At 43.4% G+C, this 131,920-nt stretch overlaps 3 protein-coding genes across 3 annotated transcripts; 1 reads left to right on the top strand and 2 right to left on the bottom strand.

Annotated features, from left to right (window-relative positions):
• Positions 1-303: 303 nt before the first annotated feature.
• Positions 304-33,072, bottom strand: LOC311137135 (F-box only protein 31-like). Its single transcript, XM_084171478.1, has 9 exons — positions 32,554-33,072; positions 18,581-18,652; positions 10,319-10,395; positions 9,934-10,101; positions 6,860-6,934; positions 5,983-6,092; positions 5,512-5,665; positions 4,835-5,190; positions 304-2,457 (listed from the first exon to the last, which is right to left on the bottom strand). The coding sequence occupies exons 1-9, from the start codon at positions 32,966-32,968 to the stop codon at positions 2,235-2,237; spliced, it is 1,650 nt and encodes a 549-aa protein (XP_084027604.1). The 5' UTR covers positions 32,969-33,072; the 3' UTR covers positions 304-2,234.
• A 1,235-nt stretch (positions 33,073-34,307) lies between these two features.
• LOC311137036 (uncharacterized protein) lies at positions 34,308-55,498 on the top strand (the record flags this gene model as incomplete). Its single annotated transcript, XM_084171349.1, has 7 exons — positions 34,308-34,401; positions 37,301-37,927; positions 38,198-38,263; positions 39,280-39,404; positions 53,991-54,047; positions 54,941-55,030; positions 55,439-55,498. 7 exons carry the CDS (start codon positions 34,308-34,310, stop codon positions 55,496-55,498), a joined length of 1,119 nt encoding a protein of 372 aa, XP_084027475.1.
• LOC311136762 (DNA polymerase subunit gamma-1-like) lies at positions 55,188-66,610 on the bottom strand. The gene is made up of 22 exons (XM_084171036.1): positions 66,542-66,610; positions 65,625-66,270; positions 65,107-65,302; positions 64,606-64,779; positions 64,191-64,337; positions 63,533-63,612; positions 63,086-63,268; positions 62,609-62,751; positions 62,083-62,206; positions 61,504-61,740; positions 61,181-61,298; positions 60,561-60,635; positions 60,262-60,378; positions 59,869-60,029; positions 59,250-59,421; positions 58,992-59,127; positions 58,459-58,705; positions 57,971-58,093; positions 57,529-57,697; positions 57,104-57,312; positions 56,749-56,909; positions 55,188-55,915 (listed from the first exon to the last, which is right to left on the bottom strand). The coding sequence occupies exons 2-22, from the start codon at positions 66,203-66,205 to the stop codon at positions 55,851-55,853; spliced, it is 3,618 nt and encodes a 1,205-aa protein (XP_084027162.1). The 5' UTR covers positions 66,206-66,270; positions 66,542-66,610; the 3' UTR covers positions 55,188-55,850.
• Positions 66,611-131,920: the final 65,310 nt, after the last annotated feature.

Here is a 131,920-nt window from a genome sequence, read left to right on the forward strand (position 1 = left end):
ATTTTTCATACTGGTCCCCCGTGGGAAACGAACCCACAACCCTGGCGTTGCAAACGACATGCTCTACCAACTGAGCTACATGGGACTTATGGGACCCTCCAAAAAACAGAATTAGGATTGTGCCATTATACAATACATAGCCTACCGCATATTACGCTTCGCAAAAACCCAAAACTGATTTAATGTCTTTGGTACATAATTGGTCTAGCCTTTACTCAAATTAAACAAATTCTAGTAATGAGTGTGGACTGTTATTATGCATACTGGTTGGACTGGTTACCTTATGCTACGCTCCAAAACGTGTGAGGAAAATGAGTTTTTTTTATTATTGAGAAGAGAAAGAACGCTTAAGCTGCAAAGCTCCCTGAAGTCAGAGGTGAGCAGTTCAACAGGTCTAACAGTTTCCAGCAGGGTCGTGCCTCTGGGATTGACAAAGCGCAAGACTCAATTTACAAAGGTGCTTCATTTAAACAGCCGAGTACAGAAGCGTTACTTACACAACAGATGAGCGATAAGCTTACAAAACACAAATCAACCAAGTGATGATGCAAACATTTCTACAGTTGTCCCAAAAATAAAAATATTTAAAATATACTTATTAAATAGGTTCCTTTCATTAATATATATTACTTCTTTACTCTCTATCAAGTTTTGTTTTTGCAAATGTTAAGTAAAGCTGCAGTCTGATACAAATGTACTGCTTTGAATGAAGCCTCTGAGTTAGTGACTGTCTCAATACTATCAATTTAGCTTCCTTTCCTTATGTCCTGGCCTCCATGATCACTGACCTGTCAGGAGAAGATGGGTGAAAGCCATATGGTGGAAAACCCTTCCCCTCCTTTCAGCCATTCGTGGTCATGAAGGAAAGGGATCAAGGAAAGGAATCTATAGAGGAGTTGAGACAACCATCCACTGTACTGCCCAGAAAAGTGCACTTGGAATAGGAGAGCCCCTGGGTGCCACCGTCAGGCCATGGGAGACAGACATACACTTTTCACAACGTAAATAATGTACAGTATTATGTAGTAGGATCCCGATTAGCCAAGGCAGCAGCAGCTACTCTTCCTGGGGTCCAAACGGGAATAAAGATAAAAGTACCTTGAACAGCATTTTGTGTTGTACAATGTTTTGCAAACGCCAATTATCATAACAGGTGTTGCGATATCTTTAACACCCTGTTAAAAGCGCCCAAAAGGGCAATATGCTCTGTTGAACTACAAATGGCTGATGCAGCTACAGTACAGCATAAGCTTATTTGCCAACATGTAGAAAATACTAAAATGTTGAAACATCCATTCATTAAATATTTCCATCTTACTACATACTATCCATCAGAAGTATTTTGAAAATAAAAAGTAATGTAAATTCTGATATGCACATGCCCCATTGTAATATGTTATATTTTCCTTGACCATGTGACGAAAAGAGTAAAAGCACCTGAGATGCAATCTTTTCTAATACCATAATGCCACCTGTGCACCAAACTAAGAGCAATGTACACACTAATATACAGCAAACCAAAAGCGTCTCAGATTGTGAATAAGCGTATTGGAAACAGGTGGCATTAAACTGAAAATGCAGCATGCATCCAAACAAAATCATTAAAGAATAAGCTTTAGTAGAAATCCCATTCACTTCTCTTAGCATTAGGCAATACAGACATGATGTATACGTTACAACTCAGAGGCACGGAGAGTTTGTTCCGGGGTTTGTGGGATGAAATGTCAAATCCTCTTCTCTGGTTTAAAAATTAATAACAAGAAGCTGTTAAGGAAGCCTTTGTCATATCATATGACCTCTGGATATGCCGCAGAAGCAGATATAACGATGTCGTGTGGAGGTGAACAGAAACATGGAACAGGGAGCAAGGATACTTAGGTGCCTAGGGGGTGGGGCTAAGGGTTGTTTCTGGCCAGAGCCAGAAATGTGTGGGACAGTGTAGAGGTGATTAGGGATTGTGAAGCTGTGTACAGTAGAACAATTCTACAGGGGTAGGTGAGGGTAAATATGGGGCTTTTCTGTGTGTAAGCATTTCGGGGTTCTAAAGGGGAAAGATATACATACATGAGTGATAATTAAGGCCAATAGTTTTTCCTAACCACATAACCTGATCAGGAAAAAACAATGGGCCTTAGTTATAGGTTACAACTAGGTTCCCAAAGGTCTTCCAGGTGCGGTCAACACTTGTGATGTGTGTAGGGGGTCTAGGTATGTGTGTGGGTCTGTCTGCCCCATCAGGATGTCCAGGACTGCATGTTGTGGAGCATGGCCTCAAAGCACTCCATGTCGGGGGCATAGGCGTGGGCCAGCCGGTCAGTCAGGCGGCTGTACAGGCTGAACGACTTGAGCTCTAGCCAGATGAAGCCGAAGTGGTCTTCGTCGAACAGGACAAACAGGCCTGGTGTGCGCTCCGGACTCGTGAAGCCGTGGCCAGCAATCAGGCCCGTCCCGTAGAAGCTGAAATCGATGAAGAAACAAATCATTTAAACACGATTTCCTGTTGCATAGTATACAGTGCCTTCAGTAGTGTATTCACACTACTTTACTTTTTCCACATTATTGTTACAGCCTGAATTTAAAATTGATGAAATTTAGATTTTTTCTACTGGCCTAAACACAATACCCCATAATGTCAGTGGATGTTTTTTCTGCCAAATTGGCCTCCCGAGTGGCGCAGCGGTCTAAGGCACTGATCGGGAGTCCCATAGGGCGGCGCACAATTGGCCCAGCGTCGTCCGGATTAGGGGAGGGTTTGGCCGGGGGGGCTTTACTTGGCTCGTCGCGCTCTAGCGACTCCTTGTGGCGGGGTGGTCGTCAGTTGAACCGTGTTTCCTCCGACACATTGGTGCGGCTGGCTTCCGGGTTAAGCGGGCAGGTGTTGTTTCAGAGGACGCATGACTCGACCTTCGACTCCCGACCCCGTTGGGGAGTTACAGCGATGAGACAAGATCGAAATTGGGGAGGAAAAAGGAGGTAAAATACAAAAAGCAAAACAAAAAATTGCCACATAATACAAAATTAAAAGCTGAAATGTCTTGAGTCAACAAGTATTCAACCCCTTTGTTATGGCAAGCCTAAATAAGTTCAGGAGTAAAAATGTGCTTAACAAGTCACATAGTAAAAAAAAATAATAATAATTGGTCATTTAGCAGACGCTCTTATCCAGAGCGACTTACAGGAGCAATTAGGGTTAAGTGCCTTGCTCAAGGGCACATCGACAGATTTTTCACCTAGTCGGCTCGGGGATTAGAACCAGCGACCTTTCGGTTACTGGCACAACGTAAGTTGCATGGACTCACTCTGTAGTGTTTAACATAAATTAATACCTAATCTCTGTACCCCACACATACAATTATCTGTAAGGTTCTTCAGTCGAGCAGTGAATTTCAAACAGATTCAACCACAAAGACTAGGGAGGTTTTCCAATGCATTTTTACATTTACATTTTAGTCATTTAGCAGACGCTCTTATCCAGAGCGACTTACAGTTAGTGAATACATATATTTTTATACTGGCCCCACGTGGGCAATGCCTCAAAGAATGGCACATATTGGTAGATGGGTAAAAATAATAAAAGCAGACATTGAATATTGCTTTGAGCATGGTGAAGTTATTAATTACACTTTGGATAGTGTATCAATACACCCAGTCACTACAAAGATACAGGCGTCCTTCCTAACTCCGTTGCCGTAGAGGAAGGAAACCACTCAGGGATTTCACCATGAGCCCAATGATTTTATTGTCTGTGATAGGCGTAAACTGAGGATGGATCAACATTGTCGTTACTCCACAATACTAACCTAATTGACAGAGTGGAAAGAAGGAAGCCTATACAGAATAGAAATATTCCAAAACTGTTTGCAACAAGACACTAATGTAATAGTGCAAAAGAAATTAACTTTTCTGTAGTGAAAAAAATGGGGCAAATCCAATACAACACATTACTGAGTACCACTCTCCATATTTTCAAGCATAGTGGTGGCTGCATCATGTTATGGGTATGCTTGTAATCGTTAAGGACTGGGGAGTTTTTCAGGACAAAAAAGAAACTAAGCACAGGCCAAATCCTAGAGGAAAACCTGGTTCAGTCTGCTTTCAATCAGACACTGGAGATTAATTCAACTTTCAGCAGGACAATTACCTAAAACACAAGGCCAAATCTACACTGGAGTTGCTTACAAAGAAGGCAGTGAATGTTCCTGAGAGACAGAGTTACAGTTTTGACTTAAATCTATGGCAATACCTGAAAATGGTTGTCTAGCAATGATCAACAACCAATTGGACAGAGCTATAATAATAATGGGCAAATGTTGCACAATCCAGGTGTGGAAAGCTCTTAGAGACTTACCCAGAAAGACTCTCAGCTGTAATCGATGCCAAAGGTGCTTTTACAATGTATTGACTCAGGGGTGTGAACAATTATGAAATTAAATATTTATGTATTTCATTTTCAAATAAATGTGAAAACATTTCTAAAAACATGTTCACATTGTCATTATTAGGTATTGTGTGTAGATGGGTGAGAAAATATATTTTGAATTCAGGCTGTAACAACAAAATGTGGGTATGAATACTTTCTGAAGGCACTTTGGATGGTGTATCCTAGAGGAAATGTTGCGATCCAATGGTTCAGTTGGCCGGAGTGTTGTGCTTGTAACACTTGAGTTGTGTGGGTCTGATTTCCACATGGGCCACATGCACAAACTGTAAGTCCATTTGGAAGAAAGTGTCTGCTAAATTGTATTATATTATGCAGCTATATTTTCCTGGCACTCTTGGCTATATGAGGATGTGTGAATAACAACCTGAACAGGTGTGATATAAATGGTCTCACCACATCTTGCAGGTTCGGGGGTAAACCTCATTGCGGGCCATGACCCCCAGAGGCAGGATGAAGGGCTGGGCCTCCGAGGGAGCGCTGCTGCTGCTACTGCTACAGGGCCCAGGCTGGGCTTCCATAGCCGACTCCAGCCCCTCTGCCCCAGTACCACCAGCCACAGCCCCCTTTGAAGCAGCTCCCTGGGGGGCCACGTCTGGGCTCTGCGCCTCCCGCTGCGCCTCCTCGTGCACACCCAGCACCAGGCGAGACAGCTCTTCCACACTGCGCTGGTGCTCCAGGTTCGGCAGGCACACAGGCCGGTTCAGGTCCACGTCAAGCGTTAGCTGGCCTGCTGGGACATTGGGGTCCCCCTGGGAGAAAGGGCAGGGGCATGTTCAGTAGGCACAAAATGGGAAAAACGTTTTGAAATGAGAGGTACTACCCAAACGTGTAATAAGGACGTTTGTTTTCGTTTCCAATTTCTTCATGCCAACTGAGCAGATCACACTGAAGTTTAAAAAAAATACACAATGGAATATGTAGGCCACCTGTTGTGTAGTGTTCTGCCCACCTAACTCACTGCCAACCAACTACTTTAAGGATAAAATAAAAAATGTCAGAAAAAAGGTTGGAGTTGGAAACAGTAGGGTACAAAAACAGTAGGGTGGAAGCAGTAGGGTTGGGGGACTCACAGTGAGCTTGGTGGCCCTGGCGCTGGGCCCATGGAAGCTGAGCATGATGATCTCCAGGCCATGGCTGCCGTAGGTGCCTTTGAACAGGCCCGGCTGCAGCAGGTCAGAGGGCATCCGGGGTGGGAGGTAGATCCGCCGGTACGTCAGGCAGTTACTGTCAGAACACAACATCACAGCATCATCAACATTCATGAAGCCAATTACATAAAATTACACATTTCTATGAACGTCTTCAAAAAATAATACAATATCACTGAATGAAGAATGAATTAATGAGGTACGTGTCAAGACACCTAGCGACCCATCCCTTATAGCATTATAGGGACACATTTTGAGGAAAATAGCCTCCAGCTAGATATTTCTTTAGGTCTTTCACTGACCAGAGTAAAGAAAGAAATGGAACAATACAGTGTCAAAATTGAAATATTTAAATAGATTGGCTAAAACAGTAGATGTAATATGAAGACCTACTCGTATTGGCTTGTGTAGATGAACTTCATAAGAATGAGCTCCTGCATGTGCTCATGGAAGATGTCCTCCAGTGTCCTCCCCCACTCCTCCTCCAGCCATGTGCGGAACTCCTGCCAACAGAAAATCAAAACCCCACGGTCACACCCACTTACCGATGTGCCACATTTACCAATTGAAATCTGAACGACTTGATTCAACCCAAATCTTAGAAAAGGCAATAGTAAACGTTGTCTCCCACTAATGATGCAGCACCCCCCTTGAGCCAATCAGTGCAATTTTGTAAATGACGGACCTCTACGGCAAGATGCATACTTCACCCAAGTTTTGTCAAAATCGGACCAGTGGTGTCTAAATTCTTCAAGCTCTGTCAAATTTGTTGTTGATCATTGCTAGACAACCACTTTCAGGTCTTGCCATAGATTTTCAAGTAGATTTAAGTCAAAACTGTAACTCGGCCACTCTTCTTGGTAAGCAACTCCACTGTAGATTTGGCCTTGTGTTTTTTGCAGTATTACTTTAGTGCCTTGTTGTAAACTGCATTTATGTTTTGATTGTGATCTCTAAGGCAAGACGCATCATTCACCAAAGTTGTGAAAATCGGGGCAGTGCCGTCTGAGATCGCGTGTGACTAACGTACGAACGAACGGAGACAGATCCACAATCCCCTCCCCGATTTCATCGTGAGGGACAACAGCAAACTTTCAGTATGATAGGAACATTGAGGTTGCGTGTTTGTAAAAAGTGCTATACTATGTGATTTACTGATTAATTGTTCAATGAATACATTTATTTGACAAATACATAGTTGCCTCAGCCATATGATAACAACATACAAAGTGTTGTGAAGTGACAAGAGACCCCTCTCTCTCCTCCTCACCTCCTGCCTCCCCCCTGGCATGCGGTGATGATCTGTCTGGTTGCACTTAGTCGAGAACTCGTCCTTCTTCCCAGTCTGAAAATAAGAAAAGACATTGAAGCTTTTATCACAAAGCCATGGAAGACAGGGGACTACTTCACCACACAGTGAGTGCACTGCTTACACATAAAAAGGTATAACATCAGTAATGAACTATTTAAGCACAATTATTGATTTCTCTGTTTCCACCACGTAATCCCTTGTGTTGTCCGTCTCACCTAACAGTCCCTCTTACGTGCACCACAGTGTTAGAAAAGCACTTGGGACAAAAGGCATGCAACATTTTAAAGTAGTTGACTGGGTTGGACTTGCTGTGGGTTAACGTTAAGTCCTCTATTTAGGGGACTTTGAGCAACTCTGGACCGGTTCCGACCATCATTTCTTATTACAGAGCGCTCTGTGAACGGCTCAACATCAATTGCTGTGCACCCCGTGACAACTCTGGTTGTCCTGCTTCACATGCTGTTATCCGCTCTCATCTGAAATGCAGTACGTGAAATCTGACACCTCATTTGCATAGTGAGCGACACGTCACATTTTCTGGCCTATCCAGACAAAGGATCGAATTTCCCTTGCTTGTGAACCTTGCAGCTCCGCTTACAATACAGCATATGGAATGGGAGACTCTAGCGATTGCAGCAAACGCAGTCTCATCTCGCTGTGATGTTCTCGGACGGATTTAGAATTGAAACAAAACCACTTTCTCTTGGTCACAGAGGAACGAAATCACCTCGTGCTTACAGCCATAGCCACAGGAAGTAGGGGTGTTGAGGGTGCTGCAGCACCCCTCAATTTTTTAAATTATATATAATTACTTTTAACAAAAGTAGTGCACTGGGCCTTTTAATAGTATTAGCGGTCCGATATAGACGTCTGTAGCGTGGGCAAATTTTCTTTTTCTGCATCTCCACTTTGCCAAAAAAGGTAGTTGTATAATTAAGAACAGTATCTTGCAGGATTCAATAGTTGGAAATGTAGGAGTTGTTGCCCTGTCCTTTTCTCTGCAATTGTCATTCTAATGGAATCCAGAAAGATGTCCTCAAACATTTACAACAAAAAGGTGCAAAGTTATGGGCAAAGACACAAAACATCCACATCAAATTAAACATTTTTCTTGATCAATTAACATGGAAAACAACCACTTTTTGTGCAGTATTAATTGACCATCCTTGCAAAGTACTTTGCGCTTGCAATGCTAGCTAGGGTTGTGGGTTCGATTCCCACGGGGGACCAGTACGAAAAAGTATGAAAATGTATGCACAATGTAAGTTGCTCTGGATAAGTGTCTACTAAAAAGGAAAAGGAATTAATAGACCATTTCAGTTCACATAGAAATAAGTTGCATTTGCAAAGTATTTCAAGAAACTGGAAAACAAAACAAAGTTTTTATATTCCACAAGTATGTACAGTTTTGTACAGATAATTATCAGATAAACACTCAAATACATTTAGTTTAAATTTTTTCACAAAAGTAGTGCACTGGGCCTTTACTAGTCCTGTATTAGCGGACCGATATAGACGTCTTCATCGCGGGCAATTTTATTTATATATATATTTTTCCTCCGCATCGCTGCACCACCAAACGACTTCCCACTATGCTTAAAGCTGAAGTTGTAACGAGAGCAGGCATTTGAATGCCGTCTGTGCGTCGCTCACAGGACGCTGGACATAAAATGCTCTATCATCAGTTATATGAAATAGTGCCAATATTGTACTGTCACTAAGTATGATCATATTTATTTTACAGTTAAGGTGAAATATTATAGTAAGTAATTTAGAATTTGACTCTTACTATATTTAGTATAATCATTTCAAGCCCTATTCCACCACTTTTGTTGAATAGTAAAAAAAGTATATGATTTTTCATATTTGTACTGTGTACTTCACACCTCAGGTACAGTGAGGGGAAAAAAGTATTTGATCCCCTGCTGATTTTGTACGTTTGCCCACTGACAAAGAAATGATCAGTCTATAATTTTAATGGTAGGTTTAATGTGAACAGTGAGAGACAGAATACCAACAAAAAAATCCAGAAAAACGCATGTCAAAAATGTTATACATTGACTTGCATTTTAATGAGGGAAATAAGTATTTGACCCCCTCTCAATCAGAAAGATTTCTGGCTCCCAGGTGTCTTTTATACAGGTAACGAGCTAATTTCAGTTTGTTACCTGTATAAAAGACACCTGTCCACAGAAGCAATCAATCAGATTCAAAACACTCCACCATGGCCAAGACCAAAGAGCTCTCCAAGGATGTCAGGGACAAGATTGTAGACCTACACAAGGCTGGAATGGGCTACATCATGTCTTTGTCAGTGGGCAAACGTACAAAATCAGCAGGGGATCAAATACTTTTTTCCCCTCACTGTATGTTTATATTTACCAGAAAGGCGAGATTTTACCATTACTGGCAGTATAAGCATTACTAGGTATTGTTTATGGCCCTCTCATTATAAATAATTACTTTGGGTTATGTCTATTTAGGCGGAAATCTACAATTTGACATTACATTTAACAGGTTAAAGATGCACTACGCAGAAATCGCTCTGCCATTTCCTGGTTGCTAAAATTCGAATAGTTCGCCTAATTTCACTTTGTGACAAAACAAGCAAGTATAGTGTAGATAATCATTGTACCATCTAAACCGCTGTGAAATATTTTCCATAATCAAAAATATTGTATTTTCAGCTGTTTGAAGCTAGTGTACAAAAATGAAAGTAAGACGCAAAAACTAAACTTAAGAACGGGAAGCATAGAAATAGTGCACATAGAACAGATCTACCGCTTCTTATACTTGCTTTCAATGTGAATTATAGATCTATCACTCACATTTCTATGTGAATTTCGTTGTTCGCCCAAAAAGTTACATATTGCAGCTTTAAGGAGGGATCACAGAATGCCATCCATGTCAATAGGAGTGATCAGCTAATCAATTATACTCATTAAAAAGAACTGCAGGTGGCAGAAAAATAAATCACGAACATTAGCTTTACTGCCCATTCAGAACACAACAGAAGAAGAAAATGGACTCACCTGGATGTCCCCCTTGTGAGGGCCCTTGTGTCCGTACATACACTCCACCGCCACCTTGTTGCTCTCCCACATGTGGATGCGGAAGAGTGGCCGCCGCCTCATGGGATCCTCAACCCGAGGGTCGTGGGGGGGCAGGTACATCCAGCCAATGATGAACAGCCCGTCAACCTGGAGAGGGATGGGTGGTGGTAGCGGAGTAAAGGGAGAGAGAAAGTCATCCCCTGACACAAATAACATGTTTTGATGGGAAAAGACAGACTAATTTTTGTCCCCCTCTACAACCATGTGTTCTGAACAATTTAAAGACTGAAAATGTTTAAATGTGATAAAGAGGGGACAACTGTGTGGGTGTGTGTGTGTGTGTGTGTACACACTAATAGCGTACCACCACGTTGAGCAGCCCTCCGTATGGGCCTATGTCAGGCTGCCAAAGACCCAGGATGTGTCTGTATGGGTGCAGCACTGCAACACAACAACACAACAGCGCAACAAAGGGTTAAAACACCAAAACAGTGGTGAACAGTTCAATCGCAGGGCATCACAGCAATAGATAATAGTTTGGACTGAGAAACTGATGACAACTCAACAGAGCATATCACCATGGTGGAGGTCTGGCCTCACTTCAAGGACAGCAGATATGGAGGGGACATATCATTATTGTACGCTATGCACGCACATATAACTTCATATCCATGACAAAAAACAAAGCATTGTTTCCTTTGCTCCAAAAGAGTGTATGATGTAGACAGAGTAAACCGGGAGCTGTCACTGTAAGCACTAACCATGTTGACTAGCATGCTAAATGCGCACAATCATTTTCCATTACCATTCCTAGTAGTCAGACGTTCGAGTTAAGGTAAGGAGCAAAGTGCAGATTCACCCCTTCAAAACCACGTCACACAGTCGGTGAGCACATGGTATTTGTCGCAACTGGCTGCAACACACTAGCATGTTAAAAGCCACACGCATGTTGAGCCAGTCAGGTCAGGCATGTGCTGCAGTACATACAGTGCCTGTACACGTCCCTGTAGTCCATGTGCTCGTAGTCCGGTAGGAGCTTCATAAAGCGGCCAGACTTCACCCGTGGGTTCACACCTGGACAGGTACACTTTTAAAATGTCACATTCACAAGTACAGTGAAATGCCTTTCTTGCAAGCTCTAAACCCAACAATGCAGTAATCAATATCAATGTAGTACAAAAACACGTGAAAAAAAATAAGAAAGAAGACCGTGAGAAAGTAAGTAAGCTAAAGTGCAATCAGAAAGTATTCACACACCTTTACATTTTACATTTACATTTTAGTCATTTAGCAGACGCTCTTATCCAGAGCGACTTACAGTTAGTGCATACATTATAATTTTTTTTTTTTTTCATACCCCCTGTGGGAAACGAACCCACAACCCTGGCGTTGCAAACGCCATGCTCTATCAACTGAGCTACATCCCTGCCGGCCATTCCCTCCCCTACCCTGGACGACGCTGGGCCAATTGCGCGCCGCCCCATGGGTCTCCCGGTCGCGGCCGGCTACGACAGAGCCTGGACTTCTTCTACATTTTGTGTTACAGCCTGAATTTGAAATGGATTCAATTGAGATGTTGTGTCACTGACCTACACACAATACTCTATAATGTCAAAGTGGAATTTTGTTTGTAGAAGATTTTCGAAAATAATAAAAAATGAAAAGCTGAAATGTCGAGTCTAAGTATTCAACCCCTTTGTTATGGCAAGCCTAAATAAGTTGAGGAGTAAAAATGTGCTTAACAAATCACATAATAATTTGCATGGACTCACTCTGTGTTCAATAATAGTGGTTAGCATGATTTGTTTATGACTACCCAATCTCTGTACCCCACACATACAATTATCTGTAAGGTCCCTCAATCAAGTAGTGAATTTCAAGCACAGATTCAACCAAAGACCAGGGAAGTTTTTCAATGCCTAGCAAAGAAGGGTACCGATTGGTAGATGTGTAAGAATAAAAAAAACGGACTCTGAATATCCCTTTCTAGTGCTTTTTGAGGTTGGTTCGATTATATAAAAATAATCACGGTTTCAATTACAATCACGGTTTCAATACATTAAATGTATTATGAAATAATGACGTTACAATGATTTAGAGCTTTTTTAATGGAAATTCCTAAGCCCAAAATAGTTAAATTGAACTGCCAAAACATTGAAACTATTCCATTGCCTCTGTCAGGTCCACATTGGGTAGACATCAATAGAAAAATAGGACATTACAATGAAATATAAATATTTCAGTTGTGTATATTACTTAGTTTTTATTTTATTACTTAATTTGTTTTCATTCCTTAAAGTAATCATCTCTGCTCAAGCAGTAGCAGTCAGCCAGCCAGGCCATCTAACATTATGTGCTCCCCATACTGTAATGTCTTTAGTCGTCCTATTTATATTGAAAAAAATATATGAATGCAACATGCAACAATTTCAAAGATTACAGTTCATATAAAAGGAAATCAGTCAATTGACTGACGCCCATTAGACCCTAATCTATGGATTTCACCTGACTGGGAATACAGATATGCATCTGCTGGTCACAGATACACTATACAGTACCAGTCAAAAGTTTTAGAACACCTACTCATTCAAGGTTTTTCTTTATTTTGACTATTTTCTACATTGTAGAAATAACACATAGGGAATCATGTAGGAACCAAAAAAAGTGTTAAACAAATCAAAATACATTTTATATTTGAGATTCTTCAAATAGCCACCCTTTGCCTTTATGACAGTTTTGCACACTCTTGGCATTCTCTCAACCAGCTTCACCTGGAATGCTTTTCCAACAGTCTTGAAGGAGTTCCCACATATGCTGAGCTCTTGTTGGCTGCTTTTCCTTCACTCTGCCGTCCGACTCATCCCAAACCATCTCAATTGGGTTGAGGTCGGGGGATTGTGGAGGCCAGGTCATCTGATGCAGCACTCCATCACTCTCCTTCTTGGTAAAATAGCCCTTACACAGCCTAGAGGTGTGTTGGGTCATTGTCCTGTTGAAAAACAAATGACAGTCCCACTAAGCCCAAATCAGATGGGATGGTGTATCGCTGCAGAATGCTGTGGTCGCCATGCTGGTTAAGTGTCCCTTGAATTCTAAATAAATCACAGACCGTCACCAGCAAAGCACCACCACACCATAACACCTCCTCCTCCATGCTTTACGGTGAGAACTACACATGCGGAGATCATCCGTTCACCAACACCGCGTCTCACAAAGACACAGCGAAGGAACCAAAAATCTCCAATTTGGACTCCAGACCAAAGGACACATTTCCACCGGTCTAATGTCCATTGCTCGTATTTCTTGGCCCAAGCAGGTCTCTTCTTCTTATTGGTGTCCTTTAGTAGTGGTTTCTTTGCAGCAATTCGACCATGAAGGCCTGATTCACGCAGTCTTCTCTGAATAGTTGATGCTGATATGTGTCTGTGACTTCATCTCTGTGAAGAATTTATTTGGGCTGCAATTTCTGAGGCTGGTAATGCTAATGAACTTATCCTCTGCAGCAGAGGTAACTCTGGGTCTTCCATTCCTGTGGTGGTCCTCATGAGAGCCAGTTTCATCATAGTGCTTGATGGTTTTTGCGACTGCACTTGAAGAAACTTTCAAAGTTCTTAATTTTCCGTATTGACTGACCTTCATGCCTCAAAGTAATGATGGACTGTTGTTTCTCTTTGCTTATTTGAACTATTCTTGCCATAATATGGACTTGGTCTTTTATCAAATAGGGCTATCTTCTGTATACACCCCCCCCCCCCCCCCCCCCCCCCCCCACCACCCCCCCCACCTTGTCACAACACAACTTATTGGCTCAAACGCATTAAGAAGGAAAGAAATTCCACATATTAACTTTTAAGAAAGCACAGCTGTTAATTGAAATGCATTCCAGGTGACTACCTCATGAAGCTGGTTGAGAGAATGCCAAGAGTGTGCAAAGCTGTCATCAAGGCAAAGGGTGGCTATTTGAAGAATCTCAAATATAAAATACATTTTGATTTGTTTAACACTTTTTGGGTTACTACATGATTCCATGTGTTATTTCATAGTTTTGATGTCTTCACTATTATTCTACAATGTAAAAAAGAGTGAAAATAAAATAAAAACCTTTGAATGAGTAGGTGTCCAAACTTTTCACTGGTAGCGTATATACACAAACGTATGTGGACACCCCTTCAAATTAGTGGATTCTGCTATTTCAGCCACACCCGTTGCTGGCAGGTGTATAAAATCGAGCACACAGTCATGCAATCTCCACAGACAAACATTGGCAGTAGAATGGCCTTACTGAAGAGCTCAGTGACTTTCAACATGGCACAGTCATCAGATGCCACCTTTCCAACAAGTCAGTTCGTAAAATTTCTGCACTGCTAGAGCTGCCCCGGTCAACTGTAAGTGGTGTTATTGTGAAGTGGAAACGTCTAGGAGCAACAATGGCTCAGCTGAGAAGTGGTAGGCTACACAAGCTCACAGAACGGGACTGCTGAAGCGAGTAAAAATTGTCTGTCCTCAGTTGCAACACTCACTACCGAGTTCTAAACTGCCTCTGGAAGCAACTTCAGCACAATAACTGTTTGTCGGGGGCTTCATGAAATGGGTTTCCATGACCGAGCAGCTGCACACAAGACCAAGATCACCATGCGCAATGCCAAGCATCGGCTGGAGTGGTATAAAGCTCACCGCCATTGGACTCTGGAGCAGTGGAAACGCATTCTCTGCAGTGATGAATAACGCATCACCATCTGGCAGTCCGACAGACGAATCTGGGTTTGGCGTATGCCAGGAGAACGCTACCTGCCCCAATGCATAGTGCCAACTGTAAAGTTTGGTGGAGGAGCAATAATGGTCTGGGGCTGTTTTTCATGGTTCGGGCTCCTTAGTTCCAGTGAAGGGAAATCAATGCTACAGTATACAATGACTTCTAGACAATTCGGTGTGGAAGAACCTGACTGGCCTGCACAGAGCCCTGACCTCAACCCCATCGAACACCTTGGGCACTGATGTTGGGCGAGCCAGGCCTAATCGCCCAACATCAGTGCCCGACCTCACTAATGCTCTTGTGGCTGAATGGAAGCAAGTCCTCGCAGCAATGTTCCAACATCTAGTGGAAAGCCTTACCAGAAGAGTGGAGGCTGTTATAGCAACAAAGGGGGGATCATATTAATGCCCATGATTTTGGAATGAGATGTTTGACGAGCAGGTGTCTACACACTTTTGGTCATGTAGTGTACTTTAAAAAAAAGGTAGGGGCGTGGATCAGAAAACCAGTCAGTATCTGGTGTGACCACCATTTGCCTCATGCAGCGCGACACATCTCCTTTGCATAGAGTTGATCAGGCTGTTGATTGTGGCCTGTGGAATGTTGTCCCACTCCTCTTCAATGGCTGTGGGAAGTTGCTGGATATTGGTGAGAACTGGAACACACTGTCGTACATGTCGATCCAGAGCATCCAAACTTGCTCATTGGGTGACATGTGGGTATGAAGAACTGGGACATTTTCAGCTTCCGGGAATTGTGTACAGATCCTTGCGACATGGGGCCATGCATTATCATGCTGAAACATGAGGTGATGATGGCAGATTAATGGCACGACAATGGGCCACAGGATCTCGTCCTGGTATCTCTGTGCATTCAAATTGCTATTGATAAAATGCAATTGTGTTCGTTGTCCGTAACTTATGCCTGCCCATAACATAAGCCCACCGCCACCATGGGACACTCTGTTCACAACATTGACATCAGCAAACCGCTCACCCACACGACACCATACATGTGGTCTGTGGTTGTGAGGCCAGATGGACGTACTGCCAAATTCTCTACAACGACGTTGGAGGCGGCTTATGGTAGAGAAATTAACATTCAATTCTCTGGCAACAGCTTTGGTGGACATTCCTGCAGTCAGCATGCCACTTGCATGCTCCCTCAACTTGAGACATCTGTGGCATTGTGTTGTGTGACAAAACTGCACATTTGAGTGTCCTTTTATTGTCCTCAGCACAAGGTGCACCTGTGTAATGATCCTGCTGTTTAATCAGCTTCTTGATATGCTACACCTGTCAGGTGGATGGATTATCTCGGCAAAGGAGAAATGCTCACTAACAGGGATGTAAACAAATTTGTGCACAAAATTTGAGAGAAATAAGCTTTTTATGCGTTTGGAAAATTTCTGTGATCTTTTATTTCATCTCATGAAACCAAAACTTTACATGTTGCGTTTATATTTTTGTTCAGTGTAGCTAGCCTGCCTAAGTATGCTGCAGAGCTGTCTGACGAAATAATTGTACTAGTTCTTCAAAAGTAGAGAAGGTATACAGGTGTTTGCCTTTCCAAATCATGTCCAATCAATTTAATTTACCACAGGTGGACTCCAATCAAGTTGTATAAATATCTCAAGGATGGTAAATGGAAACAGGATGCATCTGAGCTCAATTTCGAGTCTCATAGCAAAGGGTCTGTTTTTTACTTTTTATAAAATGTGCAAATGCTTTGTCATTATGGGGTATTGTGCGTAGATTGCTGAGGAATTTATTTGATTTGAATCATTTTAGAATAAGGCTTTAACGTAACAAAATGTGGAAAAAAATCAAGGGGTCTGAAAACGTTCCGAATGCACTGTATATTTTAGCAGTTACATTTACATTTGATATATTTAAAGCCAAATACTTTTAGACTTTTACTCAAGTAGTATTTTACTGGGTGACTTTTACTTGAGTCATTGTCTATTAAGGTATCTTTATTTGTATGACAATTGGGTACTTTTTCCACCACTGATAAAATACAATGGTCACTCAGATAGTCCATGTAGCCATTTTGTTAGCTATTTGCAGTCTTATTGCTTGGAGATAGAAGCTGTTCAGGAATCTGTTGGTGTCAGACTTGAATCACTGGTACCGCTTGCCATGCGGAAGCAGAGAGAACAGTCTATGGCTAGGGTGGCTGGAGTCTTTAACGATTTTCCGGGCCTTCCTTTCACACCACTTGATATAGAGGTCCTGGATGGCAGGGAGCTTGACCCCAGCGCCATGAGATCAAGTGCGGTGCTGTTGCCATAGCAAGCAGTGGTGCAGCCAGTCAAGATGCTCTCAATGGTGCAGCTGTATAACTTTTTGAGGATTTGAGGGCCAATGCCAAACCTTTGCAACCTCCTGAGGGGGAAGAGGCTCTGTCGCGCTTTCTTCACGACTGTGCGCGCGTGTGGACCATTTGAAGTCCTTAGTGATTTGGACACAGAGGAACATGAAGCTCTCAACCCTCTCCACTGCAGCCCGGTCGATGTGGATGGGGACGTGCTCAAACCCCCAGTTTCCTGTAGTCCACGATCAGCTCCTGGGTCTAACTGACGTTGAGGGAGAGGTTGTTGTCACGGCGCCACACTGTCAGGTCACTGACTCCTCCCTGTATGCTCTCTCATCGGGAGGTGTTCAGTCCCAGGGTCCTAAGCTTGGTGACGAGCTTGGAGGGGACAAATGGTGTTGAACGCTGAGCTGTAGTCAATGAACAGCATTCTCACATAGGTATTCCTCTTATCTAGGTGGGTAAGGGCAGTATGGAGTACAATTGAGATTGTGTTGTCTATGGATCTGTTGGGGCGGTATGCAAATTGGAGTGGGTCTAGGGTTTCTGGAATGATGGAGTTGATGTGTGCCATAACCAGCCTTTCAAAGCAGCTAGTCATTGTGGCATGAGTCTGTCGAGTGTCATTTCTGTATCTGTCGGTCTGGTGTCTGTCCATATAGTCTGTCCGTCCGTCTAGCGTCTCTGTCCATCTTTCTGTCTAAAGACTGTCTGGTGTCGGTCAGTCCGACTGTCTAGTGTCTGTATGTCCATCTTTGAAACATTTTAGTTAACAATTTAAATACCTCTTACATGTGTGAATGTGTGAGGTGCTTTCTAAATTGGTGGTAAAGGGAGGGAAGGGGAGAGGCAGAGAGCTAGGCCCATAGGGTCACGGAGCACATGCCATGGCTACCTCCACTGAGGGAGGGAGGGGCAGTGGGAGCGCAGGAGAGAGAGGGAGATTACAGAGACAAAAAGAGAGCTTGAAAGGACCTAGAGGTTCCTGAAATACCTAGGCTGGCTGAGTCATAATTCAGGGTTTGTTACTGACCAACCACATGAGACTACAACTCGAAACAACCTACCCTAGAACCAACCTAGCCCCAACCCTGATAGCATCAACTTCATGACATGAAAACAAAGCAAGCACCATCTCTCCACCCCGAAGAGCAATTTCCCACAAGCCATCTTGAGGTGACCCCTACAGTTGCAAACAATTGAGTTAATCCCCAAAGTATCAAACACAAGAAAATCAATCAAAAGGGTGCCACTGCTAACTACTGGAAAGTGTTTAACAGCAGCCCCTGTCCAAATGAGTTCGAAGCTAGTCAAGATGCTGGAATTTAGAGGATGAAACAGAGTCATCGATGGTTTGCAGAAAGTGACAGTATGTGGTATTATTCCTGGACCTCCAATGCACAAGTGATACTAGTGTGACTTGGTTCAATTAGTCAATGTGAAGATGCCCATTGTAGTCTAACTATGCCCCAGAGTTTTTCCTGGTCAGTTCTGATCAGGAAAAACTCTTGGTCCTGATAATAAATGTTTGATGTTTTCAGAAAGAGAGTGACTCACGTTTGGCATAGAGCTCCCGACTGGACACACCCGCCACCTCCATCTTGCGCAAGTCCTCCCTCATTCCAAACTCTTTGGGAGAGAGATACAAACAGACAGACAGACAGGCATGTGACAATGAAGGCCAAGGCAGTTTGTGACAGTAGCCTAGTCATCAAAGCTATTTGTGCTTTAGCCAACTCCATCCATACATGATGGCATGACAAAAGCACATTCAGATCTGGACCCCCAAGCTTGTATGATAAATATGCACATCCCAAATTCCAAAGCGATGCTGACCCAATAATGGATTAGATACTATGAATAAAGGAAGAAATCCAAATCCAATACATGGTATACCAGGCCAATTCAAATATGGACCTCTAAGCCAGTTCCACTGCTGATTTTCATTATTCCCCTCTAATCAAGGACTGATTTGGACCTGGGACACCAGGTAGGTGCAAGTAATTATCAGGTAGAACAGAAAACCAGCAGTACTCAAGACCTCAAGGCTCCAACTTGAATTACCCCCCCCCCCGGCCTGCGCATCTACAGTGAACATATCATAGCTGCCTTGCGCACCATGTTTACATGATGACTTGGCTACTAGAATGCACATTGCTCTCAAATGAAACATTTCTACTGTGTCCACTACTGCTCTACTTGGCAGATGTCCCAATGGCACAGCCAATATTACACTGCTGCATCTTGGACCAACAAGGCCTATGGCTTTCACTGAGAAACCACTTATTTCAGATAGATTGTAACTTCCATCAATGTAATTGTCTGCATCACTTCCAATCCCCCATATGTTTTTTTTCTCATATATATATATATATATATATATATACACTGCTCAAAAAAATAAAGGGAACACTTAAACAACACAATGTAACTCCAAGTCAATCACACTTCTGTGAAATCAAACTGTCCACTTAGGAAGCAACACTGATTGACAATAAAATTCACATGCTGTTGTGCAAATGGAATAGACAACAGGTGGAAATTATAGGCAATTAGCAAGACACCCCCAATAAAGGACTGGTTTTGCATGTGGTGACCACAGACCACTTCTCAGTTCCTATGCTTCCTGGCTGATGTTTTGGTCACTTTTGAATGCTGGCGGTGCTTTCACTCTAGTGGTAGCATGAGACGGAGTCTACAACCCACACAAGTGGCTCAGGTAGTGCAGCTCACCCAGGATGGCACATCAATGCGAGCTGTGGCAAGAAGGTTTGCTGTGTCTGTCAGCGTAGTGTCCAGAGCATGGAGGCGCTACCAGGAGACAGGTCAGTACATCAGGAGACGTGGAGGAGGCCGTAGGAGGGCAACAACCCAGCAGCAGGACTGCTACCTCCGCCTTTGTGCAAGGAGGAGCAGGAGGAGCACTGCCAGAGCCCTGCAAAATGACCTCCAGCAGGCCACAAATGTGCATGTGTCTGCTCAAACGGTCAGAAACAGACTCCATGAGGGTGGTATGAGGGCCCGACGTCCACAGGTGGGGGTTGTGCTTACAGCCCAACACCGTGCAGGACGTTTGGCATTTGCCAGAGAACACCAAGATTGGCAAATTCGCCACTGACGCCCTGTGCTCTTTACAGATGAAAGCAGGTTCACACTGAGCACGTGACAGAAGTGACAGAGTCTGGAGACGCCGTGGAGAACGTTCTGCTGCCTGCAACATCCTCCAGCATGACCGGTTTGGCGGTGGGTCAGTCATGGTGTGGGGTGGCATTTCTTTTGGGGGCCGCACAGCCCTCCATGTGCTCGCCAGAGGTAGCCTGACTGCCATTAGGTACCGAGATGAGATCCTCAGACCCCTTGTGAGACCATATGCTGGTGCGGTTGGCCCTGGGTTCCTCCTAATGCAAGACAATGCTAGACCTCATGTGGCTGGAGTGTGTCAGCAGTTCCTGCAAGAGGAAGGCATTGATGCTATGGACTGGCCCACCCGTTCCCCAGACCTGAATCCAATTGAGCACATCTGGGACATCATGTCTCGCTCCATCCACCAACGCCACGTTGCACCACAGACTGTCCAGGAGTTGGCGGATGCTTTAGTCCAGGTCTGGGAGGAGATCCCTCAGGAGACCATCCGCCACCTCATCAGGAGCATGCCCAGGCGTTGTAGGGAGGTCATACAGGCACGTGGAGGCCACACACACTACTGAGCCTCATTTTGACTTGTTTTAAGGACAATACATCAAAGTTGGATCAGCCTGTAGTGTGGTTTTCCACTTTAATTTTGAGGGTGACTCCAAATCCAGACCTCCATGGGTTGATAAATTTGATTTCCATTGATAGTTTTTGTGTGATTTTGTTGTCAGCACATTCAACTATGTAAAGAAAAAAGTATTTAATACGATTATTTAATTCATTCAGATCTAGGATGTGTTATTTTAGTGTTCCCTTTCTTTTTTTGAGCAGTGTATATACACACACACATATACATACATCCATACATCCATACACACACACACACACACACACACAAATTTCCCTTCATTACTTTCCAACCCCACCACCCCTTCCCCAATTGGAGTAAACTAGTGAACAACAACGCTTAGGCCTCTACTTCCAGCCCATACATACTATATACATTTTATGGACACAGTCAAATTCTACAATAATTATATTTAGTTTGTTTTTACTCCTGAACTTCCTCAGTTCATCTTCATGATGTCCATCTGGTTTGCTTCTATATGCCATATTTTTCTAACTGTGCTCTTTCACAAAAGCGCTCAACCTATAACCTATATTCAGGGAAAAAAGTATTTGATCCCCTGCTGATTTTGTACGTTTGCCCACTGACAAAGACATGATCAGTCTATAATTTTAATGGTAGGTTTATTTGAACAGTGAGAGAGAATAACAACAACAAAATCCATAAAAACGCATGTCAAAAATGTTATGAATTGATTTGCATTTTAATGATGGAAATAAGTATTTGACCCCTCTGCAAAACATGACTTAGTACAACCCTTGTTGGCAATCAGAGGTCAGACATTTCTTGTAGTTGGCCACCAGGTTTGCACACATCTCAGGAGGGATTTTGTCCCACTCCTCTTGGCAGATCTTCTCCAAGTCATTAAGGTTTCGAGGCTGACGTTTGGCAACTCCAACCTTCAGGTCCCTCCACAGATTTTCTATGGGATTAAGGTCTGGAGACTGGCTAGGCCACTCCAGGACCTTAATGTGCTTCTTCTTGAGCCACTCCTTTGTTGCCTTGGCCGTGTGTTTTGGGTCATTGTCATGCTGGAATATCCATCCACGACCTATTTTCAATGCCCTGGCTGAGGGAAGGAGGTTCTCACCCAAGATTTGACGGTACGTGGTCCCGTCCATCGTCCCTTTGATGCGGTGAAGTTGTCCTGTCCCCTAACAATTATTTGGTTGTAATTTTGGGTAGAGCAGACATTTCCATATGTTCTTGTTAGCTGCATGTGCGACAACTCCACCAATCCTACCGATAATATTATTTACGAAGATTATACCTTTTTTAAACATTTTGTCAAAAAAAATGGTTTTTCATCAATTAGTATATTTGAGTTTAACCACAATATTTGTTGCATTATTTGTGCTGTCGTTTCTGGAGGATTACACTGAAATTGCAACCAACTTTCTATGGCTTGTTTTAGAGAGTGATATTTGGGAGATTATTTCCTTTTCAAATAACTTAAAGTGAGAGGTTGTAATCTGAATAAAGGGAAAAAGTCCATTCTTGAACATTGGGTGAGACAATCTTACTAATTTGCTAGAGAACCAGTTCGGATTTATGTATAACTTTTGTATGACTGAAGCTTTTAGTGATAGGTCTAATGCTTTAATATTTAATCATTTCTGTCCTCCGAATTCATATTCATTATATAAATAGGCCCGTTTAATTTTGTCTGGCTTGCCGTTCCAAATAAAATGGAATATTTTTTTCTCATATAATTAAAAAAACTGTTTGCTAGGCATAGGCAAGAATATAAGAACATAGGTCAACTGGGATAATACTAAAGAGTTAAATCAGGGTGATTTTTCCACAAATTGACAGGTATTTACCTTTCCATGGTAGCAAGATCTTATCTATTTTTGCTAACTTTCTATTAAAATGTATTGTAGTGAGATCATTTATTTCATTTGGGATATGTATTCCGAGTATATCCACATCACCATCAGACCATTTTATTGGTAAACTACATGCATGAGAGCACCAGCTGTTCCGGATGACTATGTGATCACGCTCTCCGTAGCCAATGTGAGTAAGACTTTTAAGCAGGTCAACATTCACAAGGCCGCAGGGCCAGACGGATTACTAGGATGTGTACTCCGAGCATGTGCTGACCAATTGGCAAGTGTCTTCACTGACATTTTCAACCTGTCCCTGACTGAGTCTGTAATACCAACATGTTTCAAGCAGACCACCATAGTCCCCGTGCCCAAGGACACTAAGATAACCTGCCTAAATGACTACCGACCCGTAGCACTGACGTCTGTAGCCATGAAGTGCTTTGAAAGGCTGGTCATGGCTCACATCAACACCATTATCCCAGAAACCCTAGACCCACTCCAATTTGCATATCGCCCCAACAGATCCACAGATGACGCAATCTCTATTGCACTCCACACTGCCCTTTCCCACCTGGACAAGAGGAACACCTACGTGAGAATGCTATTTATTGACTACAGCTCAGCATTCAACACCATAGTGCCCTCGAAGCTCATCACTAAGCTAAGGATCCTGGGACTAATCACCTCCCTCTGCAACTGGATCCTGGACTTCCTGACGGGCCGTCCCCAGGTGGTAAGGGTAGGTAACAACATCTGCCACACTGATCCTCAACACGGGGGCCCCTCAGGGGTGGGTGCTCAGTCCCCTCCTGTACTCCCTGTTCACCCATGACTGCATGGCCAGGCACGACTCCAACACCATCATTACGTTTGCCAACGACACAACAGTGGTAGGCCTGATCACCGACAATGATGAGACCGCCTATAGGGAGGAGGTCAGAGACCTGGCCGTGTGGTGCCAGGATAACAACCTCTTCCCTCAACGTGATCAAGACAAAGGAGATGATTGTGGACTACAGGAAAAAAAAAGAGGACTGAGCACGCCCCCATTCTCATCGACGGGGCTGTAGTGGAACAGGTTGAGAGCTTCAAGTTCCTTGGTGTCCACATCACCAACAAACTATCATGGTCCAAACACACCAAGACAGTCGTGAAGAGGGCACGACAAAGCCTATTCCCCCTCAGGAGACTGAAAAGATTTGGTATGGGTCCTCAGATCCTCAATTCTACAGCTGCACCATCGAGAGCATCCTGACTGGTTGCATCACCGCCTGGTATGGCAACTGCTTGGCCTCCGACCGCAAGGCACTACAGAGGGTAGTGTGTACAGCCCAGTACATCACTGGGGCCAAGCTTCCTGCCATCCAGGACCTCTATACCAGGTGGTGTCAGAGGAAGGCCCTCAAAATTGTAAAAGACTCCAGCCACCCTAGTCATAGACTGTTCTCTCTGCTACCGCACGGCAAGCGGTACCGGAGTGCCAAGTCTAGGTCCAAAAGACTTCTCAACAGCTTCTACCTCCAAGCCATAAGACTCCTGAACAGCTAATCATGGCTACCCAGACTATTTGCACTTCCCCCCCCCCCACCCCATCTTTTTACGCTGCTGCTACTCTGTTAATTATTTATGCATAGTCACTTTAACTCTACCCACATGTACATATTACTTCAACTACCTCAACTAGCCGGTGCCCCCGCACATTGACTCTGCACCGGTACCCCCCTGTATATAGCCTCCCTACTGTTATTTTATTTTACTTCTGCTCTTTTTTTCTCAACGCTTTGTTGTTTTATTTTACATTTTTTATTAAAAATAAATGCACTGTTGGTTAAGGGCTGTAAGTAAGCATTTCACTGTAATGTCTGCACCTGTTGTATTCGGCGCATGTTGCCAATAAAATGTGATTATGTAAAAATTGTATTTTTTAGTGACCAAAACGTAATATAGTCCATTTATCATAATTTGGTTGTAATCCAGCGAGGTTAGAAAATGTATCTAGATCCTCTGAGGCTGTGGAGGGATTCAAGTTGTGGATTTCAAAGAAAACATGAATCATCAGCGTACAATGACACCTTTTGTTTTTAAGCCCTGGATTTCTAATCCCTTGATATTATTGTTGGATCTGATTTTAATAGCTAACATCTCGATGGCAATAATAAATAGATATGCCGATAGTGGACAACCTTGTTTCACTCCTCTTGACAGTTTAAAACTTTCTGAAAAATAGCCATTATTTACTATTTTACACCTAGGGTTACTATACATGATTTTAACCCAATTTATAAGAGATTGTCCAAAATTGAAATGCTCCAGGCATTTATATATAAACCCCAGTACTACTTTATCCAATGCCTTTTCGAAGTCTGCTATGAATAGAAGGCCTGGTTTCCCAGATTTTTCATAGTGTTCTATTGTTTCCAGTACTTGCCTTATATTATCTCCAATGTATCACCCATGTAAAAAACCTTAGAATGAATAATGTCCAACAATACCTTTTTAATTCTATGCGCTATACATTTTGCAATAATTTTTGCATCACAACACTGAAGTGTAAGGGGCCTCCATTTTTTTTAATGGACTGGATCTTTATATTTTCCACTTGTATCCTGTTTCAGTAATAATGAAATCAGACCTTCTTGAGTGTCTGATAATCTACCATTTACATAGGAGTGGTTAAAACATGCTAATAACGGTCCTCTGAGTATATCAAAAAAGGTTTGGTATACCTCGACTGGTATGCCATCCAACCCTGGAGTTTTCCCGGACTTAAAGTCTTTAATTGCATCCAGAAGTTCCTCCTCTGTAATTTCACCTTCACATGAGTCTTTCTGTATGGCTGTTAATTTTACATTATCAATATAAAAAAAATCTCTACAATTTGCTTCAGTTAGAGGAGATGGAGGCGACTGAAACAAAAACATATGCTTAAAGTACTTTGTTTCCTCCTTCATAATATAATTTGGTGAATCATGGGTGACTCCGTCATTTGTAACCATTTTCAATAAATTATTTTTGGTAGCATTTCTATGTTGAAGATTTAAAAAGAATTTGGTGCATTTTTCCCCATATTCATCCAGTTTGCTTTATTTTTATAATATATTACATATGATCTTTCTTGAATAAGTTTCTCCATTTCTTTTTGTTTTTCCTCTAATTTATTCTGAGCCTCTATGTTACAGTTTTTATTGCTATCTGTTCTGTTAGACCTTCTATTTCCTTTGTTAGTGTGGACTCTTTTGACCTAAATTGCTTGAGTACTGAATTGCATGGCCTCTAAAGGCACATTTGAAAAAGGTGTCCCATACAATAAAGGGATTTGCTGTACCTATGTTATGTCGGAAAAAATTCCTCTGTCCTAGTTAAAAACAAGTTATCATCCAATAGGTTTTGATTACATTTCCAATATCCTCGCCCACGTGGAAATTCAGTAAGAGTAATGTATATGCCAATTATATGATGGTCCGACCGCATTCTGTCCCCTATCAACACTTTTTAAACTTTTGGTGCCAACGAGAATTACATAAGAAAGAAGTCAAGACGACTAGCTTGATTGAGTCTCCACCATGTATATTTTTTACATTTTAGTCATTTAGCAGACGCTCTTATCCAGAGCGACTTACAGTTAGTGAGTGCATACATTTTTCATACTGGCCCCCCGTGGAATATCTCACTAGATCAGGATATTTAAGCCTCCATATATCTACTAGTTCTAATGTAGCCATGACATTCACGATTTCCTTAAGAGCATGAGGGTGATTGTTTGTAGTGTGATTTCCTTTACGGTCCATTGAGCTATTTAAAACGGTATTATAATCTCCCACCATAATAACAGAGTCTTGAATTGCTTGCAGAGTTGATAATTTATTATATATATATTGTCAAAGAAGTGTGGATCATCATTATTTGGTCCGTAAAGGCTAATGAGCCATATCTGTTTATGGTCCAATAACATATTTAAAATAATCCATCTACCTTGCGTATCTGTTTGGACAATTTGCACATTCAGATCGAAATTACTGTTAATTAATATCATCACCCCTTTTGAGTTTCTTTGCCCATGGGAGAAGAATATTCAACCGCCAAAAGCATTTCCAATGCTCTCACCTCAATATATATCTATTTAAAAATATATATCCATTCAAATATCTTGCATATCTTATTTTCCATCATTATCGATTAATATGTGTAATAATGTCGGCAGTTCACGTGTAGGATTTTAACCTATAACCCGGATTGCCATTGTATCATCAATGCAAACTTGCATTGGTGCACTACAAGGTTATTATAGTTGTAATTTAATATTTGTTTTTACATTATTATAATTTTTTTCAGTTTGTTAGTTTTCAGATTTACTATTTTTTTCAGTTTGATAAAACTTTTATATTTCATATTTATATTATTTAGTTTCAGGGTTATGGACAGAAAGTAGCCTATGCAGCCTTATTCTCAAATTGAATACATTCATTTTTTCCCTTATCAATCTACATACAATACCCCATAATGACAGTGAAAACAGGTTTTTAGAAATGTTTGCAAATTTCTTAAAAATAAACAACAGAAATACGTTATTTACATTATTATTCAGACCCTTTGCTATGACACTCGAAATTGACCTCAGGTGCATCCTGTTTCCATTGATCATCCTTGATGTTTCTACTGTTGTCCACCTGTTGTAAATTCAATTGATTGGACATGATTTAAAAAAGGCACACACCCGTCTATATAAAAAGGTCCCACAGTTGACAGTAAATGTCAGAGCAAAAACCAAGTCATGACGTCGAAGGAATTGTCCATTGAGCTCCGAGACAGGATTGTGTTGAGGCACAGATCTGAGGAAGGGTACCAAAACATTTCTGCAACATTGAAGGTCCCGAAGAACACAGTGGCCTCCGTCATTCTTAAATGGAAGAAGTTTGGAACCACCAAGACTCTTCCTAGAGCTCCTCTGTGGAGATGGGAGAACCTTCCAGAAGGACAACCGTCTCTGCAGCACTCACCAATCAGGCCTTTATGGTAGAGTAGCCAGACGAAGCCACTACTCAGTAAAAGGCACATGACAGTCCACTTGGAGTTTGCCAAAATACACCTAAAGGACTCTGACCAAGAGAAACAAGATTCTCTGGTCTGATGAAACCAAGATTGAACTCTTTGGCCTGAATTCCAAGCGTCACGTCTGGAGGAAACCTTACAGCATCCCTACAATGAAGCATGGTGGTGGCAGCATCATGCTGTGGGGATGTTTTTCAGCGGCAGGGACTGGGAGACTAGTCAGACTAGGGGACTACTTAATCCATTTTATAATAAGGCTGTAACGTAACAATGTGGAAGAAGTCAAGGGGTCTGAATACTTTCCGAATGCACGGTATGTCATTTTAATTCCATCTTCCATTGATTTAGATCTACCCTAACTTGTTTGCCACACAAGCAGAGCAACAAAGCAATTATCTCTCTCTCAGCTGGAAGCACAAGGATCAGAGTGCATGCCTTTTTTTGCTACTTTTTCTAAATCATCATTATAGTCACATCATGCCATATGTTTGGATTTCTAAGACATTCCCAGGTTTATAGGCCCATCACAACTAAATAAATAGACTTTATTGTGATGGTGTAGGATATTTATTCGACATTTATTCAACATCATCAGCTTGTATTCGTGGAAGACTTTAGATGCTTTGAGATGCTAAACATGTTTATGTTAATTCTCAAGTTTGAGAATGAACAGCACCACATCAGACAGTAACTGGCTGTCAGTTTGAAGTTGGTCGGTGTGGATTGCGAACGGCTACAGCAACTTCACAAGTTGTTCTAGCTTGGTCCAGTCACGCTCTGTGCTCGCCATCAGATTTCTTCCCTGTTAACTAGTGATAGTTATGTACAAACCTATTTGAAAACGTTGGCATCTACTGGCAGCATTTAACCGCCAGATTCAGAAGCTCGAAAACCCCATTAGAAAAAGAAGCTTAAACCATTTGATTTTTGCAGAACGTTTTTTGTATAATCTTTTATTTTTTACACATTTGATGGTTTTTATTTCAGTTAGTTTTGCAGCCAAAGACAGTTTCAGTATAGTTTTAGAAATGTTTTTAGTTTTTATTTCGGTTTACTAAATTGTTTTGCCAATTTTAGATTGCATTTTATTTTACATTTACATTTACATTTACAATAATAATAATAATAATATGTCATTTAGCAGACGCTTTTATCCAAAGTGACTTACAGTCATGCGTGCATACATTTTTGTGTATGGGTGGTCCCGGGGATCGAACCCACTACCTTGGCGTTACAAGCGCCGTGCTCTACCAGCTGAGCTACAGAGGACCACATTTTAGTCATTTAGCAGACGCTCTTATCCAGAGCGACTTACAGGAGCAATTAGGGTTAAGTGCCTTGCTCAAGGGCACATCGACAGATTTTTCACCTAGTCGGCTCGGGGATTAGAACCAGCGACCTTTCGGTTACTGGCACAACGCTCTTAACAACTAAGCTACCTGCCACCCCCATTTTACTATAATAACCTTAGTGCACTATACCTATGAGCAAAATGCAGAATAGCCCTAAAAAGGTCTGGTCGTTACAGTAACCACATGTAATCAGAGAGCACACTGGACCAAGTATAGCAAACGATTGACAGTTCAAACATTATTCAGGTTTGCATTTTGGCAAGTTATGTCTTCTTTAACCAATTAGGCCCAATCACAGCCATAGTTGACAGAAGGTAGAGCTGCATGAACCCATTTACAGTCATTTATGTCTAGGAGTTATTGCCTGCGGTTGTGGGCAGTATGCACAATTGAGAGCATCCTGTCAGGCTGTATCACCGCCTGGTACGGCAACTGCACCGCCCACAACCGCAGGGCTCTCCAGAGGGAGGTGCGGTCTGCCGAACGCATTACCGGAGGCAAACTACCCGCCCTCCAAGACACATACAGCACCCGATGTCACAGTAAGGCCAAAAAGATAATCAAGAACATCAACCACCCGAGTCACAGGTCAGTACAGGTGCATCAAAGCTGGGACCGAGAGAATGAAAAACAGCTTCTATCTCAAGGCCATCAGACTGTTAAATAGCCATCACTAGCACATTAAAGGCTGCTGCTGCCTATTGAAATCACTGGCCACTTTAATAAATGGAATACTAGTCACTTTAATAATGTTTACATATCTTGCACTACTCATCTCATATGTATATACTGCATTCTATTCTATAATATTCTACTGTATCTTAGTCCATGCCGCTCTGTCATTGCTTGTCCATATATGTATATATTCTTAAATCCCATTCCTTACTAGTTTTGTGTGTATATGTTGTGAAATGGTTATATATTACTGCACTGTCACCGCTATAACATCTGCTAAACACGTGTATGTGACAAATAAAATTTGATTTGATTTATGATAGGGTGGCAGTAGACATGGTTGAGGCCTGTCTTCTTTCATAATGGTGTGCTCAAAACAAAGGATAAAACAGTGTGTTGCATAATGCCAAAGTTCCTTCGCGGTGCCTGTAGTCTGGTCGTTAACGATGCAGTATCGCAGATAGTGATGGGGGGGAAAATATAAATGTACATATCGCAGTATTATTTTTGGACGATATTCTATCGATATTTGACTCAAAGTATCGATTTGGTAGCGTTAGCTATTGCTAGTCGGCTGTACCTGCGCCAAAACTCAGGTATTTTTCATCCTATAGCTTGTTCTCATCTTATTTTTAAATAGTGAGCCAACATGTTTTCAGCACTTTTATTTCCCTGACTGATCAAAACTCGTTCTCATGCGCTCTCGTCTATCTGCAGCAGTCATATAGTAAGCAATATGTTTGTAACGTCAAACCGTAATAAAATCGCAGTATCGAATCGCAATACATATAGAATCGTGAGAATCGCAATACGTCGTTTGACAGCTAAGTATTGTGATAATATCGTGAGGTCCCTGGCAATTCCCAGCCCTAATCGCAGTGACATTGTAGCGCGAACCCTGCAGCCGAAGTGAAGTCCTCTGCAGCGCATTCTTACATCCCATTTATACTAGGAAGCAGCATCCCGTGGTGACACATTAGAAGCCATTCACTTACAATGAAAGGAAAGCGAAAGATGTTGAGTGGGCGGGGGGACCGGTGAGAGATGCAAGCATGGGCGAGTTAGGGAAAGCTGAACTTCATTCAAATCCTCATAGCTTCAAAACCCTACTGGATTGGCTGACAATGGCTGTTGATACCATAAAGATAGATGGAGAACACTAGTGCCCAAAAGCATGTTTTAGCATGGGCAGTGCCATTGAGGACTTTCACCATTTTGAAGTAGTCAGCTGGGTGGGATTTCCTATGGGTTAAGGAAGGATCACATAATTCCATCCAGGTCATCAGGAGGGATCAGCCATTAATTATACTCATTACCAAACGTTCCATAACTGCAGGTGGCAGTAAATCGCCAACCTTGGCTTTATAACTGTTCAAACGATACACTCTAGCTGGCAGTATGCAACCTTTTAGTTTGTTTACCAACTCATAGAAGTAGTAGAAGAAAATTGACTACTTCAAAATGGAGATGGCCTTAATGGCTCTGCCCGTGCGCTCAGACGCAATAATGGGACAGATACAAAGAACAGTCCTCTATCATTCTCTATGGTTGATACGTAGCACTACCCATCTTGCTTGCCTGCTTGTTAGCACCCAGATGATGCTAGGCGAGTGCCGCTTGTATAATGTAACAGTGAGTTTAAACTAGGAAGCGGTATCGCGTGGTGAAACATCGGAAGCCACTTTCAATGAAAGGAAAGCTAGAGAAGCAGAGTGGATGGGGACAAACATAGGTACAAGGTACACATTTAAAGAATGGACATTTTTACAAGTATCAACCTATAGACCAGGGGTTCCCACTTCCCAACCTAGGGGCATATAAACTGAACTAAAACGATACATACAACAGCGATGCTTTAGGCTAGAAACAAGCGGTAAAATGCCAGAGGAAGAAGTGCCTCTGATGCACATGGAAATATCAAACTAATGTGACCCCACTGTGGAAAGGGGAGATTCTCATGAACAGGATGGTGTTCTTCGTTTTGCTCTACGACCCCCACAAGTGTCACAGGACTCTTCTGGTAACCAGTACCAGTTGTTAAAAGAATGAAAGTATGAAGGTAGTTTTGTGCCTACCCCAAAAAGGGGGTTAAATATGTGTGTAAAAAAATAAATATAAAATATATATATATATATATATATTTCAAGAGCTTTCTTATATCTCCTAGATATAGGACAGACACTTCAAAACCTTGTTTATGATTTTTATTACAGTCTTCTTTGCCATTTATGTAACGCTAAGGTAGTGGGTTCGATCCCCGGGACCACTCATACACAAAAAATGTATGCACGCATGACTGTAAGTCGCTTTGGATAAAAGCGTCTGCTAAATGGCATATTATTATTATTATTATTATTATGAATGTGTTATTCAGTGAGTTTCTCTGGGCTATAATAGTAGCAGTAGGCCAAATTTAAATATTGTATAAAAAAGAAAAATATGTTTTAGATATATATGCACGTTTTTTTTATACCTAAAAGGGGTCCTCAAATTCAAAACCAAATAGCTAAATCATCCATAGTATGACCATATTAAAACAATTCCATGTCAGACTTGTCAGAATTACAGAAAATGAGCTTCAAAACCAAAAAATGTTTGGTCCTTCAAATTAAACAAAATCAAGTTGGTGGTGTATTTAATATAGGCCATCTCAATAAATAAATAACAAATCAAATGTGAAAAGGGGGGCCATGGGGGGAAAAAGGATAGGAACCCCTGCTATAGACTAATTTATGGCCCAAATTATATAAATTACTGTCAATTATTCCCGTTTGATAAAACGTCACGTTTCGCATAGGACTATATAGCGAATGAATGATTCTTCTATCTGCAGTTACAATGAGCGATCACTCTATTATTTACCCTCCGTGCAGCGCCTTCTCCAGATGGTTTCCGTGTTCAGAATTTGCATGAATTTCTTGCAGACGAGGGCAAGATTTGGTAGCTCCGTGCCCGGGATCGATGAGAATATTTCCACCAAAAGCTCTGGGGGCAGATCCAACAGGGACTGCGGGTTCGGTGGTCCGGTGCTTTCACTGTCCCCATACGAATTTGCACGGACACATTCAGCAGTTGCTTTATGGGCCACACTCGGCCCTGCCGCGGCGGAGTTTTCCGGGCCGCCACCACCGGTGACGGCTTGTGTCTCACCCACAATCCGCTCCCCTTCCTCCACGTCCATTTCGGAGTCGCTTCCCTGGTCCTGTTGATTATGCCGCTGTCGCCGCCTGCACCTCCGCGACTGACCCACTCCGCAGAGCCTGGCACACACAGCCATCCGTAGTAGTCACCAAAACATTACCACAGAATGTTTAGTTACAAAAAATATTTGACATTACTGCACCACAACAGCTGCAGTCTCGATTATCTCCCTGTCCTAGCGTGCATGGGCGGAAACCTGTGACGCAGAGCCAACGTAGTTGTAGTTATTTTCGTCTGCTTCTTCTTCTTCTTCTTTGGCATAATGGCGTTCGCAACAATTATTAGGTGCATTCTGCCACCTACTGTACAGGTGGTTAACAAACACCCCAAAAGAAAAAAAATGCGTGGTAAAAAATAAGAAAATAATAATACATACAGTACCAGTCAAAAGTTTGGACACACCTACTCATTCAAGGGTTTTTCTTTATTTTTTACTATGTTCTACATTGTAGAATAATAGTGAAGACATCAAAACTATGAAATAACACATATGGAATCATGTAGTAACCAAAAAAGTGTTAAACAAATCAAAATATATTTTAGATTTTAGATTCTTCAAAGTAGCCACCCTTTGCCTTGATGACAGCTTTGCACACTCTTCCACTATTTTAAAGTAGTCAACTGGGTGCCTTCCTATGGGTGAAGGAAGGATCACATGATACCATCCGGGACATAAGGAGGGATCAGCCAATAAATTATACTCAGCCAATGAATTATAATCAATTTGAACGGCCCTCCAACTGGAAATTACTAGTGGCAGGGCAGGCCCTCCCATTAGGCAAGATTAGGTGGCAGCATTTTGAGGCAGCATTTTGGCAATTGGCTGCCGTCCTCCGTTGCCCCTGATCGGCTACTACACCGCCGGCGGCGACCCAGCCACCAGTTCATAGCCGTTGAGGCAGTTCCCGCCCCCCATCCCATTCCCGCTTCTCACAAAGTTCACACCCACTATCCTTGGTAGCTATGGTGATCTTTGTGTGTGTTTATGGGATTATCCAATTGTGAAACATTAATACAAATGAATCTGCCAATTAAACCATTGTATTGTTTTTTAATGTTTGTGTGTGAGGAAGATGATTAGTGTTAGCTAGCTACCAGTAGAAATCATTTCAGCTAAAAGTAATCTATAGAGATTTGCAACCACATTTGCTACCATGTCTAAGAGACAAAAACTATCAGGAAGCGAATATAAAAAATAAAATAAAAATAATGAGAAAAGAGGCACAATCTCTAAACCAAAGAGATTTGTGCAGTAATGTCCATCAACCGGTGTGGAGAACAACAAGCCTCTAGGACAGGCCATTCATTCGCTTAGCAACAAAGAGGGTGCTGCTGCTGCTAAATCCGACTCCCAGACAAAAAACATAAAAGATCCCGGTGAGTGGCCATAAGATATTAATGGATCTTTACGGGATATGTCAGTGCAGGCTGGGCCACATCAGGATAAGGACGGGAATTTCCCAAGAGATGAGGGGCAACAAATATTTTCGGTGGCCAACTACAATAGGAGTATGGCGAACGGGGAGATTGGAGAGACCATGGCTTGTCTATTCCAAGCAAAACGATGCAGCCTTCTGTTTTTGCTGCAAACCTTTTTTACACCAGTGTAAACCAGCGCTGGTCAGGGATGGAAACAGGGACTGGAAGAATCTGTGCCACCCCCTCAGCTCGCATGAGAAGTCCCAGCTAGCACAGTGGATCTGGGCCGATTCCGGCTGAGAGTCGGGGCACTCCACTGAGAGTCAGACTCGGCCGACGTCATGTGGCCCGAGTCTGGCCAGCCTTCGGCAGTATTACTTATGGCTAGGATGTGGGGATTGAGCTCGGGCCGATTCCGGTGTGAGTTATCTGGCCCAAATGAATTACTTGGGGCTTAGGCCGATTGTGGCTACTCTCTGGCAGATGATTACACGGGCTGCTTTATATAATTAACTTGTAATTATTTATTTATTTTTCCATAAAAAAAGACAAACTAAATTCCTGTCTACCAGCGCACAAGTTAATAAGTCGCTTGCTATTCCAACTGTTATAAACTGTCACTAGAGCTCGACCATCAAGACGGTAGGTAGACCCCTTTTGTTAAGATGGAAACAAAATAGCTAGCCAGCTAAATATTGTTATTTTGTGACAGTTCTAGCTAATTTTCCCCAAACATCGGACACCCCCTAACCTCGGACACTCTCTAGCGGTTGGAGGACTGAATCACCTCGAGCTCAACATTTAAATGGACTGAAAAAATAACGGTACGTTTTGTGACTAACGACACCCTTTTAGCTAGCTGACCACCGATTTTCAGTGCAATTTATGTAAGTTAAGTTAGGTTTTGAGAGTTTTCAAAAAAGTTATATGTACACATTTTGTGGAACACGCTGCATATTGTAAAATTCGACTGCGCGACAGACCACACCTAATTTAATATCCAACTTTTTACCTCTGAAATATAGCTAACGGATTTTCTAATATTGCTATCTTAGTTGCTAAATGTTGATAGAACTGCTAAGTAAGCAAAAAGGAAAGAAATTGTAAGTGTTAGATAATACATATCACGAAAACAGCTGCATGTTGTCAAGCTTTACCGTATCAAAATTGGAGTCCTCTGACGGAGGCGTTTTGCACAATCTGCAAAAATGTATTTGGAACTTTGAACCATGAACTTTTTGACACCTATCACTGTTGGCTATGTTTCATCTTACAACAGCTACATAGAGGCAGTATTTAGTAAAATGGTACAATGTATGCATCAATATTACACTAATTGGGACACTAATTTTCATTACAGATAACATCAAACAAAAAACGTGGGTACACTTTCAGTTATTGTGAAAACTTTCATCACCTTTCAATGCCTTAGCTTTGAAATGTAAATGTTTATACATATTCAGATATCTTTCTAAAGTGTGTATAGTATGCCAAGTTATTTAGCTACATGTATTTACCACTGCAGCATGGAGAAAGTCAAGAGGAAGCAATGGAGTGAGGTGGACATGTTCCATGCCATGGAGGACTGCGGGGCAGGGATGGCTATCTGCCAGGCTGCCAAGGTTAGGCATCTTTTTGTTTTTAGGATATTATCATGTGTATGTGAATTTTATCTGCTAGTAACAGTTTTCTTTTCTTATCTACCAAGGTGCATGGTGTACCTCGGCAGACCCTGGCGGGCAGGCTGAGCGGCCGGGTGACCCATGGTTGTCGCAGTGGACCACCCACATTGCTTGCACCAGAGGATGAAAAGTCTCTGGTGCAGTACTGTATCTACTGCGCCAGCCATGGGTTCCCCTTCACCAGACAGAGGCTGATGAAATACGCCGAAAAAATATGCAGGTATTTGGTGTTCTATGTGTTTATGTATGTAGATTGGTGGACTGACTGTTCTCAATGTGTGTGATGTAAATGTGGATGTGTATGGTGATGCCAAAACAAACATTTTCATCCTGGATGGACAATTATATATTCTATTCTATTCTATTGTAGGTTTCGGCACCCAGGGGAAACAATCCCACCACTGGGGAAGAGGTGGTGGGAAATGTTCAGGAGGAGGCACAAGAACCTAAGCATGAGGAGGCCGGACACCCTGGATAGGGGGAGAGCTGAGTGTGCCACACGTCCGACGATGGACACCTTCTTCACTTCTTATGAGAAGCACTTGGAGGAGAGTGGGTTGAGGGAGAAACCCAGACAAATCTATAACTGCGATGAGTCTGGGTTTCGTAGCGACCAGAGCAGGCACAAAGTACTGGCTCCCCGGGGCGCAAAACACGTGTACCAGCAGGCTCCGGGGACCAAGGAGCACATCACAGTGCTGGCCTGCTTCAACGCAACTGGGGAGGACGTCCCCCCGTTTATCATCTACCCCAAGTGTTTCCCCGGTGACCTGTTCAGGAAGTGGTTTCAGCACTTCATTAAGCATGCAAAGAGCGCCCTCTCCTTCTCCTCTTCGATGGGCACAAGAGCCACATGGACCCGGAAGTGCTTGCGGCAGCACTAAGGGAAGGGGTTATACTTCTTTGTCTTCCACCACACTGCACCCATGTCCTGCAGCCGCTGGACGTGGCATACTTTGGCCCTTTAAAGGCTGAGTTCTCCAAGGTAGCTGGAGACCTTAGCCATTTTGACCACTCCTACATGGTAAACATATCAGAATTTGCCAGAGTATTCCGCTACCCGTACCAGCGATGCAAGGACATGCGCTATGTGGTGTAAGGGTTTAAGAAGTGTGGCCTCTTCCCTTTTGACCCTTCAGCCATTGAAGGGTCCCGTTTAATGCCGTCTCGGACCCTACCGGGTCCCAACACCGCCTCTCCTGGAACCAGCAGCACTGTGCCATCCATCAGCACCTCCTCCCCAGCGACCACAGGAGGACCCTCAGCCCCTGCTCCAGTCCCAGCCGCTGCTCCAGTCCTATCCCTAGCTCTAGAAGAGAACCCCCTAATAGAGGGGGGGCTGAGAGCGAAGGACCTGGGGCACAACTTTACTGTCCTGAAGTATCGGCTGGACCGATACAGAAGACTCCCTGTGGTCGCCACATGCCTCACCGGGGAGGAATACACGCGCCAGTGGCAGGAGAGGGGTGAGAAGGAGAGGGCCGAGGCAGAGGAGAAAGAGCGTCGGGCAGCCCTCAGAACACAGAGGGCACAGGAGAGGGCTGCCATGGATGAGACCATTGACGCCATCGCCTCTGCTGGACCCCCTGCTGGAACCACTCCTGACAGCTGCATCACCACTGCCAGTGCCTCCCAGTGTGCAACACCTGTAGGAGCCGCCGGAGTCCCCAGCTGCAGAAGGCGGCCACATGCCTACTCTCCCGGCCACACCATCGTCGGCCCCTCAACCCCACCATTACAAACACCAGCTCCTCCAAGCCATCGTCGGCGGTTTTGTCCACCACCACCCCAATGCACACCACCCCCCATGTCTGTCACTACCAACACGGCCTCCTCTGGACCAACTGCCTCCTCCGTCTCCCCTGGTCACACCACCATAGCAGCCTCGTCTGGTGTCCCTGCCCCCTGCAATTTGAATACCACCACCTCCACAGGTAAACACATGTTAAATTACGAAAAAATGACTGTTTGTTATCTGTTTTATAAAACAGCAATGTAAAATATATATATATATATATATATATATATATATATATATATATATATATATCTTCACATATCTACAGTACATAGCACCAGCCCTCAAGTCATCTCCACCTCCTCCAAAACCTCTGCAGCTTCCTCCAGAGGTATTGATGTAAAAAAGTTGAAAAGGGTTTTCATGCAACATGCTCTGTCTAACACTACTTTTTCTCAAACTGCAGCACAGAAAAGGAAGAGAAAAGCTACACCGGTCACATCTCACACCACCCTCAGGTACTTCATAATCTGTTTTTCTCGCTCTCTCAGTTGTATCAATTACTATTGTTGTTGAAGAACTTCTACATTTTGCAAAACCATATTAATCAATTTGTATTATTTTCTTATTTTTTTATAAAAGAAGACACCACCTGCTGTGCTCGCTGCGGGAAGCGTGATCCGCCTGCAAGCTCCTCTCAGGAGTGTAGATCCGAGGTGCCATGGGTGTGCTGTGACTTCTGCCAGCACTGGTTCCACTGCAGGTGTGTGCAGTGGGATCAAGAGGTAGCGGTGGAGCTGGATTTTTATTGTGATTTTTGTGACAATATAGGGATGGAGGTCGAGATTGAATTGTTTGTTTTGTTTGTGTTCATATGAAATTATTTATTTGTTCAAAAAAATAAATGTCTAAAATATAATATATATATTTATTGAACCCATCTTGTGTATTTCTTCCTTTACTTTCCAAGTGCACCTCTGCAACACAAACTCCAACAGTGTTTTCATTGTTTATGTTAATGCACATAACTGAAATTAAAGTGTATTTGATGTAAATTATTAATACTCATTTTATTTGGTTACAACACTGAATATGTTGGTGAAGAACAATTTTTTAAGAGTCCACAGGAGGGCGCACCGGGCTACGCAATTAAAAGTTGACAGGCAAATCATTATTTTTTACCGGAAGACTAGCCAACTAGTCAACCATCTAGTAAACACTTCGGGTACGTGGTTGGTGTCTCTTTTTTCAACAAAATTAAATGGATATATCTTGTAATTGAACAAAATAGTAAGGTGGCCAATAACTGGGGGCCGTATGCCGATAATACGGGACATATTTTTTTGCTAAACCGCTCATCAAAAGCTGATAACAGTAGTATTTCCAATGAAATGTCAAACTTGCTAATTGCTAACCCGTTAGCTAACATTTTTACGACACCAATAATCACAAAACATTGAAGGCTTGATCACAAGATAACACTGTTGAAGGTAATATATTTCTTAAACGCTGTCGAATATGCCGATAATACGGGATTCTATTCTGCAGGTGTAGGAGAAGGTGGAGGTCAGGGTGAGGTTGATGATGCTGAGGAGAACATTGATGATGAGGGTGATGAGGAGATGGTAGACGATGAGGTTGAAAGTCCAACGGACCGTTTCAAAGGCTACTTGGTGAATTGGGCTAACAAGAAGAAGGAGCCGAAGTTGTGCCTTCATCATGGGTCCAGGATGGCATGAGCTACTGGCCCCCTTATACATCCACAGAACGCTGCACAAGGGCAGTGAAACGTCAAGAAGCACCTGATGAAACATGGGGTTTGTTTGATGTGAACATCAGGTACACTAGAGGTGAGTTAATGTTATATTTGCAGTCAACTATTTATAACTGACATCAACCTCATGAGACAACAATATGTATCTGCAATCTAAACACAATACATTAATATTCTCTTACAGACACATATGAAGAGGCTCGCCGTAAGCTTCCTATGGCTGTGGTCCAATCTGATCTTCAGACTGAGGAGGAGGATGACCACCCCGCATATATGAAGAGAAAAGGAAGGTATAACAACTATAACAAATATGATTTTAAAAAATATTTCTCAGTGGTTGGCCTAAATATCCAACATATGTTTACTTCACTGGTCATTCTTATGAGTTCAATAACCTTATATTTTTTACATCAGGGGCACAAATACGCAAATATTCAGTGCCACTGAAAGTGAGGATGAGGAGCCAAAAGGAAAAGTTTCCACGCAAGGGCCAGTCAAACACCTCTAAGGGTTTGCCACCTGCACCAGTTATCAGACCTGCAGAGGACAGAAGAGACACCTGGGAATTCTGATAGGCCAACAAGGATTGAGCCAAACATTCAACAACAGCAGCAGCCAGTGTGTGATCGTAAGTGTTACATGTAAGGTACATATTGTGGCCCCCACCAACATCAAAGTTGCCCACCCCTGATCTATAATGTGATTGTGTTGATTATGTTGTTTATATTTGTCTTTGTTATCCTTTATAACTTTAACTACAGAAAGAATGTGAGGGATAAAACACAACTGTGTTCTGTTTTGTATTTTTGCAGCAATTCTTCGTGAGAACTTAACCTCCATAGAAATTATTAAGCAACAGCAAAAGCTGATTTTGCTGCAGCTGCAAAACCTCCAGGCGAACAGATCAACCCTGGATGAGGTTCCAGATTTGACAGACCTTCGTCTTCCAATGTCCTCGCTGGAAGACTTGAGGAGAATTGAGGGCCAACTTTCAGATCAAGACTTAAAAAATAACCTGGTATGACAAGATATCATTATATCATTACATGTATTGCTGAAAAGTAATCAACCATGCCACAATCTGACCCAGAGTACCATTCCAGCTTTCTTCAAATTAGTATTATATTAATCAAATACGAGTTTTTGTTTTTCAGACCATATATTTGGGACTGTCTGGAGAATGTGTGGAGAATCATCTCAAAACTCCTTACAAATGGCCTGGCCATGAACATTAATTGGAGAGGGGCCAATGGGAAACAGGCTTTTGAACCTCTTGCCTTAAAAAGTGTTGTTATCGGTAAGTTTGCGTTCAAGGCCACTGCATGCGGCAGAGAGGCATAATATCACAGAAGTGATTAATTCAATAAAACAGGCCAGCATGTCAATTTGATTGTCAGCAAGGAAGTTCATTATTACAACACAGTTTAAGGCAGGAAGAATATAATGAACTGGAAATATTTTACAAAAAGCCATTGATAAAACTATTTTGGCGGGATAGGGGAGTTGCATAAACTATTTTTCAGGGAGTATTTCAATAAGTGTTCTATTTTCTCTTTCTGATAGGAAACAAAAAAATGGACTTTGCTATTCTGTCCCTATTAATTGAGCTTTTCACTTTCTAAAAAGAGAATATGTTTGAACACAGGCAGCTTTTAGGGAAGCACTTCTGTTGTTGGGTTATGCAATGGATGAGTAGCCAGCAGTTGAAGGTTACATTTTTCTGCGTCGGTAGAGTGTCTGTCTGGGTGGAAAGGTATCTTTTGAAAGTGCCATGCTTAGATTCATAAGGATGTCTAAGATTTAATTATTTGCAAACAAGACACTCTAGTTCGACATTGGAGAAATATGGTAAGAATGCCAATTTCTGTCCATTCTTCCCTGAAACTTCTTTATAAAAATAAAAAAATCGTATTTAAATGTTTTTCGTCATATCCAATTACGATCTTATCTCATCACTGCAACTCCCCAACGGGCTCGGAAAAGGTGAAGGTCGAGTCATGAGTCCTCAGAAACATGACCTGCCATCCGTTCTATTGGCCAACGTGCAATCACTAGAGAATAAACTTGATGATCTCCGTTCGAGACTATCCTACCAACGGGACATTAAAAACTGTAATATCTTATGTTTCACCGAGTCGTGGCTGAACGACGACATGGATAATATATACATTAGGCTGGGTTTTCCGTGCATCCGCAGGACAGAACAGCTACCTCTGGTAAGATGAGGGGTGGTGGTGTGTGTCTATTTGTCAATAACAGCTGGTGAATGATGTCTAATATTAAGGAAGTCTCGAGGTATTGCTCGCCTGAGGTAGAGTACCTCATGATAAGCTGTAGACCACACGATATATCAAGAGAGTTTATCTATATTTTTCGTAGTCGTCTACTTACCACCACAAACCGATGCTGGCACTAAGACCGCACTCAATGAGCTGTATAAGGCCATAAGCAAACAAGATAATGCTCATCCAGAAGCGGCGCTCCTAGTGGATGGGACTTTAATGCAGGCAAATTTAAATCTGCTTGACCTAATTTCTACCAGCATGTCACCAGAGCAACCAGAGGAAAAAAAACTCTAGACCACCTTTACACCACACACAGAGACTCATACAAAGCCCTCCCTCGCCCTCCATTTGGCAAATCTCAATAATTATATCCTCCTGATTACTGCTTACAAGCAAAAACTAAAGCCGGAATTACATTTACGTCATTTAGCAGACGCTCTTATCCAGAGCAACTTACAGTTAGTGCATACATTAATCTTTTTTTTCTTATTTTTTCTTCATACTGGCCCCCCGTGGGAATCGAACCCACAACCCTGGCGTTGCAAACGCCATGCTCTACCAACTGAGCTACCTCCCTGCCGGCCATTCCCTCCCCTACCCTGGACGACGCTGGGCCAATTGTGCGCCGCCCCATTGGTCTCCCGGTTGCGGCCGGCTACAGCAGAGCCTGGATACGAACCAGGATCTCTATTGGCACAGCTAGCACTGCGATGCAGTGCCTTAGACCACTGCGCCACTCGGGAGACGAAGTACCAGTGACTCGTTCAATACGGAAGTAGTCAGATGACACGGATGCTATGCTACAGGACTGTTTTGCTAGCACAGACTGGAATATGTTCCGGGATTCATCCAATGGCATTGATGAGTATACCACCTCAGTCACCGGCTTCATCAATAAGTAGATCGATAACGTCGTCCCCACAGTGACCGTACGTACATATCCCAACCAGAAGCCATTGATTACAGGCAACATCCGCACTGAGCTAAAGGATAGAGCTGCCGCTTTCAAGGAACGGGACTCTAATCCGGACGCTTATAAGAAATCCCGCTAAGCCCTCAGACAAACCATCAACCAGGCAAAGCTTCAATACAGGACTAAGATTGAATCGTACTACACCGGCTCTGGCGATCGTTGGATGTGGCAGGGCTTGCAAACTATTACGGACTACAAAGGGAAACCCAGCCGCAAGCAGCCCAGTGACGGGAGCCTATCAGACAAGCTATATGCCTTTTATGCTCGCTTTGAGGCAAGCAACACTGAAGAATGCATGAGAGCACCAGCTGTTCCGGACGACTGTATGATCATGCTCTCCGTAGCCGATGTGAGCAAGACCTTTAAACAGGTAAACATTCACCAGGCTGCGGGTCCAGACGGATTACCAGGACGTGTACTCAGAGCATGCGCTGACCAACTGGCAAGTGTCTTCACTGACATTTTCAACCTCTCCCTGACCGAGTCTGTGAATACCTACATGTTTCAAGTAGACCTGTGCCCAAGAAAGGGAAGATAACCTGCCTAAATGACTACTGCCCCGTAGCACTCACGTCAGTAGCCATGAAGTGCTTTGAAAGTCTGGTCATGGCTCACATCAACACCATCATCCCGGAAACCCTAGACCCACTCCAATTCGCATACCGCCCCAACAGATGACGCAATCTCAAATCACAATCTAGAGGAACACCTACGTGAGAATGCTATTCATTGACTCAGCTCAGCGTTCAACACCATAGTGCCCACAAAGCTTATCACTAAGCTAAGGACCCGGGAACTAAACACCTCCCTCTGTGACTGGATCCTGGACTTCCTGATGGACCGCCCCCAGGTGGTAAGGGTAGGCAACAACACATCTGCCACGCTGATCATCAACACAGGGGCCCCTCAGTGGTGCGTGCTCAGTCCCCTCCTGTACTCCTGTTCACCCACGACTGCGTGGCCAAGCACGACTCCAACACCATCATTAAGCTTGCTGATGACACACAACAGTGGTAGGCCTGATCACCGACAACAATGAGACAACCTATAGGGAGGAGGTCAGAGACCTGGCAGTGTGGTGCCAGGATAACAATCTCTCCCTCAACATGAGCAAGACAAAGGAGCTCATCGTGGACTACAGGAAAAGGAGGGCCCCCATTCACATCGACGGGGCTGTAGTGGAGCGGGTCGAGAGTTTCAAGCTCCTTGGTGTCCACATCACCAACAAACTATCATGATCCAAACACACCAAGACAGTTGTGAAGAGGCCACGACAACACCTTTTCCCCCTCAGGAGACTGAAAACATTTGGCATGGTCCCTAGTTCCTCAAAATGTTCTACAGCTGCACCATTGAGAGCATCCTGACCGATTGCATCACCGCCTGGTATGGCAACTGCTCGGCATCCGACCATAAGGCGCTACAGAGGGTAGTGAGTACGGCCCTGTACATCACTGGGGCCAAGCTTCCTGCCATCCAGGACCTAAACTCAGCAAAAAAAGAAACGTCCCTTTTTCAGGACCCTGTCTTCCATTTTTCTGACCCTGTCTTTATTCTCTGTACCCAACGCACTAGAAGACAAGTTCTTAAAGCCTTTAGCCGTATCCTTATTCTATTCCTCCTCTGTTCCTCTGGTGATGTAGAGGTTAACCCAGGCCCTGTAGCCCCCAGTATCACTCCTACTCCCCAGGCACTATCATTTGTTGACTTCTGTAATCGTAAAAGCCTTGGTTTCTTGCATGTTAACATCAGAAGCCTCCTCCCTAAGTTTGTGTTATTCGCTGCGTTAGCACACTCCGCCAACCCTGATGTTCTAGCAGTGTCTGAATCCTGGCTTAGGAAGTCCACCAAAAATTCAGAAATGTCCATCCCCAACTACAACATTTTCCGTCTAGATAGAACTGCCAAAGGGGGCGGAGTTTCAATCTACTGTAGAGATAGCCTGCAGAGCTCTATCATACTATCCAGGTCTGTGCCCAAACAGTTTGAGCTTCTACTTCTAAAAATCCACCTTTCCAGAGATAAGTCTCTCACTGTTGTCGCTTGCTACAGACCCCCTTCAGCCCCCAGCTGTGCCCTGGACACCATCTATCCTCAGAGTTCGTACTGCTTGGTGACCTAAACTGGGATATGCTTAACACCCCGGCCATCCTACAATCTAAACTAGATGCCCACAATCTCACACAAATTATCAAGGAACCTACCAGGTACAACACTAAATCTGTAAACATGGGCACCCTCATAGATATCATCCTGACTAATTTACCCTCTAAATACACCTCCGCTGTCTTCAACCAGGATCTCAGCGATCACTGCCTCATTGCCTGCGTCCGTAATGGGTCCGCGGTCAAACGACCACCCCAACACTTCAGCGAGCAGGCCTTTCTAATTGACCTGGCACGGGTATCCTGGATGGATATTGACCTCATTTCGTCAGTAGAGGATGCTTGGTTGTTCTTTAAAAGTGCTTTCCTCTCCATCTTAAATAAGCATGCCCCATTCAAAAAATTCAGAACTAAGAACAGATATAGCCCCTGGTTCACCCCAGACTTGACTGCCTTGACCAGCACAAAAACATCCTATGGCGTACTGCATTATCATCGAACAGCCCCCGCGATATGCAACTTTTCAGGGAAGTCAGGAACCAATATACACAATCAGTTAGGACAGCAAAGGCTTACTTTTTCAAACAGAAATGTGCATCCTATAGCACTAACTCCAAAAAGTTTTGGGACACTGTACAGTCCATGGAGAATAAGAGCACCTCCTCTCAGCTGCCCACTGCACTGAGGCTAGGAAACACTGTCACCACCGATAAATCTACGATAATCGAGAATTTGGAGGGAGGTGGAGGGTCCGTCATGGTCTGGGGCGGTGTGTCACAGCATCGTCGGACTGAGCTTGTTGTCATTGCAGGAAATCTCAACGCTGTGCGTTACATGGAAGACATTCTCCTCCCTCATGTAGTACCATTCCTGCAGGCTCATCCTGACATGACCCTCCAGTATGACAATACCACCAGCCATACTGCTCGTTCTGTGTGTGATTTCCTGCAAGACAGGAATGTCAGTGTTCTGCCATGGCCAGCGAAGAGCCCGGATCTCAACCCCATTGAGCACGTCTGAGATCTGTTGGATCGGAGGTGTGAGGGCTAGGGCCATTCCCCCCAGAAATGTCTGGGAACTTGCAGGTGCCTTGGTGGAATAGTGGGGTAACATCTCACAGCAAGAACTGGCAAATCTGGTGCAGTCCATGAGGAGGAGATGCACTGCAGTACTTAATGCATCTGGTGGCCACACCAGATACTGACTGTTACTTTTGATTTTGACCCCCCCCCCCTTTGTTCAGAGACACATTATTCAATTTCTGTTAGTCACATGTTTGTTGAACTTGTTCAGCTTATGTCTCAGTTGTTGAATCTTGTTTTGTTCATACAAATATTTACACATGTTAAGTTTGCTGAAAATAAATGCAGTTGACAGTGAGAGGACGTTTCTTTTTTTGCTGAGTTTATATACTAGGCCGCGTCAGAGGAAGGCCCCAAAAGTTGTCAAAGACTCCAGTCACCCAAGTCATAGACTGTTCTCTCTGCTACTGCACGGCAAGCGGTACCAGAGCGCCAAGTCTAGGTCCAAAAGGCTCCTTAACAGCTTCTACCCCCAAGCCATAAGACTGCTGAACAAATAATGAAATGGCCACCCGGACTATTTACATTGACCCACCTTTGTTTTTACACAGCTGCTACTCGCTGTTTATTATGTATGCATAGTCACTTTACCCTTGACTAACCTGTACCCCCGCACATTGACTCGGTACCGGTACCCCCTGTATATAGCCTCGTTATTGTTATTTTATTGTGTTACTTTTTATTTTATTTTCTTAACTCTATTTCTTGAACTGCATTGTTGGTTAAGGGCTTGTAAGTAAGCATTTCACGGTAAAGTATCGTCCGGGTTAGGGGAGGGTTTGGCCGGGGGGCTTTACTTGGCTCATCGCGCTCTAGTGACTCCTTGTGGCGGGCCGGGTGCCTGCAGGCTGACTTCAGTCGTCACTTCAATGTGTTTCCTCTGACACATTGGTGCAGCTGGCTTCTGGATTAAGCAGGCGGGTGTTAATCACATTAAATCAAATGTTATTTGTCACATGTGCCGAATACAACAGTGGGCGCATGTGACAAATACAATTTTATTTAATGTGATTTGAAACCGCACTCCTTAACACCTGCCCGCTTAATCCAGAAGCCAGCTCCACCAATGTGTCGGAGGAAACACATTCAACTGACGACTGAAGTCAGCCTTCAGGCGCCTGGTTTGTCTCGCCTATAGCAGCAGAACTTCCAGGGCCGGCCCTGACTAGTGGGAAACGTGTTTACCATCCTTGAGCTCCGACTTCACCCACATGGAGACCTCTGACTTCACCTACTAAGGAAATTACCTCAATAACAGCATTTTTGGCAGTTAAATGCAACTAAAAAGTAGTCCATTAATATGGTTTTTGAACACTATAATTGGTTTACAGGCCTGATAGCTGTACTTTTAGTTGATGGTTGACAGCGCTTGTTGTCCATTAGCCGATTGGGCGTTTATCAACAAGTTCAAAGCAAGTGAATGCATCCAACTGGTATTTACGACTTCACAACTGGTAAATTCCCACCTCCCACTTGGAGCTCAGGGACGATAGACAAGTTTCCCACTAGTAATTACCAGTTGGAGGGCCGTTCAAATAGATTTTTCCCAATCATATGTGGTAAACGTAGAGAATGATAGAGATATCATTTATATATGTCCCAATATGGCGTCTGTGAGCGCACGGGCATCGCCATTGAGGCATGTCCATTTTGATGTAGTAAATTTTTTTCCCTTCTACTACTTCTATGAGTTGGCAAACAAACTGAACGGGTGCATACTGCCATCTAGAGTGTGTTGGTTGAACAGGTAAAGCCAAGGATGGCAAATTACTGCCACCCACAAGTATAATTCATTGGCTGATCCCTTCTGATTAACAGGATGGAATTGTTATTTTTTCCCTCATCAATATACACACAATACCTCATAATGACAAAGCAAAAACAGGTTTAGACATTTTTGCAAATGTATTAAAAATAAAAAACGGAAATATGACATTTACATAAGTATTCAGACCCTTTACTCAGTACTTTGTTGAAGCACCATTGGCAGCGATTACAGCCTTGAGTATTCTTGGGTATGATGCTACAAGCTTGGCACACCTGTATTTGGGGAGTTTCTCCCATTCTTCTCTGCAGATCCTCTCAAGCTCTCTCAGGTTGGCTAGGGAGCGTCGTTTCACAGATATTTTCAGGTCTCTCGAGATGTTAGATCGGGTTCAAGTCCGGGCTCTGGCTGGGCCACTCAAGGACATTCAGAGACTTGTCCCGAAGCCACTACTGTGTTGTCATGGCTGTGTGATTAGGGTCGTTGTCCTGTTGGAAGGTGAACCTTCTCCCCAGTCTGAGGTCCTGAGCGCTCTGGAGCAGGTTTTCATCAAGGATCTCTCTGTACTTTGCTCCGTTCATCTTTCCCTCGATCCTGACTAGTCTCCCAGTCCCTGCCGCCGAAAAACATCCCCACAGCATGATGCTACCACCACCATGCTTCACCGTAGGGATGGTGCCAGGTTTCCTCCAGACGTGACGCTTGGCATTCAGGCCAAAGAGTTCGATCTTGGTTTCATCAGACCAGAGAATCTTGTTTGTCATGGTCTGAGAGTCCTTTAGGTGGCTTTTGGCAAACTCCAAGCGGGCTGTCATGTGCCTTTTACTGAGTAGTGGCTTCCGTCTGGCCACTCTACCATAAAGGCCTGATTGGTGGAGTGCTGCAGAGATGGTTGTCCTTCTGGAAGGTTATCCCATCTCCACAGAGGAACTCTGGCGCCCTTCTCCCCTGATTGCTCAGTTTGGCCAGGCGGCCTGCTCTAGGAAGATTCTTGGTGGTTCCAAACTTCTTCCATTTAACAATGATGGAGGCCACTGTGTTCTTTGGGACCTTCAATGCTGCAGAAATGTTTTGGTAGCCTTCCCCAGATCTGTGCCTCAACACAATCCTGTCTCGGAGCTCTACGGACAATTCCTTTCGACCTCATGGCTTGGTTTTTGCTCTGACATGCACTGCCAACTGTGGGACCTTATAGAGAGAGGTGTGTGCCTTACCAAATCATGTCCAATCAATTGAATTTACCACAGGTGGACTCCAATCAAGATGCAGAAACATCTCAAGGATGATCAATGGAAACAGGATGCACCTGAGCTCAATTTCGAGTCTCATAGCAAAGGGTCAGAATACTTATGTAAATAACGTATTTCTGTTGTTTATTTTTAATACATTTTCAAACATTTCTAAAAACCTGTTTTCACTGTCATTATGGGGTATTGTGTGTAGATTGATGAGTGAAAAACATGATTTAATACATTTTAGAATAAGGCGGTAATGTAACAAAATGTGGAAAAAGGGAAGAGGTCTGAATACTTTCCGAATGGACTGTATGTGATCGTATACAAATGTAAGCAAGGTTTGAAATTATTATGTTTTATTCAAATGTTATATCTGTTTGAGCTACTTGTGGTGAATTTGCAGTCTACAAATAAACGACCCACGGCTGAATCTAGTTGATGATCCCTGATCTAGAGTCCACGCTATGGTGGTACATTTCCACTTCCCACTTAGTTACGAATGCAGCATTACATACGGGACTTCTCAATTTACTCACACTGCTGGAATTTTCAACGTTCAAATGGTTTCTATCAGAGAAACTTGCACATATATATATATATATATATATATATATACATACATACACACACACACTACCGGTCAAAGGTTTTATAACACCTACTCATTCAAGAGTTTTTCTTCATTTTTAATATTTTCTACATTGTAGAATAATAGTGAAGACGTCAAAACTATGAAATAACACATATGGAATCATGTAATAACCAAAAAAGTGTTCAACAAATCCAAATATATTTTAGATTTTAGATTCTTCAAAGTAGCCACCCTTTGCCTTGATGACAGCTTTGCACACTCTTGGCATTCTCTCAACCAGCTTCATGAGGTAGTCACCTGGAATGCATTTAAATTAACAGGTGTGCCTTCTTAAAAGTTAATTTGTGGAATTTCTTTCTTTCTTAATGCGTTTGAGCCAATCAGTTGTGCTGTGACATCTCAACATCAACTGTTCAGAGGAGACTGTTTGAATCAGGCCTTCATGGTCGAATTGCTGCAAAGAAACCACTACTAAAGGACACCAATAATAAGAAGAGACTTGCTTGGGCCAAGAAACACAAGCAATGGACATTAGACTGGTGGAAATGTGTCCTTTGGTCTGGAGTCCAAATTTGAGATTTTTGGTTCCAACCGCCGTGTCTTTGTGAGACACTGTGTGGGTGAACGGATGATCTCTGCATGTGTATTTCCCACCATTTGTTTTTTAACAGGGCAATTACCCAACACACCTTCAGGCTGTGTAAGGGCTATTTTACCAAGAAGGAGAGTGATGGAGTGCTGCATCAGATGACCTGGCCTCCACAATCCTCCAAACTCAACCCAATTGAGATGGTTTGGGATGAGTCGGACGGCAGAGTGAAGGAAAAGCAGCCATCAAGTGCTCAGAATATGTGGGAACTCCTTCAAGACTGTTGGAAAAGCATTCCAGGTGAAGCTGGTTTAGAGAATGCCAAGAGTGGAAGGCCAAAAAGATCAATAAGGACATCAACCACCCGAGCCACTGCCTGTTCACCCCGCTATCATCCAGAAGGCGAGGTCAGTACAGGTGCATCAAAGCTGGGACCGAGAGAATGAAAAACAGCTTCTATCTCAAGGCCATCAGACTGTTAAATAGCCATCACTAGCACATTAGAGGCTGCTGCGGCCTATTGAAATCACTGGCCACTTTAAGAAATTGAACACTAGTCACTTTCATAATGTTTACATATCTTGCATTACTCATCTCATATGTATATGCTGTATTCTATAGTATCTTAGTCCATGCCACTCTGTCATTGCTTGTTCCTGTATGTATATATGTATATATTCTTAAATGCCATTCCTTAGTTAGATTTGTGTGTATTGGGTATATGTTGTGAAATTGTTAGATATTACTTGTTAGATATTACTGCACTGTCGGAGCTAGAAGCACAAGCATTTCGCTACACCCACAATAACATCTGCTAAACACGTCTATGTGACAAATACAATTTGATTTGAGTGTGCAAAGCTGTCATCAAGGCAAAGTTTGGCTATTTTAAATTCTCAAATATAAAATATATTTTGCTTTGCTTAGAAATTGTTGGGTTGCTACATGATTCCATATGTGTTATTTCACAGTGTTGATGTCTTCACTATTATTCTTCAATGTAGAAAATAGTAAAAAATTAAGAAGAACCCTTGAATGAGTAGGTGTTCTAAAACTTTTGAGCGGTAGTGTATATATACGCATTTATGCGTGTTGCATGACATAACAGCTATGTGTCTAAATTAAATGAACCTAGATGGAGGGAAAAATTCGAGCCAGCCAGGAGTCGAACCTAGAATCTTCTGATCCGTAGTCAGACGCGTTATCCATTGCGCCACTGGCCCACTGCAGCCCCTGAAAACTAACGCCTATTCAAAAGGACAGTCTACTCAATCTATACATTAACATATCATTTGAGCCCCATTCATTCCGATCCAATGTGAACAATACTTTATTCATTTCTGGAGAAGGTTGACTGTCGAGCTCGCAAAACTTTGATGAGATGGAGACTGGGTAGCTAGCTAGCTAACGTTAGTGCAACAGGTGGGCAGGTGTTGAACGGTTTCATGTTTCACCTCTTCCTCTGACGGTGTTGACCGAGCTTCGTAGCTAGCTAGCTAGCTAGCAAGCGAGAAAACAACATTTTCATATCTCTTCTGCTAACGTTACCTTCCTTGACACGGTCAGATAAATTATCCAGCTAACACAACCTGTTAAACAACGTGGGAATATGCATATTTCATTAACTAGCTAATTAATATAGCTAGCTACTCGTTGGAAATTCGGGTTACTAAGTTTAGCTCTCTTAGTAAATCGTTAGTTGCTTTTCATGAGAAACAAATATGGTTAAAAAAATTGACATATGTAGCCCACACAGAGGGCCAATCACTGGCATGCAAACATTGACGACAGGAAAAGGTTTGCGGGTGTGAATTTCGCTGGTGACTCAAAAAACACTATGCATCGAGCTTAAGCTAGTTAGCTATCATACCAAACAGGTGTGTGTCCTGTAGCTACATGGATCGTTCAAGACTATCCAATCAGCTAACACGGCTTGACATACAAAGTTTTGACCCTCACCTCTCTCTGCCACCAGTAACAGCTATATTACATTAGTAGCAGGTGACTCGAAAACAGTTACTTTAGTAGCAGCCTGATATAATAAAATAAAGACCGTGTACGGTTGGTTCAATCAATATCCGAACTTAAACAGTAAGACGGATAATCATTTCAACTGCATGAATTCATTTTTCTTATGTTGTCCACAACATTGAATTAATGAATAGAGACGGCGTGGAGAGGATACGTGTGCTCGCTGTTTTCAAAGTAAAAGCTGTCTGACTATCTGACGTTACCTGACCATCGCTCCAGCTAGCTAGCTACCTTTCGCCAGGTTAGTTATAAATAAGTGCCACCAACAAGTAACGTTAGTTAGTTAGCTGCCTCCCATCAATGCTTGGTGGCTTTACTGACAGACAAGACAGGGAATTTATATTAAAAGCCACCAAGCATCGAGCTAAAGGCTAAGCTAGCTAGCTATCATACCAAACAGGTGTGTGTGCCTGTACAGTGTACACTGTACAACAAGGATCGTTCAAATCTATCCAGCCCCAGCTAACACGGCTTGACATACCACGTTTTGACCATCACCCTCTCTCTTGCATCAGTTGAGTATGAATTATCAACAATTGTCTATATGCTGTAGGTAGCTACCTATATGTTGTCATTCCCTTCCCTCCACCTTATAATGGCAGAGATTAAAGGAATTAAGATGGATCGTTCAATTGTTCAACCATTCAATTATTTTCAATGGTAATTAGTGAGTATAACTGTAGAGAAATAAGTGGGCATACTGAGTATGCCTGCATATGGCCACCACTACACCTGCACCACTGGGCGAGATTGAAGCTGGCAGTGTTAACAGTGACACTACACAGATAGCCAGGCACAACACTTCTGCCATTCCCTGCCTTGTATGGTATGGCTTTGTATACTGAACAAAAATATAAGCACAACAATTAACGATTTTACTGAGTTACAGTTCATATAAGGAAATCAGTCAATTGAAATACATTCATTAGGCCTTAATCTATGGATTTCACATGACTGGGCAAGAGCGCAGGCCCACCCACTAGGGAGCCAGTCCCAGCCAATCAGAATTAGTTTTTCCCCACAAAAGGGCTTTATTACAGACAGAAATACTCCTAGGTTTCATCAGCTGTCCAGGTGGCTGGTCTCAGACGATCCTGCAGGTGAAGAAGCTGGATGTGTAAGTCCTGGGCTGGTGTGGTTACACATTGTCTGCGGTTGTTAGGCCGGTTGGACGTACTGCCAAATTCTCTAAAAATGACGTGGAGGTGGCTTATGGTAGAGAAATTAACATTACATTATCTGGCAACAGCTCTGGTGGACATTCCTGCAGTCAGCATGCCAATTGCACGCTCACTCAAAACATGAGACATCTGTGGCAATGTGTTGTGTGACAAAACTGCACATCTTAGAGAGGCCTTTTATTGTTCCCAGCACAAGGTGCAACTGTGTAATGATCATGCTGTTTAATCAGCTTCTTGATATTCCACACCTGTCAGGTGGATGGATTATCTTGGCAAAGGAGAAATGCTCACTAACAGGGATATAAACACATTTGTGCTCAACATTTTAGAGATAAGCTTTTTGTGCATATAGAACATTTCTGAGATCTTTTATTTCAGGCCATGAAACATGAGACCAACACTTTACATGTTGCATTTATATTTTTGTTTTACACACCAACCGGCCTCACAACCACAGACCACATGTAACAGCCAAAGCTGCTGTATACAGTATGAGGTAAGATGGTGTAAAAAAATTTTTTTTTAAAGGTCTATAAATAGTGTTGCTATGATTGCAACACATGCACACTACAATCTGCCCCAGGTGTGTGAGTGAGTTTGTGTGTGCGCGTCCCCCACCACAATACCTAATATCCATGTGTTTCCAGGTCAAGCTGTCCGGCTCTCAACTGACTCCACAGTGCTACTCCATCACCTCCGTGCAGGTATAGCCTCATGTTGACGTAATCTAACCAGCCATTGTCTGCCAACCGGTGGCATCGTTTGTTCCTCAACCTATGACACTATGGGCCAGATTAACTAAGTTTGCACCTGTTTTTTCATCAAGGGATAAACTTTCACCTGGTGCAAACGATTAGTAGATCTGGCCGTAGGGCCTCTAGCTAATACAACTTTTCTTGTTGACACTGTCCTCTAGTTAAGAGACCCTTTCATGTTGTTGTGACCTTTGACATGTTTTCCTGCAGAGTGGTGAGCTGGCCGGAGGAGGTGCAGATGATAAGAAAAAGGAGGGGGAGGCCACTACTACATTTACATTTTAGTACCGGTAGATGCTCTTATCCAGAGCGACTTACAGTTAGTGAGTGCATACATTTTTCATACTGGCCCCCCGTGGGAATCGAACCCACAACCCTGGCGTTGCAAGCGCCATGCTCTACCAATTGAGCTACATGGGGCACTACAGCATCTGTACGGAGTTTCTGTTACATGCGTTTTATTTACAGATACAAAGAAATGGCCAACCACTTCAATTGATATTTTGAGCCTTGGTCTAACTAAAACCATGCGTACTGTTCTCCCATTCTCAAGGCCAAACTCCTGTGTGAGACCAAGGCCAGTATAAAGCAGTACGAGAAATACCTAATCACCCTCTCCAAGAAATCAAAAGGTATGTATGGGAGTGCTTTGGGATGGGAGATTGTCTCAAATTGAATGGAAGTGTCTAGTTGTAACCAAACATAAAGCAAGATCTGAAAATGAGGACACTCAATAGAAGATACAGAGCCTTGTGGGACTTTTCAGTAACAGAACATCTCTCAAACTAACCATGCATTATTGTAACTACAACAAGATAAACGGGTTTCTGTGTGTTGTGTAGGTGAACCTTATTCAGTACATGAAGCTGAGCACTTCCAGAGATTTCCGCATCAACACAGCCACTGGAGGCAGCGCTGCAGGAGCAGGGCAAGTCAGCAGGTGAGCATCAACCATAACACTGACACACACTATATATATATATATATATATATATATATATATATATATATATATATATATATACACACACATACATGACAGCTATCCAAAACGTTGGTTTAGTGTCCTATTCACTCAGCTCCATCACACCAAATTTACTTACGCTTTATTAGTCCTGTCCATACTCCCGCATTCCTCATATCGTCCTGTTCACTCTACAGGGGTCAATAGCACACATCACGTTTATAAGTTATAACTCCATGGATCATTTTTCTTTTGGTTCTCGTTATGTTTTTCCCAGACCCAATGGTCTGAGCTGAAGTCATTCATTTCGTCAGTATTCAATTGTGTGTTGAGGAGGATACATGTAAGTGCTGCTTTGTCTCTCTTCCTTCTTTAGCCCACAGCCTCTCAGCAGCCACAGCAGAGCCAGGAGCCCAAGAAGAAGAGGAAGCAGTGATGGAAAACAATACATCTTTCTCCCTCTTAACCACTTAATACACTCCTCTCTTAACCAGTCTGGAGCAGCCTACATTCATCCGGATGCGTTCTGATGATCCACTGAGATGGGTTGTGTTCATTTGGGCGAACTGTAGCAAAAAATAATGCAGCCAAAAACAATATAGTACCGCCCGCTGCAGACTGTTTTCTTCTGTTTGGTGCCTTATGACCCTGCATAGAACCAGTAGTTCCCATTGACGTCATTGGTCTGATGACTCAGTGCCTGGGTTGGGGCAGCCCTGGAGGACCTTTATCCCATGATGCCTCTGGCTGCACTAACTAGACAATAGAGGACTGGTCGGTTCACCCTCTTATCTCCCTTTCCCCAGAGAGCCTTTGGTGATGTCGATGATTTGGTATATGTCCAGAGCCTCACCTGTGGAGAGTCAATGTGTTGTTATTCTACGTACATGCTGTACAGAGAAAGATACAAGAGGTTGAAGATTGTTTTGTATTATCTGATCATTTGTTTAAAGCTTTCACTTAGCAGACTGAGAGCATGCAAAACTTTCTGCTGTATTTATTAATTTACTGTGAACATTTCACAGTATTTAAAACATGTTTCTATGTTATCATGTTAATGTACACTGAACAAAAATATAAACACAACATGTAAAGTGTTGGTCCCATGTTTCATGACCTGAAATAAAGATCCCAGAAATGTTCTATATCCACAAAAAGCTTATTTCTCACCAATGTGTTTACATCCCTGTTAGTGAGCATTTCTCCTTTGACAAGATAATCCCATCCACCTGACATGTGTGGAATATCAAGAAGCTGATTAAACAGCATGATTATTACAAGGTGCACCTTGTGCCGGGGACAAAAAGGCCACTCTAAAATGTGCAGTTTTGCCACACAAAATGCCACAGATGTCTCAAGTTGAGGGAGCGTGCATTTGGCATACTGACTGCAGGAATGTCAACCAGAGCAGTTGCCAGAGAATGTAATGTTCATTTCTCTACCATAAGCTGCCTCCAACATCGTTTTAGAGAGTTTGGCAGACCACATGTAACAGCCAAAGATGCTGTACACAGTATATGAGGTAAGATGGTGTGTAAAATAATTTTATAAAAAAAGGTCTATAAATAAAGTTGCTATGATTGCAACACATGCACACTACAATCTGAAGACATTCTGGGGCTGTATGTATCAAACGCAGGTTTTAAGAGCAGCAGTTTAAAGAATGATATACAGTGATATACTCACCCTGTGGGAGGCCGTATCTGCGCTCCAGCCCTGTGGGGTTGGAGGGAGTCACACAGTCCATGGTCACCTCCTTCCTCAGACACTGGTCAATGTCCACGGCACTGAAGAAGGCCACTGACTGGGGCAGGTCCTGCATGCCCAGTGCATGGGCAAACATACACCTGTAGAGCACAACGGTAAAGTATGGAGGAACACATGTCTCAAATCTGTTCAATAAGCTGTTTATGTAAAACAAGTAACTCACAGGCTATGAATGACAATTACATAATACTTTCAATTTTCATTTTTTTTGTAAGGGGTGATCTGGCAAGTCATCAGCAGGAGACAGTGTATGAGTCAGGGCAGTACTACTGACCTTGTGAGCAGGTTGGTGATCTGCAGGGCCAGTGCTGCCCGGTAGCGGTCTTCGCTGCAGACCAGGTAGCGCACCTCGTCGTGGATGCTGATGCAGAAGCGTCCGTCGATGTCGTGCTCCTCCATCAGCCAGCGCATGGCCACCAGCATCAGGTGGAGGTAGTCCACTGCCGAGCTCTGCACCACCCAGTTCACCCTGCTGGTGATGAACTGACACACACACACACACACACACACACGTTCATCTCTTAATTTACAGCAAGTGTGTGTTTGATTCTGTTCTTATGATTGAGAGTGAGTGTGTTCTTATGATTGTGTGTGTTATGATTGTGTGTATGTGTGTTCTTATAATTGTGTATGCGCGTGTGTGTTTTTATGGATTGTGTGTGTTCTTATGATTGTGTGTTTCTCCTGGTATCTCCTGACCTCGTCCTTGACGGCCTGAGGCTCCAGGGCTCTGCTAATCCTGCAGCCCAGGACGGGGGTGGCCGGCTGGGCTGAGAGGGCGATGCTCTCCAGCTTGTTGAACATATCTGACTCCGTACCACCAGCCCACAGACGCTGGCCCGCCACCTCCCACTTCCTCCTCCGAGAACTGCACGGCCAATCAGGAGAGGATGAGGTAGAAAGTAAGTAAGTGTGTCCCTAGCCAGATCTACAGGAGTATCTAGGGGGAGGGGCTAGGGGTCAGTGGTAGTGAAGGACTTCAGTTCACACAAAGCTGACATTAGTGCCTGGTTCAACAATATCTCTAACCACTATACCTTTGGTGTTTGCAGAACTGAAGGAACCTGATAGGTCTAAACAATATGGCGATGGCTCCACATAGCCTTCCAGAAGCACAGACACCCACACACTGCTGCCTCACCTCTGGGAGGCCAGTCTGGTGATCCGGCGGAGCTCCTGCAGGGAGACGCTCCCGTCCTCGTCCCTCTCCACCTCCACATCCAGCTCCTTCAGCAGCCACTCACCCTCCTCAGACAGACGGTACCTGACACACATCCTTTCTGTAATTTAATCCTCCAAAACATCCCTTGTTGTGCTATAGAACTACTGTCTACTGCTCTGTGCACATAATATAGATGCATTTAAAGTGCTTAGATCCAAGCTTAAACCTCCAAAAGAGCAAGCAGAGGCGAGTTGATGACGTTCACAGTACAGCTCCAAACTCCCATCATCTTAGCCGTACTGCACCCCTTGGTGAGGTGCTACACATTGGTAGTGGACGAGGGGAGTCCCCCCTCCTTACAATCTTTGATAACTAGGCCTGCGTCTGAAATGGCATATTATATTCCCTATATAGTGAATAGGGTGTCAGTCCTACCTAAATTCAATGCACCACTATCCTTCCTGTACCTGCGTAGGCCCTTGGTGAGGGCATACATCTGCCGGGCCTTGCTGGCGGCTTCTGGCTGGCTGAGGCGGTGGTTGAACTGCATGAGCAGGCGCTCGGCGAAGGGCTGCCCAGCGCCGTAGATGCGTCCGTAGTTGAAGACCTTGGCATGCTCGCGGCTGATGCCCACCGTGTCAGCCGTGCGGCTGTGCAAGTCAGTGCCCTGGCTCTTTTTACCCTGCAGGGTCATCCAGCCGAACGCTGTGCAGCCTGGACACACAGTAACAGATACATGATTAACAGGCCACGTTAATGACTGAATGGATTCCTCAAGTCCCCAGATATGGGGCACTGTTTGAAACATCCTCTGTTGTAAAATAAATATGAATTCCGTGACAAAATGCAAACAGACACTGAAATATTCTGACTGGGAATGAGTTCCTCATTAGATTTCTGTCTTTCAGGGACATCGTCGGAAACTCACATTTCTGACCATTCTCATAGCAAAATGAATGCAGCATCAATCGGAGTATCAGCGCTAGGGGTGAAGTCTCACCATGCATGCCAGCGAAGTGGGCCTCTCCCAGAACGGCAGCGATCCACAGCTCCTGGGAGTCCACGTCCGCCCCCACCAGGTGGTACCCAGGGGGCACCTGTACCATGGCCTTCAGCTCACTGCCCACTCGATCCCGCTGCACAGACCACACACACAACCTCTATATCAGTGGCTCCCTTAAATAAAGCTGTGTTGCCCAGTACACTTCCACCATTCTTTTCTTCTCTTCTCGTTTTCTCTCTCTTTCTATTCTCTCACCCGAGCGTTGCTGGCAGTCAGCCACGTTGGCTCCACAGCCCTGCGGGTGACTGTTCCCGCGGTGACGACCTGGGGCAAGATGGCGCCATACTGCCCCTCCTCATCATACTCTTCATGCCTGCTGACAGCGCGAGGGAGCTCCCCTTTCCTCAGCCACACCACCTTCTGAGAGCTGCCAGGACACATCAGACATGATAACACAACTGTACTTGAACCCTCTAGGATGAGTCATTTTATATTTCTCATTGTGTCTGGCCATGATGATTAGCAATATAACTGCAGTACGTCTTCAACCATCCTTTTCCAGAAATTCATTTAATTCCTATTCATTAAGTCATTCTCACATGGCTCCTGAGTGGCGCAGTGGTCTAAGGCACTGCATCTCAGTGCTTGAGGCGTCACTACAGACCTCCTGGTTCGATTCCAGGCTGTATCACAACCGGCCGTGATTGGGAGTCCCATAGGGCGGCGCACAATTGGCCCAGTGTCGTCCGGGTTTGGCCAGTGTAGGCCGTCATTGTAAATAAGAATTTTTTCTTAATTTTTATTTATTTTTTTACCTTTATTTAACTAGGCAAGTCAGTTAACTGTCCACATGAAGTGGAGCCTGGGTAGCTACCTGATGCGTTTCTGGGCATTCCTCCAGAAAGAGATCATCTTGTTGATCTCCAGAGCCCGGGTGGCGTTGGTGCCCCCCCTCCCTGCCCTCAGGGTGCCGTCTTCCATCTTGGACAGGAAATCCTTGGAGAAGGGGCTGCCCACGTTGTTGTCATTTCCATCCTGTAGTCAAAACGGTCTCTTAAGCATTTATAGGTGCGTTCATGTGCTCAGATACTGCACAGATTATAGGATTATTCTATTAAACACTTGATACCCACACTATAGCCATGCAAGACTAAGTGAACATTTGAGTTAGGAATTTGAGTTAGGATTCGACCCCCAATGAGAGGATTGGCATTTTGTTTCGGCACAACACAAATTAGGTCAGCATCGCATAGATCAGTTGATGTACCTTGTGTGGGAGTTTGAAAAACCAGCAGCCCGGAAAGTTGACATCATTGTAAGGTCCGTTTCCATGGTGATAGGGGCAGTGACTCTCACCTGGTAGAGAATTAACATCCTGCATTTCCTGGTTACATAACATAGAACATGTCACCCAACGCATTCAAATCCTAAAGATCATTGACGTAATAGGTGAAATGTGTAGGAGGGGACCATAGAGATGTATAGAGGGCGCACTTGCCATAAGAATCAATCAATGTCAAAACAGAGGCGTGCCCTCGTTCCATCTCTATGGAGGGGACAGTTCACCTTATTTCTCTTCCTCATCACCCTGCCACCGTTCTCCTCCTCTGACACACTCTCCAAGCGACCCAACTCCTCCACCTAGAGGTCAACACAGGAAATACACCCACCTGTTATGCTTTCCGACAGAAGAGCATATTTGCTATTTGCACAGAATTCCTAGTTGATATGGGAAGATCATTCTCTGTGTGTAACTCTTTATTACAGTTATCATGTAATTTATATATTCCAGCTATTAAAACTAGAATCAGCAGTTGAAACCCCCCGCCTCTGTTTTGGTAAAATGCCTGAAGAAATGTAACCACTCTCAAATTCATAGACAGCTATGGGTGCAAGGACTGACCATCCATGATATCAAAATTACAGTTTTAATCATGTTGAGGCTATACAGTGTTTGTTTACATGTCAAACAAGCTTATATTTTGGGTTCTGATGGGGTACGACAGTTGAACTAAGCTCATGAGGCATTTATAAGTTATATTCTTTATGAATCAATGGGTACATATAATTAATTAAGTATAAAATGGATGTAGCAAGTAAGGATTTTAGCTTTAACGGTAATTCAGGAGGTGTCATGAAGACAGACCCATCGTGTGTGTGTGTGTGTGTGTGTGTCAGGGTCTTACCGTCTGCCACAGTGTGCTGTCGGTCAGCATGAGGTCATCAGAGAGGCCGTTGTCCAGACACCTAGGCTGCTCTTTACCTTTCTGCTCACAGTACTCTCTGTACACACTCTCTATGGCCCTGCGAGTCACAACAATACACAGAGGTAACTATACACACACACACACACACTACTTCTGGTGGATGCACGTATAGTACACCCAGTGATGTAGTGGTAAAAAAAAATTGGTTGACTGATTCATTAATTCACTTAGACTCATCCCTGTCTTTGGTCTCCATTTCCCCTGGTGCCCCTGACTGAGCTGTGTGTTGTGCTGTGACCTACTTGTGGGGGCACACAGGCTCCGTGGCGTCCTCCTCCTCCCCCTGGGGCTCCATCAGGTTGTCCCTGCGGCCAGGCACCAGGTAGCCCCAGCCGTGCAGCTCCGTGTAGTGCAGGGGAAAGCCATCCCATGTCAGCCCCATCAGCTTGGGAGTCACCCGCATCGCCAGACTGATCAGGCTGGCCCCCGGCGACCAGCTCTCCTCCTCCGACATCTTCACACACAACTTACGATACCACCTGGTAAGGTAGGGAGGAATAAACTATGGCCGTTTCTCAATGAGATTTCCTTGATTTCTCACATCCCATCTCCTCGCCTCCCTTTTCACCGTATAGGAGAAGGTTCATCCACTCTTACCTTCTTCTCCAATGCATTTCGAGGCGAGGAGAGAAGATGCGAAGAATCAAGGAAAGATTAATTGAGAAAGAGCCCAAATGAGAATTTGAAGAGTGAGATGGAGGAAGGACGTTGGTGAGTGTTGCCTGATGTATTTCACAGCCATAGTTATCTGTACCAGGGTGTTAGTGTGTTTTATTAGTTAACATGGAGCTCCACAGGGGGCCCAGTCCAGCCCAGCTCACCCAGGATGTCCAGGCAGGTGCTGTCTCCTCTTGGGCAGCCGGCTGACCATCTCCTTCAGCCTCTCCAGAGCCTCCCTACTTGGGCACGGCCCTGCCATCTCCTCCTCAGTGGGGGGACCTGGGTCTGACAGCACAACAACATGGCTAAGTCACCTGGTTATCTTAATCCAAGTCAACACAGCAGCAGAGTCAATCATTTTACAGTTCCACATGACACTGGACTACACCTTTACCCAAATAGGATCCAATATAAGCACACAAAACAACTTAGCAAGACAGAATAGTCCTGTAGTACTGGTATTTGGTCCTGGAACCATAGACCAGTCTTAACTAGTTTTATGAAACTGGCCCTTGGTCCATCTCTGTTCCAGGCACATATGTACAAAGAGTCTCAGAGTAGGAGTGCTGATATTGTGTCAGTTTTGCTTTTATATCATAATGAATAAGATTATATGGACAGGGCAACTGATCCTAGATCAGCACTCCTTTTTAAATATGGGCCCTGGTGTATAGTGTGAGCTCCTACCCTGGTCCCAGTCTCTCAGTGGTGTGCTGGGTGCTGGCTCAGCCTCAGCCTTGGAGCGTTTTCTCTTGCTGACGGTCACCTTCTTCTGCTTGAACTCCTGGACATCCCATTCCAGATCCCAAAGCCAGGCGTCCTCCTTATACCTTACAGAGAAACAGTCCGTTAGCTTAAGGCTGCGGCCACAATCAGACGGATGAACACGGATAAAATCGTATGATGTACATCATTGTTAGCTTTTCTTCATCTATTTTTTCCGAACGAGTTTGGACAAGTTGCATACGTAAAAAGACGGATCGTTTGAAAAAGCATTGGCTCCATCCGAAATTCTCTGACACAATATCCCAATGTGGCCATGGCCTTAAACACACACATATTCGGGTATGTATGCACATGCACACACCATAGTGTATTTACAATGTCATTATGTAAGCCTCATTGCTTCATGAAACAAGTACTGCATGCATGATGGTCCCTCACCTGTCATCCTGCAGCAGTTGACAAGCGTCGTCCGCAAGACTCATCAGACTCTTCTTCATCTCTCTCTGCAGCTCCTCAAACGTGTCTTGAGAGTCTTCCAGGTACCGCCCCCAGTTCTGATTGACAGGTAGGTAGCACCCGCCCATCTCCAGCATCCCTGCAAACGTCACTGGATGAGGGCACCTGTGTACAGACAAAGGAGGGACAGTGATTGGTTGAGAGAGACTACTGTCCAATGATTGGCAGGTGGAGAGGGATATGGGTTAGCTTGGTCCTAGATCTGTTTGTTTTAACTCCTATAGTCAGTGTCACAAACAGATATGGGACCAGGCTAGAGATACCCCTAAAAGTAAAACATATTGTGGCTTTGCCTCTTGGACAGAGCATTATTGTATTATTATTATATAAAGTTTAAATGAATGAATTAAACAAGTGTGGTTGTCTGACCTCTCCATGAAGAGCGGCAGCTGCTCACAGAACACCTGGTGAGTGGCCTGGACGTCCAGAGCGCAGTACTGCATCAGCTCCTGCAGGGGGCAGCAAAGAAATGACTCAGTCATGACAAGTATAGTGGGTGATTAATGCCTTGGTTTGGGCATATATGTTCAAAGAAAAAATATATATTATTTATTTCCATCCTGACAACTACTTTGAGAGGGAGGGTAATCTAATCTACGATTGCTATATCAATGTTTTGACTTTTAAAATTAATGATAAATAGCAATTTATTCATGAAGAACATAACGTATGAATGCCTTGTGAGGTTAGTTCAACTGTCTAACCCAAAATGTAAGCTTGTTTTACTCCATTGTTTGTAAACAATGTCATTGTAAACAAACACTGTATAGCTTCACAAAATACTTCAAACTATCATTTTGATCTCATGGATGGTCAGTCCTTGAATCCATAGCGGCATCTATGAATTTGAAAGTTGTTATATTTCTCCAGCCCCATCCCTAAGCTGTTTTCCTAAAAAGGTGGCGGGGCGACCGCATGTTGTTGTTTAAACTACAGATTTCCCCTTTTAAGGAAAGCAAAATCAATGAGGTTTGTAAATAACCAAACATTATTGGACACGAAAGGTTTGACTTCATTGACCTCTGACCTGGAAGTTGTTCCTGACGTCAGCCATGCTGCCCTTCACGAAGATCTCTCTGGCCTCCTTCTGCAGTGGCTCCCCTCCCACATACAGAGCATGCACATCAGCCAGGTTGTTGATGCTGCTGATATTCACCCAGTCCCATGAGCCGATCTACACACACACACACACACACACACACACACACACACACACACACACATACACACACAACAACAAAACCATATATTAACCAATGAGCTCCTTTTAAAACTTTGGATTCCTGAAGGAAAGAACCAAAGTCAATCCAGGAAAAGAAGGGCTGAGGAACGAGATTATTGACCTGCGGATAGGCAAAAACAACATTTTTACAGAACAATCGCAAATCAACAGTTTTCTGTGTAGTTCCATAATCGTGGACTAGAAGACAGAGCGCACTGACCATGGGCCCTTCCTTCCGCCCAGGCCGGCCCACTTTCTTCATATGCTCTTTGACCTCCAGGAGGCCACGCCTCTTGCCGTGCTTGTTGGCCATCCACAGCGTGCGCTGGAACCCAGTCAGACCAGAGATGGCCATGTGGAGACTCATGGTGTCCAGAAAACGAGCCTTAGAACCCTGTGGGAAAAATAACATACAGAGACTGTGTCTCAATCCAAAGGCAGCTGCTTACCTGCCTCCAATGGAAGCATCCTTGTGGATTGGGAAACAGCCAGAATAAAGACAGAACGCATGAGCCACTCCAAAGACCCTAATGCCTGAGTCACACTATTGGGCCAAACCGAGCTGTTCTGGGCTAGCCTGAGGATAACAAAATATCATAGCCAGCACAGCACGGTGCCATTCCGCCCTATAGTGTGAATCCGGCATAAATGACTGTCAATCACACTAAATAGTGATGAATTATGCTTCAAAATGTGTCCCCGTAACCCTGTGAACTCTGACCTTCAGCAGGTACTGCTCCTTGATGTAAGACCGGTCAAAGCTGACGTTGTGGCCCACAATCAGTCTCTCCCTCCACTGGCCACCCGGAGGGCGGCTGGAGTTGGTTGGGGTCTCCATGGGGATGAGGTCAGCAGGGGTCAGCTGGCTGGACCAGGAGTATCTCTCCTCTATCAGACGCTTGCTGCACCACGAGTACCTGGCAGGAAACAGAAAGACAGAATACAGAGTATTCAATGAAACTGCAATACCACCCTGGCCTAAAAGAAATAGTCCTTGATAAATAACTGTAATTATTCCTGACCAGTTCAAACACAATATACACCATCAACCTGTCACTAGAAAAGCCTTTCAGTATTTTTATATCTACAGATCATTTTACAGTTAAAGTAAATAGGTACAAATCCTAAGAAGTGACATAAAATGTCTGGTACTGAAATAAAGTAGTCAGTTCCTCCAGCTCATTGTAACAAATCCTCCCTCCCACAGTAGAGGGTCTTGGTCCTCTCTATTAGTCTCACCAGGCAGTGGGGGACACGGCCACAGCCAGCGTGGGACAGTGTCCCTCCGCCATGCACACCTCCACGTCAAACACCAGGCCTGCCTCGTCTGGGAAGTCAACCCGTCTGGCCTCCCCACCCGGCCCGTAGCGCATCCAGCCCACATCCCACACCCAGTCCTGGGGCATGGGGGGCAGCGGGGCCTGCTGGAGCTTACTGGCAGCCTCCAGGTAGGGCAGGCTCTGCTTTTGGGCCAGTATGCGGAAGTGGCCGTTGATGTCCTCCCCGTACATGTGGGGCAGCTGGAGCTCCACACCAGGCAGCAGGGAGGATTCTTTTCCCCACAGCTGGTGCCTCTGCAGGTGCCTGATGCTCCGCTCCACCTTCTCGTCCTCGTACTCCTGCTCTGCGCCGCGGAAGATCTGCTCATGGAGGTTTTGGGACAGCATCTGGATGTTGAGAGGGTTCCGGCGGGTCTCTGGGGGGAGGGAGCCCTGGAGGGAGTGGGGCTGCTGGGTGGAGTAGGAGGTGCAGCATAGTGTCCTCCAAAGGACAGAGGAGAGAGGCCTCCGGAAGGGACGAAGACGCAGAAGATGCAGCATTGTCTAACTAGTCCTTACAGTTACTTGTTCCTCCCCTTGGACTTGATCAGGAACATGATGAAAAACTGAATGGGGAGAGAGAGAGAGACAGGATGCAACATGTTTACCATGCAACCATCCGATCAGAGCCATAAAATAATTAATAAAAATAAAATGTAATAGCTATTTAGATCATCAACATGATCCCCTGGCACTCCATTTATCATACAAAAAACATGATTGCTAAATAGGCCTAATTAGGCCTCCTTGAGAAACCTGCTGATATCTTCAAGCGACAATGCAGCGAATGGTCAGAATGCTGTGTTGATTAAACAGAATAAAATAGTGATTATTTACCATTATCCCTGAGATTCCTACCGCTTAGCAATTCACCGCTCGCATCAACGCGACATAAACAATGTGTTTCCCGGTCGTCACTAGTTACCACAGTCACAAAGTCATACTTATGGTTAAACCCCGCCTATTTCTACAATTAATCTTCTTAAAATCTGATTTTAAACCTAACCCTAACCTTAATGCTAACCAAGTTGTTAACCTTATGCCTAACAATAACCTTAAATCAAGACAAGAAAATAAGGTTTACGATACAGACAATATGGACTTTGTGGCTGTGGTAACTAGTGACAACCAGATTTCCCCGGCATGGAGGGTGAAACATTGTAGCAGACCAGCTATCTAGCGACATCCAGTGGTAGGGATGACCTCCCGTACGGAAGTGTAAGATAAAGTGAACCTTTTACAAAGTATCTGCCCAGTTTTTGATGAAAATATAATTTCAAGTCAAATCAAATCAGTCACTGGTTAACTTGTTTATGTACTATAATAAACTTTTTTCGTATCTTTCTCGTTGGTCTCGTGGCCTAATGGATAAGGCGTCTGACTTCGAATCAGAAGATTGCAGGTTCGAGTCCTGCCGGGATCGAAAATTTTGGACATAATTGTTAAAAATGACGAATGAAGGGACAATGATGCAAAGATGCCACCCTTGCTTGGTCAATCAGTGACCACATTTATATGCACAACAATATCCCGTTTTTATTCGGGATACTCAACTATTCTGTTTTTGAGTTGACGCATATGAACATCATATCCCGTTTACAATAACCAGAAAAAGCATCCCGGTTATAAGCAATGGTGTAAAGTACTTAAGTAAAAATACTTTAAAGTACTACTTAAGTCGTTTTTGGGGTATCTATACTTTACTTTGCTATTTTTATTTTTGCCAACTTTTACTTTTACTTCACTACATTCCTAAAGAAAATAATGTACTTTTTACTCCATATATTTTCCCTGACACCCAAAAGTACTCTTTACATTTTGACAGGAAAATGGTCCAATTCACACACTTATCAAGAGAGCATCCCTGGTCATCCCTAATGCCTCTGATCTGGCGGTCTCACTAAACACAAATACAGTGTGCCCCTGGCTATCGTCAATAAAAGGAATTTTAAATGGTTTATACTTTTACTTTTGATACTTAAGTACATTTTAGCAATTCCATGTACTTTTAATACTTAAGTATTTTTAAAACCAAATACTTTTAGACTTTTACTCAAGTAGTATTTTACTGGGTGACTCACTTTTACTTGAATCATTTTCTCTTAAGGTACAGTGGCTTGTGAAAGTATTCACCCCCCCTTGGTATTTTTCCTATTTTGTTGCCTTACAACCTGGAATTAAAATGGGGTTTGTATCATTTGATTTACACAACATGCCTACCACTTTGAAGATGCAAAATATGTTTTATTGTGAAATAAACAAGAAATAAGACAAAAAAAACAGAAAACTTGAGTGTGCATAACTATTCTCAAATCTCTGGAAGACTGAAACAGGTTTCCCTCAAGAATTTCCCTGTATTTAGTGCCATCCATCATTCCTTCAATTCTGACCAGTTTCCCAGTCCCTGCCGATGAAAAACATCCCCACAGCATGATGCTGCCACCACCATGCTTCACTGTGGGGATGGTGTTCTCGGGGTGATGAGAGGTGTTGGGTTTGCGCCAGACAGCGTTTTCCTTGATGGCCAAAAAGCTCAATTTTAGTCTCATCTGACCAGAGTACCTTCTTCCATATGTTTGTGGAGTCTCCCACATGCCTTTTGGCAAACGTGTTTGCTTATTTTTTTCTTTAAGCAATGTTTTTTTTCTGGCCACTCTTCCATAAAGCCCAGCTCTGTGGAGTGTACGGCATAAAGTGGTCCTATGGACAGATACTCCAATCTCCCAATGCCCTCCTTGCCTGGTCCGTGGGTTTTGGTGGGCGGCCCTCTCTTGGAAGGTTTGTTGTGGTGCCATATTCTTTCCATTTTTTAATAATGGATTTAATGGTGCTCCGTGGGATGTTCAAAGTTTTTGATATTTTTTTATAACCCAATCCTGATCTGTACTTCTCCACAACTTTGTCCCTGGCCTGTTTGGAGAGCTCCTTGGTCTTCGTCGTGCCGCTTGCGTGGTGGTGCCCCTTGCTTAGTGGTGTTGCAGACTCTGGGGCCTTTCAGAACAGGTGTATATGTACTGAGATCATGTGATACTTAGATTGCACACGGGTGGGCTTTATTTAACTAATTATGTGACTTCTGAAGGTAATTGGTTGCACCAGATCTTATTTAGGGGCTTCATAGCAAAGGGGTTGAATACATATGCACACACCACTTTTCTGTTATTTATTTGTTCGAATTTCTTGAAATAAGTTATTTTTTTCATTTCACTTCACCAATTTTGACTTTTTTGTGTATGTCCATTACATGAAATCCAAATAAAATCAATTTAAATTACAGGTTGTAATGCAACAAAATAGGAAAACCGCCAAGGGGGATGAATACTTTTGCAAGGCACTGTATCTTTACTTTACTCAAGTATGACAGACAATTGAGTACTTTTTCAACCACTGTTTATAAGAAACCGTTTAGGAGGGACTGGGGAGAAAATGCAAAAACAGTGGAAATATTGGTCCTGTGCAAAATGTCCAATTGTCATCAATTTGACCGGTTTTAAGGAAATTGAAAGCTGAGGAAAACGACTCAACACGTTTCTGATAAGACTTCAGTTTGTCTTGTGTGCATATTTTACGTGGTGGAAATACTGTCTGCTTGCATAACAGTATCAAAGATAACACATTACACTCGCAGCTTTCGCATTTTCTCAGGCGATGGTGAAATAAAGAAATCATATTACTCCACTCCTGTTCCCGAGACAATTTTTTTTTTTTAAGTGTATAATTTCACTGCAAAAAAATAATAATTCTGCAGGAGTTCATATTATAGGCTATTACGCTACGTGAGAGGTTATAGGCCTACAGTCAGTGTCCATATTTCAGTTACTATTCCATTTAACCCATATGAATTTAAATGAGAAATATTCTGTTTATTCATGGTAACAGGGATACTCATGAGCGGATATCAAAGGTGCATGTAAACATCTTATCCCGAATAAGACCTTAAGCGGGATATGAGCTACTATCCTGAAGACTGTGCACATGAAAACGTGTATTTTATGTGAATTAAGGATATGTTCCTCTCTTACTTTTTCCTGAATAGAAAAATGCATCTCAAATTCTGTGCAGTTCAAGCTATTTCTTTGCAGAAGAAACTTGCGGGGCTATTAAATCGATTCGGCCTTTTTTGTCCTTATAACCAATGTATGTTTCAAAAACCAAAACGTAATATGTAAAAGTAATTTTGGAACATGAATAGGACCCTTATGACTCCCCTTCATGCAACACTTTTAAGCTGTCCCATATGTCAGTGAGTAGGTTATGAAACCGTGACAATAGGCCTATTTTGTAGCAGTATTGTGGCCTATGTCACGTGTCAAATCTTTTCGCTATATCACCGACTTTCTAAACCCAGAGCCGCAACACCGCGAGACTTCCGGGAACGACCAAGACCAGGCCTGGGTTTGGGGTTTGTGAAGTCAATGAGAGCAGTGAAAAATTATTCCTTAGTTGTTCATTTCGAAATGTAAAGGCACAACCTAGATTCGAGACAATGTTTTAAGTAGTTGAACATGTTATTACTCCAACTTCGTGAAAGTGATAAACTGACACGTTTTCATTTTCGTCAAAAACAACTTTATATCGAAGGAGTGCCTTTGATATGACGGCCTGCACCTGCGCAGTTTGGAGCGAGACGACCGTTAGACCGATGACGTTTTTCTATGCATGAGCTTTGCCAAATACTTTTATAACTAACCCAAGATACACCACAGCCTGTCGTTTCCAATGGGAGCAAATTCATCATAGTGGGCAGAACAAGCAAGGAGGTGGGCAAAGCCAATCACGAGCTAGCGAGAGCCTATTGGCGCGTTCTAGCATGTATTTGCATATTTCCGTTAGGGAACGCCTACGCTGTGAAGTGCGTGCGGGCAATAACTAAATTCGCCCTTGCACTCCTTCTAAACAACGCAATTTTTGTAAACTTAAAGTCTATGAAACTTAGTCCACTCTGTTCGTAACATATTGTTGTTTTGGAAACATAAAACTGTATTGAGATCAAATGTTTCATCGATGCGAAAATTAGCAGAATGTCAGCCAAAGTCCATCTCCTACATCTTCTCCCACTACCGGCCACTGGGCTACCTCTTACCACCATATGTGGTAATGAGTGGAAACGCCAACCGGATGCTTCACATTTATACATCCGGTGAAATATCTGTTTCATTGTTGTATCTGTGGCTTTGCTTGCTAACGTCGCCATAACATCGCCTACAAGTGTGTTCGGGGATTTCTATTGGAGAAGCAGTTTTAGCGTATCTTCAAACTGTACTGTCTTTGGTCGTATTGTCGTTTAAAAAAATTGTAAATATGGAAAACCATCGCTAGGGGTCAGTCTGTCCATTTAAACTGAAAATATACTGTACCTCCCTTTGCCCGCCGCATGCAGGAATTCAAGGCACGCACAACAAACACAAAATCTCAGAACTAATTAACCATCGATGTATATAAACCCTGGATTGCTGATTCTGTGTATTGTCCAGTGAGATGCTTTGAAGCCACCGGTCGGCCATATTGGCACTCTCCAGAAGAAGCAGTCCTCCATAGCAATGAATGGAATTCTACATTATTCCAATTAAATGTTTCAAGGACAAAATTACTTGTATAATTTTTATATTTTTTATTGTGGGGATAGTAACTTGAGAACTAAAAAAATATATATATACTTTAAGGAAAATGTTTGTAAATATTTTTTTCATTTTTCATTTGTATGTTTAGCGCGCATAATATAATGTACACGTATGCATTAAGATGTCTGTAATAGAATAAACATAGACTTTAATACATTTCTATAGATTCCAACATTTTTTTACAATGGTGGGGGAGTGCCAAGATGGAGGCAGCGCGTCTTCAAAACAGCGCCCCCTGTCAACCATCTAGTGAATATATAAATCATTGTAATTAACACAACTGGTCTTTTTTTGCTCAAATTAGATAGGCCTACACTTATTTTCTTTAGATAGGCCTACATCATATTTGCTCATAATCTTTGTGAAATGTCCAATAAAAAATAATGTGTAAAAATGTTGCCACTGTGGTGCAGAGGGAGTGGGATGGAAGGTAGGGTCACCAGCAAGAACTTGACCCCTGCCCCATGTGCTTTGTTACAGGTTATATTAAGTGCTTGTTTTCAGTGAGATTCTTTCAATTTTGGTCATTCTAGGTTTATTCTGTTCAAACCTGTTACAAACTTGTCAGCTGGTAGCTTATTCTGGGATAATAAATGAGAACAATTATTTATTGTAATCTGTTTTCCCATGACAATAAAGTATTAGATAGATTGTTCTTATTTCAGTTTAAGCATATGTTTGGGGTTTGTGTAGGTCTAGTGTCATGTGTGTAATAGATTAGGTAAATAACAGGAATTTGCTCTGTGTATGTTGATATAGTAGCATAGAAATTAATGTCATTATCATATGGAAATTATAAACTGTTTTATAGGCTCATTTATACTGTATCTTTTCAATTATATGTATTTATTATTCATGGGGGGTTATGATCTCAGAGAGGAGAACAATGTAAAACAATATTGCACATTTAGCATAGCCTAAATGGTGAGATTATATTTTTGAAGGAGTCTATTTTGAAGGAAGTTTCTTAGCCTTTATCTCCTAGAAACTCGCAAGGAAATTTATATGCAAGCTAAAATGGGAAAATAAAGTTCAATTTCCACCAATTCAAGTATCCTAATGCCTTAAAACGTCAGGGAAACAAATATACACTCCCTTCAAGGAATTTAGTCATCATTCAGACATAAAGCAGTTATAATTTAATGTTACTGAATTAGGCTACTATGACATGAATCAAGCACCTCAGTGTACGTTGCCATAATTAATGTTGTTGGATAAAGAGTCGCCTTTTACGCACCAATAAGGCCTATTTATAAATTAGTATAGGCTATCAAGTGAAACCTTTAAATTCCTTCTATAGTTTTGTGTCTGCGTAATAGCCTACATTTAACGAGTAAACATGAGCCATATTAGCCTACGTTAACTGGGCATCAACAAATATATATAACTCATTGTTTGCATTGAGTTATAATAAGAGTAAGCATATAAAGAATAATGCTTCAAAAACTGGCACATTTGGATTCCAAACTGTGCAGCAATTTGCACTGGCTTGATAATGGTGATACTTAATGAGTGTTAATAAGACATTTTTATTTATTTTAACTAGGCAAGTCAGTTAAGAGAAAATTCTTATTTACAATGACGGCCTACACCGGCCAAACCCGGACGACGCTGGGCCAATTGTGCGCCGCCCTATGGGACTCCCAATCACGGCCGGTTGTGATACAGCCTGGAATCGAACCAGGCGGTCTGTAGTGACGCCTCAAGCACTGAGATGCAGTGCCTTAGACCACTGCACCACTCCGGAACATTTAAAGAAAGACTCCCAACCCCGTGGCCCCCATGCACCTTACCAACACATGCGCACATACAAAAACCTTCGGTTTCATCGTGTTCTGTGATTGGACATATAACAACCTGCCACTGGAATGTCGTCACTGTGGGCGAAAATTGTTACCAGAGGATGCGCGCAGGAAGCGAGTAGGCTAGAGCTCGGAGGACTAGGGAAGGAGACGGACTAGGGGTAGAAGACCGTGGGTATTAATGCAATGAAAGGACGGCCAGATGAGGAGTGAGAGCGCGAGTTAACTAGACATAGCCTACGCACGTGGAGGGAAGATAGAACTTAAGACTGAAGAAGGGGGATTCCAGAAATATATTTATTAATCTTGGACTTAAAACACAAGTAAGCCATAGGAGCATCACTGCGAACAGACAGGGTATCTTAGATAAGGATTGATTGCACCTTTCAAGGAATCTGTTCTCTCGTCATGTCCAAGGTCTGCCTGCTGCCTTGGATGCGTCTGGTTTGCTGGTGGTCACATTTTACTTACAATTATCGAATTGTAGTTGTGCCATGGTTATAAATAGGCGTGCGCTTCTGGCATCGGGTACATTGGAATAGATTGGAGGCATATGTTATTTATTTACATCGAATAGAAAAGTAGCCTACATTCTTGTCCAAAGTGTTATAACAATGTACTGTGCTATTTTCAGTAGGCTATTAGAATACCGTGATTTTCATATCCAGGCTATAGGCTTGCTTTTGATGTGAATATAGCCCTTGGTTCAGAACTAGGTAATTGACACGAACTCTCAATAAAAGTGACCAGGCCTAGGGGCACACAAAGGCAACTCTGCAATCATATTACTAGCATTTTAATTACGGTCTATTATATAGCCTAGTCCTTCTTTCCTGTCTTGTATGTTTGTAAACGGGTCGGTGGTTTGTAAATTGGAACGTGCTTGAACTGAAGACAGCATGAGGGCCGAGTCCTACACGATATATTCGCCATATCATGAGTTATAGCCGCGCTGTCTCAAGTTCAGTTTCACGTTCAAGTCATCCTCTAAATATGCTCAACTTCTAAACAGGGATATATAGGCAAATCATAGTCTTCAAAACTAGTTTTCACAGCTAGGCCTAATAGTGTTGTTGTTCTTAAAATACAAAACAAACAATGGTTCGTATTGCGATTAGGAAGAATTCCAGAATACAAGTAAGCCTAGGACTGCTTTTGATTGTCTATATTCACATTTGGTTAATTTGATTATAGACAAGGAACTGTTAAGTTTGGTTGTAGTTCAGTAAATTGTATATTAATGGATAGAAGGAATATAACAGTCCAAATGCAAACAAAATCAGTAGGTCTTATGCAGCCTACACCCTTACAAAACTAATAAGTAATTTAGTAAATAAAATGTAAGCTATTAATTCACATCTCTTTTAGTCATATTGCCTATTTTCAGTGGAAGTTTAATCGTTTATTTATGTGTAAGCGTTGTCCATTAATATTAGCCTAATGAAATGTAACAAAGCACCTGTTGGTTAGGCCAGTGTCATGCCAATTAATCAACACTTGTAACACCACATTTACTGGATTACTTACTAAGAATACAATTGTCATTTTGAAGATATAACGCAATAAAAGGCTACTTTACTAGACTATAATTTGATACTAGACACTTCAGGAAATGTTTTTTCTGTTTCTGAGATAAATTAAAAGCTTTTAAATTGGCAAGGAAACATCTCCAACATCTCCAAAATTCTGTAGCGATATCTCCTAAATTAAGATTAACTACTTGATTAATTTAATTCTGGTGACAGATAACTTATATATAGGTCCAACATAAACCAGGTCTCATGCGCACATTATACAAACATAGTATTTATCGTAGAACAAATTATGAGCCTCTTTGTTCGTACTGAGTTTGTTTGGATTGGTAAAGTAGGCCTACAAATATACCTTTTTTTTCCTTCAATTAAAGGCAATGTACTTTTTAACTCACATTGAGTGTAACCCTAGAAGTTTTCCTCCCTACTTGTTGATGAACTTCCTAATAATGATTAGCAAACTAAATATAATCGAATGATAGGCCTATGCCTATTAATGATAAGGCCAATCATCATAGGCCTTTTTGTTGCCATAGCCTGAAAGATGGTGCTATATATTGTAATAACAGGCCTAACTGTATAAACGCCACTCACTTATAGTCAATGTTAATTCAGGTCTATCTTGTTCTTATTGGTCTTTTTAAAAGGAATTTGATGAATTGCTGTCAGTGTCCAGTACTCACGCCACATGGACATCTCTGAATAGAATAAAATGACATCTCTAGAATATAATATAATATTTCCCCCACTTATTTTCGGTCATCATTGGGAAAAGGACATTTAATATGGTCATAAACAAATTTAAATCATATCTATCATTCCTTCCTCTCTCAAGGTGTCGGATGAAGCATGTCATCACTACCGCTCACCAATCGGTCATGAGTCCGAGCCAGCAAGACAAAGTAGTCTACGAAAATGAATGTGAACCGGAGGTCGGTTTCTGTCTTTGGTTATCTAGCTGTATGAGTGTTAAATACCTGTCATAAAGCTAGATAACCGAAAGTAGAAATTACTTCCACATTCGCGCTCAGGTGGGAAATAAGGCCCAGGGTATGCCTACAACTAATTAGACCTTCTAACAAGTTTCGCCAAGTTCCACCTCAAAGGTAAGCAACACGTCATGTTGTTAATTGTAAAAATAATGAACGTCTTTGTTGTCACAATGCTTGCAATGTAATTTGTTAAACATGATATTGTTTTTAATATTTAGGGTTACAAATATAATCAAATAAAATCAACAATTTATTTGAAATGTCTGCTTTTTTAATTTTAGCAAACAAAATATGAACAGATGTAAGCCTACTTTTCTCCGAACAATGACATCGTGTACATTCCTTAATGTATGCCCGCCTCGACTGGCTTGAGGACATTTGTTCGTTTTTGTTCGTTTTTCTGGCCTTTTTTGGCTGTTTCCTTTGTGGTAAGGGTGTGCGCTGCTCATACGACCATGTTTGTGGCCTAATAAGGACTACAGGCCTCTCTTTACATTTAAAACATTTCGAATAGGGTAATCTAAATAAATACCACGTCTTTGCATTTTTGATATCATGGCTAAGGCTGCCATAAAAGCTATTAAAACAAGCACATGACTCGATTACATTTGTGAATATAGGCCTATGCCTACTAGGGCCCGATGTTGACAGATTTTTTTTCTCCATTTTCAATTACTATTTGGTTGGTGGCATTAGTCGCAGTCACTGACGAGGTATGAATCTGTTTCGTGTTGGATTAGTTTGTCTTTTGGGGGGATTATCCACCGAGCCTGCCTACGCGGGAGCTATGCATTCAGGCCCGTTCTAGAACATGGTGCTGAATGCTAAACAGTTCGCGCCCACAGGGAGAGAAGGGCGCGTGCTCTCTGGCCGCGTCTCAAGTTAAATCACCACGTTAAACCACCACCCTGCCAGCACTTTGTCATGGCCACCACTGTTCACACAAATAGGCCTTCTAACTTAAATTAATATCTCTTACATTTTGGCAAAATATTACAGTAGGCCTTTTCCTTATTCATGCCATTAGGAAAAATAAAAATTAATGGATGTTTGAAAGAATGGTCAAATAAGAGTGTAGGCTAAACTAGCCTAATAAAGGACTGTGTTTCAGCAGTGTAGGCTATTTGAATAAGCAATACATTAGAAATGCAACTACATTTGAATGGTGTAGGTAGGCCTACTCTAAGAATAAACCCATGGGTAAGAAAAACACTTGCAGACTGCAGTTAAAATGGAAGTGTCTGAGACCTTGGGAGTAATTCTACCAATACATTGTGTCCTCTCAATAACAAGGGCAGGGACATCCAGGATACCGGGCCTGAACTTCTTAACTTGCTACTTCACCTAATTTGTGTGCTTTGGGCAGAGAATTAAGCAACTGAGATTTTAAAGCCTAGAGAGCACTAAAGTGAGATGAGTTTTCATTCATCCCCTTAACTATATGCTGCAGCCGGGCTCACTGCCAGGCCTGGCTAATTGCTTTGATTCAGATAGGGAGATTGGATATATGTAAAAGTCCTAGTTCTTTTCCCTTGCAGGCCTAAACCAAGCTTTCACTCAGTGTGGTCTTCACGGTATAGTCGGGACATTCTGTATGCCATCACAAAATCTTGCAATAATATAGATTTCCTTTGATTTCGTTAATTGTGGTGTTGTTAGCCTGGGTGGATGATGTAATAAGGATGACTTGGGGAGAAGTTTCTGGGAGAGGCATGCGTGTGTGTATGCATGTGCTAACCGTACTAGCTTGAAATCCCTTTGCATTAGTAATCATGCACTGGTAATGGGTTAAGATATTGACCAACAGCATGCTGGGTTCTGCACATGTCAGCCACACATTGCTACTGTACATCTCCAGATGTATTCATCTAATGCAAGAGTCAGACAACTCCTCAAGCAGCCGACAAACAAAAGTACCTCTGTGTAAGTACAATGTGTATAGATGTACTGTATGTCATAAAATAATTAAATCATTGTAGAATTGGTTTCTGTAGTGTCATTTTTAAATGCACTGTACGTTAACATTCTAATGAACTAGAGGAATTGTGCATCCACATTTGTCTCTTAAAAATAATCTGTAGAGGTAGTTGCCATGGTTCCGAATTGGCAATAATCACCAAATATCATGGCGTATGTTTTTCTCGTCCACCTGCTTTCTTCACAGGTGACTTGTTCACAACATGGTGTGATTAAGGAGCACAAAAGGGAGACAGAATCACCGCAAAAAAAGAGAATGAGGAGGATGAAATGGTCTGGAAATTGCCACCCCTACCCCAACACCCCACCACCTTTACCCACCGGCCTCTAATGCCATCTGTACTGCCAACGGGGAGACAAGAGAGGGGACAAAGACCCCGCCGGATCCCCAGAGGATGGGTGCTGAAAGAGGAGAGACAGGAGCCATCTTGGGAGATGTTGCCGCGGTACCTAAGATGGCTGGGCTGGCACACGAGGTGAGTTGCATCATGGTCCTCTGTTGGGTACCAGAGGTCAGGTTGGGGATTGGGGTGAAAAATTGTTAGGTTGGTGGTGAAGGGAGGGGGGGGGGGTATTCCCTATTTCCTCCCACATCACACATGGTTTTCTTCCCTCGCCTATCTGATACTATTAATTAAAAGAGAAGGAGTTGGGGCGAGGAGAAGGAGGCAGGGGGCTGGGTGGCAAACAAAATGAATGAGCTGGCACCGATTGGAGGATTGCAGGAAGCCTACAATTTTCTCTTGTCATGGTGGCTTTTTACTCTTTACAGTAGAGGAACACATGCTGAAGGCTTATTCCTCCCGTTCAATTAGGATATGCTATTCTGAGAAGCCCTTGATTATGGTATGTAATATTTTAAAGGGGCAGTGCAGTCAAAAACGTGATTTTCCTTTTTTTTTTAAAGAAGATATTTCCAAACTATGACGTCGAAATAGCACTCTGAAATTGTGAAAATTATGATAATGCCCTTTTAATGTAAGAGCTTTAAAAAATTAAATAAAAACTCCTGGAATTTCAGCCTGTTCAGGTGGGATTGAGTTTTTGGCCCACAGCATGACATCACAATCTGATCAGATTATTCTGACCAATAACCAGTCATTTTTTATTTGCATATGGATCCTCCTACTTTGAAGGGGTAAGTGGGGTAAACCAACCCCCCAATTTCTGCACAGGCAGAAATTGTCAGGCATGCAAAATACACACACAAACACGCACAAGCACACATACACACACACAAGCACACACCGAAATCAGACTTGAGTCTGGTATAAATGCCGCCCTGTGCCCCTGGCGGTTTCTGCCTCAACCTGAAACAGGGAGAGAGAGAAAGAGAGAGAGAGAGAGAGAGAGAGAGAGAGAGAGAGAGAGAGAGAAAGCGAGAGAGCGAAAAGCAGAGAGGCCGAAAGAGAGATTCTGCGTTAAGGGCCAATGTGTGCAGCTGCAGCCTACGTTCGCGTGTTAATGAACAGAGGCCTGCGTTTTCACATTATCATTCAGCCCCACTCTCTCTCCCCCTCAATGGCTGTTCACCCCCTCAAAAAAGCCCCTGCTTTCCCACCATTGTGAGGGTTGGTGGTGCGGCAGGTCCTGGGTCTGGAGGGCCTGGGGCCGGGGGTCAGGGTGGGAAAGGCCCACCAGACTAGACTATGAACAGATGCCACAGACATTAGAATCTGGAGGGTCTTGTGAGCGACTGGGTTTAATGTGTGTGTGGTGTGTGTTTAATATGTGCATTTGATATGTTGGTTGGATGGGTGAGGGGTGGTGGGTGGGGGTAGGTTCACACACTAGAGTGCCACCTGACTGGGTTCATTAGTCTATTCAGTCTGCTCTGCATGGCTGAGAGGGGTATAGATGCTGTGGACTGGGAAATTCTTTGAGAAACGTATAGGAGATTTTACTGCCATTATACAGATGTACGCTAACAATGTACACAATAAACACAAGCTGGCAAAGGTATATGATAGAAATATAAGTTGTATTACAGGTGAAATGTTACTCATCACTATTATTATTTTACGTTCTGGATTGTGTTGTTGTTGCTTTAGTGGTAAAATAGATTTAAGTCGGAGTTTGTCGGAGACAAAAAAGGCAGGAAGTGTTTCAGTGTTATCAGTGGGTCTGACATGTTTCCTCTCTGCCAAGCTCTCCTCCTCTACCTCATTTTTCTCTGTTTATCTCTGGGGTGCATGGAGCAGGTTTTACAGAGGAACCAGGTATAGATAGATAAAAGACACTGAGACCACTAGATTTATCAGAGGGAATCTGATTGGTATAGTAGTTCATTTGGTTGAAGTACAGTGAGGGAAAAAAGTATTTGATCCCCTGCTGATTTTGTACGTTTGCCCACTGACAAAGACATGATCAGTCTATAATTTTAATGGTAGGTTTATTTGAACAGTGAGAGACAGAATAACAACAAAATAATCCAGGAAAATGCATGTAAAAAATGTAATAAATTGATTTGCATTTTAATGAGGGAAATAAGTATTTGACCCCTCTGCAAAACATGACTTAGTACTTGGTGGCAAAACCCTTGTTGGCAATCACAGAGGTCAGACGTTTCTTGTAGTTGGCCACCAGGTTTGCACACATCTCAGGAGGGATTTTGTCCCACTCCTCTTTGCAGATCTTCTCCAAGTCATTAAGGTTTCAAGGCTGACGTTTGGCAACTCGAACCTTCAGCTCCCTCCATAGATTTTCTATGGGATTAAGGTCTGGAGACTGGCTAGGCCACTCCAGGACCTTAATGTGCTTCTTCTTGAGCCACTCCTTTGTTGCCTTGGCCGTGTGTTTTGGGTCATTGTCATGCTGGAATACCCATCCACGACCCATTTTCAATGCCCTGGCTGAGGGAAGGAGGTTCTCACCCAAGATTTGATGGTACATGGCCCCGTCCATCGTCCCTTTGATGCGGTGAAGTTGTCCTGTCCCCTTAGCAGAAAAACACCCCCAAAGCATAATGTTTCCACCTCCATGTTTGACGGTGGGGATGGTGTTCTTGGGGTCATAGGCAGCATTCCTCCTCCAAACACGGCGAGTTGAGTTGATGCCAAAGAGCTCAATTCTGGTCTCATCTGACCACAACACTTTCACCCAGTTCTCCTCTGAATCATTCAGATGTTCATTGGCAAACTTCAGACGGGCCTGTATATGTGCTTTCTTGAGCAGGGGGACCTTGCGAGCGCTGCAGGATTTCAGTCCTTCACGGCATAGTGTGTTACCAATTGTTTTCTTGGTGACTATGGTCCCAGCTGCCTTGAGATCATTGACAAGATCCTCCCGTGTAGTTCTGTGCTGATTCCTCACCGTTCTCATGATCATTGCAACTCCACGAGGTGAGATCTTGCATGGAGCCCCAGGCCGAGGGAGATTGACAGTTATTTTGTGTTTCTTCCATTTGCGAATAATCGCACCAACTGTTGTCACCTTCTCACCAAGCTGCTTGGCGATGGTCTTGTAGCCCATTCCAGCCTTGTGTAGGTCTACAATCTTGTCCCTGACATCCTTGGAGAGCTCTTTGGTCTTGGCCATGGTGGAGAGTTTGGAATCTGATTGATTGATTGCTTCTGTGGACAGGTGTCTTTTATACAGGTAACAAGCTGAGATTAGGAGCACTCCCTTTAAGAGTGTGCTCCTAATCTCAGCTCGTTACCTGTATAAAAGACACCTGGGAGCCAGAAATCTTTCTGATTGAGAGGGGGTCAAATACTTATTTCCCTCATTAAAATGCAAATCAATTTATAACATTTTTGACATGCGTTTTTCTGGATTATTTTGTTGTTATTCTGTCTCTCACTGTTCAAATAAACCTACCATTAAAATTATAGACTGATCATTTCTTTGTCAGTGGGCACACGTACAAAATCAGCAGGGGATCAAATACTTTTTTCCCTCACTGTAGATGAAAAGTGATGTATTGAATGACTGAGCACTTTCAGCAAACCTGCAAGGTGTGATGAAACAGCTGACTCATCATCCATCTTCCTCATCATGCAGGTTTAGTGATTGTGTCATTTATATTTACAAGACTGGTTTCCCAGAACAGCATTAAGACTAGTCCTGGACTAAATGGCACAAGTAGAGATCCTACATTACGTATACTTTTCAGTCCAGGAACAGACTTCATCTGGGTCCAGGAAACCGGTCCATAATCTCTTTTCTATAATAGTGGTACTACTGTGTTATAGCAAACAAAGAGAGAAAGAAAACATATCTGACAGACAATCTGCTTTTGAACAGAGTAAAAACAGCTATAGAACGCCATTTGAAAAGATGACAGTTGCTCATCGAAAAGAGGTAAAAGACAGATTTGTGGAAAGGAGAGGAAAGGGAGGGGCAGAGAGAGGCGGAAAGATGCTAAGGGGGAGGAGGAGAGAGACACATGACAGTGTGTAGAGGGTGAGTGGCCATGTTTATTTCCCTCAGAAACTACTGTAAGCAGAGGAACAGCGAGGCGCAAGCTCAATCAAAGGACCTACAGTGCATTCGGAAAGTATTCAGACCCCTTGACTTTTTCCACATTTTGTTACGTTACAGCCTTATTCTAAAATGGATTAAAAATATATATATCTCATCAATCTACACATAATACCCCATAATGACAAAGCAAAAAGGTTTTTCGACATTTTTGCAAATGTATTAGAAATAAAAACGGAAAAATAGACATTTACATAAGTATTCAGACCCTTTGCTATGAGACTCGAAATTGAGCTCAGGTGCATCCTGTTTCCATTGATCATCCATGAGATGTTTCTACAACTTGATTGGAATCCACCTGTGGTAAATTCAATTGATTGGACATGATTTGGAAAGGCACACACCCGTCTATATAAAGGTCCCACAGTTGATAGTGCATGTCAGAGCAAAAACCAAGCCATGAGGTCGAAGGAATTGTCTGTAGAGCTCAGAGACAGGATTGTGTCGAGGCACAGATCTGGGGAAGGGTACCAAAAAATGTCTGCAGCATTGAAGGTCCCCAAGAATTCAGTGGCCTCCATCATTCTTAAATGGAAGAAGTTTGGAACCACCAAGACTCTTCCTAGAGCTGGCCGCCCGGCCAAACTGAGCAATCGGGGGAGAAGGGCCTTGGTCAGGGAGGTGACCAAGAACCCGATGGTCACTCTGACAGAGCTCCAGAGTTCCTCTGTGGAGATGGGAGAACCTTCCAGAAGGACAACCATCTCTGCAGCACTCCACCAATCAGGCCTTTATGGTAGAGTGGCCAGACGGAAGCCACTCCTCAGTAAAAGGCACATGACAGCCCGCTTGGAGTTTGCCAAAAGGCACCTAAAGGACTCTTAGACCATGAGAAACAAGATTCTCTTGTCTGATGAAATCAAGATTGAACTCTTTGGCCTGAATGCCAAGCGTCACGTCTGGAGGAAACCTGGCACCATCCCTATGGTGAAGCATGGTGGTGGCAGCATAATAATAATAATATGCCATTTAGCAGATGCTTTTATCCAAAGCGACTTACAGTCATGCGTGCATACAATTATTTTTATTTTTTTGTGTATGGGTGGTCCCGGGGATCGAACCCACTACCTTGGCGTTACAAGCGCCGTGCTCTACCAGCTGAGCTACAGAGGACCACTAGCATGAGCCCGGACTTGAAACCGATCGAACATCTCTGGAGAGACCTGAAAATAGCTGTGCAGCGAAACTCCCCATCCAACCTGAAAGAGCTTGAGAGTATCTGCAGAGAAGAATGGGGGAAACTCCCCAAATACAGGTATGCCAAGCTTGTAGTGTCATACCCAAGAAGACTCGAGGCTGTAATCACTGCCAAAGGTGCTTCAACAAAATACTGAGTAAAGGGTCTGAATACTTATATAAAGGTGATATTTCAGGGTTTTTAAAAAATACATCTGCAAACATTTCTAAAAACCTGTTTTTGCTTTGTCATTATGGGGTATTGTGTGGAGATTGATGAGATAAAAAACAATCAATTGGAACCATTTTAGAATAAGGCTGTAACGTAACAAAATGTGGAAAAAGTCAAGGGGTCTGAATACTTTCCGAATGCACTGTATATGTGTTTAATTGCATGTCAGTAATGGAGAATTAGGGGGAGACATTGAGTGTGTGTGTGTGTGTGTGTGGGGGGGGGGTGTGTGTGTGTGGGGGGGGGGGGGTGTGTGTGTGTGGGGTGGGGGGGTGTGTGTGTGTGGGGGGGGGGGGGGTTCAGCTCTATGTGACAGATGCTACAGTCGTCGGCACAGTGGCCAAAGAGAGTCAGCGACCGAGACAGATTTGTCAGGCAATCTAAATGTATTCATGCTCACCATACTAGCATTTAAAGGAGACAGGTTTTTCTTTCAAATACTGGAAGCGTGCATGCATTCAATAGGTATTTAGACCCCCCACCCAGCCCCAGTACTGTCCATGCACATCTGTTCAGTGTTCACAGACAAACACTGTTCCCCTGTGTGTTTTCGTTAATGATACACTAAGCCATATTTGCATTTAATTAAGGAAAGAACACAGTTAGTTCAAATGAAATACATTCTGTTCTATAGTCCCAGATCATATGAATATGGTATGGAAGTAAAACATAAACTTCTAACTGAACAGAAAACAGAAAATCAACTATAACATAAAATACCAAAGTGATCCAAAACATGTCAAATGTTGCATAGTTTGATGGTTGACCTATGAGCTGAAGAGATTTAATTATAACGCATCAGTATTGAGGTGCTTAAGGAGGAAGACTTTAATCTTAAACTCCAGCTTTCAATCAAGATGGTGGCCATGTCCAATCAGTGATTAGTCAGAGAGGTCAGTGGCACTAAGACATGGTGTCAGGACAAATTGGGATCCTAGTGTTCCCAAGATTCCCCCTCCCGTGTATGGATACATCAGCCAAAGGTTTTCCCTTAATCTCTGAACAAACATAATTATCCATATAGGGATGGACTGTATACGTTTTGGTGACCGCCACAGGCGACTGTGTGTGTGTCCTGAAAAATAAAGGAAGAAATTAGAGATGTATATTATACCCTAGCATTAATTGAATCATAGTACTTTTGTTTGAGCTTTTTGGATAGTATATTATTATTTATAAAAAGTATTCTTTAATGCTTGGAGGTATTTCAGTGACTGAGAGTCATACCATAAACTGATATTGTGTGTTCCCACAGTTCCCATTCTGTACATGTGAGTAATGTAGCCCACAAACAGTTAATGAAATAAGTACATCTCCCCAGTTACCTCTCTGGATTCACCTCTCACTGTGTGGATTGTATTCATGTTTTAATGGCTCCACTGTGATATATATTAAGCTTGGCTCACGTGCCGTCCCTGTGTGTGTGTGTGTGTGTGTGGGGGGGGGGGGGGGGGGGTCAATGTCTGAAGGGGGAGTGAAAGTCCAATGTGGCTCAGGCTGGCCTCATCAGGGCTCCCTAATACAACTCTGGCCAGGAGTAATCTAGCACAAAGCCTTGTCTTTAAGTATCTTATAGAGGAAGACACAGGAGAAGTTTCTACATCCAGGGCTTTTCAGATTATGTCTGTCTGCCCCCAGAGTCCCGGAGCAGGGATCTTCTGTGCTCTAATGAAAGTAGAGGAGAATTAGGTAACTGAGCTTTTAATACAGTGCTCATATTATAATCACACTAGGGGAAGATGGAGGAGGGAGGGGGTGGGGAGTCTTGAGAGTGACCTGTTTCTTTCTTTGCATTTTCTTAATCTGATTGAATATGTACAGCTACTATATAGTACTATCTACAGTTCTGTAATGATTGTGTCGATCCTTCTCTGAAATACTGCAGATTTGCAACTGAGAGAAGCGAGGAACACTTAGAAAGAGGAGTCTCAGTTTCAGTGTTAAGTATAGCACTGTAAAGATTTCTAGCTCTCAGTCCTTGCTGATACTGCATACTAGTTCCTTCTCCATTTTGATTATTGTGCTACTGATTCTATATTATTAGATCTGATTTGGATCATTGTTTGACCGAACGAATATCCACATCTGATCACATGTGATATAATGTGCATGCTTTTTTGTTTCTACGTATTTTCGTAGTATAGGTCAAGTTCGTCAAGCTCAAGTTCATGGCTGCCAAGCTGTCTGGTCTTTGGCCAGTGGGAGAGGTGTTCTTGGAGGTGGTGGTGGTGGTAGGGGGTGGTGGTGGGGGGGGGGGGGGGGTTGCCCTTTGACCCCTGTGGAGGTTGCTAGGGAAGGGAAGCCGGCTGGCTCAGCAATGCACCAGTGAAAAGGCCAAGCTGTCAGAGCTGTCTAAATGGGTGAGAGTGGCCTGCACATCAGCCCCCCACCACACACATACGCAAACGCACACAGAAGGCACAGGCCCAGAGCTTTAGAATGTCAGCTCTGAGGGAAGGACTGCTTTATGTTCATCAGAGACCTCCTTACCATAACTCCAGTCTACCCAACCCCCACCTGCACCCCAACTTCAGACACACAGTCTAGTCCACCATAAGCACACAGTCTACCCCCAAACCCCAAATACTCAGTCTATGCTCCATAGCTCCAGTCTGGCCCCTCCCTCAGTCTACCCCTCTGTAGATCTGTGTAGGGTAACCCCCCCACCCTTGATCCCTGTCTAGACTCAACACCCTCACCCTATAGAAGAGAATCCATACATCCTCCGCCCTATATTCAAACTTTTCCCTCTGCCTCTCACTGCATGCTTTGCCTACGTGTATTTGAGGTAGTATGCTTCTGTTGTGTTGTGTTATATTGTTCTGTTGACTTGAGGAGTATTTGGATGGCATAAATCTCTAGTGTTACAGAACCACCTTATGGATGTGGTAAGACCAGCCAGAGAGGATTTTCACTTTTCAGTGTAAAATAACTGGTATGTCAGTCTGTGTGTTTTAGTGTTTGTGTTTGTGAGTCTGTGTGTGTTTCTGTAAGTGCATGTACAGGCTTTTTGCGCATCTATTTCTACACCTCTCTGTTCGAATGCAAGTGTTGTCCCCTTCCTGGTCGTACCCGTTCAGGGGAGGGGTCTGGTGAATAAAAGGGCCTATATTTGCATAAGCTGCATGCTGTCTGAGGAGAGGGAGCAGTCAAAAAAGATATCAGAGGTGGACAAAGAGAGAGAGGACAAACCCTGCATTGTGGGGCTGGCGACAGAAAGGGACTGTTTGAATGCGGGAGTGGATGGAAATTGACAGAGAAAGAGTTTGGGCTGGCTCCCTGAAGTGATTAAAGCCTATAGAGCGCTCCATGCATACAGAGTTAAAATGGAGGAGAGGAACAACATGCAATGCAGTGCATGCAGGGCCTATTTGCAGAAAAGGGAAAAATACTGTTTGCGTTTCAGTGCATTTCAGTTTGCATTTCAGATTTGAATAAATGTCTGAAAGTGTCTAAAATGAATAAAAGATAAATATAAATTATGTTTAGGTAGCGTAAATAATGATAGTGGACTGTGGAGGTTGCTATCATGTTGACCAACGATCTGGCATTGTTATGGATTGTGTAAGTGTTTCGGGTAGGCAGTGAAATGCATTTAAAGTACAACCCTGTAGTACTTCGCAGCTGAGCCGTTGTTGCGCCTAGATGTTTACACTTCGCAATATCAGCACTTACAGTTGATCGGTGCAGCTCTAGCAGGGCAGAAATTTGACGAACTGACTTGTTGGAAAGGTAGCATCCTATGACGGTGCCACGTTGAAAGTCACTGAGCTCTTCAGTAAGGCCATTCTACTACCAATGTTTGTTTATGGAGATTGCATGGCTGTCGCTCGATTTTATACACCTGTCAGCAACGGGTGTGGCTGAAATAGACAAGTCCTCTATTTTGAAGGGGTGTCCACATACTTTTGTATATATAGTGTGTGTGTGAGTGTGTGCGTGCGTGTGTCTGCGCGTGTGGTTGTCTATATATTGCAGGTTTTGTAGATCTAGTCCTCATTCTAATGCTTATGATTCTTAACCTTTATTTCTGTCATATTCTCAGGTCTGGATGTAGAGTCGTCAGGATTCTGCATACCCTATTTGGGATCCTGGTATGGGACCAAACCACCAAACAACCATTAGACAGTTGAAACCATCTCTGTCACTGTCGTAGACAGTTTATACATCTGGCATGAGGAGCTACAGTGGGCTACACTTCCCACAGAACCAGAGGACCACAGAAAGCAAGAGTGAAGACGATGGAAGATTATGCAAGAGGATGCTTAAAATATACTTTGGCCAAAACATAATACTCATCTCAGCACCCAGAACCAAATCACAAGAGACTAGAAAATACTGGAGAAATCTCATATTTTTTCAAGGAATACATTCACACTTGGACTTTCACTCTACATTGAATTGGTTGTTCTTTCACTGATTCAACGTAATAATAATAATGAAAAACATTATAAACCCACTTATGTGCTCAAGTCACAAGTGACATTCATACTGTGTGTGTGTGTGTGTGTGTGTGTGTGTGTGTGTGTGTGTGTGTGTGTGTGTGTGTGTGTGTGTGTGTGTGTGTGTGTGTGTGGCACTGCTCTTTGCAAACCTTGAAGAAAGTGGTTCCACATTATTTTCAATTAAATTATGCAAGTTGCATTGTACAATGATAATTTGTGTCTTGCTTCATGTTCATCAATCTTTTAAGTGATGGCAAATGTGGGGAACCAAAATAACAGATTGGGTGGGGAGTAGGACTAAGGACACCTGCCTCAAACTGGAATGAGAAAAGTAGCACAGGGGTGGTGATTAAAACAATTGTGATATAGGCTACCATGCTTGTATCAGTTCCTTGGACAGCACCATGGGTTGGGCTACAGCTCCCACTTTTGCATATAACAAACTCATTTATGCAGGTGGGAGTGAGAAACAATGGTGGCCTCAGGCGCATTATAAAATGTACGTAAATTAGTAAATATACATGAATTAGTATATATAATATAATTGAATATTCTAATATTTAACACAGTCATTTCTGAAGTAGGTTAAATCTGAAGTTAGACTCTTGTTTTGATGGAGTTGTTTACCCTGCTAGATGCTGCTCCTAATTCCAGACTTGACAGACTTGATTAGTGACTCCAATTTCTGACTCCAAATCAGGTTTAGGATTATACAGTGTAGGTCTGATTTGATGGACCGAAACAAGACTCCAATATCTGAACCTTGACCTCAATCAGTGTCTGGCTGGATGACCAAAGTCAACAACAGATGGACAGAAGTAAGATAAAGAGGGGATTATTTCAGAGTGTTTGTGTTGTTATAATCAAAACATGTTTGATGTGACAGTCAAAAAGAGGTAAATATAACTCAATTAATGCTTATCATTGGTATTGTTGCTAACACTTACAAAGTTGTCAAGGAAATTGTTTAATTAATGTTGAAAAACAGTCCTAATAGTGCTGTTTTGGTGGAGTGAAAAGACTGACATCCAATTAAGTTTAATATAATTACATAACAGTAATAAACTGTTATAAACTGTTATTATTATTAATATTATTTAGATTTTGTATTAACACATTTTTTGGTAATTATTGATCAATCATATGGTATTTTCTTGCAACCACAAAGACAGAATGTACACAACTGTGCAAGTAATCTTACAAATTGTGCATTGGCTGTGATATTTCACATGCATTTTACATAAAAATATTTCCTGAAATATAAGGCAGCAAGCTCTCTTCATCATGAATATTATGATTTATATTGTAGATCACAAGTGGACGACAGTTGTCACGTTTGACTGGACAACAAAGGAAAACACTGTAGTAAAATGCTGTATAAACTATTATAATGTATTATTTATTTTTATTGATTTATTGTCATGTAGGCCTACTCTCCACCACCTTTGTTAGCATTGAGTCAGTTAAATTAGCAGCTTGAGGTGATGAAAGCATCCTCTTTGATGAGACCAAAGTGGGTCCGAGGCACATGGACCTGTTGGTAATGACCTTGTGGTGGCTGGAGGATAGGGTCAGGAGATCATGCTCTGGACAGTTGCCCAAAGGACAATAAACAGGGCCAGTGCATACCAAGGTCAGGGGTCACAGCCAGAGGTCAAGTGCCAGTAATTAAGTGGCTATTTCCGGCTATTCCCCAGTGACAGCTTGGCTGAGATGGACAGGCAGAGGCTTGGGGAGGTCCTTGATGACCAGGCTTTAACAAACACTAAATGGTGATTAACTAACTAAACTAACTAGTGATTACAGCCTATTCACCACAATCAGGAGACTAGTGGAGGGACCAATAAAGGGTTGTTTTACAGGGTGTGTTTACTGGGATATTTACCACACAGTATTTCAGGCAAATTTCAGGCAAAATATGTAATAATAATAATATAATATGCCATTTCGCAGACGCTTTTATCCAAAGCGACTTACAGTCATGCGTGCATACATTTTTTTTTTGTGTAGTAATCTGTAGTAATACTGTAGTAACTACAAAAAAAAGCTGATTGCTTATTGGTGATTGCACAATGGCATAATTGTATTGTGTTCATTTACAATCTTTTTGAAGACCAACACAAATGCAGTGTCAGAATATACTGTAACACATGTGCAAAATCATGTTCTTTTGTGAAAAGGAAATAGTTTTCTATTTTTTATATGGCAAGTAGTAAACTAAAAAAAGGAAACAAGACCAGAAGAGTCAGCCAGTAGGCTATTGCAGTTGTAGGCTAGTTTGAGGAGTCAAAGACAAAGAGGGAAACTCACAAAAAAGTTGCTAAACCTTCCAATTCAGCAGTAAGTGGGGGCTGGAGTAAGTTTCGCAGTGAGAGGATAGGAATAGGAATTGTTGATGTCTTTCTAGCCAGTGAGCATTAAGGCTGTGTATATGAACTGTTAGCATGAGAATAGGGATGGGTCCTGTGAACTTCTCTGACCCATTGACCTCTCTCCTGGGATGTGAATAGTATCACTCAAGAGCTGCTCGCTCTCTCAGTCAGACCTAAGCCATGCCTAAAATCCTAATCAGGCTGATTTAATGTATCCTACAACCCCCTTCTAGACATCCCCACTCCCCACTTCTTCAGACTGGGGGTACAGCAGTTTGTTTAAGGCATGCCCCACCCCCCAATCCGGGTACCCCTCATCCAATTTATGGGCCCCTGGACTTGGAAGTTGGAGGAGTCTGAGGAGCTGGTATAAGACAACAGGGGCCCTTTTCTCTTCCTAAAGAAGTTGGACCTCCACATAATCAATTTGTTCCCCAACCACTGAGCTGTTTGTAGCTAATCCAAATTATAATGGTAGAAGTATAAGGCTGGTGTCACTGGTCTAAGATGAGAATATTTGTATCAGAGAGAGAGCTTCAGTGAAGTGTTCTCAACAATGCATGAGTCACTGAGAGCAGGCTAGAAAGAGTGACACCTTCAGGCATGGAGAAGAAACATTTCAGTCTGTATCATCCACAGTCTCTCATGAATGTCAAGAATATAGCTAAAATGGCCTACCTTTCATGGTAGAGAATGTGCATCTTGGCCTATTTAATTACATTGTTTGAGAAAAGAGACTTCATTGCATCTTCCTTGACAACTTGTGCCTCATACCTTTAATTAAGGTACATCTCATTGTTTGCAATTGGTTTGAATTAAATATTGACACAAAAATATGACTTAACCAGCAAAACCTTTATTGTTGCCTAGGCCTAGCAGGAGAAAGGGGAGATTAAAGGCAATACCATTGCGTGTGCCAGTTTGGCTAATTTAGCCTATGGATTAGAAGTGCTGAGAGGACAGCGCCACGTGCTTCCAATTAATCTCTATAGTTTGCAATCCAGAACCAGACACAAAAAGTGAATTGCCTATTTCATCTCAATTTATGCACATTTTATATTGTTCCAGTTTATGTATTTATATTACATTTACATTTTTACATTTTAGTCATTTAGCAGACGCTCTTATCCAGAGCGACTTACAGGAGCAATTAGGGTTAAGTGCCTTGCTCAAGGGCACATTTACGTCATTTAGCAGACGCTCTTATCCAGAGCGACTCACCAATTGGTGCGTTCACCCTATAGCCAGTGGGATAATCACTTTACAATTTTTGGGGGGGGGGGGGGGGGGGGGTAGAAGGATTACTTTATCCTATCCCAGGTATTCCTTAAAGAGGTGGGGTTTCAAATGTCTCCGGAAGGTGGTGAGTGACTCCGCTGTCCTGGCGTCGTGAGGGAGCTTGTTCCACCATTGGGGTGCCAGAGCAGCGAACAGTTTTGACTGGGCTGAGCGGGAACTATGCTTCCGCAGAGGAAGGGGAGCCAGCAGGCCAGAGGTGGATGAACGCAATGCCCTCGTTTGGGTGTAGGGACTGATCAGAGCCCGAAGGTACAGAGGTGCCGTTCCCCTCACTGCTCCATAGGCAAGCACCATGGTCTTGTAGCGGATGCGAGCTTCAACTGGAAGCCAGTGGAGTGTGCGGAGGAGGGGGGTGACGTGAGAGAACTTGGGAAGGTTGAACACCAGACGGGCTGCGGCATTCTGGATGAGTTGTAGGGGTTTAATGGCACAGGCAGGGAGGCCAGCCAACAGCGAGTTGCAGTAGTCCAGACGGGAGATGACAAGTGCCTGGATTAGGACCTGTGCCGCTTCCTGTGTAAGGCAGGGTCGTACTCTCCGAATGTTGTAGAGCATGAACCTGCAGGAGCGGGTCACCGCCTTGATGTTGACGGAGAACGACAGGGTGTTGTCCAGGGTCACGCCTAGGCTCTTCGCACTCTGGGAGGAGGACACAGCGGAGTTGTCAACCGTGATGGCGAGATCATGGAACGGGCAGTCCTTCCCCGGGAGGAAGAGCAGCTCCGTCTTGCCAGGGTTCAGCTTGAGGTGGTGATCCGTCATCCATACTGATATGTCTGCCAGACATGCAGAGATGCGATTCGCCACCTGGTTATCAGAAGGGGGAAAGGAGAAGATTAGTTGTGTATCGTCAGCGTAGCAATGATAGGAGAGGCCATGTGAGGATATGACAGAGCCAAGTGACTTGGTGTATAGGGAGAAAAGGAGAGGGCCTAGAACTGAGCCCTGGGGGACACCAGTGGTGAGAGCACGTGGTGCGGAGACAGCTTCTCGCCACGCCACTTGGTAGGAGCGACCGGTCAGGTAGGACGCAATCCAGGAGTGAGCCGCGCCGGAGATGCCCAGCTCGGAGAGGGTGGAGAGGAGGATCTGATGGTTCACAGTATCAAAGGCAGCAGACAGGTCTAGAAGGACAAGAGCAGAGGAGAGAGAGTTAGCTTTAGCAGTGCGGAGAGCCTCCGTGACACAGAGAAGAGCAGTCTCAGTTGAATGACCAGTCCTGAAACCTGACTGGTTTGGATCAAGAAGGTCATTCTGAGAGAGATAGCAAGAGAGTTGGCTAAAGACGGCACGCTCAATAGTTTTGGAAAGAAAAGAAAGAAGGGATACTGGTCTGTAGTTGTTGACATCAGTGGGATCGAGTGTTGGTTTTTTGAGAAGGGGAGCAACTCTCGCTCTCTTGAAGACGGAAGGGACATGGCCAGCGGTCAAGGATGAGTTGATCAGCGAGGTGAGGTAGGGGAGAAGGTCACCGGAGATGGTCTGGAGAAGAGAGGAGGGGATGGGGTCAAGTGGGCAGGTTGTTGGGCGGCCTGCAGTCACAAGTCGCAGGATTTTATCTGGAGAGAGAGGGGAGAAAGAAGTCAAAGCATAGGGTAGGGCAGTGTGAGTAGGACCAGCAGTGTCATTAGACTTAACAAACGAGGATCGAATGTCGTCAACCTTCTTTTCAAAGTGGTTGACGAAGTCATCCACAGAGAGAGAGGAGGGGGGGGCGGGGGGGGGAGGATTCAGGAGGGAGGAAAATGTGGCAAAGAGCTTCCTAGGGTTAGAGGCAGATGCTTGGAATTTAGAGTGGTAGAAAGTGGCCTTAGCAGCAGAAACAGATGAAGAAAATGTAGAGAGGAGGGAGTGAAAAGATGCCAGGTCGGCAGGGAGTTTAGTTTTCTTCCATTTCCGCTCCGCTGCCCGGAGCTCTGTTCTGTGAGCTCGCAATGAGTCATCAAGCCACGGAGCTGGAGGGGAGGACCGAGCCGGCCGGGAGGATAGGGGACACAGAGAGTCAAAGGATGCAGAAAGGGAGGAGAGGAGGGTTGAGGAGGCAGAATCAGGAGATTGGAGGGAGAAGGATTGAGCAGAGGGAAGAGATGATAGGATGGAAGAGGAGAGAGTAATGGGAGAGAGAGAGCGAAGGTTGCGGCGGCGCATTATCATCTGTGTAGGGGCAGAGTGAGTAGTGTGGGAGGAGAGCGAGAGAGAAAAGGAAACAAAGTAGTGGTCGGAGACATGGAGGGGAGTTGCATTGAGATTAGTAGAAGAGCAGCATCTAGTAAAGATGAGGTCAAGCGTATTGCCTGCCTTGTGAGTAGGGGGGGACGGTGAGAGGGTGAGGTCAAAAGAGGAGAGAAGTGGAAAGAAGGAGGCAGAGAGAAATGAGTCAAATGTGGACATAGGGAGGTTGAAATCCCCCAAAACTGTGAGGGGTGAGCCATCCTCAGGAAAGGAACTTATCAAGGCGTCAAGCTCATTGATGAACTCTCCAAGGGAACCTGGAGGGCGATAGATGACAAGGATATTAAGCTTAAATGGGCTAGTGACTGTGACAGCATGGAATTCAAATGAGGAGATAGACAGATGGGTTAGGGGAAAAATTGAGAATGTCCACTTGGGAGAGATGAGGATTCCTGTGCCACCACCCCTCTGACCAGATGCTCTCGGGGTATGCGAGAACACATGGTCAGACGAGGAGAGAGCAGTAGGAGTAGCAGTGTTTTCAGTGGTAATCCATGTTTCCGTCAGCGCCAGGAAGTCGAGGGACTGGAGATTAGCATAGGCTGGGATGAAGTCAGCTTTGTTGGCAGCAGAACGGCAGTTCCAGAGGCTGCCTGAGACCTGGAACTCCAGGTGTGGGGTGCGTGCAGGGACCACCAGGTTAGAGAGGCAGCAGCCACGCGGTGTGGGGCGTTTGTGTAGCCTGTGCAGAGAGGAGAGAACAGGGATAGGCAGAGGCATAGTTGACAGGCTGTAGCAAATGGCTACAATAATGCAGAGGAGATCGGAATGAAATGAACTAAACATCTGGGAGAGTAGAGAGCAGGGCCTCCCTCACCAAAAACTTCTACTTCTAACAACTATAATTGTTTCACTGAACCACCTGAACAAAAACTCTACCAACTTCCACCTTTAGAAATCAGAATTGTTGTGAACCACAGCGGTTCAATGTTTAAAGGAATAGACTCAACCCACTTTATTCAGCTAGCTAACTATGACACCATAGCTAACTAGCATGCTAGCATCCAAAAACACACAGTTTATCACCAACACTTGCATCCAAAAACACACAGTTTAGCGCCAACACTTGGTCACAACAAACCACCAATAGTGTGTTAACACACTAAGCAGATAATTCGTGTCCGTGTCTGTTGGCTAGCTAGCAATGGCCACTGTGTTGACCTTGTTTGAAGAACGGCTAGCTAGCTAGCTTCGTGCTACCCCCGGCACCGCCGAACAACAATGCCAACCCACAGTAACTAACCACAACAGCCCACGATGCCTAGCTATAACGCCATAGCTAACTAGCATGCTAGCATCCAATAACACACAGTTTAGCACCAATACTTGGTTACAACAAACCACCAAGAGTGTGTTAACACACTAAACAGATAATTCATGTCCGTGTCTAGTTTCTTTCGTAACGCAGCAAAAATTAAACGTTGGTTAGCTAGCACATTAACATTGGAAACAACTCTCCACCGTTGCACTAAACAGATAATTACCAATAAACGTTACCAGTAGCTACCCGCTAGCTAGCTAGCATACCAAGAGTGTGTTAACACACAAAACAGATAATTCATGTCCGTGTCAAGTTCCTTTCATAACGCAGCAAAAAAAATTAAACGTTGGCTAGCTAGCACATTAGCTAGCACATTAACATTGGAAACCACTCTCCACCATTGCACTAAACAGATAATAACCAATAAACGTTACCAGTAGCTACCCGCTAGCTAGCTAGCCTCGTGCTTCGCCGGGCTCCGCCGTAACAATACTTAAACAATACGTAAACAATACTTACCTACAATAATTGCCTACGGAAACCTACAATAACTACCTAAATAAACTACCTACCTACGATCTAAATACATGGTTTAAGCTTTACTCAACACCATATGAGAAGCCAAGCTTACCTCCTGCTAGAGAAAAACACAACCTCTCCCGACGAAGTCAAACAAATTACAAGTTAAAATGCATGTGTCTACACGAAGCTATTTGCAGTAGCGTCATAATAGATTCGCTGCAAAAAAACTGTTTTAAAAAGAAATGCATGACACCTAGAAGGTATCTAACATTTTAAACAGATGATTGTTAGTTACTGCACATAAAAACAAAAAATAACGAGGTTTCTGTTTACCATAGACATGTTGTTCCCCAGAAAAAGACTATATGTATTCCATAATAGCCTAACTGTTTTATTTAGGGCCTATGAGTTTTCATCGGTGTATGAATGAGAGACTGTGACATAACAACCAATGAAATAATCGAATAATTTGCATTAAATGAAAGGTGCAAGCAAAGTTAGTCACATAATCAATGAGTAAGGCTGTGTCAGACATTGATCTCAATCCATTAGATTGTGTAAATGCTCCTATGCCCGTGGTACTGATACATCAAGTAGTAGGCTAAAGCTTACTCTCTGAATAATTACGGACTGTCAGTAAAACAGTTAATGGTATACCTGGGTAGCCTGATGTTGGCCTACTGGAGTGGAGCCCTTAAGCGATGTCTGGCTCTCTTCCCAGAGCATAAGTGGGGCTCAAAACGAGGTGTGGAGATAATGTATAGACCTACAACATATATCATTGTCTTAATCAATCATATTATTTCATACCTTACCTTAGACCTATAAAAGTGGTGTATGAAATGTAGCCCTATAATATGAATAGCCCCTTGTCCTCAAACGTTTTGCCATATTTGGAATGTAAATGATGTATATTACATTCTCATATTTGTTACAAAAATACAGTATATTATTCCAATTGAATTTCGTACTGTTAAACACGCTATTCCAAACAAGTTCAAAAACAGTGTAGCCCAAAACGATGTACAACACAATGGCAAACCAAATAAAAGTTTGTTCCCGTTTCATTTCTTGATTGAATCCTCACATAAGCAATTATAGGGCTAATTGTCATCAAACTTGTAATATATGTCAACGAAAAGTCAAGTCTTGAAAATGATTTATCTGCAAGTGAAAGTGAATTTTATGCTGCTTAGTATCTTAATTCAATTGAGGAACTAAAACTATGAGTCCAGAGTGGGCTACAAATATTTAACGGTCATATAATTTATGTTAAATGTGCGATTATTTCTCAGACTTTTTTCTTCTGGCTACTAACCTTTTGATGAACGCAACATAGCCTTGGCCTACATAATGTGTGAAATGTAAACGCTATAAAACGAGAACGAGAGGGAAAGAGGAAAATAGAGAGATTCTGGTAACATTTTTGTTAAATTGCTTTGAGTATAGGCTACACCAGAATATGTGTTCATCAAACAAATGTTTATATTTTTTATATTTTTTATATTGTAAATTAGGATTTATAATCGTTCTTTTATTTTGATATTTATACTAGTTTGCAAAGCAATTTCTTATGACTCAAATCTGCCTTTAATATGTCTGGAAGTTTTATAAAGACACAAAACATCTTGAACCTTGAACAACCCTTGGATTATTGAGAAATCTATAAGGATTTTATTGTCTTTATTAATTTAATCGTGTGATTTTAAAAATCTCATGGTCTTAAACTGACAGAGATAACAACGGAGAGAAGTGCTTGCTTTTTAACTGATCCCCGTTTTCCTGTCACTCCCTGACACCCACGTCTATGATGTATGCATGTTATACCGTATATCTGTATATTACATTTCATTATATTTCTCTTTAGGTATAGGCTATGTAATGCATCTGAACTATTCAGGAGTAATGTTCAGGAATAAAATATTATACTTACGTAACAGATCTTGTGAGAAAAAATGGAATAAAAACTATTCTTTCTAGTTTCATTTTAGAACCAGAGGAAAAGGCAGGCAACATAAAAATGGCCAAAGTGTGATCTGACTAAGAACTGCAGGCTGTTATAAGATCCTCAGAGTCCTCTCTCACAGCAGAATCTAGTGGAATCTACAAGACCAGAATCACATCAGCAGAGTCAGAGAGCCATGCAACACAACATCATATGTACATCAAAACATTTGATACAACGCAACATAATACATAACCTTCAGAAACTATTCATTGACTTATTCCACATTTTGTTGTGTTACCGCCTGAATTCAAAATGGATTCAATTGATTTTTGTTCTCACCGATCTACATACAATACCCCATAATGACAAAGTGAAAACATGTTTATACATTTTAGAAAATGTATTGAAAATTAAATACAGGAATATCTCATTTACATACAGTACCAGTCAAAAGTTTGGACACACCTACTCATTCAAGGGTTTTTCTTTATTTGTACTATTTTCTACACTGTATAATAATAGTTAAGACATCAAAACTATGAAATAACACATATGGAATCATGTAGTAACCAAAAAAGTGTTAAATAAATCAAAATATATTTTATATTTGAGGTTCTTCAAATAGCCACCGTTTGCCTTGATGACAGCTTTGCACACTCTTGGCATTCTCTAAACCAGCTTCATGAGGTAGTCACCTGGAATGCATTTCAATTAACAGGTGTGCCTTCTTAAAAGTTAATTTGTGGAATTTGTTTGAGACAATCAGTTGTGTTGTGACAAGGTAGGGGGGGGTGGGGGGGGGGGGGGGTTTAACATCCTTGAGACGTCACTACTTCTTGATTGGAGTCCACCTGTGGCCAATTGTTCGGATTTAGAAAGAAACACGTCTATCTATATAAGGTCCCACAGTTGACAGTACATGTCAGAGCAAAACCTATACCATGAAGTCCAAGGAACTGTCTGTAGATCTCCGAGATAGAATTGTGATGAGGCATATATCTGGGGAAGGGTATAAAACAATTTCTAGAGTGTGGAACGTTTCCAAGAGCACATTGGTCTCCACCATTGGGAAATGGAAAAAATATGAAGTACCCAGATTCAGCCTAGAGCTGGCCATCTGACCAAACTGAGCAACCGGGCAAGAAGGACCTTGGTCAGGGAGGTGACCAAGAACCCAATGACCACTCTGAGAGAGCTACAGAGTTCCTTGGATGAAATGGGAGAACTTGCCAGAAGGACAACAGTCTCTACAGCACTTCACCTATCTGGGCATTATGGGAGAGTGGCCAGTCAGAAGCCACTTCTGAGGAAAAGGCTCATGACAGTATGCCTGGAGTTTGCAAAAAGGCACGTGAAAGACTCTTAGAGCATAAGGCAAAAAAGTATGTGGTCTGATGAGACAAAAAATGTAACTCTTTGGCCTGAATGTAAAGGGCTATGTCTGGAGAAAACCAGACACCCATCTAACACCATACCTACCATGAAGCATGGTGGTGGCAGCATCATGCTACAGGGATGCTTTTCAGCGGCAAGGACTGGGAGACTGGTAAAGATAGAGGGAATGATGAATGGAGCCAAATACAGGCAAATCCTTTATGAGAACCTGCTTCAGAGTGCAAACGACCTTAGACTGGGTGAAGATTTACGTTCTAACAGGACAATGAACCCAAGCATACAGCCAAAGCAACGTTGGGATGGCTTCAGAACAAGAATGTGAAAGTCCTCGAGTGGCCCAGCCAAAGCCCGTTGAAAATCTGTGGAAAGACTTGAAGATTGCTGTGAACCGCCGCTATTGATCTAACTTAACAGAGCTTGAGGAAATCTGCAAGGAGGAATGGGAGAAAATCCCCAAATCCAGATGTGCAAAGCTGATAGAGACATACCCAGGACGACTCAAAGCTGTAATCGCCGCCAAAGGTGCATCTACAAAGTCTTGACTCAGGGGTGTGAATACTTATGTAAATGAGATATTTCTGTATTTCATTTTCAATAAATTAGCAAATATTTCTACAACAATTTTTCACCCATCTACACACAATACCCCACAATGACAAAGTCAAACCATCAATTTTTTTAATCCATTTTGAATTCAGGCTGTAACACAACAAATGTGGAATAAATCAAGGGGGAATGAATACTTTCTGAAGGCACTGTGTATACCAACATCATAAATTAATCAACATAATATCATGCACCTCAAGAAATGATACAACAACACAGCATCATCAGAGATTTTCTTATAATAATGCTACGGGCTTTTACGTCATATATCTAAATGTAAAATAAAAAAGTTTTATGCCATTCAGAGTCAGCATACAGAAGTGTGAAATTAATTGAGGACAGCAAACTATACAAAGTTTCAAATGGTGTGTGCGTTTAGATGGACTCCTACATTTAGTCCAATGGTTTAATCCTGAACGTGACACGCCTCCACTGCATCAATAGGGAGGGACTGTTTAGAGCACTGGCACTGGGCGGGCACAATTTGGCAGGCACCATTTGACAGGCACCATTATGAATAGGCTTTGGGGGGTGGGGGGCGGGGTGGGGCATTACTGTTATACTATTCCAGGTATTCCTTAAAGAGGTAGGGTTTCAAGTGTCTCCGGAAGGTGGTCAGTGACTCCGCTATCCTGGCGTCGTGGGGGAGCTTGTTCCACCATTGGGGTGCCAGAGCAGCGAATAGCTTTGACTGGGCTGAGCGGGAACTGTGCTTCCGTAGAGGTAGGGGGGCTAGCAGGCCAGAGGTGGATGAACGTAGTGCCCTCGTTTGGGTGTAGGGTCTGATCAGAGCCTGAAGGTAAGGAGGTGCCGTTCCCCTCACAGCTCCGTAGGCAAGCACCATGGTTTTGTAGTAGATGCGAGCTTCAACTGGAAGCCAGTGGAGTGTGCGGAGGAACGGGGTGAATCAATCATTAGTCCGTGAATGAGAGGTAGATTCATGTTGTCTGTGTTTGCAGCTGGCTTGAAATGTGTTTGGATCGGTGCCGTATCTCCTAATGTTATCTTAGCTCTTAATGGAAGGGTTTCTCTTATTTTCTTATTCTTCCAGAGAAAAAGAGAGTGAAAGAGAGAGAGTGAGAGCAAGAGAGAGAGAGAGATGGAGAGGCGAGAGAAAGAAAGGGCCATGTATTGACAGTCACAATTATCTGCATGCACATGCTTACTGTCAGGGGGAGAGGGAGCCATCTGAGCTACATGCTACGTGGATTAACTAGCTGCTCAGTGTAGAGAGGATGAAGCCCACCCCCTCTGTTATAGATCAGTCATAACAAAGAAGCAGGGCTGAACGTGAAGTGGGGATTGGTTGAAACCAGTGTGAGTCACCACAGTCAAAAAGTAAAAGGTTGAGGGTATTTGAGCTGTGAGCTGTGGGTACAGAAACAAAACAATGTTACTAAGAACAGTGGCTGAAACTGTGAACGTTTAATAGCAAAACCAATAATGAAATTGAATAGCAAATTGTCGCTCTTGCTGCTGGTGACTCTCAGATCCACCTCGACGCAGACGACACCATTTTGTATACATCTGGCCCGTCATTGGACACTGTGTTAACAAACCTCCAAACGAGCTTCAATACCATACAACACTCCTTCCATAGCCTCCAACTGCTCTTAAACGCTAGTAAAACTAAATGCATGCTCTTCAATCGAACGCTGCTTGCACCCGCCCGCCCGACTAGAATCACTACTCTCTGCGGGTCTGACTTAGAATATGTGGACAACTGCAAATACCTAGGTGTCTGGTTAGACCGTAAACTCTCCTTCCAGACTCACATTAAGCATCTCCAATCCAAAGTTTAATCTAGAATCGGCTTCCTATTTCGCAACAAAGCCTCCTTCACAACATGCCCTCGTAAAACGGACTATCCTACCGATCCTTGACTTCGGCGATGTCATTTACAAAATAGCCTCCAACACTCTACTCAGCAAATTGGATGTAGTCTATCACAGTGCCATCCGTTTTGTCACCAAAGCCCCATATACTACCCACCATTGTGACCTGTACGCTCTCGTTGGCTGGCCCTCACTACATATTCGTCGCCAATCCCACTGGCTCCAGGTCATCTATAAATCTCTTCTAGGCAAATAATCCCTGCCTTATTTTAGCTCATTGGTCACCATAGCAACACCCACCTGTAGTATGCGCTCCAGCAGGTATATCTCACTGGTCATCCCCAAAGCCAACACCTCCTTTGGCCGCCATTCCTTCCAGTTCTCTGCTGCCATTGACTGGAACAAACTGCAAAAATCTCTGAAGCTGGAGACTCTTATCTCCCTCACTAACTTTAAGCATCAGTTGTCAGAGCAGCTTACCGATCACTGCACCTGTACACAGCCCATCTGTAATTAGCCCACCCAACTACCTCATCCCCATATTGTTATTTATTTTGCTCATTTGCACCCCAGTATCTCTATTTGCACATCATCTTCCGCACATCTATCACTCCAGTGTTAATACTAAATTGTAATTATTTTGCACTATGGCCTATTTATTGCCTTACCTCCATAACTTACTACATTTGCACACACTGTATATATATTTTCTATTGTGTTATTGACTGTATGTTTTGTTTATCCCATGTGTAACTCTGTGTTGTTGTTGTTTTTAATCGCACTGCTTTGCTTTATCTTGGCCAGGTCGCAGTTGTAAATGAGAACTTGTTCTCAACTGGCCTACCGGGTTAATTAAAGGTGAAATAAATAAAATATAAAATATGATATTATACATGTCTGAGGTCCCTTTAACAACAACAACAACATTGACAATTTAGCAATTAAAGCAGTATGTCCTGTCATATGTTTAAACATAAGAGAATGCATGTTGTTTTTTAAAAGCCATTGGCCATATAATATGGATTGTTCATGTGCTTTATAGTTATCAAAGAAATTGATCAGTCAATTCCATATCCCCCAACTTTCCCTATAAATCGTACACTTTTAATCAAAATATAATCTCACAGTGGGTAGGAAGGCAAGGGGCCCTTGAAACATTAACATCATTATAATTTCCCTTCATGGTCTACACATTTAGAATATCTAGAGTCATCCACTATGCTCATCACAGCACTTTCAAAAAGGACCCAAAAGGTCTTTGGGTCCATGTCTATAGGAATGCACCAGCCACATTCCAACAGGCTGACTCTCAATTTGATTACCATTATTCTCCATTCACATCAGTGCAGGCATGGTCCATCAGCCATGTCTGATGTGTGGCTGCCAGGCTAACCTTTAACCCCAGTCTGTCTGGAAGGCCACTGTGACAAGGGGGTCAAGGTCAAGGGGAAAGGGGGATGGGGGCTTATGGAACGCATTTGGGGGGGCAGGGTGGTGCAAGGGATCCCTGTCTGGGAGAGAAGGGTCCAGACTGTCCCAGACGTCTGGTTGAGAGTAGAGGGGAGGCTGTGTATCCTGCACCCCCTTTCAGATCCTCACCCCACCCCACCCCTCTGTCTGTTTCCCTTAACCCCCTGGGCATGAATGAACAGGTGGACTGCTGAGGGATTGTCTGAGGACTGGCGGGGTGCTGGTTCCCAGACAGGGGTGTGTAAAGTGGGTACACAGACTGACACAAAGAGGTACTAACGTACACAAACACACATAGAATCATTGCATAAACATTATACACTGTATTATATGCATGCATATAAAACACATTCAATCAGAATCCACACTCTATATCCCCACCATTAAGACATTGCCTTCAGAAAGTATTCACACCCCTTTACTTTTTCCACATTTTGTTGTGTTAGAGCCTGAATTGAAAATAGATTAAATTGAGATTTTGTGTCACTGTCAACACACAATAACCCATAATGTCAAAGTGGAATTTCTTTGTTTTGTTTGTTTTCACAAACTAATAAGAAATGAAAAGCTGAAATGTCTTGAGTGAATAATTATTCAACCCCTTTGTTAAGGCAAGCCTAAATAAGTAAATAAGTAAAAATGTGCGTAACAAATTGTATAATAAGTTGCATGGAATCATTCCGTGGTCAATAATAGTGGTTAACATGATTTTTTTTAAACTACCCTATCTCTGTACCCCACACCTACAATTCTCTGTAAGGTCCCTCAATCGAGTAGTGAATTTCAAGCACAGATTCAACCACAAAGACCAGGGAGGGTTTTTGATGCCTCGAAAAGAAGGGTACCGGTTGGGAGATGTGAAAAAAATAGCAGACGCTGAATATCCCTTTGAGCATGGTGAAGTTATTAATTAGGCTTTGGATGGTGTATCAATACACCTAGTCACTACAAAGATACAGGCGTCCTTCCTAACTCAGTTGCCGGAGAGGAAGGAAACTGCTCAGGGATTTCACCATGAGGCCAATTGTGATTGAAAACAGTTACAGAGTTTAATGGTTGTGATGTGAGAAAACTGAGAATGGATCAACAACATTGTAGTTACTCCACAATACTAACCTAAATGACAGCGTGAAAAGAAGGAAGTCTGTACAGAAAAAAATATTCCAAAACATGCACCTGTTTGCGACAAGGCACTTAAAGGTGCAATTATGCAGAAATCGCTCCGCCATTTCCTGGTTGCAAAAATTCTAATAATTTGCCTAATTTCAGTTTATGTGACAAAACAAGCAATGGATAGTGTAGAGAATCATGGTTGCATCTAAACCGTTGTGAAATATATTTTAATTAAACCAAAAATAGCTGTTTGAAACTGGTGTACAAAACCGAAAGTAAAAGAAGCAAAAATGGAACTTAAGAACAGGAAGCATAGAAATGGAGCACATAGAACAGATCTACAGCTTCTTAGACTTGCTTTCAATGAGAATGTAGCCCAAAAAAGTAGCCCTTTAAGTAATACTGCTAAAAATGTGGCAAAGAAATGAACTTTTTGTCCTAAATATAAAGTGTTATGTTTGGGACCAATCCAACACAACACATCACTGAGTACCACTCTTCATATTTTCAAGCATGGTGGTGGCTGCATCATGTTATGGGTATGCTTGTCATCGCAAGGACAAGAACATTTTTTTGGATAAAAAGATACGGAATACAGCTACAAGCACAGGCAAAATCCTAGAGGAAAACCTGGTTCAGTCTGCTGTGCAACAGACGCTGGGAGACAAATTCAACTTTCAGCAGGACAATAACCTAGATCGCAAGGCCAAATCTACACTGGAGTTGCTTACCAAGACATCATTGAATGTTCCTGAGTGGCCTAGTTACTGTTTTTACTTAAATCGGCTTGAAAATCTACGGCAAGACTTGAAAATGGCTGTCTAGCAATGATCAACAATCAACTCGACAGAGCTTGAAGAATTTTAAGAAGAGTAATGGGCAAATATTGTACAATCCAGGTGTGCAAAACTCTTAGAGACTGTAATCGCTATCAAAGGTGCTTCTACAAAGTTTTGACTCAGGGGTGTGAATACTTACGTAAATGAGATGTTTCTGTATTTCATTTTCAATACATTTGCAAACATTTCTAAAAACATGTTTTCACGTTGTTATTATGGGGTATTGTGTATAGATAGATGAGATTTGTTAAATTACATTTAATCTATTTTGAAATCAGGCTGTAACACAACAAAATGTGGAATAAGTTAAGGGGTATGAATACTTTCTGAAGGCACTGTGCTTCACTTTGCTGAGTGAAGCACTTTGCACACCATGTGGAAAGGCATTCATTATTAACACAACACATATCATAAATCATTTACAGACTGTTTACAAACTCTTGTAAACCTCACAACCTCTATAAAATACAAAACCGGAGTATTGCAACAAAACCTATATTTTATACAGACTAAGAATAGAAAACGTATTCAGGTAGGTATGGAGGGAGACAGCCGTTTACACATCCGTCTGAGGGCCCTGGGAAACTAGTGTTGACTAGGGGGGACAAAGAGCTGTGATGGATGTCCTGGTGGGGCCCAGGCAGACACGCAGACAACAGGCATGTAGTGGACTCAGTGAGTGTTTAGGATGCCCTTGACTGACTGAGGATATGGACAATACTGCCCCCTTCAGCCATAGTTAACAGGGCTGTTTATGGACCAGGAGGTATGCTAGAAAATGAAACTTGAGAGACCCCATCCTATGGACTTACAAACAGTGCTGTCAGGGCTCCATCAATGCTACCTAATGCTAGCACATGCACATGCACATGCACATGCACTGCACATGCACACGCACATGCACTGCACATGCACACACGCAAGCACAAACGCATGCAGGCAGGCACCCACACATGAATGCACACACACACACCCACTCACACAGGACCCAGGAAGGACAGACCTCCCGGACGATCTGCACTGGAGCATGTAGCCACCTGTCAATCACCATATCACGCCTGTCTTAAGAGAGACGTTTCGTCTTCGCCTGTCCCTCCCCACACATTCTGCCTCCCCTGGCAACTGTTGTCGGGCGACCACGGGGCATTTTCCCCTCACAACGAGGCCTCACCATTGAACCCTGGGGTCCTTAGCAACCGGAATTAGAAGGTGCCAAAAAGGCCTATTTTCTGTGGCTGAAAGGGCCTGTTCTTCTGCGCTGCGTCTGGGATTCATACGCCAGGACCTGAATGGACGAACCTACTCCTTTTAAACAGCGGTGTAATGGAGCGTATAAAGGGGCCGGCCACCAGCAGATAGGATGGATAAGATCATGGCTAATCCGCTGTTCCACTCCACTGTGCTCCGATAGGGACACTTAGTCAGCCTCTGTGGCCAGTTAGCGGCCTTGGGCGGCCAGGGCTGGGCAGGACAGTGGTGGTGGTCAGTGGGCTGTGACAGGCTGTGTTTTGAGAAAACTATAGAGAGGCTGGGTATAATGTGAGGGGAATAAGTTGGATACGTAGAGTTTATGAACACTTTTATGGACTTCTGGATGGTTTCACTGGATGTTTTTACAAGTCTCTTTATGAGAGACTGAACATAAGGCCCTGAATGCCTCCCTACACTATGTATGCCTCCTGAGACAGACAACTCTTTGGCGATCATAAAGTTAACTCTCTGTAGTTGACATTTGAATAAACCAATATATAAGTCTAATGGATAAAAAATGAACTACAACTGCCATATTGTTTGTATATCATCCGATTGAGAGATTGTCACCAACTGTGGTGGGTGAGGTTCATTGTCTAGATAGGCTATAGCTCCCTAATCAAAAATCTAAATGAATGCCTTTTTATCCCCAATATAAAATAATCACGTAATGAATTGTATTTTAGTATTAATTAGGATCCCCAGCAGCTACTCTTCCTGGGATCCAAACAGAGTTAGAACAATTACATCATAACAAAACACAATAACAGCCTAAGTCATTGTCACTCCTACTCCTGCTCCCTCCCTCCAGTGCTCGACATTGCAGGTCTACTAACCACCGGTCCTGGCAACCCACATTGCGCACACATGGCAACCATCGTTATGGAAGCAGCAGATGATTACACATCTTCCAGACGGTTGAAGAACAGGGTAATGTACTCCACCAAAACCACGACCAGCTGGCTCTACTGGGTACGACCATGAAGGAGGTCCTCCACGTTCTCCACTGCCTCAACACCACCAGCGAGGTTCTCCATACCTCTGACGGAGGGACTCCTACCACAGGTCGTCAGTGAGCCAGTCCCCCAGCCTACCCAGCCGTCTGCCCAGGTCAGCGATGCCCGACTGTCCCTTCCGGAGAAATATGACGGTACTCCATCGAAATGCCGTGGCATCCTACTCCAGTGCTCCCTTTATTTTGCCTATCAGACGGGAGCATCCACCACCGAGGTCCAAGGTTGCCATGGTCATTTCCCAGCGAAAGCCAAACTCTGCATTCCACAGTAAGAACATCATACCAAAGGTCAAGCATGGTGGTGGTGGTGTGATGGTTTGGGGATGCTTTGCTGCCTCAGGACCTGGACGACTTGCCTTAATAGAAGGAACCATGAATTCTGCTCTGTATCAAAGAATTCTACAGGAGAATGTCAGACCATCCGTCTGTGAGCTGAAGCTGAAGCGCAGCTGGGTCATGCAGCAAGACAATGATCCAAAACACACAATCAAGTCTACATGAAAATTGCTAAAAAGCAACAAATTGGAAGTTTTGGAATGGCCTAGTCAAAGTCCAGACCTAATCCCAATTGAGATGTTGTGGCAGGATTTGAAACGAGCAGTTCATGCTTGAAAACCCACACGTCACTGAGTTAAAGCAGTTCTGCATGGAAGAGTGGGCCAAAATCCCTCCACAGCGATGTGAGAGACTGATCAACAACTACAGGAAGCATTTGGTTTGGAGTCATTGCAGCTAAAGGTGGCACAACCAGTTATTGAGTGTAAGGGGGCAATTACTTTTTCACACAGGGGAATTGGGTGTTGCATCATTTTGTTTATGAAATAAATATGTAATTGTTGTGTTATTTGTTCACTTATGTTCCCTTTATCTAATATTAGGTTTTGGTTGAAGATCTGATAACATTCAGTATCACAAATATGCAAAAGTTGAGAAAAGGGGGAAAATACTTTTTCATATCTCCCCGGCACACTCCAGCAGGTAAACTACTTCCCCTTCCTGCGCCTCAGCGGCCTTGGTCACATCTGTCCATAGACATTGTAACGGATCTCCCCCTTTCTGATGGTTTTACCACTATTCTGGTTGTTGTTGACAGATTCTCCAAATCCTGCCATTTTATCCCTGTCTCTGGTCTACCTACCGCTCTCCAGGTCGCTGAGGCACTATTCCAGCAGGTCTTCCGGCACTATGGCCTTCCGGAGGACATCGTTTCCGACCGTGCTCCTGTACCTGTGGTCATTCTAGTCTCCCAGGAGACCATATGGACATGACCTCTCCTTCCTGTGCGTGCATGCATGCGTGTGTGTGGTCGCTCCTGCAGTCACTCTGGTGTACCAGGAGAGCATGGGGAATGACTTCATGACCCCTGTGTGATCTCTCTGGAGAGAGGACTGTGGAGGGTCTGGGTCAGAGTAATGGTGCATTACCAAACGTTCGTTGTGCGAGGTGCCTGGAAATTGACACTAGGGTCAGAACCCTCTAATTAAAACTAAATGATGAGGACAAACAAGGACATCCGGGGATGTTGCATTTGGGTACTGATTTTCAGATGTGCAATAAATTGTGACATATTCGGGCGATGGGGTAGAAGTTACATATTGAGACTTCACATTGGACGAAGTGAAGTCTCAAGGGTTGGTATGAGTTGAGTTTGAGTTGAGGGAGATAGGGAGATACACCTACTGTATGGTGTTTTTATTTGTAAAAAGGTCACATTCTTTTGAGTACAATACAGCTATTCCTTTCTCACTGTTAACTGGTTTTAAAGGATTTTATTTCTTATCACAAAGGCAGCTGATTACAGTAGTTATAATAGGAGTAAAAATAACCATATTTGTGGTAGGGCTTATATACTGTAACTTCAATTGTTTAAAACAAATATCACAGTTCTTTAAACATAAGGATAATTGAAAAACACAACTGAGTGACATACAGTATACAGTGGGGAGAACAAGTATTTGATACACTGCCGATTTTGCAGGTTTTCCTACTTACAAAGCATGCAGAGGTCTGTAATTTTTATCATAGGTACACTTCAACTGTGAGAGACGGAATCTAAAACAAAAATCCAGAAAATCACATTGTATGATTTTTAAGTAATTAATTTGCATTTTATTGCCATTTTCTAATAATTGCGCCAAGAGTTGTTGCCTTCTCACCAAGCTGCTTGCCTATTGTCCTGTAGCCCATCCCAGCCTTGTGCAGGTCTACAATTTTATCCCTGATGTCCTTACACAGCTCTCTGGTCTTGGCCATTGTGGAGAGGTTGGAGTCTGTTTGATTGAGTGTGTGGATAGGTGTCTTTTATACAGGTAACGAGTTCAAACAGGTAATGGGTGGAGAACAGGAGGGCTTCTTAAAGAAAAACGAACAGGTCTGTGAGAGCCGGAATTCTTACTGGTTGGTAGGTGATCAAATACTTATGTCATGCAATAAGATGCAAATTAATTACTTAAAAATCATACAATGTGATTTTCTGGATTTTTGTTTTAGATTCCGTCTCTCACAGTTGAAGTGTACCTATGATAAAAATTACAGACCTCTACATGCTTTGTAAGTAGGAAAACCTGCAAAATCGGCAGTGTATCAAATACTTGTTCTCCCCACTGTATATTGCTGTCACAAATTCAGCCGAGGCTGCTGCTCCTCCTTGCTCGGGCAGGCTTCGGCGTTCGTCGTCACTGGAGTACTAGCTGCCACCGATCTATGTTTCTGTGTTCTACTTGTTTTGTCTTTATTGCATACACCTGGTTCCAATGGACATGAATTTGTTTCCCTATTTTACCCTCTGATTCTCTCATGGTGTTGTGCATGATTGTTCATTGTCTTGTTGTCATTTGCTTTGTGAGTCGGTATTTTCTTCCCTGCGTGGAGGATATGTTTATTTACTTGTGATAAGTAAAGTACGTCGTTGACCAAGTTCTGTGTCCTGCGCCTGACTCCGTCCTACCGCTACACACTCACGCATGACAGAATCACGCACCCTTTATGGAGTCAGCAGGTACATCCATTCCTCCAGGATTGGTGGAGGAATGCATCCAGCAGCACTCGACCATGCTACAGACTCTTGGCACAGCCATGGATAGAGTGGTACAGACTATGGAGTGATGGGAGAGTTTTTTTTTTTCTACACCTCCTTCCACTACTACTCACTCCACACCGCTGTCCACCCCTTCACCACCTGGATCCAGTGGGATTTGGCTCTCGCTCCCGAGGGCATATGATGGAACAGCTGCCGGGTGCCAGGGGTTTCTGCTCCATGTGGAGCTCTACCTGGCAACTATCCACCCGGCTCCCTCGGGATACGAGAGCGTGTCCGCCCCCATCTCCTGTCTGTCGGGGAAAGCGCTTGAGTGGGCCAACGCTGAGTGGGGAAGTATAGACGCGGCATCGGTGCGCTATGAGGATTTCTCCTCGGTTGTTCCACCTTAGACAGGGGAAGAGGAGCGCACAGGACTTCGCACTGGACTTCAGGACCTTGGCAGCCAGCGCGGGATGGAATGAGAGGGCCCTGATCGACCATTACCGATGCAGCATACGGGAGAACGTTCGTCGGGAGCTGGCCTGCAGGGACTCCCGCCTTAACCTGGACCAACTAGTGGATTTATCGATAAGACTGGATAACCTGTTGGCCACCCGCGGACGTCCGGATCAGGGTCCGTCCAGTCCATTCCCCAGCACTTCTGACCCTACACCGATGGAGCTCGGAGGTGCTGATCTAAGGGTGACCGGAAGGGGGGCTGTTTCCTGCACCAACTGTGGCCGCAGAGGACACACTGCTGGTCGATGCTGGAAAGGGTCCTCAGGGAGTCGAGGCAGCAGGCAGGGCACTGGTGGACCACCCCAGGTGAGTAGGCACCCGTCTCACCCAGAGCTCCCTGTTGCGCACATGTGGGTTTATGTAGAATTTCCTGAGTTTTCCCCTCATTCCCAGCATAAGGCGCTCGTAGATTCAGGTGCAGCTGGGAATTTTGTGGACCGTCTATTTGCTCATAGATTAGGGATCCCTATTGTGCCTGTTAATGTGCCCTTCCCTGTACATCCCTTAGATAGTCACCCTTTAGGGTCAGGCCTGATTAGGGAGGTCACAACTCCACTCTGGATGAAAACGCAGGAGGGTCATGAGGAGAGAATTAGTCCCTTCCTGATCGATTCTCCTGCGTTTCCAGTGGTGTTGGGGCTTCCCTTGTTAGCCTCTCATGACCCCAATATTTTGTGGCAACAGAGGCTCTCAAGGGATGGTCTCGTCAGTGCTCGGGGAGGTGTGTAGGTGTTTCCGTAGGTGCAACTACGGTGGAGAGTCCAAACCAGGTCTCCACGATGCACATTCCTCCCGAATATGCCGATTTGGCTCTCGCCTTCTGTAAAAGGAAGGCGACTCAATTACCACCCCATCGACAGGGGGATCGTGCGATAACTCCGGGAGGGCGCTGCACTTCCTCGGAGTCACGTGTATCCTCTGTCACAGGAAGAGACGGCGGCTATGGAAACATATGTCTCCGAATCTCTGGCACAGGGATACATTCCGCCTTCCACTTCCCCTGCCTCCTCGAGTTTCTTTTTTGTGAAGAAGAAGGATGGAGGTTTATGCCCGTGCATTGACTATCGAGGTCTCAATCAGATAACGGTGAAGTACAGTTATCCACTACCTCTCATTGCTAGTATGATGGAGTCATTGCACGGGGCGCACTTCTTCACCAAATTGGATCTCAGGAGCGCATACAACCTGGTGCGTATCCGGCAAGGGGATGAGTGGAAGACGGCATTCAGTACCACCTCTGGGCACTATGAGTACCTCATCATGCCGTACAGGTTGATGAATGCTCCCTCAGTCTTCCAATCCTTTGTCGATGAGATTTTCAGGGACCTGCACGGACAAGGTGTAGTGGTGTGTATATAGACGATATTCTCATATACTCCGCTACACAAGCCGAGCATGTGTCCCTGGTGGACAAGGTGCTTGGTCGACTGTTGGAACATGACCTGTACGTCAAGGCTGAGAAATGTCTGTTCTTTCAACAATCCGTCTCCTTCTTAGGTTACCGCATGTCCGCGTCAGGGGTGGAGATTTCAGCCGTGCGTAATTTGCCGACTCCAACCACGGTTAAGGAAGTGCAGCGATTCTTAGGGTTTGCCAACTACTACCGGAGGTTTATCCGGGGCTTTGGTCAGGTAGCGGCTCCCATTACCTTCTTGCTGAAGGGGGGACCGGTGCGCCTGCAGTGGTCAGCTGAGGCGGACAGGGCTTTTGGTCACCTGAAGGCTCTGTTCACCTCAGCTCCCGTGCTGGCTCATCCTGATCCCTCCTTGGCATTCATAGTCGAGGTGGACGCGTCTGAGGCTGGGATAGGAGCTGTACTGTCTCAGCGCTCAGGTACGCCACCAAAGCTCCGCCCCTGTGCTTTCTTTTCGAAGAGGCTCAGTCCGGCGGAGCATAACTATGATTTGGGGGACCGGGAGCTGTTAGCTGTTAAGGCTCTGAAGGCGTGGAGACATTGGCTTGAGGGGGCAAAACACCCTTTCCACATTTGGACTGACCACCGCAATCTGGAGTACATCCGGGCGGCGAGGAGACTGAAACCTTGCCAGGCAAGGTGGGCCATGTTTTTCACACGTTTTGTTTTCACCCTCTCGTACAGACCAGGTTCCCAGAATGCTAAGGCAGACGCTCTGTCCCGGCTGTATTACACAGAGGAGCGGTCCAGTGAGCCCACTTCCATACTTCTGGCTTCTTGTCTGGTGGCACCGGTGGTATGGGAGGTTGACGCGGACATCGAGTGGGCGTTACGCACGGAGCCCACTCCCCCCAGTGTCCAGTGGGTCGTGTGTACGTTCCGTCTGATGTTGGCGATCAATTGATCTATTGGGCTCATACGTCACCCTCTTCTGGTCATCCTGGCATCGGTTGGACAGTGCGCTGTCTTAGTGGGAAGTACTGGTGGCCTACTTTAGCTAAGGACGTGAGGGTTTATGTTTCCTCCTGCTCGGTGTGCGCCCAGTGCAAGGCACCTAGACACCTGCCCAGAGGGAAATTACAACCCCTACCCGTTCCACAACGGCCGTGGTCACATCTATCGGTGGATTTTGTTACGGACCTCCCCCCGTCACAAGGGAATACTACGATCTTAGTCGTTGTGGATCGGTTTTCTAAGTCCTGCCGTCTCATTCCTTTGCCCGGTCTCCCTGCGGCCCTACAGACTGCGGAGGCCCTGTTTACTCACATCTTCCGGCACTACGGGGTACCTGAGGATATAGTGTCTGATCGGGGTCCCCAGTTCACATCAAGGGTCTGGAGGGCGTTCATGGACCATCTGGGGGTCTCGATCAGCCTTACCTCAGGGTTTCACCCCGAAAGTAATGGGCAGGTGGAGAGAGTAAACCAGGATGTGGGTAGGTTTCTGAGGTCCTATTGCCAGGACCGGCCGGGGGATTGGTTGGTGTACATCCTCTGGGCAGAAATGGCCCAAAACTCCCTCCGTCACTCCTCCACTAACCTGTCTCCATTTCAGTGTGTACTAGGTTATCAGCTGGTCCTGGCACCATGGCATCAGAGCCAGATCGAGGCACCTGCGATGGATGAATGGTTTCGGCCCTCGGAGGAAACCTGGAACGCTGCCCATGTACGCCTGCAACGGGCTATCAGGCGACAGAAGGCAAGCGCCGACCGCCACCGCAGTGAGGCCCCGGTGTATGCACCGGGGGACCGGGTCTGGCTCTCGACCCGAAACCTGCCCCTTCGCCTGCCCTGCCGGAAGCTGGGTCGGCGGTTTGTGGGGCCATTTAAAGTCCTGAGGAGATTGAACAAGGTTTGTTATAGGTTACAGCTCCCTCCTGATTACCGTATTAACCCCTCGTTCCATGTGTCTTTCCTCAGGCCGGTAGTAGCTGGTCCGCTCCAGGAGTCTGAGTCCCACTGGACATCGAGGGGGCACCAGCGTACTCAGTCCGTTCCATCCTGGATTCAAGGCGTCGGGTGGGGGGCCTGCAGTATCTCGTGGAGTGGGAGGGGTACGGTCTGGAGGAACGGTGCTGGGTTCCTAGAAGGGACATCCTCGATCCCTCCCTGTTGAGGGATTTTCACCGTCGTCATCTGACTCGCCCTGCTCCGCGTCCTCCTGGCCGTTCCCGAGGCCGGTGTCTGCGCATGGCTGGTACCACGCGTCAAGGGGGGGGGTACTGTCACGAATTCAGCCGAGGCTGCTCCTCCTCCTTGCTTGGGCAGGCTTCGGCATTCGTCGTCACCAGAGTACTAGCTGCCACCGACCTATGTTTCTGTGTTCTACTTGTTTTGTCTTTATTGCACACACCTGGTTCCAATGTACGTTCATTTGTTTCCCTATTTTACCCTCTGGTTCTCTCATGGTGTTGTACGTGATTGTTTGTTGTCTTGTTGTCATTTGCTTTGTGAGTCGGTATTTTCTTCCCTGCGTGGAGGATATGTTTATTTACTTGTGATAAGTAAAGTACGTCGTTGTCCAAGTTCTGTGTCCTGCGCCTGACTCCGTCCTACCGCTGACGCATGACAATTGCCTTGACATTCTCAATGTTTTTTTTCTTTTATATAGTTATCAAAAACTGTTTTTTTCCCCCAACAAAGACAAACCATGATAACAATCAGAAACAATATAGTGTAATAGAAAAAAAGTACAATAACATAATATTTCCAAATAGTTGGCCAACTTTCTGCTCAGATACACACCTCACATTTCACTATGCAATAAGCTTACATATCGGCATGAACAGTATTGTATCCCCTTACTGTCACGATCGTCGTAGGAGTGAGTAGACCAAGGCGCAGCGTGTGAAACAAACATGACTTTAATAGTTAAAGTATATCAAACAAAACACGACTCGTGAAGTCCACGGTAAACAAATACCGACACGGAACAAAAACCCACAAACACAAAGTGAAACACAGACAGTTAAATATGGCTCCCAATCAGAGACTGCGACCGCGCCTAAATACGAGCAAAACAGGGGAGGGCTGGGTGGGCATTCCTCCTCGGCGGCGGCTCCGGCTCCGGGCTTGCCCACCACCCTCCAACAAACCCCCCATAGCGCCCCTGGTCCGGTCTGGCCCCGCTGGCTGGAGCTGGACTGGACGTAGCAGGAGCGGTAGGCTTCAGCTCCTTAGTGGAGCAGTAGAGCGGTACCTGAATTGGCACCGATGACCCAGGCACGGGTTGTGCCGGACTGACGACTCGCACCCCTGGCTTGGTGCGAGTGGCAGGAACGGGCCGGGCCGGGCTGGCGACGCGCACCGTAGACTTGGTAAGAGTGGCAGGAACAGGCCGGACCGGGCTGGCGACGCGCACCGTAGACTTGGTGCGTGGAGCAGGGACAGGCCGGGCCGGGCTGGCGACGCACCCCGTAGGCTTGGTGCGTGGAGCAGGGACAGGCCGGACAGGGCTGGCGACGCACACCGCAGGCTTGGTGCGTGGAGCAGGGACAGGCCGGGCAGGGCTGGCGACGCACACCGTAGGCTTGGTGCGTGGAGCCGGAACAGGCCGGGCTGGGCTGGCGACGCACACCGTAGGTTTGGTGCGTGGAGCAGGGACAGGCCGGGCTGGGCTGTCGACGCACACCGTAGGCTTGGTGCGTGGAGCAGGAACAGGCCGGGCAGGGCTGGCGACGCACACCGTAGGCTTGGTGCGTGGAGCAGGGACAGGCCGGACAGGGCTGGCGACGCACACCGTAGGCTTGGTGCGTGGAGCAGGAACAGGCCGGGCCGGGCTGGCGACGCACCCCGTAGGCTTGGTGCGTGGAGCAGGGACAGGCCGGACAGGGCTGGCGACGCACACCGCAGGCTTGGTGCGTGGAGCCGGAACAGGCCGGGCTGGGCTGGCGACGCACACCGTAGGTTTGGTGCGTGGAGCAGGGACAGGCCGGGCTGGGCTGTCGACGCACACCGTAGGCTTGGTGCGTGGAGCAGGGACAGGCCGGACTGGGCTGGCGACGCACACCGTAGGCTTGGTGCGTGGAGCAGGAACAGGCCGGGCTGGGCTGTCGACGCACACCGTAGGCTTGGTGCGTGGAGCAGGGACAGGCCGGACTGGGCTGGCGACGCACACCGTAGGCTTGGTGCGTGGAGCAGGAACAGGCCGTACCGTACTGGGAACACACACCACTGGCCTTAAACGGGGATCAGGAACGGGCCGGACCGGACTGGCAATACACCTCAGTACCTCTCGCCGTGCCTCTACAACTTCCTTCCCTCCTCTCGCCAATGGCTCCCGTAACCCGGTGGCCTTCTCTCCTCGTCTCCCATTTCGCCCTGTGGCAGCCTCCTGCTGCCCAGTCGCCCATGCCGTGTGCCCCCCCCTAAAAAATTCTTGGGGGTGCCTCTCGTCCGTCCGACGATGGCACTGCTGACGCCGCTGCTCCACTCCTGCCTGGGTCTCCCCCTTCATCGCCTTCCGGTACCGGACGGCCTCCTCCTTCGTAATCTGCCCCCAGCCGAGGAGGACATCCACCAGCGTTACCTCCTGCGTGTGTTCCTGGACACGCTGCTTGGTCCTGGTTTGGTGGGTTTTTCTGTCACGATCGTCGTAGGAGTGAGTAGACCAAGGCGCAGCGTGTGAAACAAACATGACTTTAATAGTTAAAGTATATCAAACAAAACACGACTCGTGAAGTCCACGGTAAACAAATACCGACACGGAACAAAAACCCACAAACACAAAGTGAAACACAGACAGTTAAATATGGCTCCCAATCAGAGACAACCAGCCGACAGCTGACACTCGTTGCCTCTGATTGGGAGTCACACAGGCAAACATAGAAACAGACAACCTAGAACACCCAACATAGAAACAGAAAACATAGAATGAACACACCCTGGCTCAACATAATGAGTCCCAGAGCCAGGGTGTGACACTTACTACCTTTACACTGAATTCAAGTGGAACTGACAGCGTTTTAGCAACATTATATCTTATTAAACTCTGTTCATATACACTCCCGAAGAAGAATATTACACATTTTATTTCTGACAAGCGAGCACTTAGATATGGTAGTTTTCATAAATTCATAGAATGCTTGGGAAAAACGTAGAGTAAGACATCTGTGAAAATTCTAAAGCAATATATAGAGTAGGAAAGTGGCCGTATGTTTGGACAATTAATAGACACTGCAATAAATAAAACCTAATAATAACATCTGTCTCGTCCAGGACCCGAGTCTACGCAGACCAGTGCACCATAGCCAATCAGAGCTACAGTAGGCCTTTATGGAAATAAGCCATTTGCCACATGGGCATGCCATCATTCACTTTGAACTGGACTGTGTGTTTACATGTAGTAGCAACATTACGACTTTAGGTCATTAAAACTCATTCGCCAAAAGCCACAAAATACACCTATTGGGGATTTATTATTCTCCAAAATTGATGGGATGACTAACTTAGAAAGAATGCATTCTTGACTGGGCTAATGTAGGTTGTGACACCTGGCAGGCTGTGATTGATGTGAAGAGCTGTTTTAGGGGGTAAAATGAGATAAGGATTGTGTCTCCAAATGCTAGACTATACTGGTTCTTTGTGATCTGTGAACCTTCCTTGGACATAGGAATGGTGTCTAAGGGAGCTGGCTCTTCTCACTATGACAGGTTGTTATGATGAACGTATGCCTGGTAACAGAAGAGGCTGGCAACAGGGGTGCATCAACGGATTGGCTGAGTAAGTTTAAACCACGCTCAAGTCTCTACTCTAATTGGCCAGCAGAGAAGTGGGAAACTCCCTCTGTCGGAGTATTTGAGTATTGAATCTGAAACAATGTTTTAGTTCTCTGGGGTGCCCTGCGAGGTATCTCAGAGAGCCCGTATATACGAAACATCATATTTACCATTGAAGGTTTTTTCATTAATTAAAATAACTAGTATATCTTAGAAGTCGTGTTGACCTCTTTTGTTCCTAATACCAGATTTGAATTGACGCGACTTTGACAATTGGTGACCCCGACGTGATCTGGTAGAAGGGACTTCGCTGGGTAAATGTCCGGCCCATTTGGTCACCTCTTTCATCGAACCGTGTGTTTCACAAACTGCCCGGGCTTCTAAAAAGGTAAGCAGATACCTATTGTTAAATACCTAAAGATCTGCACATTGGCTTTATCCAAATTAATTTTGTGAAACACCTGTCTGATGTAAGTGAACTAAATTATGAAACTATTATGAGTAGATAAGCACAATATTGTGACATGCAAACCTTTGCTAAATGTGATGTTTAAAACCATGGTACCAGAGAGTATTGGTTCTACCGGCAAGGTCCGTGAGAATACGGCTAGGTTTAGGAGACAATACTGACATCTACCGGCAAGGTCCGTAATTGCGACAATACGGCTAAGGTTCGGAAGATATAGGGAATAATTGGTTTAAGTAATTGCTATCGGCAAGGTTCGTAACTACGACAGTACGACTAAGGTTCGAAGAATTACACCGGCAAGGTCCGTAACTGAGATACGGCTAGGTTCGGGAAATTTTAGATAATACTGGTGACTGGCAAGGTCGGTAACTAAGGGTTGCGGCTAGGTTCAGCACAGTGTTTTTAATAAAATAGACGCGGCTGTGTGCCCAAATAGATTGTGTGTGGAATATAAGTGTGTCATTTATGACTGTGTGACATATTTGACTGTATGATAGGATTATGACTGTGTATTGTGAGTGAGTGCGATAACTGTGTACTATTTTTGCTGTGTGATAACTGTATACTACGTTTAACTGTGTACCATTTTTGACTGTGAATACAAATAATCTTTTAAAACAGTAAATAATGAGAATTACAATTAGGAAATAAGGTTTAAATTGTGCAAACGTTAACAAAAGACACCCATAGGAGGTACTGTAAAAAGTTAGACAGTGCGAGTGTTGTCGTATGCATGAAAGTGTGAATGATAAACCTGTATACCTTGATAGAAGACAAATTGGGAATCAAAAGACGTTTGTGGCTGTCCAAACGGTATAATTTGGGAATAAATGTTGGATTTGTGGTTACTCAAACCATATAACCCGACAGTGACAATCGAAAACATGAAATGAAAAGTGATGAATGAGTGTGACTGAACTAAAACGTTTGAACTGATATATTTGAAATATAACATTTGGTGTTTGACATAGCATAATACTGCTTTTGAATAGTTGTGTCGAAGCAATTCGGTTTAGTAATCGATTTGATGTTTGATATAGCATAATACTGGTTTTAGGTGCTTGGTTTGGGCTATTTGGTTTATTATTTGATTTAACGTTTGATGTTTGACCGTGCAAAATACTGGTTAAACAATTAGACCAAAATAATTCGGTTTATCGTTGAGATATAAACGTGCACCAACTTTAACTAATTAGGTGGGAATTATTTGATTTAAATAAATAGACTGAAGTACTTTGAATAACGGCAGAATATTTGAAACGCGCTAAAACGAGAAACAGCTCCTCATAGCTCCTCACAAAGTCTGTTCCCCCTGGACAAGAAAAAGGTAGAGTTGCGAGGGGAGGGGCTGGAGAGAGCGAAAGTGTGGCTTTTGGAGCCAGAAAAGACTGGCAGTTGGCTGGGAACGCATGTGGGTATCTGACGAGAGAATGTTCTAAACTTGCTCACCGAACGCAGACGTGCGTCTTGGGTGAGAAAGTAGAGAATATTTACAAATGCATTTTTGGTAATTTGGCGGACGCTCTTGTCTAGAGCGATTTATGGGAGCAATTGGGGTTGAGTGCCTTGCTCGAGGGCACATCGGCAGATTTTTCGCCTGGTCGGCTCGGGGATTGGAACCGGCGACCTCTTGGTTGTTGGCGCGGCGCTATTGGTCACTAAACTGCCTGCCGCCCCATATGAGTTTAAGATTGTGGCGTTGTTGGATAATATGATGGTGGAATAAACTGACCATAAGTAATGTTGTTTTAGACGTAATGTATAATATAGTACAAAACAAATAGAGGGTTAAATTGAACTAATTATCATGGTAGAGCTAACGTAGTACAGTGAGGGAATTTCATTTTGTGTCAGAGGGTAAGATGAGATCATTAATGGTACTATTGGTGGAAATCTATTTATCATTTCAAGGCATGGAGTAACAATCTGCATTTATGAGTGTAAATTCCACTGCTGATGTGTTGATCGAATGGGTACGATGGAGTATTTGGTTTGGTAATGTTGAATGGACTATTTGTAGCGTGTTTTGGGGTTAAATAGAAAAAACTCACTTATTCAACAGGGAATGGGTAGAGAGAGAGAGAGTTTTTACGTGTATTAAAAGTTGCATAAGATAGCTTTAGTAGTATTTTAGATAAGTCTATGAAAATATGTTACAAGTACGAATGACATTATTTCCTAAGAAGGAAGATTGTAGGGACATTTCCCGCGCCTCCCCCATAATGCAGGAAGGAGCAGGAGAGGGGGAGGAGATGTGAGAGACAGTATAGTTCAGATGGTAGGAATGTCATTAAGCGTATGCTGACCAACGATAGCAAGTATTTGTTTTATTAATTATGGCCTAATCAGAGAGAACAGTTAAATAAATTGAATAGCGAACTGAAATGGGTTAGCGGGAAAATACAAAATAGTTGGACCATTTTAGAACGATAATTTATTTTGGTTAGGATGAAAGTATGCATTGGCTGTTGTGCTGGGGAAATAGCGCCAGCCTGTGGTGGGTCCTGGATTGGTAAAACAGGGGGGACACGAACAATAGAAGGGGAGACAGATTTTCCTAGGGGGTTGAACAAATAATTGATAATGGATCATTTGAGATGAGATCACATGTAGCAGAGATAGGGTAATCAATTAAATAATCATTGTATACTCGAGGAATTTTGAGTGGTTTAATGAATTAGATATGAGGAATTAGAATGATACAAACAATTATTGATGGGTTAAGACTGGGGATATCTCTATCATGTTTTGTGTATACTACCATCTTTAGATTATAACCAGGAGAAAGAGATTAGCTCATCTCAGTTAGGCAGTATTTAGGTCATAAAAGTGAGCTATCAAATTGAGTGAGGCCTGGCTATTTGTGATTGTTGTTTTTTCAAATTGGGTTAAAATGGATTCACAGAGCCAGAGGCTGTACAGAGAAAGGTGGAGCTCCCATGTTGCCCTAGTGAAAGAACATTCAGAGGAATGGTTATCACTAGGTAAATGGATAAAACAGGGGGAAAATATTACTGATTAGCAGAATACACCAAATGGGGATCAGTATGGCCACTCCACTGGGAGATATAGAAGAAAGTTAAATTGGAGAGCAAAAACCCAGCCCAGGGTCCACCTGGAGATAAGTTTTAACGGATGACAGGAAGAGATTTTCTTAACTCAGGAACAGGAGGCTGAGTTAGCAGCAATTCCGTTCAAATTATGGTCACAAGGACAACAGATGTAGGACTAATTAAGGGGGTAGCTCCAGTACAAGTGATTCCTCGATCCGATCATAGACCATACCAAAAGCAATATACTATGAAACCAGAAGCAATAAAAGGGATAACACCTACATTTGAGCATTTACTTAAGGGAGGGGTGATAATTCCTGGAGATGAGGTACAATGCAACTCTCCAGTATTTCCTGTTAGAAAGGAGGCACCTAGCGCCGACTGGAGGATGGTCATGGACTTACAGTTAGTTTAATAGAAATATAATTCCCAGAGTTCCATGTGTACCAGATCCACATACATTGCTGAACCAATTGGAACCAGAGAACAACTATTTTACAGTGATAGATTTAGCTAATGCTTTCTTTAGTATCCCAGTTCATCCGGATAGTCAGGGGTGGTTTGGCTTTACTTTTCAGGGAAGGAAATGGACTTACGCTAGGATGCCTCAAGGCTACTCAGAAAGTCTTACAATCTTTGTCCAGGCTATAACTAATAATTTGGGAAAGTTTGAACCTAGGGAAGGAAGCCACATGTTAGTTTATGTAGATTATATTATATTGGCTAATCCCACTCAGGAGGGATGTAAGAGGGATACAATCCAATTGTTAACCTTCCTGGCAGAACAGGGACACAAAGTGAGCAAAAAGAAACTTCAACTTTGGCAGAGCGAGGTCATTTACCTAGGACACACTATAACACAGGAGGGGCGAATGTTAAACTCATCCAGGAAAACTGCTATACTTGAAGCGCCAAAACCGTTAAAACAAAAAACAAATGATGAGCTTTTTGGTAATGATAAACTGCTGTAAAGCTTGGGTACTCCATTATGTACTGCATACGGGTAAATTAAGTGATCTTATCTATGGGAAGGCAATGGTAGCCCATGGTAAAGTAATTTGGAACTCTAAGGAGGCATACATACATCAGGGATGTTATCCAAATGGTAGAGAGTAACGAGGGATATGACATTGGTCGTGATTTAAAGATGATGAGGTTTTTTGGTGGGCTATTAGATATAACTGGGTTAATCATGAACATAGAGATTTTTATTCTTTGTTGCTAGACAGAAGACTTAGGTGACCTAAAAATAGACTTGTCATGTCCAACAATCAGTCTTCAGGTCAAGCCCGGGAGAGCCTGGGTAGAACAGAGTTTGAACTAAACATGAGTGTTTTTACAAGATAAGAGATTGAAGATTGGATTACTAATTGATTCTGAACTGGATGAAAGTTGAATTTAGCTGCCATAAAAGACAAAGGAAGTGGGAGGAGCAATAAAAAAGCAAAAGACAATCTCAAAAATGAAAGGCATGGCAATTGGATGATAAATTACCTAAGGGATGGTTTAGAAAGGTGGTAATATTGACACATGGGCAAATCATGTGTCAAAAAGGGGGAGTGATAGGATTAAATAATAATGATACTTAAAAATAAAAATAAACAATAGAAATTGAGAGCTCAACATGTATGTGTGAAGATAGTTTATTAACCACACCCGTATGTCAGAGGTTTTGTGCCCCACAGGTGAACTAAAGTAGAAGGTGACCCACTCTATCTCACCAGGAGACTGGGTGTGGATCCATTCCCTAAAAGAAGAAAAACTGGAAGCAGGCCTGTTGGGAAGGGCCCTATCAAGTCCTATTAGATCCACCTGGGTGCATGTCACACACTGCAAAAAGGTAAACTCAGTTACACCTGATGAACAAACACAGAGTTAGGAGAAAGAACCGATCACCATTAGGGCTCGGGGGTTGGCTCCTTAACGAAGATTCCCTTACCCTGTCTGATCATCCCTGTGTGAGTTTGGTAGAAGGTGAAGCAATGGGTTGGCGTCTGACATGTTCTCAGGGCAAGGGTGGGGATTCACAGGTCTCCTGACGGTAGGTAGCTGTCTGATTGTGGGGGCCATATTCCAAACACACTCAAACCCTTCTGATCAGCCGAAAGTAGTAGTTAACCTAAAACAAGTTGATAAAATAATACCTGAGCACAGTCTACGAAGGCATAGGAGACAGCTAGACGTAGGGAAAGGGGAAGCACTAGGGACTTTAGGGGAGGACATCACCATATATATGTCACCATGTACATCCTGGGACTATGTAGTTGCTCATACCGAGAGCGTGGGGGATATGTAAATCTCCATACACAGTTTAGGGACAGGTGTAGTATTGTGAAAGTAGGGAATTACCAGAAATGGCAGTGCGACCCATAGAAGGGTAGGTACTGTCTGAAAGTCTGAAGTACGCAAAAACAGGTTTATCCTCCATGCAAGCCACCTGGGAATGTGGTGAAAGAGTCTTGTAGTAACTTGAACTATCTGTATCCCCCGATAACAAAGTCATTCCGACCTAGGTTGCCTACGTTTGAAGTCTCAGGGGATTCTAATTGTTTTTTTAGGACTAGTAAGATAGGATACAGAGTAGGGCATCTTAGCTCTGCTCCTACACAGAGAATATCACAACTGAAAGAGAACATGACTAATCTCTCCTCTTTGTTGCAGCCAGAGGATTTTAGGATCCAAAATCAGGCCCGTGCTGACATCTGATGGTAGTGTGGTGATAACTGATTGTGAATTCACCTACATACGCAAATAATCAAACGTGTCAGAGACTGGTGAGTTGTCACGTAGAAAGTAGGACCTCCTCCCGGGATCCTTTGATGAAAGGATCCTGTGATGGGATAGGAGTAACTCGAGGGGTTCCAGAACAATTCAAAGCTAGGAATCAGATCGCAGCTGAGTTTGAATCAAGTATTTTTTGGTGGTCAACAATTAATAAAAACTTAGATTGGATAAATTATAAAGATTTATAAACCACACTCGTGATGCAATAAAGGGATTAGATGAGCAGACAGCGGCAACTATCTTAATGACATCGCAGAATAGAATAGCTTTAGATATGCTTTTGGCTGAGAGGGGCGGAGTTTGTGTTCTGTTTGGATATATGTGCTGTATTTTCATCCTCAAACAATATAATACCGGACGGGTCAGTGACAAAAGAGCTTCAGGGGAGTAACTACGCTGGTGAATGAACTGGCTGAGAACTCTGGTATTGATAGCTCCATAAACGGTTGGTTTGATAACATATTTGGTAAATGGAAAACTATTGTTGTAACTATTCTGGGTGAAGTTATAGCTTCTATGGGTATACTTGTTCTTTGTGGATGTTGTCTTATTTCCTGTGTCTGAGGTTTGGTGAGAAAGGAAATGGAGAAGGTGATTTCCCAACAGATGGTGAGATACGGCCCAATCCTGGACTCCAACCAAGGAATTGAGGATATGACCTACCAGGCTTGGTGGAGTGACACTAGAGGGTGTCTAAAGGGGGCCAAAATATACTTCTCTGTTTGTGTTTTATGTTTTAATAGTCATATGTTTTGTGTTCTATTAATCCTGTGTTTTATGCTTTATTAATCAAGTTAACCATGTGAATGTTTGTCTTTCCTTATGTGATGGTTTGATGTTCTTTGATGACTGGTAACAATTTGCAAGTTGGGTGTAGATGAACTGAGGGTTTAATTTTTTAGTATCATTATGGCCTATTAATAAAAGTGTGATTTTTTTGTTTGTATTGTATTATAATGAATGACAATCTGTGTTTTCTTATTTTTTGAATCACACCTTATTAGGTGTGAAAAGGGGGATTATTGGGGATTTATTATTCTCCTAAATTGATGGGATGACTAACTTAGAAAGAATGCATTCTTGACTGGGCTAATGTAGGTTGTGACACCTGGCAGGCTGTGATTGATGTGAAGAGCTGTTTTAGGGGGTAAAATGAGATAAGGATTGTGTCTCCAAATGCTAGACTATACTGGTTCTTTGTGATCTGTGAACCTTCCTTGGACATAGGAATGGTGTCTAAGGGAGCTGGCTCTTCTCACTATGACAGGTTGTTATGATGAACGTATGCCTGGTAACAGAAGAGGCTGGCAACAGGGGTGCATCAACGGATTGGCTGAGTAAGTTTAAACCACGCTCAAGTCTCTACTCTAATTGGCCAGCAGAGAAGTGGGAAACTCCCTCTGTCGGAGTATTTGAGTATTGAATCTGAAACAATGTTTTAGTTCTCTGGGGTGCCCTGCGAGGTATCTCAGAGAGCCCGTATATACGAAACATCATATTTACCATTGAAGGTTTTTGCATTAATTAAAATAACTAGTATATCTTAGAAGTCGTGTTGACCTCTTTTGTTCCTAATACCAGATTTGAATTGACGCGACTTTGACACACCTGAATGGATTTCTGCAAATATATAAATACCACGGGAGTCCTCTTACGTTTGGGAACTTTAAAGTCCTATTGATCAAACAACCATGAAAAGGTAGGCTCTCTCTCCCTCAGTTATGCACATCAACAAGATCAACAACTAATGCTAACCAGGGTGAGATTAGCTAATATCTAACGAGGGAACATTCAATTAAACTTTTTCAGTTAGTTGGCCATCAAAATTGCACTGAGAAACGATGGGGAATAGTAGCTCGCTCGTCCTTCTGAAGATTGCCTGCCAATGCATGCATGCCCCAAACCACGTTTTGACATCTGAATGGGAACTTGCTTGACTGCCCACCCATTTGATCGATGCCAAATACATTTCATTGACAACTAACGGCGCATTCGTAAATTGCCTCCAGTGTAGTCGAGTAGTAGGGTTGATCCTAGCGTTCCTCACAACGGCAGTCAAGCACCCAAGCTAACTGGCTTAAGTTAGCTAGCTTGCTAGCTACTTCCAGACACAAATGAGACAACACCTCACTCTGACCATTTTACTCGCCCTAGCAGAGATGGTTAGGCTGTTTTCATGTTATCAAGAGCGTTAGTGACTAACTGTGCTGCTGGCAACAATTTAATTACTTTTTCTTGCTGACATTTACTGACACGGTCATATTCAGAGGGTGTTGCGAGTTGGTAAATTCATCAGTTATTCTGCATTCTGGTACACTCAGATGAGTGTGCTCTGAAATTGGAGTAGACAGCCAGAGTGAATTTATGAACGCAAGAGATATGCTAACTGGATAACAGTCGCTCAAATTCAGCATAGCTAGCTAGCTAGCAAAGCAGTTCACATTTCTTGCTAACTAACCAAATGACACCTGCATCTCTAGCTGCAGTCACCGAAAAATGATATGAGGGGAATAAGTCGGTCACTCACCCAGTCCTCCAATGACATGACATCCTCCCAGCAACTAGCTAGCTAGCTAGTTTACGTTAGGCTCCGTGTTTTTAGCTTGCTAAGTAAATAGCTACATAAATAGGTATGCTAGCCTATAAACCATGTTATGACTGACTTGTGATCATTGCCCTTGCTAGTTTGATTGTATTGACACTCCCAGCCTTAGTTACATTTGTCCATTTTTGTCCAAAATATTGATTCATTGAAACTGAAACAGTGCATCCCGAATGGGTGGAGGAAGCCAACAATGTACCAGGCCAGCTGTTATTTAAAACCTGATAGAAATGTTTAATGAACTACCAAGAAATGTATTGGTGAATTATATTAATCATGCATTGAACTGCATCCTTTATTCTGCCACCAATGCCTTATTGTAAGTCATAGAGTTGGTTTTGTAGCATAAACTGGGAATTTGATATCTTTGACTGATATTAAGATTGTCTGTTTGTTTCATATCCACAAAGTAGTTAAAATGCCCATTTGAGCACCAAGGTACAGCATCTCTGCAGCTCTAACAGGTCAACGAAATCTCTATGCAAATGGTCCAGCATCAGCTGCCACACTTTAGTATAAATGTGTTCATTTCCTTTCATTTTAGTGCTAAGTCTTTCCATAGGCAAAACCTTAAAAATCTCCTGATACCACTGTTCAGAACCTTTGATTGTGCATTCATTGGGGTTTCACACTTTCAACCTTGTCATTCATGCAAAAGTATGTGAAATACCATGAGCACATTTTGTTTAGTCACCAATACATCAGATAATGATAGGCTCACCATTTAGTCATTTTAACTACCATTTAATACATTAGCAAAAAATACAAAACTGTTCTTTTTGAAGTGCTGAATAGAAAGAATAGTAGTAGAAATACAGTATTTACATTTTTTTTGACATGCACAATCAAACATGCACAACAAACACAATATGCACAACAAACTGCTCAGTTTTGAGCAGTTTGATTACAGTTTTCTTCAATCACTTTGGCATATTTTTCAGATGTAAGTGGTGTATTTTCAAAATTGTAAGTACAAAACTCTAAACTGATAAAACTTGTAATGCCCCCATCTTATGTTCAGAACCTTTGATTGTGCATTCATTGGGGTTTCACACATCTTTCACCCCTTAGTCAATCATGCAAAATCAAAGTTTTCTGTGAAATTCAATGAGCTGTCGCGATCGTTGAGAGACGGGTCAGACCAAGGTGCAGCGTGAAAAGAAACAACGTAACGTGAAGTCCTCAGGCTATACACATACAAGCCTAAACACGGAACAAGATCCCACAACTAAGGTAGGCAAACAGGCTACTTAAGTATGATCCCCAATCAGAGACAACGAGCGACAGCTGTCTCTGATTGGGAATCACACCCGGCCAAACATAGAAACAACACATCTAGATCCTAAACATAGAAATTCTAACATAGATCCTCACGCCCTGACCAAACCAACTAAAGACAACCAGCCTCTCAAGGCCAGGGCGTGACATGAGCACATTTTGTTTAGTCACCAATACATCAGATAATGATAGGCTCACCATTTAGTCATTTTAAGTACCATTTAATCCAATAGCAAAAAATATAACATACACATTACAAAACAATTAGTTTTGAAGTGCTGAATAGAAAGAATAGTAGATGGTAGATGTCATTTTCCATTCTGTTTCCACAGCCCAGCCTCACTAAAGTCCCCCCCCCTTTGAACATCCCACGGAGCACCATTAAATTCATTATAAAAAATAAGCAAACATGTTTGGTGTTCGCCAAAAGCCATGTGGGAGACTCCCCAAACATATGGAAGAAGGTACTCTGGTCAGATGAGACTAAAATGTAGCTTTTTGGCCATTGAGGAAAACGCTATGTCTGGCGCAAACCCAACACTTCTCATCACCCTGAGGGGGGGGGGTGAATAGTTATGCACGCTCAAGTTCAGTTTTTTTGTCTTATTTCTTGTTTGTTTCACAACAACAAATATTTTGCATCTTCAAAGTGGTAGGCATGTTGTGTAAATCAAATGATACAACCCCCCCAAAAATCCATTTTAATTCCAGGTTGTAAGGCAACAAAATAGGAAAAATGCCAAGGGGGTGAATACTTTCGCAAGCCACTGTACATAGGTATTCAGACCCTTTACTCAGTACTTTGTTGAAACACAGTGATTACAGCCTTGAGTCTTCTTGGGTATGATGCTACAAGCTTAGCACACCTGTATTTGGGGAGTTTCTCCCATGCTTCTCTGCAGATCCTCTCAAGCTCTGTCAGGTTCGATGGGAGCATCACTGCACAGCTATTTTCAGGTCTCTCCAGAGATATTCCATCGGTTTCAAGTCCGGGCTCTGGCTGAGCCCCTTAGGACATTCAGAGACTTGTCCCGAAGCCACTCCTGCGTTATCTTGGCTGTGTGCTTACAGTCATTGTCCTGCTGAAAGGTGAACATTCACCCCAGTCTGAGGCCCTGAGTGCTCTGGAGCAGGTTTTCATCAAGGATCTCTCTGTACTTTGCTCCGTTCATCTTTCCCTTGATCCTGACTAGTCTCCCAGTCCCTGCCCCTGAAAACATCCCCACAGCATGATGCTACCACCACCATGCTTCACTGTATGGATGGTGAAAGGTTTCCTCCAGACGTGACGCTTGGCATTCAGGCCAAATAGTTCAATCTTGGTTTCATCAGACCAGAGAATCTTGTTTCTCATGGTCTCATAGTCCTTTAGGTGCCTTTTGGCAAACTCCAAGCGGGCTGTCATGTGCCTTTACTGAGTAGTGGCTTCCGTCTGGCCACTCTACCATAAAGGCCTGATTGGTGGAGTGCTGCAGAGATGGTTTTGCTTCTGGAAGGTTCTCCCATCTCCACAGAGGAACTCTAGAGCACTGTCAGAGTGACCATCTGGTTCTTGGTCACCTCCCTGACCAAGGCCCTTCTCCCCAGATTGCTCAGTTTGGCCATGTGGCCAGCTCTAGGAAGAGTCTTGGTGGTTCCAAACGTCTTCCATTTAAGAATGATTGAGGCCACTGTGTTCTTGGGGACCTTCAATGTTGCCGAAATATTTTGGTACCCTTCCCCAGATCTGTGCCTCGACACAATCCTGTCTCGGAGCTCTACTGACAATTCCTTTGACCTCATGGCTTGGTTTTTGCTCCGACATGACTGTCAACTGTGGGACCTTATATAGACAGGTGTGTGCCTTTCCAAATCATGTCCAATCAATTGAATTTACCACAGGTGTTCTCCAATCAAGTTGTAGAAATATCTCAAGGATGATCAATGGAAACAGGATGCACCTGAGCTCAATTTCGAGTCTCATAGCAAAGGGTCTGAATACTTATGTAAATAAGGTATTTCTGTTTTTTGTTTTTTATAAATTTGTAAAAAATTCTAAAAACCTGTTTTCGCTTTGCATTATGGGGTATTTTGTGTAGATTGATGAGGAACATGTTTTATTTAATCAATTTTACAATAAGGCTGTATTGTAACTAAATGTGGAAAATGTCAAGGGGTCTGTATACTTTCCGAATGCACTGTACAAATCAGGTATTTCAGCAGTGCAGGGTGACTAAAGTTAATTGTATTAACAAATTACAAGAAAATCATGAGTAAAGTGAATAATGCATTTATAAAAGCAAATACTTATGTTAAATATGTATCCAAATTAATAGTGATTTGGTGCAGTGAACAAGTGACCTTGTGAATTTAGTTGACTCAGTTAACTGAATGTGCTTAGTTTTGATTATCTGTTTAGATTGTTGTGCTTAGTTGTGAAAATGTACCACATACTTGTGAAAATTGCACGAAAGTGATTGAAAAAACTGTAATCCAATTAAATAGGATGTATTTTCTTGCTAATAAGAGTAGCTTTTCTAAAAGAAGCAGTCTAGAAGGGTTCACATTTTTTTTTAGCCCTGGTAAGCTTAATAGAAACAGCCCTGGATCCACTTATCTTACAATGAAAGACTGAACTTATTTTGTCCTCAATGTTTTCAACAAAGCAGCAGACCTGCAAAATGAAGTCATAGATTAACTTATTTTTTTCTATGAGGGAACTTCTTGTTTGGAACAATAACAAAAAAAGAAACAAAAAAAGTAGGCTATCCAGAGGTCTTCTCGGATGCAAAAAGTTGGACCTAGACCCGGATCCGATTGGACCAGAGTGACACAAGGTTTATCAGCCAAGTCGATCTTCTGGTTAACGAACAGGGTTTTATATGTTGGCTAGGCCGTCTGTAAGTCAATAAATGCACCTTATTAGCGTACAATTAATATGCTTTAGGCTATGCAGAGCCGTGGTCGGGTCCACTTGGGTCTATCAGCTGTAGTTACATAGACCCGAGAACTGATGACAATAAGGATTTTTGGACCCGGACCCTCTCGGGTATTCGGGTTTGGGGGGACCCGTGAAGACCTACTACACTGTAGACCTACTAGGCTACAATAATAGTCTCATCAAACACTTCGTGAGGAGGTTGCACAAATGGGTAGCTAGATTTAATAAAATGCTTCATAACGTACAGATTAGAATGAACAATAAATAAAAGATGTAAAACAAACAGGTTATAAGTGAAGACGTCCAAACGCAGCAGTTCTTATTTGCCTTGATTTAGTTTAATCAAATTCACATCTCACTTTAAACACCTGTAATGTACCCCTTTCTCTACAGTCATAAATATACTTTACACTCCTTGAATGCAGAGATGCAAATTGAATCAGGTTCTATGACTAAATGATGAAAGCTTGAGCTGAAATTCCATAGTGCCATTTGGATAAACCATAAAACCAACTGGACCTAAAAAACATCAACCTAAGCTATAAACAAACAAAACATGACATACAGTAGAAGATTGAAGATGGCGCTGAAGTAGATAGCTGCCGTCTTAGGGCTCCTGACCAATTCTGCTTCTGCATTGTTGGGAAGGGCCCGTAAGTAAGCATTTCACTGTTAGTCTACACCTGTTGTTTACAAAGCATGTGACAATTTTATTTGAGTATACCTGTCAAAAAGGACGGAATCTCCACAAATCCTGATTATTACAATAATTCCTCTCGCACCAGCATCACCGGAGGTTTGGCCTGTGGTCTTTATTTGGTAAGGTGACACAATGACAATGTGTCACCTATCATACTGTTAATATCAATGATGTAGGGTTACCTGCTTGGGATTCGACTTAGGCCTGACTGGTGATAAAAAATGGCACCATTATTTCTGTCTGGTTATTGTATTATTTTCCAATGTGATTTCATTAAACAAAGATAACAATTGTCACTGTTTCTCAGGGAGTTCTTGTTGTGATT

Source organism: Coregonus lavaretus (genome assembly GCF_964263955.1).
Source record: "Coregonus lavaretus genome assembly, chromosome: 11".
In the NCBI taxonomy this organism is placed as follows: Eukaryota; Metazoa; Chordata; class Actinopteri; order Salmoniformes; family Salmonidae; genus Coregonus; species Coregonus lavaretus.

What these genes read in the sequence shown, in the direction of transcription:
- LOC311137135 (XM_084171478.1), bottom strand. Translation starts at nt 32,968, where the DNA reads ATGGCTGTGTGTGCCAGGCTCTGCGGAGTGGGTCAGTCGCGGAGGTGC. An exon ending in TCGGGAGCTCTATGCCAAAC is followed by an intron (nt 10,396 to 18,580) that starts GTGAGTCACTCT and finishes GTTGTGTTGCAG; the next exon opens with TGCTGCACCCATACAGACAC. An exon ending in ATCTACACAAGCCAATACGA is followed by an intron (nt 5,666 to 5,982) that starts GTAGGTCTTCAT and finishes GTGTTCTGACAG; the next exon opens with TAACTGCCTGACGTACCGGC.
- LOC311136762 (XM_084171036.1), bottom strand. Translation starts at nt 66,205, where the DNA reads ATGCTGCATCTTCTGCGTCTTCGTCCCTTCCGGAGGCCTCTCTCCTCT. An exon ending in CAACTGCTGCAGGATGACAG is followed by an intron (nt 62,752 to 63,085) that starts GTGAGGGACCAT and finishes TTTCTCTGTAAG; the next exon opens with GTATAAGGAGGACGCCTGGC. An exon ending in GAGCCTGTGTGCCCCCACAA is followed by an intron (nt 61,299 to 61,503) that starts GTAGGTCACAGC and finishes TGTGACTCGCAG; the next exon opens with GGCCATAGAGAGTGTGTACA.